This window comes from Salmo salar, chromosome ssa20 (genome assembly GCF_905237065.1).
Source record: "Salmo salar chromosome ssa20, Ssal_v3.1, whole genome shotgun sequence".
In the NCBI taxonomy this organism is placed as follows: Eukaryota; Metazoa; Chordata; class Actinopteri; order Salmoniformes; family Salmonidae; genus Salmo; species Salmo salar.
In genome coordinates this window covers 77,666,250-77,777,499 of record NC_059461.1, presented here as the reverse complement: position 1 = coordinate 77,777,499, position 111,250 = coordinate 77,666,250, and the positions used below count along the sequence as shown (strand labels likewise).

The window sequence follows — 111,250 nt, the reverse complement described above, 5'->3', positions numbered from 1 at the left end:
CGACCTGGCCAAGATAAAGCGAAGCAGTTTGACATACAACAACACAGAGTTACACATGGAGTAAAACAAATATACAGTCAATAATACAGTAGAAAAATAAGTATTTACAATGTGAGCAAATGAGGTGAGATAAGGGAGGTAAAGGCAAAAAAAGTCCATGGTGGCAAAGTAAATACAATATAGCAAGTAAAACACTGGAATGGTAGATTTGTAGTAGAAGAAAGTGCAAAGTAGAAATAGAGATAATTGGGTGCAAAGGAGCAAAATAAAATAAATAAATACAGTAGGGGAAGAGGTAGTTGTTTGGGCTAAATTATAGATGGGCTATGTACATGTGCAGTGATCTGTGAGCTGCTCTGACAGCTGGTGCTTAAAGCTAGTGAGGGAGATAAGTGTTTCCAGTTTCAGAGATTTTTGTAGTTCGTTCCAGTCATTGGCAGCAGAGAACTGGAAGGAGAGACGGCCAAAGGAGGAATTGGCTTTGGGGGTGACCAGAGAGATATACCTGCTGGAGCGCGTGCTACAGGTGGGTGCTGCTGTGGTGACCAGTGAGCGGAGATAAGGGGGGACTTTACCTAGCAGGGTCTTGTAGATGACCTGGAGCCAATGTGTTTGGCGACGATTATGAAGCGAAGGCCAGCCAACGAGAGCGTACAGGTCGCAGTGGTGGGTAGTATATGGGGCTTTGGTGACAAAACGGAGGGCACTGTGATAGACTGTATCCAGTTTGTTGAGTAGAGTGTTGGAGGCTATTTTGTAAATGACATCGTCGAAGTCGAGGATCGGTAGGATGGTCAGTTTTACGAGGGTATGTTTGGCAGCATGAGTGAAGGATGCTTTGTTGCGAAATAGGAAGCCAATTCTAGATTTAACTTTGGATTGAAGATGTTTGATGTGAGTCTGGAAGGAGAGTTTACAGTCTAACCAGTGGTATTTGTAGTTGTCCACATATTCTAAGTCAGAACCGTCCAGAGTAGTGATGCGGGCAGGTGCAGGCAGCGATCGGTTGAAGAGCATGCATTTAGTTTTACTTGTATTTAGGAGCAGTTGGAGGCCACGGAAGGAGAGTTGTATGGCATTGAAGCTCGTCTGGAGGGTTGTTAACACAGTGTCCAAAGAAGGGCCAGACGTATACAGAATGGTGTCGTCTGCATAGAGGTGGATCAGAGACTCACCAGCAGCGAGATCGACATCATTGATGTATACAGAGAAAAGAGTTGGCCGCAAGAATTGAACCCTGTGGCACCCCCATAGAGACTGCCAGAGGTCCGGACAACAGGCCCTCCGATTTGACACACTGAACTCTATCAGAGAAGTAGTTGGTAAACCAGGTGATGCAATCATTAGAGAAACCAAGGCTGTCGAGTCTGCCGATGAGGATGTGGTGATTGACAGAGTCGAAAGCTTTGGCCAGGTCAATGAAAACGGCAGCACAGTATTGTTTCTTATCGAAATATCGTTTAGGACCTTGAGGGTGGCTGAGGTGCAGCCATGACCAGCTCTGAAACCAGATTGCATAGCGGAGAAGGTGCGGTGGGATTCGAAATGGTCTGTAATCTGTTTGTTGACTTGGCTTTCGAAGACCTTAGAAAGGCACGAAATAAGTAAATAATTAGGCCTAAAAAATAAATCTAAAAAAGAAAATGACTAAACAATACTTGTCAAATGTGTATGTATGTGCTTCTTAGTACTGGATAAAAGGCCGGTTTAGCATGGTCAGCAGGTTTAAATCAAGTGAAAAAGTACACATAAAGCAACTATGGTCAGTGCACTTTTTATATTAAAATTGTTTTAAAAGTCTCAGTCTCAAATAATATATATATATATAAAAAATCACCAACAGCTTACCTCCAATAATAATTTTGACTCTCTGCCACTGGAGGTTCACTTCACTTGCATAGCGCTTCGTCTCTCCTTATTGTTGACTAGAGCACCTCATTTCTAGATCTATCTTTCAACGTTTTCTTTATGTCATCTCTAAACGTCTATCACTGCGTTTCTATTACACTTATCTCATTCAGTTTATGATCGAGCTACCGGGATGTGAAGACTGCCTGTAGCCTAACGGTTAGTTCATACGAGACGAGTCCCAGTCCCAAAATGGATAATCGGTACCCAACCTGAAAATACCCCCGCTTCCTAGACCTCCCCTCTGGTTTCCACTAGTTGCCACAGAAACAAAGTCACATTTTGTTATAGGCCTATTGTAAAAATTCATGAAAGCAAACAATTGCTTTTTTGTCGTAATTTAAGGTTAGGCATAAGGTTAGCACTATGGTTAAGTTTAAAATCACATTTTAAGACAATACATTGCAGACATAAGTGTTTATGACTTTGTGGCTGTGGTAACTAGAACGACAAACTGTTCCCGTCGATATGAAGGAATTGTTGGTGCGCTGCCCTCGAGCCCCAGTCTGGTAGAATGTAGCGTAATAAATACTCGTTAGTTTGCTGGGCACGTGTAGGGGTGGGACCGCATGAGTTTCGAGGTGAAGTGACTGGATGAGAACGTCAGGACTTGAATAATAGAGGTGTGACTACAGTTATGACATTTGGACAGAATATCATAGGGACAAACAGAGAACCCACATAATTCTATGGGGACAAAACTATTCTGTTATTTCTAAACCATGTTTCTTTAGGTTACTGGACTTGTTATGATATACACTAGGCCACACTAAATGAACAGCCTGTTGACTGGACTAATGAGAAGAGACCAACCGCAGCATGGTGTGATTTTAAAATACACTGCTCCAAAAAATAAAGGGAACACTTAAACAACACAATGTAACTCCAAGTCAATCACACTTCTGTGAAATCAAACTGTCCACTTAGGAAGCAACACTGATTGACAATACATTTCACATGCTGTTGTGCAAATGGAATAGACAACAGCTGGAAATTATAGGCAATTAGCAAGACACCCCCAATAAAGGAGTGGTTCTGCAGGTGGGGACAGACCACTTCTCAGTTCCTATGCTTCCTGGCTGATGTTTTGGTCACTTTTGAATGCTGGCGGTGCTTTCACTCTAGTGGTAGCATGAGACGGAGTCTACAACCTACACAAGTGGCTCAGGTAGTGAGCTCATCCAGGATGGCACATCAATGCGAGCTGTGGCAAGAAGGTTTGCTGTGTCTGTCAGCGTAGTGTCCAGAGCATGGAGGCGCTACCAGGAGACAGGCCAGTACATCAGGAGACGTGGAGGAGGCCGTAGGAGGGCAACAACCCAGCAGCAGGACCGCTACCTCCGCCTTTGTGCAAGGAGGAGCAGGAGAAGCACTGCCAGAGCCCTGCAAAATGACCTCCAGCAGGCCACAAATGTGCATGTGTCTGCTCAAACGGTCAGAAACAGACTCCATGAGGGTGGTATGAGGGCCCGACGTCCACAGGTGGGGGTTGTGCTTACAGCCCAACACCGTGCAGGACTTTTGGCATTTGCCAGAGAATACCAAGATTGGCAAATTCGCCACTGGCGCCCTGTGCTCTTCACAGATGAAAGCAGGTTCACACTGAGCACGTGACAGAGTCTGGAGACGCCGTGGAGAACGTTCTGCTGCCTGCAACATCCTCCAGCATGACCTGGTTTGGCGGTGGGTCAGTCATGGTGTGGGGTGGCATTTCTTTGGGGGGCCGCACAGCCATCCATGTGCTCGCCAGAGGTAGCCTGACTGCCATTAGGTACCGAGATGAGATCCTCAGACCCCTTGTGAGACCATATGCTGGTGCGGTTGGCCCTGGGTTCCTCCTAATGCAAGACAATGCTAGACCTCATGTGGCTGGAGTGTGTCAGCAGTTCCTGCAAGAGGAAGGCATTGATGCGATGGACTGGCCCGCCTGTTCCCCAGACCTGAATCCAATTGAGCACATCTGGGACATCATGTCTCGCTCCATCCACCAACGCCACGTTGCACCACAGACTGTCCAGGAGTTGGCGGATGCTTTAGTCCAGGTCTGGGAGGAGATCCCTCAGGAGACCATCCTCCACCTCATCAGGAGCATGCCCAGGCGTTGTAGGGAGGTCATACAGGCACGTGGAGGCCACACACACTACTGAGCCTCATTTTGACTTGTTTTAAGGACATTACATCAAAGTTGGATCAGCCTGTAGTGTGGTTTTCCACTTTCATTTTGAGTGTGACTCCAAATCCAGACCTCCATGGGTTGATAAATTGGATTTCCATTGATTATTTTTGTGTGATTTTGTTGTCAGCACATTCAACTATGTAAAGAAAAATGTATTTAATAAGATTATTTCTTTCATTCAGATCTAGGATGTGTTGTTTAAGTGTTCCCTTTATTTTTTTGAGCAGTATATATACATTTGTTGCCTTCCCTATGGGAGAACAGGGATTGCCACATTTCACATGTCTCTCAGTCGTGAAATGCGCCTTGGTTAATCAGTCAGCTGGTCCAGAACTCGTCCACATGGCTCTTGCAGCAAAATATGACGTACAGAACGCTTCTCAGCCAATGAGTGCCACGGATCTGTTCGAGCACGTGAGCAGAGCCAAAGAAGGCGGGATAGGCAAATGAGCACATACTGCCAGCAGAACTCAAGCAAAGCTGGTACAGACAGAGAGACTATAGAAATCCTAACGTCTCGATTACACGGATAGTGTTGTAGCATTTGGGTACACCAGGAGTACATTCATTTCCAATGGAACCCTACGTTTGCCTTACAGCATTGCGTTGCAGAGGCAGTGCGCTCTGTGTGGTGCATACTTTGGATTTATCGAACGTATGCGTCAAACTGTACTCGTAGACGGCTTGACAGAAATGGTAGCAGAAGGCGATGTTGAACTTTTGTTGCACACATATCCAGATGCTGCGTCCCATTTTGTGCAATATTACTATCGGTGTGATCGAGGCATTACCAGTGGCATAGCGCAGTTCTGCAAGCAGTAGCAGCAGTGCGTGGGTAAAGTCGCCATCACCTACAGAGAGATGAACTGGGGAGTCCCCTAACTAAGCAAGCTGGTCCTGGGGCTCTGTTCACAAACAGACACCACAAAGCCCCAGGACAGCAACATAATTAGACCCAACCAAATCACGAGAAAACAAACAGACAATTACTTGACACGTTGGAAAGAATTTACAAAAAAACAGAGCAAACTGTAATGCTATTTGGGCCTAAACAGAGAGTACACAGAGGCAGAATACCTGACCACTGTGACTGACCCAAATTTAAGGAAAGCTTTTACAATGTACAGACTCAGTGAGCATAGCCTTGCTATTGAGAAAGGCTGCCGTAGGCAGACCTGGCTCTCAAGAGAAGACAAGCTGTGTGCACACTGCCCACAAAATGAGGTGGAAACTGAGCTGCACTTCCTAACCTCCTGCCAAATGTATGACCATATTAGAGACACATACAGTGGGGCAAAAAAGTATTTAGTCAGCCACCAATTGTGCAAGTTCTCCCACTTAAAAAGATGAGAGAGTCCTGTAATTTTCATCATAGGTACACGTCAACTATGACAGACAAAATAGAGAGAAAAAATCCAGAAAATCACATTGTAGGATTTTTAATGAATTTATTTGCAAATTATGGTGGAAAATAAGTATTTGGTCACCTACAAGCAAGCAAGATTTCTGGCTCTCACAGACCTGTAACTTCTTCTTTAAGAGGCTCCTCTGTCCTCCACTCGATACCTGTATTAATGGCACCTGTTTGAACTTGTTATCAATATAAAAGACACCTGTCCACAACCTCAAACAGTCACACGCCAAACTCCACTATGGCCAAGACCAAAGAGCTGTCAAAGGACACCAGAAACAAAATTGTAGACCTGCACCAGGCTGGGAAGACTGAATCTGCAATAGGTAAGCAGCTTGGTTTGAAGAAATCAACTGTGGGAGCAATTATTAGGAAATGGAAGTCATACAAGACCACTGATAATCTCCCTCGATCTTGGGCTCCACGCAAGATCTCACCCCGTGGGGTCAAAATGATCACAAGAACGGTGAGCAAAAATCCCAGAACCACACGGGGGGACCTAGTGAATGACCTGCAGAGAGCTGGGACCAAAGTAACAAAGCCTACCATCAGTAACACACTACGCCGCCAGGGACTCAAATCCTGCAGTGCCAGACGTGTCCCCCTGCTTAAGCCAGTACATGTCCAGGCCCGTCTGAAGTTTGCTAGAGAGCATTTGGATGATCCAGAAGAGGATTGGGAGAATGTCATATGGTCAGATGAAACCAAAATATAACTTTTTGGTAAAAACTCAACTCGTCGTGTTTGGAGGACAAAGAATGCTGAGTTGCATCCAAAGAACACCATACCTACTGTGAAGCATGGGGGTGGAAACATCATGCTTTGGGGCTGTTTTTCTGCAAAGGGACCAGGACGACTGATCTGTGTAAAGGAAAGAATGAATGGGGCCATGTATCGTGAGATTTTGAGTGAAAACCTCCTTCCATCAGCAAGGGCATTGAAGATTTTGTGCGTTTTGTATGTGGGGTTTGTTAACGTGTAATAAAGCAATGGTTCCCGAACAGGGGTACTAGGACCCCAGGGGATACTTAGCCTATCCACAGGGGGTACTTAGCCTATCCACAGGGGGTACTTAGCCTATCCACAGGGGGTACTTGGCCTATCCACAGGGGGTACTTGGCCTATCCACAGGGGGTACTTGGCCTATCCACAGGGGGTACTTGGTCTATCCACAGGGGGTACTTGGCCTATCCACAGGGGGTACTTGGCCTATCCACAGGGGGTACTTGGCCTATCCACAGGGGGTACTTGGCCTATCCACAGGGGGTACTTGGCCTATCCACAGGGGGTACTTGGCCTATCCACAGGGGGTACTTGAAGACTCATGGGACCATAGGCATACTATTAAAATGTACTTCAGGGTACTCCAGACAGAGCAAAATTCAGTTTGTGGTACAGTAACCAAAAAACGGTTGCAAACCACAGTACAATAGTACAAGTGTGTCTGCTCTGCCGAAGTTGTGATGTTAGGTAAGGGGTAGGGGAGAAGCTGCAGGTTGTGACAGCGCACGTTTGATACACATCATGCACGTTTGTCCTAATGGCCCTTTGTTTACTAAAGAACACCATAGAAATGTACCTATAAACTAAAGCTTAGTTGGAACATCATGAAACCTGCCATTGGGTACCATCATGTATTAGAACGTGTCAGTTCTGCGTCTATATAGGCCCCTGAAAACACTACTTTGTGCCTGCTAAAAAGCTTAAAGCGCAAATAGATGTTCATTTTGTGTTAGGGCTTGGTAATTGTGGAGGAGGAATGAGGCGCAGGAACCAGCGAACACAGGGTAGTGGTGTTTTTAATATACACTCACCAAAAAAAACAAATGTTCCCACACACAGGGGAGAAAATACATGCGGCGTACAACAACGTCGACATGAACACAAGCCGTCACACAAGAAACAATCATTAATCCCGCACGAACAGGAGCGGGCCAGCTAAACTAAATAGCCCCTCTAATGGCTAATTGACCACAGGTGTCACAAAATAAAAAAAGGGAAAAGCAAAAGGGAATCGGTGGCAGCTAATAGGCCGGTGACGACGACCGCCGAGCGCCACCCGAGCAGGAGGGGGCGCCACCGTCGGTGGGAATCGTGACAGTACCCCCCTCCTGACGCGCGGGCTCCCGCAGCGCGCCGACACCGGCCTCGAGGTCGACCCGGAGGGCGAGGGGCAGGGCGATCCGGACGGAGGTGGTGGAACTCCCTCAACATAGATGGGTCCAGGACGTCCGCCGCCGGCACCCAGCACCTCTCCTCCGGGCCGTACCCCTCCCAGTCCACGAGGTACTGTAGGCCCCTCGCCCGGCGTCGCGAGTCCAGAATGGCCCTTACGCTGTACGCCGGGGACCCCCCGATGTCCAGAGGGGGGCGGAGGGACCTCCGGCACCTCATCTTCGTGAAGGGGACCAGCTACCACCGGCCTGAGGAGAGACACATGAAACGAGGGGTTAATACGGTAATAGGAAGGGAGTTGCAACCGATAACACACCTCGTTTATCCTCCTCAGGACTTTGAAGGGCCCCACACACTGCGGCCCCAGCTTCCGGCAGGGCACGCGGAGGGGCAGGTTCCGGGTCGAGAGCCAGACCCTGTCTCCCGGTGCGAACACGGGCGCCTCACTGCGGTGGCGGTCAGCACTCCTCTTCTGCCGCGCACTGGCCTCCTTTAGTGAGTCCTGGACGGCTCTCCAGGTCTCCTTGGAGTGCTGGACCCAGTCCTCCACCGCAGGAGCCTCGGTCTGACTCCGGTGCCATGGTGCCAGGACCGGCTGGTAACCTAACACACACTGAAAGGGTGATATGTTAGTAGAGGAGTGGCGAAGTGAGTTCTGGGCTAACTCAGCCCAGGGAATATACCTCGCCCACTCCCCTGGCCGGTCCTGGCAATACGACCTCAGGAACCTGCCCACCTCCTGGTTCACCCTCTCCGCCTGCCCATTGCTCTCGGGGTGATAACCGGAGGTCAAACTGACCGAGACCCCCAGCCGCTCCATAAACGCTCTCCAGACCCTGGATGTGAACTGGGAACCTCGATCAGAGACAATGTCCTCCGGCACCCCGTAGTGCCGGAAGACGTGGGTAAATAGGGCCTCCGCAGTCTGCAGGGCCGTAGGGAGACCGGGCAATGGGAGGAGACGGCAGGACTTAGAGAACCGATCCACAACCACCAGAATCACCGTGTTCCCCTGAGAGGGGGAAGATCTGTCAGGAAGTCAATGGACAGGTGCGACCATGGTCGTTGTGGAACGGGGAGGGGCTGTAACTTCCCTCTTGGTAGATGCCTAGGAGCCTTACTCTGGGCACACACCGAACAGGAAGAGACATAGGCCCTCACGTCCTTAGCTAAGGTGGGCCACCAGTACTTCCCCCTTAGACTCCCCACTGTCCTCGCCTCACCAGGATGACCCGCAGTAGGTAGCGTGTGCGCCCACCGAATCAAACGATCACGAACACCGAGCGGCACATACATGCGCCCCACGGGCACCTGCGCAGGTTCCAACACCAGTGCCCGCTCGATGTCCGCGTCCACCTCCCATACCACAGGTGCCACCAGCCTAGACGCTGGAATGATGGGAGTTGGATCGATGGGCCGGTCCTCCGTGTCATAGAGACGGGACAGCGCGTCGGCCTTAGTATTTAGGGAACCCGGTCTATAGGAGATGGTAAACCTAAACCGGGCGAAGAACATGGCCCACCTCGCCTGACGTGGATTCAGTCTCCTCGCTGCCCGGATGTACTCCAGGTTTCGGTGGTCGGTCCAGATGAGAAAGGGGTGTTTAGCCCCCTCAAGCCAGTGCCGCCACACCCTCAAAGCTTTAACCACTGCTAGCAACTCCCTGTCCCCCACATCGTAGTTACGCTCCGCCGAACTGAGCTTCTTCGAAAAGAAAGCGCAGGGGCGGAGTTTCAATGGCGCACCCGAGCGCTGTGATAGCACGGCACCCACCCCAGCCTCGGATGCGTCCACCTCCACTACGAACGCTAAAGACGGGTCCGGGTGCGCCAACACGGGTGCGTCGGTGAACAGCGTCTTCAATTTCTTGAAGGCTCCGTCCGCCTCCGTCGACCATCGCAAACGCACCGCCCCCCCTTCAGCAGTGAGGTAATGGGAGCCGCTACCTGGCCAAAACCCCGGATAAACCTCCGGTAGTAATTGGCAAAGCCTAAAAACCGCTGCACCTCCTTCACCGTGGTTGGAGTCGGCCAATTACGCACGGCCTTAACGCGGTCACACTCCATCACCACCCCCGTGGTGGAAATGCGATAACCCAGAAAGGAGACGGCTCGTTTGGAAAACTCACACTTCTCAGCCTTAACGTATAGGTCATGCTTCAGCAGTCTACCAAGCACCTTGCGCACCAGGGACACATGCGCGGAGCGGGTGGCGGAATATATCAGAATGTCATCGATATATACAATCACGCCCTGCCCGTGCAGGTCCCTGAGAATCTCGTCAACAAAGGATTGAAAGACGGCTGGAGCATTTTTCAACCCATACGGCATGACGAGGTACTCATAATGGCCCGATGTGGTACTAAAGGCGGTTTTCCACTCGTCTCCCTTCTTGATACGCACCAGGTTATACGCGCTCCTGAGATCCAGTTTTGTGAAGAACTGCGCTCCGTGAAATGATTCCACCGCCGTAGCGATGAGAGGTAGTGGGTAACTAAACCCCACCGTAATAGCGTTTAGACCTCGGTAATCAATGCACGGACGCAGACCTCCCTCCTTTTTCTTCACAAAAAGAAACTCGAGGAAGCGGGTGAGATGGAGGGCCGAATGTACCCCTGTCCCAGGGATTCCGTGACATATGTCTCCATAGCCGCCGTCTCCTCCTGTGACAAGGGGTACACGTGACTCCTGGGAAGCGCAGCGTTAACCTGGAGATCTATCGCACAATCCCCCTGTCGATGAGGTGGTAATTTAGTCGCCCTCTTTTTTACAAAAAGCGATCGCCAAATCGGCGTATTCGGGGGAATGCGCACGGTGGACACCTGGTCTGGACTCTCCACCGACGTGGCACCTATGGAAACTCCTAGGCACCTACCTGAACACTCCTCTGACCACCCCTGGAGAACCCCCTGTTTCCACGAAATACGGGGATTGTGACCAGCCAGCCAGGGGACCGCCAGCACCACCGGAAACGCAGGCGAGTCAATAAGGAAAAAACGAATGCGTTCCTTATGATTCCCCAGCGTTACCATGTCCAGTGGCACCGTAGACTCCCTGACTAGCCCTGACCCTAATGGTCGGCTATCTAGGGAGTGCACGGGGAAAGGAGAATCTATCGGCACCCGCGGAATGCCCAGCTTAATGGCAAGTCCACGGTCCATAAAATTCCCAGCTGCGCCTGAATCGACTAGCGCCCTATGCTGGGAAGAGGGAAAAATTTAGTAAACAAAACAGGTAAAAACACATGACCAACAGGGGGTTCTGGGTGAATCTGGTGCTGACTCACCTGAGGTAACCGAGAAGTGTTCTGCCTACCATCTCGACTCCCAGACTGGCTCCTCCGGCACCGGTCGGCCGTGTGTCCTCTCCGACCACAGCTGGTGCAGGAGGAGCCACCTCCTCCGGTGCCCCTTGGCACGGCCCCCCTACCTCCATAGGGGTAGGGGCGGGGGTGCACGGGGGTGGAAACGGGCAGGACCCTCTCCGAACGCCCGCGGGCAGCCAGCAAGTTGTCCAGTCGTATGGACATATCTATCAGTTCGTCCAGGGACAGAGCTGTGTCCCGATAGGCCAGCTCCCTGCGGACGTCCGCCCGGAGACTGCAGCGGTAGTGGTCTATGAGGGCCCTGTCGTTCCACCCCGCCCCAGCAGCCAAGGTCCTGAAGTCCAGCGCGAAGTCCTGGGCACTCCTCGTCTCCTGCCTGAGGTGGAACAGCCGTTCACCCGCCGCTCTTCCTTCCGGAGGGTGGTCGAACACGGCCCGAAAGCGGCGGGTGAACTCCGGGTAGTGGTCCCTCGCCGAGTCTGGACCGTTCCAGACCGCATTCGCCCACTCCAGAGCTCTGCCCGTCAGGCAGGAAACGAGGGCACTCACGCTCTCCTCCCCGTGGGAGCAGGTCTAACGGTGGCCAGGTACAGCTCAAGCTGGAGCAAAAACCCCTGGCACCCAGCCGCCGCCCCATCGTACTCCCTCGGGAGCGCCAGACGAAGCGCGCCAGAGCCAGACGTCATGGGAGGCGAAGATGGCTGTATCGGGGCAGGTGGAGGTGGAGAGAGGATACCACTTCTCTCCCATCTGTCCATCCTCTCCATCATCTGGTCCATTGCCGATCCGATGCAATGGAGGACTGTCGTGTGGTGGAGTACGCGTTCCTCCATCGAGGGCAGAGGAGTGGCCGCTGCTCCCGCTGATTCCATGCCTTCTATCGTGGTGCGGGATTCTGTTAGGGCTTGGTAATTGTGGAGGAGGAATGAGGCGCAGGAACCAGCGAACACAGGGTAGTGGTGTTTTTAATATACACTCACCAAAAAAAACAAATGTTCCCACACACAGGGGAGAAAATACATGCGGCGTACAACAACGTCGACATGAACACAAGCCGTCACACAAGAAACAATCATTAATCCCGCACGAACAGGAGCGGGCCAGCTAAACTAAATAGCCCCTCTAATGGCTAATTGACCACAGGTGTCACAAAATAAAAAAAGGGAAAAGCAAAAGGGAATCGGTGGCAGCTAATAGGCCGGTGACGACGACCGCCGAGCGCCACCCGAGCAGGAGGGGGCGCCACCGTCGGTGGGAATCGTGACATTTTGTCAGCTTTTGTTTATTACATACATTTTTAACCAATCATTCTGCTTTCAAGTCTGTCCCATGACTGACTTAAAGCTCTTAACCATGAGACGTGTGTGTGTGTGTGTGTGTGTGTGTGTGTGTGTGTGTGTGTGTGTGTGTGTGTGTGTGTGTGTGTGTGTGTGTGTGTGTGAGAGAGAGAACAGGAAGGATGGGGTCAATCGGGTCAGACTCAGGGTGGGGTTTGACGTGATATTAGATTTTTTCTTCTCTTGTCCTGGACATAAGATACTGTCACTCAAAGAGAGAACATTGAGAGATGGAGGGATGAGAGATGAAATGGAATAAACATTTCTGTCAGAATAGGGTTAACCTATAGGGTCACACAGTGTTACATAAAGAACCACATCGTCACTCTAAAGACTTCCCCACACACATGAATGTTGTAAGTCACTTCTGAAGCTCACATGATCATATGCATGTTAACCACCATGATTTAACATGACATGGTTAGTGTGCTGTCATGTCAACAGATGCAATTATTATCATTTTTTTCATGGTGATGTTTGATTAGTGGATGGATGTGATATTATCCCACACATAGCCCCCCCCCATCCTACCAACACGAACGTACAGCCCGCACACACGGGACCCTGATGTGTCTAGGAGTGAAGAGGAGGAGCAAGGCAAAGGGGCTGTGCAGGGAGAAGTGACTAAATCAGAGACCACATTATTTTACTAGGCAAGGCAGTTAAGAACAAATTCTTATTTTCAATGATAACCTAGGAACAGTGGGTTAACTGCCTTGTTCAGGGGCAGAAGAACAGATTTTTACCTTGTCAGCTCAGGGATATGATCTTGCAACCTTTCAGTTATTAGTCCATCACTCTAACCACTAGGCTACCTGCCACCCTAGATGTCAGAGAGGTGGAGCTCAGGCTGCTGATTATGTATCCAGCAGCATACATAATAATTTTATTTCAAACCACAAAAGAAAAACTCCTCACTAGATAATTTTTCCTTGTTCTTGGAGCCAAAGTGTCTCTATTTTTATGACAGGAGCTTTTTGAAGTACCATGGGCCTATGCATTTTAAAACATATTCCAGTGAAATGTTACTCAATGGTGTGTATTTGGTTGTCCATCAGTGCTCAGTATGCCTCTGGAACAGGCTTATCTAAGTGGGCGAGAGCCACATGCATCCAGCAAGACTACCAAGGACAGGAGCAACACTGCCACCCTGCTGGCCTCCAGGAGTACTGCAGTCACAGAGTCCATCGGAAGAGGCTCTCGCAGCGGCTCTGAAAAAGATTCTGGATATTCCGGTGAGGGAGAATGTTCCGGACACTCGCCCCAAAATGTGTCACCCACCCGCACCCCTGCTCTTACTCACTCCTTGTGTTTCCTGTAAACTCTCACACTGCCAGACTCCCTTATGAGTCATGACACACGTAGGCCAGGCAGTGCAAGTCACAGCTTCTAATAGAATGGGTTACTGACTACAGTATGACAAGTATGTGATGTGCAACCAATCAGTCAGAGGTGTTGTATTCTTAGATAGAGAAGGACACACGTGTAGTCTACAGGCACACTGGCCCTCTACTCAGTAGTATTGCCGATAGAATTTCATGAATTCCTTCATGAGGGCTACTAGATTACTGTCATTGATGATGTGTGAGTATGACTTCACAGGTACCAGTGTATAACAGGAATCATGTGTCACAGCTCCCATCCCCCCTGTATTCCCTTTCAATCTGTCTGTAATTCTTCAAGTCTTTACACTAAACTCTTTCCTTAACCTGCTTGTCTCTCTCTCCCCCTCTCTTCCCTTCTTCCTCTCCTCCAGACAACAACAGCTGTTCAGACTGGCTCCATGCGGATGGGGAGGACCGGGGCAGCAGCTTGAGTGAGCCCAGGGGAAGGGAGGGTCTTCAGGGCCAGGTCAAGCCCAAGCAGGTCCCTCTCCAGGGGAACGACTTCCTGGTCCGCAGCCCCGGAGGCCCCGACCTCACCCCCATCTTCATCATCAAGAACGTGGTGTTCAAACAGGTGAGAGAGGTGGGAGGCAGGCTTGGGATCAATTCCATTTCAGTTACAGTCAATTGGGAAATTAAACCAAATTCCAATTTCAAATGTTCCTAATTGAAAAACATGGAATTGACCCCAATCCCTGGTGTGAGGAGGGAAAAAGAGGAGGAGAGCATGAAACTGGAACAAAAGAGCGTAGGAGGTTGCCAATCATAGGACAGCAGAACTAAAAGGAGAGAGAAATAAATGTGGTGACAGGAAGAGGAGGAAGAGGAGGTGACGGATGGGTAGAGGAGGTGACAGGTGGAGGAGGTGACAGGTGGAGGAGGATGAGGAGGTGACAGGAGGAGGGGAGGTGACAGGTGGAGGAGGAAGAGGAGGTGATAGGGATGGGTGGAGGAGGAAGTGACAGGTGGAGGAGAAAGAGGTGACGGATGGGTGGAGGAGGAGGTTACAGGTGGTAAATGTCACAGTGAGCCAAGTCAAAACGACTGAAGGATTTTAGGGATGTATTTGATGGCACCATTAGACTCATCCTTTTTCACAATCCTCTTACAGCAAGTCCCCTTTAAATAAGTTGCCCTTTCTTTACAGGATGTGTTAGCATGAGGAGTTGCCTTTCTTTCTCTCATCTTCCCTTTATCTTTCCTTTCGGCTTCAATTACCCCGCCCCCCCCAGAACAAGAGGATCTGTACAGAGGACAAGAGGGATGAGGTGTCCACTATTACTCACTTACAGACGCCATCCAGGCAACACGTCCGCAAGCAGCCAGACCCCAAGAGAAGCTTGTCTCACTGGAGGAGCCCTGCCTCCTCCCACTCCCCCAGCCCCAGCTCTCGATCTCCCTCCAGCCTTTCCTGCCTTGTCTCCCCCTCTGTGTCCGCCTCCTCTTCCGGTGGCTCCTCTCCCCTCCCGGCCAGCAGGTGGCCTTGCAGGCACAGTCCAGGCCTGTCCTTGTTCAGTGTGGAGCGTGACAGGCGCTTCCTGAACACGGTGGGCATCCTAAGCCAGTCAGGCCTGCTTGACATCACGCTGCGCACCCAGGACCTCCTCCGCCAGAGCAATGCCACAGACCGAGACATCGCCCAGCTCCGCCAGCACACTCAGCTGCTGTACCAGGCCGCCAACCAAAACAACAACCCCAATAACGACAACCCCTATAACAACAACGACCCACACAACAACAACCCCAATGCCAACACAGGCTGGGAGAGGATACACCAGGCTATGGCTCAGTCAGGTTGCTACCCCAGCCTGAAGAACCTGGGGAGTGAAGAGGATACACCAGGCTATGGCTCAGTCAGGCTGCTACCCCAGCCTGAAGAACCTGGGGAGTGAAGAGGATACACCAGGCTATGGCTCAGTCAGGCTGCTACCCCAGCCTGAAGAACCTGGGGAGTGAAGAGGATACACCAGGCTATGGCTCAGTCAGGCTGCTACCCCAGCCTGAAGAACCTGGGGAGTGAAGAGGATACACCAGGCTATGGCTCAGTCAGGCTGCTACCCCAGCCTGAAGAACCTGGGGAGTGAAGAGGATACACCAGGCTATGGCTCAGTCAGGCTGCTACCCCAGCCTGAAGAACCTGGGGAGTGAAGAGGATACACCAGGCTATGGCTCAGTCAGGCTGCTACCCCAGCCTCAAGAACCTGGGGAGTGAAGAGGATACACCAGGCTATGGCTCAGTCAGGTTGCTACCCCAGCCTGAAGAACCTGGGGAGTGAAGAGGATACACCAGGCTATGGCTCAGTCAGGCTGCTACCCCAGCCTGAAGAACCTGGGGAGTGAAGAGGATACACCAGGCTATGGCTCAGTCAGGCTGCTACCCCAGCCTCAAGAACCTGGGGAGTGAAGAGGATACACCAGGCTATGGCTCAGTCAGGCTGCTACCCCAGCCTCAAGAACCTGGGGAGTGAAGAGGATACACCAGGCTATGGCTCAGTCAGGCTGCTACCCCAGCCTGAAGAACCTGGGGAGTGAAGAGGATACACCAGGCTATGGCTCAGTCAGGCTGCTACCCCAGCCTCAAGAACCTGGGGAGTGAAGAGGATACACCAGGCTATGGCTCAGTCAGGCTGCTACCCCAGCCTGAAGAACCTGGGGAGTGAAGAGGATACACCAGGCTATGGCTCAGTCAGGCTGCTACCCCAGCCTGAAGAACCTGGGGAGTGAAGAGGATACACCAGGCTATGGCTCAGTCAGGCTGCTACCCCAGCCTCAAGAACCTGGGGAGTGAAGAGGATCACAACAGTTATAGTCCAGAGCCAGGAGTGGGAGGGCACGCCAGTTTCAAGAGATTCGGTTGGCTCTAATATCAGCAGTCATACCCACAATGAGGTGGGAGGCATTGGAGTCAACATGGGCCAGCATCTCTGTGTAACGCTTTCGACAGTCCATGCCCTGACGAATTGAGGCTTTACTGAGGGCAAAAGGGGGTACAACTCAAAATTCCTAATGTTTTGTACACTCGGTTTATAACCGTATCCTATGGTTTAAAGATGTCATTGAAACATAAAAGGTAATCTCATTCAGGGTCTTATTCAGACCCTAACAGGGAATTATGTGTTAGCATTTGTCATTGATTGTTTGTTTTAGTATTGACAAAGTATTGTGATTTTAGACTAAATACTATATACTGTGTAGTAGAAAAATTGTGTGTGTGTGTGTGTTTGCTTCTTGAGTCTGATCTAAGGGAGTGCCAATACACACATTTCTATGTGACAAAGACAAAACAGGCTTAATTTTTGATCAACTTTAATGAGTGTTTTTAGAAAAACATCCTGTTTCTGATGTCTAATAAGGATTATAAAAATGGAAGTGAAGGCTAACGTCGAGGTAAAGCACTAATTTACAGAACAAAAATGCCATTAGTCAGAGTTGCTGTATATTAGCCAAAAGTAGTCTTTCATAATAAGAAACTGACAGAATCTAGATGACCTTTTATATGTGACTACAACTGCTACCATGGAAACTGGAGTGAGTGACTTCAGAAAGGTAAGTCATGAGCTGCCAGTAACCCATGTTAAGCCTTGAGTGGGGACAGTTGAAAGAACATTGTTTTGTACAATGACAATCTACAGTGTCTCTAGGTTTCTTGACGTTCTGTGCTTGAGCTATGTCCTTTCAAATGTAAGGTGGCAACACTTCAAATATGGAACGTGATGACACTCTATTGAAACGTGCACCATTGTTCATTATCAATGGTATTCTCTCAACATGTTGGTAAAGATACAAGAGTTCAGCTAGGTGTTGTGTTAAAATATATGTTCAGTATACGAAGAGCTTTGACACAGAAGCTTTTCTAGGCGTGTGTCACTTTATTTGTCTGTGCTTTCCCCTGCTGCAGTCATGAGTACCTCCATCTCTGCTCCAGAGGACAGCCTTTCTCTTCCGGGTCAACAGGAGGTCATGGTCTGGCCGACACAAGTGGAGGAAACGCTGGGGAGTTGAGGGGAAAGTCAGCACATCAACATGTCAACTTTAGTGGTTAATGATTTAAACTTAATTATTTCTTTGTTAGTTGGTTTCTTCAATAATTTATAGTGAATTAATAATACCTACCCACTCAGTTTACAATAATAATTTCTGATCTATATTTCCTCCAATTTGACCCTCTGAACATAATTATTCTACGACCAATCCAGGAAGGAAACCCGGGTTTAAATTCCAGTCACAGGTCAGTCACACTCTCACCTCTCTAAGGCTGCCTGTCCCGGTGCAGATCTGCAGCAGGGCCCACCCGGGGACCAGGACGATGGAGGAGAGGGCCAACAGCCAGCCCAGAACATACACCCATTCTGGGTACACATACCAGCGGTTGAAGGTCAGGGGCTGGTACTCCACCAGAGAGCAGATGAACGACACCTGGGAGAGACAAGAGGGAATGAGGATTTCTTCAACATTAATGCTTTTAACTTCTAGAATAACTACAGATCAGTCCTTGTTGATGTGAGCGTGTGAATAGTTGCTTGTATAAAGCAAGTGAACGTCCAAATGCAACATGTGCCATTTGGCAAAACATGAATTTGTAAACTATTGCATTGTGATAGTGCCATCTCCTGGTACCTTAGAGAATTGCACAGTGTGAGTCCTGCTTGCCATTACTGTCCATCAAAGCCTGGAACTCACCAGGGAAACTAAAGGGGTCATGTAGAGCCAGCAGAGCTTGAAGACGAGGTTAGGCCTCATCCCTGTCATATCCTCTATTACACCATACATACGCTCTGCACCTGGTGGGTAAGATTGGGTACACGTTAATGACATTATCTAAATGTTGACATGTTGTATTGATATCAGGTTTATCATCTCAATAAGATTGATAGTGGAATGATACTGGTTTGCCTTTCTATAGGATTCTATGGCACTACAGTGTTTATGTTTTATACACTGCTCAAAAAAATAAAGGGAACACTAAAATAACACATCCTAGATCTGAATGAATGAAATAATCTTATTAAATACTTTTTTCTTTACATAGTTGAATGTGCTGACAACAAAATCACACAAAAATAATCAATGGAAATCCAATTTATCAACCCATGGAGGTCTGGATTTGGAGTCACACTCAAAATTAAAGTGGAAAACCACACTACAGGCTGATCCAACTTTGATGTAATGTCCTTAAAACAAGTCAAAATAAGGCTCAGTAGTGTGTGTGGCCTCCACGTGCCTGTATGACCTCCCTACAACGCCTGGGCATGCTCCTGATGAGGTGGCGGATGGTCTCCTGAGGGATCTCCTCCCAGACCTGGACTAAAGCATCCGCCAACTCCTGGACAGTCTGTGGTGCAACGTGGCGTTGGTGGATGGAGCGAGACATGATGTCCCAGATGTGCTCAATTGGATTCAGGTCTGGGGAACGGGCAGGCCAGTCCATAGCATCAATGCCTTCCTCTTGCAGGAACTGCTGACACACTCCAGCCACATGAGGTCTAGCATTGTCTTGCATTAGGAGGAACCCAGGGCCAACCGCACCAGCATATGATCTCACAAGGGGTCTGAGGATCTCATCTCGGTACCTAATGGCAGTCAGGCTACCTCTGGCGAGCACATGGAGGGCTGTGCGGCCCCCCAAAGAAATGCCACCCCACACCATGACTGACCCACCGCCAAACCGGTCATTCTGGAGGATGTTGCAGGCAGCAGAACGTTCTCCACGGCGTCTCCAGACTCTGTCACGTCTGTCACGTGCTCAGTGTGAACCTGCTTTCATCATTAAGAGCACAGGGCGCCAGTGGCTAATTTGCCAACCTTGGTGTTCTCTGGCAAATGCCAAAAGTCCTGCACGGTGTTGGGCAGTAAGCACAACCCCCACCTGTGGACGTCGGGCCCTCATACCACCCTCATGGAGTCTGTTTCTGACCGTTTGAGCAGAAACATGCACATTTGTGGCCTGCTGGAGGTCATTTTGCAGGGCTCTGGCAGTGCTCCTCCTGCTCCTCCTTGCACAAAGGCGGAGGTAGCGGTCCTGCTGCTGGGTTGTTGCCCTCCTACGGCCTCCTCCACGTCTCCTGATGTACTGGCCTGTCTCCTGGTAGCGCCTCCATGCTCTGGACACTACGCTGACAGACACAGCAAACCTTCTTGCCACAGCTCGCATTGATGTGCCATCCTGGATGAGCTGCACTACCTGAGCCACTTGTGTGGGTTGTAGACTCCGTCTCATGCTACCACTAGAGTGAAAGCACCGCCAGCATTCAAAAGTGACCAAAACATCAGCCAGGAAGCATAGGAACTGAGAAGTGGTCTGTGGTCCCCACCTGCAGAACCACTCCTTTATTGGGGGTGTCTTGCTAATTGCCTATAATTTCCACCTGTTGTCTATTTCATTTGCACAACAGCATGTGAAATGTATTGTCAATCAGTGTTGCTTCCTAAGTGGACAGTTTGATTTCACAGTGGTGTGATTGACTTGGAGTTACATTGTGTTGTTTAAGTGTTCCCTTTATTTTTTTGAGCAGTGTATATATTTTATAAATTATATTTTTTATTCGACATAAATCATTGACAGAAATGTATTCCAGGTTAGTTCACGTCAGCCTCACCAAATATCCATCCCATGGCCAGGGACTCGAACACAGACAGGAAGAGCAAACAGGTTCCGTTACATGCGTAGTAGTCAAACAGCTGGAACACATACATCCCACCCTGGGGACAGAAGGAGAGGGGTGTGAGTAGAACAACCCCTCTCTTTAAGTAGATCACAGCTAGAGATCTGGAACACCATTCCTGTCATTTCTCTCTCTCTCTCTCTCTCTCTCTCTCTCTCTCTCTCTCTCTCTCTACCCTCTCTCTCTTTCTCTCTTTCTCTCTCTGACCTCTGTGACCATGATGAGTTGGAAGAAGAAGCAGGTGAGACAGAAGAAGAGGAGGAAGAGCTCCCTGCGCCCAGTCCTCCGCAGCACTGTGGGAAACAGGTCTGATACTGACGTCATCACCACCTCCATGGCAACAAACTGGATAGGGGAGGAATACAGAACGCCATAGTACAGGCCTTTAAACTTTAGAGATCAATGTGTGAACTGTTGTGTGTGGACTGTGTAGATAATAGCTAACCTGTGTATCCAGACCCAGTAGAATGATCATGATGAAGAAACAAGCAGCCCACATCTGAGGCAGGGGCATCATGGCTACTGCCTGAGGGTACGCTATGAACGCCAGCCCAGGACCTGAGAGAACCCAGTTTAAAATACGATGTATTTGTTTCACTTCATTTCATCCAAGTCCAAGTGTCCTGAAAATAACATAATAAAAAAACAAATTTGTGCAGTACCTGACTCAGCCACCTCCTCAATGGGGACTCCCTGTTCATGAGCCATGAACCCCAGGACTGAAAAGACTGCGAACCCAGCAACCACACTGGTGCCGCTGTTCAGCAAGCACAGCCACAGGCAGTCTCTGAAACATACACAGACACAACATTCAACACACACAGTGTCAGGACACACAGTGTCAACACACACAGTGTCAGGACACACAGTGTCAACACACACAGTGTCAGGACACACAGTGTCAGGACACGCAGTGTCAACACACACAGTGTCAGGACACACAGTGTCAACACACTGTGTCAGGACACACAGTGTCAACACACACAGTGTCAGGACACACAGTGTCAACACACACAGTGTCAGGACACACAGTGTCAACACACACAGTGTCAGGACACACAGTGTCAACACACACAGTGTCAGGACACACAGTGTCAACACACACAGTGTCAGGACACACAGTGTCAACACACACAGTGTCAACACACACAGTGTGCTGATGAGGATAAGGACTCACTTGTAGCAGTTGTTGTTGTAGGTATTGTAGGAGCCCAGCACGGTTAAGGAGCCCACTCCCACACTGTAGGAGAAGAAGATCTGGGAGCCGGCCTCCATCCACACCTGGGGGTCAGAGAGCCGGTCTGGTTCAGGGTAGAGGTAGAAGAGGACCCCCTGCAGGGCCCCTGGCAGAGTCAGGCCTCTGATCAGTAGTACCAGCAGCATCACGTAGGGGAAGGTAGCAGTGAAATATACAACCTGGAGAGAGAGTGTGTGTATGGATGGAGTCAGGGAGAGGGGTGTAAAATCACAAAGACAGAAAGCCATGACAGAAAAAGGATAAGAGATTGTACTCTTTCAATGCTAAACAGAACATATGCTGTGTGTGTGTGTGCATATGTGCTGTGCACAAACACACACACCTTGCCTGTTGACTTGACCCCTTTCCAGATGCAGAAGTAGCAGATGACCCACATAACGATGAGACAGAGCAGCACCTCCCACCTGACACTGCCCACCTCCTCTATACCCCCCGAGATGGCCAGCACACGACGCCTAGATGGAGTGAGGGGAGAGACAGAGAGGGGAGAGACAGAGAGAGGGGTGAGAGAGATAGGAGAGAGAGACAGAAAGGGGAGAGAGACAGAGAGGGGTGAAAGAGAGATTGGAGAGACAGAGAGGGGAGAGAGACAGAGAGGGGAGAGAGAGATAGGAGAGAGAGACAGAAAGGGGAGAGACACAGAGAGGGGAGAGAGAGAGGGGAGGAACAGAGAGGGGAGAAACAGAGAGAGGGGAGAGATAGAGAGAGGAGGGACAGAGAGAGGGGAGAGACAGAGAGAGGGTGAGAGAGATAGGAGAGACAGACAGAAAGGGGAGAGACACAGAGAGGGGAGGAACAGAGAGGGGAGAAACAGAGAGAGGGAGAGAAGAGGACAGAGAGAGGGGAGAGACAGAGAGAGGGTGAGAGAGACAGGAGAGAGAGACAGAAAGGGGAGAGACAGAGAGGGGAGAGAGACAGAGAGCAGAGAGACAAAGAGGGGTGAGAGAGAGGGGAGAGACAGAGAGGGGAGAAACAGAGAGGGGAGAGACAGAGAGGGGAGAAACAGAGAGGGGAGAGACAGAGAGGGGAGAAACAGAGAGAGGGGAGAGACACAGAGAGGGGTGAAAGAGAGAGGGGAGAGACCGAGAGGGGAGAGAGACAGAGAGCAGAGAGACAGAGAGGGGAGAGAGACAGAGAGCAGAGAGACAGAGAGGGGTGAGAGAGAGGGGAGAGACAGAGAGAGGAGAGACAGAGAGAGGGGAGAGACAGAGAGGGGAGAGAGACAGAGAGGGGAGAGACAGAGAGAGGGGTGAGAGAGATAGGAGAGAGAGACAGAAAGGGGAGAGACACAGAGAGGGGTGAAAGAGAGAGGGGAGAGACAGAGAGGGGAGAGAGACAGAGAGGGGTGAGAGAGAGAGGGGAGAGACAGAGAGGGGAGAAACAGAGAGAGGGGAGAGACAGAGAGAGGAGAGACAGAGAGAGGGGAGAGACAGAGAGGGGAGAGAGACAGAGAGGGGAGAGACAGAGAGAGGGGTGAGAGAGATAGGAGAGAGAGACAGAAAGGGGAGAGACACAGAGAGGGGTGAAAGAGAGATTGGAGAGACAGAGAGGGGAGAGACAGAGAGAGGGGTGAGAGAGATAGGAGAGAGAGACAGAAAGGGGAGAGACACAGAGAGGGGTGAAAGAGAGAGGGGAGAGACAGAGAGGGGTGAAAGAGAGACAGAGAGCAGAGAGACAGAGAGGGGTGAGAGAGAGGGGAGAAACAGAGAGGGGAGAAACAGAGAGAGGGGAGAGATAGAGAGAGGAGGGACAGAGAGGGGGTGAGACAGAGGGGAGAGACAGAGAGAGGAGAAACAGAGAGAGGGGAGAGACAGAGAGAGGAGGGACAGAGAGGGGGTGAGACAGAGAGAGGAGAGACAGAGAAAGGGGAGAGACAGAGAGAGGAGGGACAGAGAGGGGGTGAGAGAGAGGGGAGAGAGAGAGCAGAGAGACAGAGAGGGGTGAGAGAGAGGGGAGAGACAGAGAGGGGAGAAACAGAGAGAGGGGAGAGATAGAGAGAGGAGGGACAGAGAGGGGGTGAGACAGAGGGGAGAGACAGAGAGAGGAGAAACAGAGAGAGGGGAGAGACAGAGAGAGGAGGGACAGAGAGGGGGTGAGACAGAGGGGAGAGACAGAGAGGGGAGAAACAGAGAGAGGGGAGAGATAGAGAGAGGAGGGACAGAGAGGGGGTGAGACAGAGAGAGGGGTGAGAGAGAGGGGAGAGACAGAGAGGGGAGAAACAGAGAGAGGGGAGAAACAGAGAGAGGAGGGACAGAGAGGGAGTGAGACAGAGAGAGGAGGGACAGAGAGGGGAGAAACAGAGAGGGGAGAGACAGAGAGGGGAGAAACAGAGAGAGGAGGGACAGAGAGGGAGTGAGACAGAGAGAGGAGGGACAGAGAGGGGAGAAACAGAGAGGGGAGAAACAGAGAGGGGTGAGAGAGAGGGGAGAGACAGAGAGAGGAGAGACAGAGAGGGGGTGAGACAGAGAGAGGAGAGACAGAGAGGGGGTGAGACAGAAAGATGGGTGAGAAACAGCAGCAACTCCCACATGACACTGCCCACCTCCCCTATACTGCCCAGATGACCAGCACACGACACCTAGAGAAAGAGACTGCGGGAGAATGTAGACAAACTGACACATGACACTGCCCACCTCCCCTATACCGCCCACATGACACTGCCCACCTCCCCTATACCGCCCAGATGACACTGCCCACCTCTCCTATACCGCCCAGACGACCAGCACACGACACCTAGAGAAAGAGACTGCTGGAGAATGTAGACAAACTGACATTGTCTTTTATGTTGTGGACAACTGGAAGATCAAGGTATGTTGAATCCGTAAACTTACTCCCAGAATTCAGTGGCTGCAGAGGTTGAGTTCATCTGTCCGGTCCAATTGAAAGTACGGTTTTGAGAGAAGTCAACACAGTCATCTAATGAGGAAGAGAGAACATAATGTTAACAACTAAAACTTGCTCTAACAATTCTTATGGTAAAGAACACCCATTATATTATTATTTTTTCTGTCTTATTTTACCAGGTGAGTTGACTAAGAATACATTCTCATTTACAGCAACAACCTGGGGAAAGTTACAAAACATAGTAAAAATACATACTAAAAACGTGAGTGAAATTCACCTGGAGGTGAGTTGGAGTACTACGTTCCAGTGTTCTAGAGGTTGGTGCAGCTGGCCCAGGGTACCTATTAGTGTTCTAGGGGTTGGTGCAGCTGGCCCAGGGTACCTACTAGTGTTCTAGGGGTTGGTGCAGCTGGCCCAGGGTACCTACTAGTGTTCTAGGGGTTGGTGCAGCTGGCCCAGTGTACCTACTAGTGTTCTAGGGGTTGGTGCAGCTGGCCCAGTGTACCTATTAGTGTTCTAGGGGTTGGTTCAGCTGGCCCAGGGTAACTACTAGTGTTCTAGGGGTTGGTGCAGCCGGCCCAGTGTACCTACTAGTGTTCTAGGGGTTGGTGCAGCTGGCCCAGGGTACCTACTAGTGTTCTAGGGGTTGGTGCAGCTGGCCCAGTGTACCTACTAGTGTTCTAGGGGTTGGTGCAGCTGGCCCAGGGTACCTACTAGTGTTCTAGGGGTTGGTGCAGCTGGCCCAGGGTACCTACTAGTGTTCTAGGGGTTGGTGCAGCTGGCCCAGTGTACCTACTAGTGTTCTAGGGGTTGGTGCAGCTGGCCCAGGGTACCTACTAGTGTTCTAGGGGTTGGTGCAGCTGGCCCAGGGTACCTACTAGTGTTCTAGGGGTTGGTGCAGCTGGCCCAGGGTACCTACTAGTGTTCTAGGGGTTGGTGCAGCCGGCCCAGGGTACCTACTAGTGTTCTAGGGGTTGGTGCAGCTGGCCCAGGGTACCTATTAGTGTTCTAGGGGTTGGTTCAGCTGGCCCAGGGTACCTATTCGTGTTCTAGGGGTTGGTGCAGCTGGCCCAGGGTACCTACTAGTGTTCTAGGGGTTGGTTCAGCTGGCCCAGGGTACCTACTAGTGTTCTAGGGGTTGGTGCAGCTGGCCCAGGGTACCTACTAGTGTTCTAGGGGTTGGTGCAGCTGGCCCAGGGTACCTAGCAGTGTTCTAGGGGTTGGTGCAGCTGGCCCAGGGTACCTACTAGTGTTCTAGGGGTTGGTGCAGCTGGCCCAGGGTACCTACTAGTGTTCTAGGGGTTGGTGCAGCTGGCCCAGGGTACCTACTAGTGTTCTAGGGGTTGGTGCAGCTGGCCCAGGGTACCTACTAGTGTTCTAGGGGTTGGTGCGGCTGGCCCAGGGTACCTACTAGTGTTCTAGGGGTTGGTGCAGCTGGCCCAGGGTAACTACTAATGTGTGCTAGGGGTTGGTGCAGCCGGCCCAGGGTACCTACTAGTGTTCTAGGGGTTGGTGCAGCTGGCCCAGGGTACCTACTAGTGTTCTAGGGGTTGGTGCAGCCGGCCCAGGGTACCTATTAGTGTTCTAGGGGTTGGTGCAGCTGGCCCAGGGTACCTACTAGTGTTCTAGGGGTTGGTGCAGCTGGCCCAGGGTACCTATTAGTGTTCTAGGGGTTGGTGCAGCCGGCCCAAGGTACCTACTAGTGTTCTAAGGGTTGGTGCAGCTGGCCCAGGGTACCTACTAGTGTTCTAGGGGTTGGTGCAGCTGGCCCAGGGTACCTACTAGTGTTCTAGGGGTTGGTGCAGCTGGCCCAGTGTACCTACTAGTGTTCTAGGGGTTGGTGCAGCTGGCCCAGGGTACCTACTAGTGTTCTAGGGGTTGGTGCAGCTGGCCCAGGGTACCTACTAGTGTTCTAGGGGTTGGTGCAGCTGGCCCAGGGTACCTACCAGTGTTCTAGGGGTTGGTGCAGCTGGCCCAGGGTACCTAGCAGTGTTCTAGGGGTTGGTGCAGCTGGCCCAGGGTACCTACTAGTGTTCTAGGGGTTGGTGCAGCTGGCCCAGGGTACCTACTAGTTTTCTAGGGGTTGGTGCAGCTGGCCCAGGGTACCTACCAGTGTTCTAGGGGTTGGTGCAGCTGGCCCAGGGTACCTACTAGTGTTCTAGGGGTTGGTGCAGCTGGCCCAGGGTACCTACCAGTGTTCTAGGGGTTGGTGCAGCTGGCCCAGGGTACCTACTAGTGTTCAAGGGGTTGGTGCAGCTGGCCCAGGGTAACTACTAATGTGTGAGGGGTTGGTGCAGCCGGCCCAGGGTACCTACTAGTGTTCTAGGGGTTGGTGCAGCTGGCCCAGGGTAACTACTAATGTGTGAGGAGTTGGTGCAGCCGGCCCAGGGTACCTATTAGTGTTCTAGGGGTTGGTGCGGCTGGCCCAGGGTACCTACTAGTGTTCTAGGGGTTGGTGCAGCTGGCCCAGGGTACCTATTAGTGTTCTAGGGGTTGGTGCAGCCGGCCCAGGGTACCTACTAGTGTTCTAGGGGTTGGTGCAGCTGGCCCAGGGTACCTACTAGTGTTCTAGGGGTTGGTGCAGCTGGCCCAGGGTACCTACTAGTGTTCTAGGGGTTGGTGCAGCTGGCCCAGGGTACCTACTAGTGTTCTAGGGGTTGGTGCAGCTGGCCCAGGGTACCTACTAATGTGTGCTAGGGGTTGGTGCAGCCGGCCCAGGGTACCTACTAGTGTTCTAGGGGTTGGTGCAGCTGGCCCAGGGTAACTACTAATGTGTGCTAGGGGTTGGTGCAGCCGGCCCAGGGTACCTATTAGTGTTCTAGGGGTTGGTGCGGCTGGCCCAGGGTACCTACTAGTGTTCTAGGGGTTGGTGCAGCTGGCCCAGGGTACCTACTAGTGTTCTAGGGGTTGGTGCAGCCGGCCCAGGGTACCTACTAGTGTTCTAGGGGTTGGTCCAGCTGGCCCAGGGTACCTACTAGTGTTCTAGGGGTTGGTGCAGCTGGCCCAGTGTACCTACCAGTCTTCTAGGGGTTGGTGCAGCTGGCCCAGGGTACCTACTAGTGTTCTGGGGGTTGGTGCAGCTGGCCCAGGGTACCTACTAGTGTTCTAGGGGTTGGTGCAGCTGGCCCAGGGTACCTACCAGTGTTCTAGGGGTTGGTGCAGCTGGCCCAGGGTACCTACTAGTGTTCTAGGGGTTGGTGCAGCTGGCCCAGGGTACCTACTAGTGTTCTAGGGGTTGGTGCAGCTGGCCCAGGGTACCTACTAGTGTTCTAGGGGTTGGTGCAGCTGGCCCAGGGTACCTACTAGTGTTCTAGGGGTTGGTGCAGCTGGCCCAGGGTACCTACTAGTGTTCCTGGGGTTGGTCCAGCTGGCCCAGGGTACCTTCTAGTTTTCTAGGGGTTGGTGCAGCTGGCCCAGGGTACCTACTAGTGTTCTAGGGGTTGGTGCAGCTGGCCCAGGGTACCTACTAGTGTTCTAGGGGTTGGTGCAGCTGGCCCAGTGTACCTACTAGTGTTCTGGGGGTTGGTGCAGCTGGCCCAGGGTACCTACTAGTGTTCTAGGGGTTGGTGCAGCTGGCCCAGGGTACCTACCAGTGTTCTAGGGGTTGGTGCAGCTGGCCCAGTGTACCTACTAGTGTTCTAGGGGTTGGTGCAGCTGGCCCAGGGTACCTACTAGTGTTCTAGGGGTTGGTGCATCTGGCCCAGGGTAACTACTAGTGTTCTAGGGGTTGGTGCAGCTGGCCCAGGGTACCTACTAGTGTTCTAGGGGTTGGTGCAGCTGGCCCAGGGTACCTACTAGTGTTCTAGGGGTTGGTGCAGCTGGCCCAGGGTACCTACTAGTGTTCTAGGGGTTGGTGCAGCTGGCCCAGGGTACCTACTAGTGTTCTAGGGGTTGGTGCAGCTGGCCCAGGGTACCTACTAGTGTTCTAGGGGTTGGTGCAGCTGGCCCAGGGTAACTACTAATGTGTGAGGGGTTGGTGCAGCCGGCCCAGGGTACCTATTAGTGTTCTAGGGGTTGGTGCGGCTGGCCCAGGGTACCTACTAGTGTTCTAGGGGTTGGTGCAGCTGGCCCAGGGTACCTATTAGTGTTCTAGGGGTTGGTGCAGCCGGCCCAGGGTACCTACTAGTGTTCTAGGGGTTGGTCCAGCTGGCCCAGGGTACCTACTAGTTTTCTAGGGGTTGGTGCAGCTGGCCCAGGGTACCTACCAGTGTTCTAGGGGTTGGTGCAGCTGGCCCAGTGTACCTACTAGTGTTCTAGGGGTTGGTGCAGCTGGCCCAGGGTACCTACTAGTTTTCTAGGGGTTGGTGCAGCTGGCCCAGGGTACCTACCAGTGTTCTAGGGGTTGGTGCAGCTGGCCCAGTGTACCTACTAGTGTTCTAGGGGTTGGTGCAGCTGGCCCAGGGTACCTACCAGTGTTCTAGGGGTTGGTGCAGCTGGCCCAGTGTACCTACTAGTGTTCTAGGGGTTGGTTCAGCTGGCCCAGTGTACCTACTAGTGTTCTAGGGGTTGGTGCAGCTGGCCCAGGGTACCTACTAGTGTTCTAGGGGTTGGTGCAGCTGGCCCAGGGTACCTACTAGTGTTCTAGGGGTTGGTGCAGCTGGCCCAGGGTACCTATTAGTGTTCTAGGCGTTGGTGCAGCCGGCCCAGGGTACCTACTAGTGTTCTAGGGGTTGGTGCAGCTGGCCCAGGGTACCTACCAGTGTTCTAGGGGTTGGTGCAGCTGGCCCAGTGTACCTACTAGTGTTCTAGGGGTTGGTGCAGCTGGCCCAGGGTACCTACTAGTGTTCTAGGGGTTGGTGCAGCCGGCCCAGGGTACGTACCAGTGTTCCAGGGGATGGTGCAGCTGGCCCAGGGTACGTACCAGTGTTCCAGGGGTTGGTGCAGCCGGCCCAGGGTACCTACCAGTGTTCCAGAGGTTGGTCCAGCTGGCCCAGGGTACGTACTAGTGTTCTAGGGGTTGGTGCAGCCGGCCCAGGGTACCTACCAGTGTTCTAGGGGTTGGTGCAGCTGGCCCAGGGTACCTACTAGTGTTCTAGGGGTTGGTGCAGCCGGCCCAGGGTACGTACCAGTGTTCCAGGGGTTGGTGCAGCCGGCCCAGGGTACGTACCAGTGTTCCAGGGGTTGGTGCAGCCGGCCCAGGGTACGTACCAGTGTTCCAGGGGTGGTGCAGCCGGCCCAGGGTACGTACCAGTGTTCCAGGGGTTGGTGCAGCCAGCCCAGGGTACGTACCAGTGTTCCAGGGGTTGGTGCAGCTTGCCCAGGGGAGCTGAGCGCTGAAGGAGAAGACCAGGTAGAACAGAGCCCAGGCCAGAATGATGATGTAACACATACAGCTGTAGAGGAGGATCAACTGCCCTGCATAGCCGATACCTGAGAGGGAGACACATTGACAGACTATATAACCAGATGATTTTCACATGGTCCTGAATGGACAGGTGTTCCACTAACCCTAACTTTATCAAGAGTAAATTAGCACACTTTCTTTCTGCCAAAAGTTGGGGAACAAACAGTTCCTACTCATCTTCCATCTCTTTAAAAAATAACTTGATTACTCCTACTAATCCTATTAATCCCCTCTCCCTCTAAAAAAATGAATAAAAACTTTCCTGCTCCAACACTTGTGTTTTCCTTCTAGCACTGACTCTACTGAATGAAAACATGTACTAACTATTACTGTGATATGTGTTTGTCTCACCTAGCCACCTTAAGATGATTGAACTAACTGTACGTTGCTCTGGATAAGAGCATCTGACTCAAATGAAAAATGTATGTGTAAATGATAGAAGCATTTACAGTGAGGGAAAAAAGTATTTGATCCCCTACTGATTTTGTACGTTTGTTTGCCCACTGACAAAGAAATGATCAGTCTATAATTTTGATGGTAGGTTTATTTGAACAGTGAGAGACAGAATAACAACAACAACAACAAAAAACGCATGTCAAAGATTTTATAAATTGATTTGCATTTTAATTAGGGAAATAAGTATTTTACCCCCTCTCAATCAGAAATATTTCTGGCTCCCAGGTGTCTTTTATACAGGTAACGAGCTGAGATTAGGAGCACACTCTTAAAGGGAGTACTCCAAATCTCAGTTTGTTACCTGTATAAAAGACACCTGTCCACAGAAGCAATCAATCAATCAGATTCCAAACTCTCCACCATGGCCAAGACCAAAGAGCTCTCCAAGGATGTCAGGGACAAGATTGTAGACGTACACAAGGCTGGAATGGGCTACAAGACCATCGTCAAGCAGCTTGGTGAGAAGGTGACAACAGTTGGTGCGATTATTCGCAAATGGAAGAAACACAAAAGAACTGCCAATCACCCTCGGCCTGGGGCTCCATGCAAGATCTCAACTCGTGGAGTTGCAATGATCATGAGAACGGTGAGGAATCAGCCCAGAACTACACGGGAGGGTCTTGTCAATGATCTCAAGGCAGCTGGGACCATAGTCACCAAGAAAACAATTGGTAACACACTACGCCGTGAAGGACTGAAATCCTGCAGTGCCCGCAAGGTCCCCTTGCTCAAGAAAGCACATATACATGCCCGTCTGAAGTTTGCCAATGAACATCTGAATGATTCAGAGGACAACTGGTGAAAGTGTTGTGGTCAGATGAGACCAAATGGAGCTCTTTGGCATCAACTCAACTCGCCGTGTTTGGAGGAGGAGGAATGCTGCCTATGACCCCAAGAACACCATCCCCACCGTCAAACATGGAGGTGGAAACATTATGCTTTGGGGGTGTTTTTCTGCTAAGGGGACAGGACAACTTCACCGCATCAAAGGGACGATGGACGGGGCCATGTACCGTCAAATCTTGGGTGAGAACCTCCTTCCCTCAGCCAGGGCATTGAAAATGGGTCGTGGATGGGTATTCCAGCATGACAATGACCCAAAACACACGGCCAAGGAAACAAAGGAGTGGCTCAAGAAGAAGCACATTAAGGTCCTGGAGTGGCCTAGCCAGTCTCCAGACCTTAATCCCATAGAAAATCTGTGGAGGGAGCTGAAGGTTCGAGTTGCCAAACGTCAGCCTCAAAACCTTAATGACTTGGAGAAGATCTGCAAAGAGGAGTGGGACAAAATCCCTCCTGAGATGTGTGCAAACCTGGTGGCCAACTACAACAAACGTCTGACCTCTGTGATTGCCAACAAGGGTTTTGCCACCAAGTACTAAGTCATGTTTTGCAGAGGGGTCAAATACTTATTTCCCTCATTAAAATGCAAATCATTATATAACATTTTTGACATGGGTTTTTCTGGATTTTGTTTGTTGTTATTCTGTCTCTCACTGTTCAAATAAACCTACCATTAAAATTATAGACTGATCATTTCTTTGTCAGTGGGCAAACGTACAAAACCAGCAGGGGATCAAACACTTTTTTACCTCACTGTACCTTTGATCTGTGAGAAAGTGTCACCAGACTTGGCACATGTTGTGCCTTCAGCCTGCTTACATATTAACCCCTCTGTATTCACAAATAAACCTCTTCATTTCATTCTTATCCAGTGGCACAGAGGCCATAGGTGTCAGTGTTTTCGGCCTCCTAGAACGTCCATGGATTCCTTTCATTTGTCAACTTATTTAAGATTAATTGGAAATCCACCCTAATTACACTGTTCATCAGTCCAATTCAGATGAATTGAAATAGTTTGAGCATCATCTATTCCTGTGTTCTTCTGCCTGTCTTGTCTACAGCCCTGTTTCTGTGACTCCGCAGTGGGTGGGGGTGTCATCATGTTGCCATGGTGCTCACCCTCGGCCAGTGGGCACAGCCTCTTCCAGCAAGTGATGCCCCCCTCCTGAGTGTACTGTCCCATGGCCGTCTCCAGCAGGAACAAGGGCACACCCGCAGGTCACCACAAACACCAGGTACGGCACCAGGAACGCCCCTGACAAATACACACCACCAGATCACTACGAGAACAAAATGATAGCTACTATATAGCTACTATAAAGTACCTTATAGAAACAAGAGGAGAAATGCCATGCTTCCATACCTTGTCTTTGTCTTGTGACCTCTATACATGGTCTGTACAAACGGTACTGTATCAAACATACTGTATGATACAGGGGTTTAAATGATCTAAGTTGCCTAATTTGATCAGCCGATCATCATTTGAATAACCATGGCACCCTCTCCTTCATGGACTCACCTCCACCATTTTTGTAGCAGAGGTAGGGGAACCTCCACACGTTACCTAGGCCCACCACGTTCCCTGCTACGGCCAGGAGAAATTCTGTCTTGCTGCCCCAGTGACCTCTCTCCTCCATCTCCACCTTCGCTGATCCCTCCTTCGCTGCACATTCTTCCTTCACCATCACCAACATTTCCTTCTGACCCAGGTCGTCATCCTTTCTTTTTTCGCCCTCTATCCAGGCTTTTCCTTTTGTTCCATCTCTCCCATATGCCTGTCCGTCCATTGTGTTCTGAAGGCTGGTATCTATCCCAAGTTCAACCAGCGTGACTGAAGCAGCAGGAGTCTGAAATGTACTCATTGACTCAGACAGACACATTCCAACTGCTACCGTTGAGTTTGGACGACTACAATCCTTCAATAAGTTACTGAGGCCTAGAAAGGACCCTACTCAAAGACATAGGCTCTAGAGTGCATCAATAAGTTAGCATGATGAGTTATGATTAACCTACATAATCTACTTAGGGTTCAAAACAATAAAATGTTCAAAGAAAAGGGAGGAATGGCATTCCATCTCCTTGCATTCATAAAGTTTTTCATTTAATTGAAATCAAAATGGCTTTTGTCTCAACCGTTAACACTGTGCCATTTGTTATGTTTAACAGTGTGATCATGATTCCTGACAGAAATGAAGGGGAAACTTGTCAAACCTGTCTGCTGTACGTGTATGAGGAAAACTGGCGCGCTACTCAGAGTCGGTGATGCAGTCTTTGCAAGGGACCAATCAGTGTGTTGTACAACAAGGTAATCAGGCTTTGTCAACAAACCCACAGTAACAAAAGTGTGAATGGAAACTCGTCTCTTCACACCCAAGGTGTACACATCCATCTTTACATGAAGCGTATCTTGATGTGGGCTCTGCTTTGCAGCCATACCGTACTATATGCAGGGGGGTTTATTTAAGGACATTTACATGGCACATGTATTCTTTATATTAATCACATTAACCATATCTTTGCTTAACATATTTACAATGAAATATTCTCTCTGCATATTCTGCTGTTTTGCAGATGCTCAGGTCCTCCATCTACATCACATAGGGTCAGAGGGTGTGGCAGGTCTGCCAGAGTTCATGGGGTCGTGGAGTGTAGATGACAGAACCATCCTCCAGTATGACAGTAGCACCATGCATGCTGACGCCCCAATGCCTGATTGGCTCAGCAGCAATGAGGGTCTCTCTTGTTGGAGGGGAATGAACTTCATCTCCAGAATCCTTCGCAGGTTTTTGGGATTCCGCTTGACTACGATTGGGCAGCATGATAACCTTACAGGTGAGTGCTGTCGACTCAATGTCTTTGTATATCCATTATATTATAATCTCATAATCTTGACAATTTATTTACAAAATAACAAGTTAAACAATGGGATGTCGTTTTTTTGTATTTCAACTGAATTGAAAAATAATGAACTGTATGTATTTACACCTCTATATACACTCCTGAAGTCCACAAAGATGACAATAATTCTGGGCAGACCTGGGCGGCTGCAGTCCTTCAAGCTGTCCACTTCATGAAGTGCAGAGCCAACGTAACATTTGATCTGGAGAGCCTTTACTACTTTACTACGCACCTTGGATCCACGACAAAAAAAGGTAGACAAAGTTTAGTAGTCTTGAAAGCAAATTATGTCAGTGGTAGAGACAATGTTGACAACACTATGAACGTTGAGGTGGCTTGATTACACCTGGTGTTCTCACAGTCCCTCAAGTGCGTGTTATTGATAGAAGAGGCCTACGGATACCCTCCAAGATGGAGGTCACGTGACAGGGTTCTACCCGCAGGCGGTGCAGGTGGAGTGGCTGGGGGCACAGGGGCTCCCCTGGTGGACAGGGTGAGCAGGGAGAGGTGCTGCCCAACGGAGACGGTTCGTACCAGCTGGGATCCCAGGACACCCAGAGATACAGCTGCCAGGTGGTCCACAGCAGTGTAGCCAGGATCACAGTAACCTGGGATAAGGGAACATGCCTTTGTGTCATGTGTCCATTTGTTAAGGAATGGACTGTTACCTACAGTATGAAGAAGATGTTGGATAAACATGTAACCTATGCTCACCTCAGGGTAAAATGTTCATTTGGAACGTCATTTTTAAATGACTGACACTTTGAAATGTCTTCTCTTTATATGTCCACAGTTCCCAAGACCCTATCCAGCTTCTGGAGGGACAGTATCTTAACAGTGATTGGCTGTCTGTTTCGATCTGTGTTGGTCTGTTGTGGAAGAGAGGAGCAGTCAGAGAGACCTCCAATGTGACTCCCAAGTCTGACCACGGCATGACCCAGTCCAGGTACTGCAGGCCACACGTCACTGTTTTGCGCCAACTGAGAGGAAGGCGCTCATTTGCTATAACCAGTGGCTTGGTTGATGTGCATTTATCCTCAGCCTATGACAAGACAGAGACTTAAACCAGACTTGTAAAACCTGTCATACTGTAATGAACACGATAGGAGACAGAGCTGAAGGTGTTTAATGGAAGGGACCAGGAGGCAGGCAGCTGGGTCCAGGGGCAGGCAGGTCATACACGGTAGGTCCAAAGTGGCAACAGTACAGAGAGGGAATAGGCAGGAAGCGTTGTGAGTGAGGCAGGCAGAAACTATCATAGGACTGAAGGACGGGGAAAAGAGCTGTGAGAGAAGTGTCACAAAACAAACAAACCTCTGTTAGTTATCATTTTCAGAGTAAATAACTCACGGACACTACAGAAGCTTAACCAAGTTTCATTATTCCAAAAGGGTCGTTACAGCTGTAATTCAGACAAACATTCACACTGATTTTTAACCCTTTCTCCTAGGCTGAGTTTCCTCCACAACTGAACATCCAATGCATCTGCTGCTAGACAGAACCTTAGTGTTCTTCCTCACTTCATCTAACCTGACCTGTACCCCAAAGTGCTCACTCCTCCCCAACTCAAGGCTGTCATGGTTATTGATACAAGGCTGTGTCTACTCCCCTCCCAGAGTATTCCTGATGGCTAACAATAACATATCCTGACAATATAAACGTTATACATTACCCTCTCACCCTCAGTGACATATCCTGACATAATGTAAATGTTATACATCACCCTCAGTGACATATCCTGACATAATGTACAAGTTATACATCACCAACTCTCCCTCAGTGACATATCCTGACATAATGTAAACGTTATACATCACCCTCTCTCCCTCAGTGACATATCCTGACATAATGTAAACGTTATACATCACCCTCTCTCCCTCAGTGACATATCCTGACATAATGTAAACATACATTACCCTCTCTCCCTCAGTGACATTGTTAGTTTCCAAGATCTCCACCCAACACATTCCAAAGCCATCTGTCTTTCCACAGAAAACCATTAACTTCGGACCTAAACCCAGTCTCTTTCAGTCCTTATATTCTATGCTTCTGATCTATCATGTATTTAATATCTCAATGTTCAAAGTTTAGCCCAAATCCAACACTCACAGTGATGGGGTGCAAGGAACTGAACTAAATAGTGTGGGATAAAAAGTACAAAAATGTACTTTGTGGCCCATGATGAACACAGAGGTATTTTGGTAAGTTAATCCACAAAGTGAAATGTTTATGTTTGTGCACGAGATGTGTTTAACCTGCACTGGGCCCCAATCGTGTTTGTCTTGTAAAAGGGATTTCCAGTGCTAGGTTGAGTGGTTTCCAGTGGTTGCTTGAGTTTGATGTATTTTACTGGTACCACAGCAGGGCTTGAGTTGTGTCCATATGCCAGGCATGCTGACCTACAGTCTCCAAATTAAACTCAAAACCAAGTTTCTTATTTTCAATTACATTTTAGTCATTTAATGCCTTGCTCAATGGCTCATTGACAGATTTGTGTTGCCTAGTCGGCTCAGGGATTCAAACCAGCAACTTTTCAGTTACTGGCCTAATGTTCTTAACAGCTAGGCTACCTGCCACCCATCCCATAGAGTTAGCTAGAGGACGTATCATGGATATAACCTTCTTTTGCATGGACATTGCCATTAAGGGCTTCCACCAGTTTGATTTTGACTTCTGACATTTGGCAAGCGTGGTAAACAGCACAGTAAGTAGGCATTTCACTGTAAGTCTACACCTGTTGTTTACGAAGCATATAACAGATCAAATGTGATTCTTTTTTTTGAGTAGTATCTCATCCTAGGGTGATGTGTCCAATTTGTCCTGATAGTGGCATTATGCTTTTTTTCAAACACAAAAGAAGAAGAAAATTGACTACTTCAAAAAGGAGATGGTCTCAATGAGGCTGTCCGTGCTCTCACAGATGCCATAATGCAACAGATACGAAGATGAGTCCACTAACTAACTCTATGCTTCAGCCCTGTTTGACACTCTGCTCCCTTCCCACAGCCCCCTCTTCTGACACAAAATTGTCAAACACAATTTGTTTTTACTTAATTAGGCAAGTCACTTAAGAACAAACTCTTATTTACAATGACAGTCTAGACCAGCCTAACCCTGACAACACTGGGCCAACTTATGGGACTCCCAATCACGACCAGTTGTGATACAGCCTTGAATCAAACCAGGGTGTCTGTAGTGACACCTCAAGCCCTGAGATTTTGACTCAAGCCCTGAGTCATTTGACTCAAGCCAACTTCCTCTTACACTTCAGCTCATAATCTGTGTTCATGAATACACCAACAAGAACATATTATTGGCAATATGATAACCACAATTGTAAATTCATTAATGCAATTCTCCATCCTAGGTTCATTCATTATTTGAGTTATGCTTTTGGAATTCTTGTCTCACCAAGTTGTATCATAGTACAACAAACCAAATGCAGTTTTACTTTGTATACTTTTTTAAAAGACTAAACCCATCAAACACAACCACTACACAATGTTGTCTTAATGTTGTCTATCAAAACAGGCTACAGAGACGATAACTTCACGTGTTGTCTTCCAGCCCCTCCTCTTCATTGCATCGCAACCCAATGGATCTTGAATCCAAAACTCTTCCAGTTAGTAATGATAGATGATGTCATTGTCTATTAGCACAACAGCGGTGCTGAACAAAGGGCAATGATGCCAGAATGGTTGAACCGCCCTGAGGGAATTGAATTCTGGCGGAACGTTCATCGAAATCTGAATTGTAATCGATATGTAATGTATACGGCTGTGAGAGTAACAAGTGAACATTACAATCATTAACATGGTAAGACAAAATACGTGTGCCAAGACAGTGCAACAGAGAGCTACAGGCATGGCTATACATGCCGTCAGATGTAACACCTCTAGCACTGAGATGCAGTGCCTTAGACCGCTGCATCACTCAGGAGCCCAAGTGAGTAAGTTGCATTTGTTGAGTAAGGAATGGACGGTAAGGCACCGGTACATTTCCCAATATAATTTACAATTGAATTGGCTGGAGATATACTACAGCATGCAGTGAAAGCTGCTGAGGGGAGAACGGCTTATAACAATGGCTGGAATGGAGTATAATGGAGTGAATCGAGTGAATGGAGTATAATGGAGTATAATGGAGTTAATGGAGTATAATGGAGTTAATGGAGTATAATGGAGTATAATGGAGTGAATGGAGTGAATGGAGTATAATGGAGTTAATGGAGTATAATGGAGTATAATGGAGTTAATGGAGTATAATGGAGTATAATGGAGTGAATGGAGTGAATGGAGTATAATGGAGTTAATGGAGTATAATGGAGTTAATGGAGTGAATGGAGTATAATGGAGTATAATGGAGTTAATGGAGTGAATGGAGTATAATGGAGTATAATGGAGTGAATGGAGTATAATGGAGTTAATGGAGTTTAATGGAGTATAATGGAGTTAATGGAGTATAATGGAGTTAATGGAGTATAATGGAGTTATTGGAGTGAATGGAGTATAATGGAGTTAATGGAGTTAATGGAGTATAATGGAGTTAATGGAGTATAATGGAGTATAATGGAGTTAATGGAATGGTATCAAACACACATGAAAACCATTCTGACCATTATTATGAGCTGTCCTTCCCTCAGCAGCCTCCACTGACAGCATGTAGTATATTCACAAGTGGGATCTTTTTATCCAGTTCCAAAGAAGAACCTGGCCAACATGTACATAGTGAAAGGCATCATTTGGGCGGCAGGTAGCCTAGTGGTTAGAGCGTTGGACTAGTAACCAAAAAAAGGTAAAATAAAAAATTGTATCTGTTAAATTCATCTTCATACTCGCTGTCCTGTTCAAGAGGGGTGTGATTGGGCCTTTCATTGCCATTGTGGATCATTACAATTTAGTATGGAGGAGAGTAGTAGGTAAGAGTCAATCTTAAAACCTCTTGCTACACTAGGTGTTATGTTTGGTCAGAGTAAAGTAAACAAGGGCTTAATGCCCCCTCAGACACATGTTAATTCAGCTCAAAATCAAGAGGAAGAGGATGACCAACCATTAATTAAAAAGTAATTTTCAGAAGTGGAGAGAGATGAGGTGCATATCATTTATCGTTCTATACTGCACTTGCCAAGTATTATTTAATAGTGTTTATTTCTGGTCTTCCAAGTGCTAGCTCATATTCTGAGTGATAAGGGCTTTGTATTTCAGTTAACAAAGAAGTTGATCTGTATACATGTGTAACGGTCGTCGTAGTAATTGGACCAAGGCGCAACGAGTTGAGTGCTCATCTTAACTTTCATTGTGAACACGACTAATAAACAAAACAATAAACGAACAAACAGTCTTCTAGGCTCACACAGCAGTACAAAGAACAACCTCCAAGTTCTGGACGAGGCACTGTTGCCGGAAGTTCTGGACTGGGCTGACGCACTGGAAGCCTGATGCGTGGGGCTGGTAGTGGAGGTACCAGACTGGAGACACACACCTCAGGGCTAGTGTGAGGAGCGGGAACAGGATACACTGGGCCATGAAGGCGCACTGGCGGTCTCGAGTGCAGTACTGGCTCCACCCTTACTGGCTGGATGCCCGCTTTCCCCTGGCAAATGCGGGGCGCTGGCACTGCGCACACCGGCCTGTGAATACTTGGCCTTGACGCCGTGCGCCTCACTCCAAAGCACGGGACCTGACCAGTAATAGGCTGCCTCCAATAAGCACGGGGAGTTGGCTTGCAGCTTAATCCTGGCCCAGCCAAACTACCCGTGTGCCCCCCCAAAACATTTTCTTGGGGCTGCCTCTCAGGCTTAAATGCCAACCGTGTACCCCTGTAACAGTCTTCGTTCCACCTTCACCGTTCCTCTCTTGCTGTCTCCACCTGTCTCCACCTGTCTCCATGGCAGGGTCTTGTCCCCTGCAATTATCTCCTCCCATGTCCAAGATGTCCTCCACTCCCTTTTCTCCCTGGCCCAGGATCCTTCCTCCTCCTGGGCCCGCTGCTTGGTCCGTGGTTGGTAGGAGGTTCTGTAACGTTCGTCGTAGTAATTGGACCAAGGCGCAGCGAGTTGAGTGCTCATCTTAACTTTTATTGTGAACACAACTAATAAACAAAACAATAAACGAACAAACAGTCTTCTAGGCTCACACAGCAGTACAAAGAGCAACCTCCCACAATTCCCATGACAAACACATTCCTAATTATAGGACCTTCAACCAGAGGCAACGATAGACAGCTGCCTCCAATTGAAGGCCCCAACACCAATTACCTAAACACAGATCTAAACACCCTAGAACAAACATAGAAATATACAAACATAGAACAATGACCAAAACCCCAGAATACATCAATCAAACACCCCTCTACATACACACACACACCCCGAACCATATAAAACAAATACCCCCTGCCACGTCCTGACCAAACAATAATAACAAATAACCCCTTTACTGGTCAGGACGTGACAATATGTTGCAAACATTTCTGAACACCAAAGAAATATCTGCATGCATTTGTGCTCTATAAAAACCTAGTCATTTACAAATGGTAGACTTCCTGCTTTTGTTGTTGTGGTTGATGTTGTAAAAACAAATCCTGTTTATTGTTATTTTACTGTTACATTAGCTGCAAGATACACTTGAAACAACAAATCAACATTTGAGCATATCATTGAAAGAGTGGTTAACATCAGGAAATAGCTCCATGGAGGAGTATTTATCGATCTGTTCCAGGGCTGGAGAAGTGAATCGTTTTGTGTGACTGTTAAACAGTAGCTGTGAGTGGGTAAAATCGTCAGGGAAGCCAAGCCAGGAAAAAAAGACACAGGACAACCTATGTGTTGTGATAATTGATAACTGTTCACATGCCATGCCAATAAATTGAGCCACACATTTGTTTCATTACAAAACCGGAGAGCAACATCTGTCCGGTGAAGTCCACAAACCATATTGCATGTAACAAACAGTTACATGACCAACAGCATGGTCAAGCAAGTTAATGTTTCCGAAATGTTTGGACTACTAAACAACTATGACTTACAACCACGAGTTACAGCAAGTCGCAAAGAAAACAGCCGGTGCCTCCACTATTCCAGCACCATTTCAACACCATCTAATCACCTACAGTATGCTTAGTCAAATACAGTGACAACTAAAATATACCAAACACGATTTAATCTAATCAATGTAAGCTAAATATGACGTGACTGTCCATGGTGATTTATGTGTGTGGTGTGTGCCCATGCGTGTGTGGTGTGTGCCCATGCGTGTGTGCGTGTGTGCCCATGCGTGTGTGGTGTGTGCCCATGCGTGTGTGGTGTGTGCCCATGCGTGTGTGGTGTGTGCCCATGCGTGTGTGCGTGTGTGCCCATGCGTGTGTGGTGTGTGCCCATGCGTGTGTGCGTGTGTGCCCATGCGTGTGTGCGTGTGTGCCCATGCGTGTGTGGTGTGTGCCCATGCGTGTGTGCGTGTGTGCCCATGCGTGTGTGGTGTGTGCCCATGCGTGTGTGGTGTGTGCCCATGCGTGTGTGGTGTGTGCCCATGCGTGTGTGGGTGTGCCCATGCGTGTGTGCGTGTGTGCCCATGCGTGTGTGGTGTGTGCCCGTGCGTGTGTGGCGGTCGGTGCCGTTAAAGATGAGGGTGGACGTTTTTTTCATGAGCATTATTATTATTTCTATTATAGCATATTGGATGACTGTCATTCATATTCCATTCAACCAGTTCAATGTGACATCGATAGGTTTAAACTACTACATGATACTAAACGTTTCCCTAAACCCATCATGAGGTTGCTACAACCTAGCCTATGAATGAAAGTTTACAATGTAGGTGCACACAGGTGATTTGATTTGAACACCACTGTGAATGGTTCGGACTGGGTGAACTACATTCACGGGTAATTCAAGTCTGGTGCAGCGGTCTAAGGCACTGCATCTCAGTGTTAGATGCGTCACTACAGACCCTGGTTTGATTCCAGGCTGTATCACAACCGGCCGTGATTGGGAGTACCACAGGGCAGGGCACAATTGGCCCAGCGTCGTCCGGGTTAGGGTTTGACCAGGGTAGGCCGTCATTGTAAATAAGAATTTGTTCTTAACTGACTTGCCTAGTTAAATAAAGGTAAAAAGGACACAGATTTATTTGTCTCTAACACCTTGTAGTGGTGTAAACAGTCTGTTCGGGAGTCAGCGATGGGACAAGACTGTAACTACCAATTGGGGAGAAAAAGGTGTAATAAAAAAATATTAACAAAAACAAACGACAACAAGGATAAGGGTTTGTATGACACAATGTCAATAAAATACTATTTAAAAAACAACTAAATTCATCATTGTCGGCTTTCCAGTGAAGGAATCAAGTGAGGAACTGAAGTCTAAAGTGTGCTTCTATGGCCCATAAAAACAGGAGCCTTTTGGTTACAGAACATCTTTAAGGTTATTTGACATAGAGAAATGATCCCACATCAACCTACAGTGGAACAGTCCAAATCAAACTCAACAATGAAAACAACAGGAAGCAACTTTGCAGCGGCATCTCTCCAGCCTTGTTTGACACTCCACTCCTCTCCCGTATACCCCTCTGCTGGCTGGAGGTCAGGTGGCAGCGCCTCACATTGCCGGCCCCGTCCCACACCAGGAGCTCCGCCTGGGGGGAGCAGCAGGGGGAGGTGTACCTCACCCACAGAGGCTTGGGCAATCCACCTGTCCACTGGGCCACGTTCAGAGGAGGGTTACCTTGTACCAACCTGGGATCCAGTTCAGCATAGCCATTCTCCCCGTGTGCTGGGCTTGTCCTCTCCCTGTCTCTCTGGTTCTGGGGTTTGTGCTTGGGGGTGGGCTGGTTCTCCTCCAGGCTGTCCCCTGGGGGGTCTGTGGGGCTGTGGAGCAGGGTGAGAATGCCCTGACCCTTGGAGAGCTGGAGGGAAGCCAGGCCAGAGCGCCCCCTGTCTGTCACAGCCAGAGAGACAGTCCATCTGGCTCCTGTGCACTGACTCGGGCCTGGGCAGGTGTGTTCTACTCGCATGATGGAACATGATGGGGGAGACATGTCAGGATCCTGGGGGAGAAGGGGACAGGATGTGATATCAGGGATACTACACAGGAAATTATGACATAAAGAGGGATGGGCAAGGTGATTAGTATGTGTATATTAAATAGACATTTCCCTATGTATTTTGAATGCTGGATTCCAGTGAGCTTCGGATCTCCAAAGCTGAGATTCAAAGGCCTTGTTTCTACAGTATGTATGTATTGTACTCATAGTAGAAGCTGGGTTGTCTCAGTGTATGGGTCTCACCGGAGGAACCACAGTCAGGTGCAACACTGCGTAGTTGGAGTCCAGGGAGTCCAGCACTCGCACTGTCAGGGTCATAGTGACAGCTCCTCCTGCCTCAGCCCCCTTAGGAGTTTGGAGCTCCACCTCCCCCCTCACTGACCCTGTCTCCCCCACATAGAGGCTGAGAGAATCACATTTTAGAATGAGAAATAACATAGTAGGGAACAGTGATGACTATCTGCTATACTGTATATCTTTTTTAATTAATTGTTGTTTATTTTGCTTAACAAGAGCTTTGCGATTCTGTCTGTAATGCAAAGTGCTATAAAAGTGTAATTAATGATTCATTATTATTAATTAGCCATTTTGTGACAGTTTGACGTTGTTGGTCCGTTTTGCCCTGTCTACCTGTGTGGTCCTCTCTGAGAGAGATATCCCCGGTCGTCATCAGCGGTCAGGGTGAGGTTTCGGGCAGGGCCGTGGTTCTGAACATCAAAAAATACTGTCGTACTGTGGCCAGGAACCAGACATGGGACAGACAGGACCTGAGGGAGGGAGGGAGAATGTGCATAATGTCTTACTCTTTCTTCTATTGTGTTCATGGCTGTGTTGTGCTAGACTTTCTGGTTATTTGTAATGTTCTGCTTGCCAAACTGATTTTTGTGGTGTGTTCTGTTATACACAGTGCAGCATTGTGCTTGGCTGTATTGTTCATGCTGTACAGTATCAGTTGGCTGTTTGTTGCTGTTGTTGTTGTACCTGTATCTTAATGTGTGTGTGCTGGATCATCTCTGTGGAAACGCGTTCCAGGCGGTTCCCTCCCCCGTCTCTGCCGGATAGACGGACACAGAACGGCACCCTGGGAACAGAGGCCATCCAGCCAACCAGCTCCTCTCCAGAGGACGCAGATGAAGAGGATGAGTTTAGCCACACTTTCTGGAGGCTCTCCCCATTGGCTCCCAGCAGGGTCACGTGACTGAAAGAGGCCTCCTCATTGGGCGATAGACCTGTGACAGCCAGCACTAGAAAGGTTGGGACACCTGAACGGACATGAAACACCAAATGGATGAATAGATGTGATCATGATTATTTAGTCTTGAAGCGTATAGGCTAGACAAATGAAGGACAAATAAATAGATACTGTATTCTAGCCAAAAACCACACCCCCTCACCTGCGATTGGACTCCCCTCCACTCTAGCCAGGCCTGGATGTGTTCCATTGGCCTCCACAGCAAAGTAATACAGGAAGTCCACATTGCTGTCAGCTTGGGAGACAGGTATTGCTCTGTTATCAGTCGGCCTACTAGAGTTTTGCTCATGATTACCCTGTGGGAACAGGTACTGTGTGTTGTGTAGTGACAGACGGGGTACCTATGGCATTAAAGGTGACGTGACCATCAGCAATGGTGTTGAGGTGCCACTGGCCTGGTTCTATAGGGGACAGCAGGCTGATCCTGTACAGACCCTGAAACTGCTCACACTCTGCCAGGGGACCCTGCTGATTCAACAGAGACTGAGTACGATCTGGGAGGGGCGGAGGGTGACAATGAGAGAAGGAAGATGTAATACAGAAAAGGCTGTCGTCCATGTGTGTATCTACACGTCAGTGTGTGTAATGTATCGTCGTACCAGTTGGGCTGCTGAGGACACATTGTCTGAGGTCTCCAGTGAGGTGAAGGGTCACGCTCTTCACTGCATTGTCCACACTGAAGGAGTGGGATAAGTCGGAGTCACTATCACTCTCTGCATGTAGCAGAGTGACCTACAGAGGGAGACAGAAGGCTTTGGCGCGAGGGCAGTGTTTCCCAAATGACGTATTGTAGTCTACAAAATCCCAGACCTAGGGCAACATGTGGGAGGCAACTCATCTGCCTAGGGAGAATACCAATTACAGGTCTCCTACCTGAAAATAATAAGCAGAAATGTACCACTCTAAGAAACTATTTTATTTAGCATTGTATCATATAGTAACAAAACCTATTCATTTCAGACAAATAGTGGATCAGTATGGGCAGGTGCACCTCTGTAGATAATGATTGTACTCTACCACAGTGAGCATTTTGCCTTGTTGCAGTACCTTATCTGCAGCTGTATTGTCCTCCACTATGGCAGAGACACGGTGGATGTCTGAGTTGGTGGTGAAGACAGTCAGTCCCCCGGAAACAGAGGACAGGGAGGAGTAGAGAGCGAAACGGTCAGGGGACAGAGTCTCCCTCCTCCTCCTCCTCCTCTTCCTCCCGCTGCCCTTCATCTTGTGACTGGGGTCTTCAGTCAGGAGGAAGGTCACCTGGTGGAGCCAGAAGGGATTGGATTGTTTATCTGGGATCATTTGTTATAAGTTATCATTTTGATCACACAAACAAAAAGTGATACCTTGCATTGCTTCTCCAGTATAAGAGCCCTCACAGCATTGTACAGGTGAGCATCTTTAGGGGAGGCATCAGTGAATACAAATATCTCTGACAGGGGTGGGCTATGAGTGAGGGCCAGCTGTAACACACAGGTACATGAATGTACATAAGATTATCAACAAAGAGAGGGTAAAAAACTGCTAAAATATAAAAATGAAATCCTTTGAAAATGAGGATTTGGCTGTTGCTATGTACATTTTATGTTCTGTTTACTGTATGTTATCCTATGCTGTTATTAAAAGATAATCATTTGATGTCAAATCAGCTGTAGCTAATCTCTGTGTTACCTGTATGGCAGAAAGACACATCTCAGGTTCATCTCCTCCACCGAGAGCCATCAGGTTCTCCATATAGCTCATGAATTCCTCTGGTTTCTCTGTCTCATACACCGGCCCCACCCCTGGAGCACAGAGAACACAGGGAAACATACTCACTTCAGCACCGTACACACTGCGTCAGTTACACTGGTAGGACCGCAATATAATTATATATACAGTGCTATTCAACTCAAAATTCAGCTCAGGTGCATCCTGTTTACATTGATCATCCTTGAGATGTTTCTACAACTTCATTGGAGTCCACCTGCGGTAAATTCAATTGATTGGACATAATTTGGTAAGGCACACACCTGTCTATATAAGGTCCCACAGTTGACAGTGCATGTCAGAGCAAAAACCAAGCCATGAGGTTGAAAGAATTGTCCGTAGAGCTCAGAGACAGGATTGTGTTGAGGCACAGATCTGGGGAAGGGTACCAAAACATTTCTGCCACATTGAAGGTCCCCAAGAACTCACTGGCCTCCTTTCTTAAATGGATGAAGTTTGGAACCACCAAGACTCTTTCTAGAGCTTGCCGCCTGGCCAAACTGATCAATTGGGGGAGAAGGGCCTTGGTCAGGGAGGTGACCAAGAACCCGATGGTCATTCTGACAGAGCTCTAGAGTTTTTCTCTAGAGATGGGTGAACCTTCCAGAAGGACAACCATCTCTGCAGCACACCACCAATCAGGCCTTTATGGTAGTGGCCAGGCGGAAGCCTCTTCTCAGTAAAAGGCACATGACAGCCCACTTGGAAAGACTCTCAGACCATGAGAAACAAGATTCTCTGATCTGATGAAACCAAGATTGAACTCTTTCGCCTGAATGCCAAGTGTCACGTCTGGAGGAAACCTGGCACCATCCCTACGGTGAAGCATGGCGGTGGCAGCATCATGCTGTATTCAGCGACAGGGACTGGGAGACTAGTCAGGATCGAGGGAAAGATGAACAGAGCAAAGTACAGAGAGATCCTTGATGGTTCACCTTCTAACAAAAACAACGACCCTAAGCACACAGCCAAGACAACACAGTAGTGTCTTCAGGACAAGTCTCTGAATGTCCTTGAGTGGCCCAGCCAAAGTCCGGACTTAAACCGATCAAACATCTCTGGAGAGACCTGAAAATAGATGTGCAGCGACGCTCCCCATTTAACCTGACAGAGCTTGAGAGGATCTGCAGAGAAGAATGGGAGAAACTCCCCAAATACAGGTGTGCCAAGCTTGTAGTGTCATACCCAAGAAGACTTGAGGCTGTAATCGCTGCCAAAGGTGCTTCAACAAGGTACTGAGTAAAGGGTCCGAATACTTATGTACATTTTTAATACATTTGCAAAAATGCACTGTATATATATATATATATATATATATATATATATATATATATATATATATATAAAATGTAATATCGTTTTATGTGGACCCCAGGAAGAGGAGCTTCTGCACGTGCAATAGCTAATGAAGAACCTAATAAACTAAACTAATAACTTGTATAATGCAGTTATAACATTAACATAATGCCTGTCAAATAGGTTTGATATTCTTGTAGACAATTACATGTAAAATGGTACCCCAAAACTGAAGAAAGGAGTTCTGCCTGTAACACACTTTCGGCACAGGTAACATTTAGGGTTCCATGGTTTGGCCCTGACCCTAACCCTGTCCCCTAACACCCTGGTCATGCCCTCTCCCTCTCCCCTCACCTGGGTCGTGGAAGGGCACCAGCAGGAAGGTGCCTGGCTGCTCGGGAGTGCTGGCGCGGGCCTGGATGATAGCGTGGGCACGGAGGCGGGCTGCGGTGATCTCCTCAAACATGCTGCCTGTGGTGTCCATGACAAACACCAGCGCTGGAGGCTGCTTCACACTGAAGAGTCTGCCCTCAGGATAGAACAGCCAACAGAAGGAAACAGTCTGCCCTCAGAATAGAACAGCCAACAGAAGGAAACACTCTGCCCTCAGAATAGAACAGCCAACAGAAGGAAACAGTCTGCCCTCAGAATAGAACAGCCAACAGAAGGAAACAGTCTGCCCTCAGAATAGAACAGCCAACAGAAGGAAACAGTCTGCCCTCAGAATAGTACAGCCAACAGAAGGAAACAGTCTGCCCTCAGAATAGTACAGCCAACAGAAGGAAACAGTCTGCCCTCAGAATAGAACAGCCAACAGAAGGAAACAGTCTGCCCTCAGGATAGAACAGCCAACAGAAGGAAACAGTCTGCCCTCAGAATAGAACAGCCAACAGAAGGAAACAGTCTGCCCTCAGGAGAGTACAGCCAACAGAAGGAAACAGTCTGCCCTCAGAATAGTACAGCCAACAGAAGGAAACAGTCTGCCCTCAGAATAGAACAGCCAACAGAAGGAAACAGTCTGCCCTCAGAATAGAACAGCCAACAGAAGGAAACAGTCTGCCCTCAGAATAGAACAGCCAACAGAAGGAAACACTCTGCCCTCAGAATAGAACAGCCAACAGAAGGAAACAGTCTGCCCTCAGAATAGAACAGCCAACAGAAGGAAACAGTCTGCCCTCAGGAGAGTACAGCCAACAGAAGGAAACAGTCTGCCCTCAGGATAGAACAGCCAACAGAAGGAAACAGTCTGCCCTCAGAATAGAACAGCCAACAGAAGGAAACACTCTGCCCTCAGAATAGAACAGCCAACAGAAGGAAACAGTCTGCCCTCAGAATAGTACAGCCAACAGAAGGAAACAGTCTGCCCTCAGAATAGAACAGCCAACAGAAGGAAACACTCTGCCCTCAGAATAGAACAGCCAACAGAAGGAAACACTCTGCCCTCAGAATAGAACAGCCAACAGAAGGAAACAGTCTGCCCTCAGAATAGAACAGCCAACAGAAGGAAACAGTCTGCCCTCAGAATAGAACAGCCAACAGAAGGAAACACTCTGCCCTCAGAATAGAACAGCCAAGAACAGGAAACAGTCTGCCCTCAGAATAGAACAGCCAATAGAAGGAAACAGTCTGCCCTCAGGATAGAACAGCCAATAGAAGGAAACACTCTGCACTCAGAATAGAACAGCCAACAGAAGGAAACAGTCTGCCCTCAGGATAGAACAGCCAACAGAAGGAAACTGTCTGCCCTCAGGATAGAACAGCCAACAGAAGGAAACAGTCTGCCCTCAGGATAGAACAGCCAACAGAAGGAAACAGTCTGCCCTCAGAATAGTACAGCCAACAGAAGGAAACAGTCTGCCCTCAGAATAGAACAGCCAACAGAAGGAAACAGTCTGCCCTCAGAATAGAACAGCCAACAGAAGGAAACTGTCTGCCCTCAGGATAGAACAGCCAACAGAAGGAAACAGTCTGCCCTCAGAATAGAACAGCCAACAGAAGGAAACAGTCTGCCCTCAGAATAGAACAGCCAACAGAAGGAAACAGTCTGCCCTCAGAATAGTACAGCCAACAGAAGGAAACAGTCTGCCCTCAGAATAGTACAGCCAACAGAAGGAAACAGTCTGCCCTCAGAATAGAACAGCCAACAGAAGGAAACAGTCTGCCCTCAGAATAGTACAGCCAACAGAAGGAAACAGTCTGCCCTCAGAATAGTACAGCCAACAGAAGGAAACACTCTGCCCTCAGAATAGTACAGCCAACAGAAGGAAACAGTCTGCCCTCAGAATAGAACAGCCAACAGAAGGAAACAGTCTGCCCTCAGGATAGTACAGCCAACAGAAGGAAACAGTCTGCCCTCAGAATAGAACAGCCAACAGAAGGAAACAGTCTGCCCTCAGAATAGAACAGCCAACAGAAGGAAACAGTCTGCCCTCAGAATAGTACAGCCAACAGAAGGAAACAGTCTGCCCTCAGAATAGAACAGCCAACAGAAGGAAACAGTCTGCCCTCAGGATAGAACAGCCAACAGAAGGAAACACTCTGCCCTCAGAATAGAACAGCCAAGAACAGGAAACAGTCTGCCCTCAGAATAGAACAGCCAATAGAAGGAAACAGTCTGCCCTCAGGATAGAACAGCCAATAGAAGGAAACACTCTGCACTCAGAATAGAACAGCCAACAGAAGGAAACAGTCTGCCCTCAGGATAGAACAGCCAACAGAAGGAAACTGTCTGCCCTCAGGATAGAACAGCCAACAGAAGGAAACAGTCTGCCCTCAGGATAGAACAGCCAACAGAAGGAAACAGTCTGCCCTCAGAATAGTACAGCCAACAGAAGGAAACAGTCTGCCCTCAGAATAGAACAGCCAACAGAAGGAAACAGTCTGCCCTCAGAATAGAACAGCCAACAGAAGGAAACAGTCTGCCCTCAGGATAGAACAGCCAACAGAAGGAAACAGTCTGCCCTCAGGATAGAACAGCCAACAGAAGGAAACAGTCTGCCCTCAGGATAGAACAGCCAACAGAAGGAAACAGTCTGCCCTCAGAATAGAACAGCCAACAGAAGGAAACAGTCTGCCCTCAGAATAGAACAGCCAACAGAAGGAAACTGTCTGCCCTCAGGATAGAACAGCCAACAGAAGGAAACAGTCTGCCCTCAGAATAGAACAGCCAACAGAAGGAAACAGTCTGCACTCAGAATAGTACAGCCAACAGAAGGAAACAGTCTGCCCTCAGAATAGTACAGCCAACAGAAGGAAACAGTCTGCCCTCAGAATAGAACAGCCAACAGAAGGAAACAGTCTGCCCTCAGAATAGTACAGCCAACAGAAGGAAACAGTCTGCCCTCAGAATAGAACAGCCAACAGAAGGAAACAGTCTGCCCTCAGAATAGTACAGCCAACAGAAGGAAACAGTCTGCCCTCAGGAGAGTACAGCCAACAGAAGGAAACAGTCTGCCCTCAGAATAGAACAGCCAACAGAAGGAAACAGTCTGCCCTCAGAATAGAACAGCCAACAGAAGGAAACAGTCTGCCCTCAGGAGAGTACAGCCAACAGAAGGAAACAGTCTGCCCTCAGAATAGAACAGCCAACAGAAGGAAACAGTCTGCCCTCAGAATAGAACAGCCAACAGAAGGAAACAGTCTGCCCTCAGAATAGAACAGCCAACAGAAGGAAACAGTCTGCCCTCAGGAGAGTACAGCCAACAGAAGGAAACAGTCTGCCCTCAGAATAGAACAGCCAACAGAAGGAAACAGTCTGCCCTCAGAATAGAACAGCCAACAGAAGGAAACAGTCTGCCCTCAGAATAGAACAGCCAACAGAAGGAAACAGTCTGCCCTCAGAATAGTACAGCCAACAGAAGGAAACAGTCTGCCCTCAGGATAGAACAGCCAACAGAAGGAAACAGTCTGCCCTCAGAATAGAACAGCCAACAGAAGGAAACAGTCTGCCCTCAGAATAGAACAGCCAACAGAAGGAAACAGTCTGCCCTCAGAATAGAACAGCCAACAGAAGGAAACAGTCTGCCCTCAGGATAGAACAGCCAACAGAAGGAAACTGTCTGCCCTCAGGATAGAACAGCCAATAGAAGGAAACACTCTGCCCTCAGAATAGAACAGCCAATAGAAGGAAACACTCTGCCCTCAGAATAGAACAGCCAACAGAAGGAAACTGTCTGCCCTCAGAATAGTACAGCCAAGAACAGGAAACACAGTGGCACGAGTAGTTACAACACATTATATGATAATTTCTGTGATGCACTCTATACGGTCTCCCTCTTTGCACTGTATACGGTCTCCCTCTTTGCACTGTATACGGTCTCCCTCTTTGCACTGTATACGGTCTCTCTCTTTGCACTGTATACGGTCTCCCTCTTTGGCCCGTGTGTACCATGTTTAGAATATCAGCACAAATGGTTGGTCTATAGATCAAATTAAAATGTAATCATATCAAACTTTATTTAAAAAAGTATATTTAACATCATAATGAAGGCTACATAGACCCCACCTGAGGAAGCTGGTGTTGCCCACACTGTCTCTGAGGTCTCTGAGCACAGTAAGGGTTGCCATGGTAGCGAGGCGGGCAGCCTCCACATGGAGGTAGTGATGGGGGGAGAATAGGGGGGAGGTGCTGTCCTTATTGATGCCCCCCTTGGCCCCCTGGTGACGACTGCTGTCCAGTATGCCCCCGTGACTACACTTCCCTGAAAAACACAGTATTTATAATGATTATTCATCAAAGATAAAGTTATTAGAAAGTGTGACACAGATTTTCTCAAATGGAAACCACACTCATGTTGAAGCTTGCAGATGTTTGAATCAATATATCTGGCTCAGATGTTAGTTCTTCAATCTACACAAGAATGAAAATAGCTAGGCCTCCATACCGTGTGGTTTGGGTGGGTAGGTGCGGAAGTACCCGGTGGTAAGCAGTAGAGGGTCCTGCTGACTCTGGGTCAGTCTGGGCAGGAGGTTGTCTCTGCAGGTAACGCTGTGACACTCCATACAGGTAGGAGTGTCCTCTGGGGAGGACAGATAGACAAAGAGAACTATGAACACAGGTCTCGTTAATTTAACCCAAAATGTGTTTTAACTGTACCTGTGGCTACAGGGAAGGCTGGCTGCCCAGGCTGCAGCAGGTGGAGGTATATTGAGTGCTGACCCATCTCCACCCAGTTACTATGGCTGTAGAAATCCTGTTCACAGAGAGAGTCAGCATCCTGTAGGTCAGACACTGGGGACCTCTCCTGTCATTCTCATGTAAAAGGCTCATTGCACATTCAAATTGCCACAACGCCAAACATTATTGGATGAGTGATATTTACATTTGACATGATGTGCTATCTTACAGAATACTGTGTGTTTGGCCTATTGTACCTGCAATGAGTGTAGCAGCTGTCCCAGACTGTGTCTTGCCCCCTGGTACTCTTTGGCCCGTGCAGAGAGCAGGGTTTGGGCCCAGAACTGCCGTAGCATCGCAATAGATTCCTCCACGCGCTCCGAATCAAAGTGGTAGACTGGGTCGGACCGTGTGGAGCTCAGGAAGTCCATGGCCGCATTTGAACGCACCACCTCCCCCACTGCATGCCAGAACCCCCGACCCAGACCTGCCTGTGAGACCATCAACATCGTCATCCTCATCATAACCATCATCATCACCATCATCCAGCAACTGAGTTTATTCATCATCATCATTGTCATCGTCATTATGGATTCACAGCATCATTATGGATTCCACTAATTCCGCTCCAGCCATTACCACAAGGCCTTCCTCCCCAATTAAGGTGCCACCAACCTCCTGTGATATCTGACTAATGCAGCGTTCAAAACAACTATGAACTCAGAACTCGGAAATCTCCAACTTCTGACTTAAGTGTGTTCAAACTGGAAACTCAGAATAAAAACGAGCTCCGACTGGGAAAATTAGTTTTGAACTCGGAATTCAAAGTTGGAAAGTTGGGAACTCGGGCCTCTTTCTAGAGCTCCGACTTTCCGAACTTAAAATCGCAGACGTCATGATATGACCTCGTTTTTTTCTGAATTCCCAGTTGTCTGAACGTACCATAAGGCCATCATAACAGGTTGTCAGAAGTGCTTACACCTCGTCAAATATAAGATAGGAGTGATTATTTCAAAAACATTATTATGTACCTTGACGGAGTTTTGAGTGACCAAAAGTAGCTAACAGCTAACTGCTCTCTCATGTCTCTTCATTAGTTGAGCAGAGCCAGAGATAATTTAAAGGAGATTGGAAACTCCCTTGGAATTGTATTAACGGCCATTGTGTACGTTGCCCATGCTACATCAATGGGCCACGCGCTGCAATCTGGGCGATTCTGGGACAAAGAGCGTTCTCCTTCAAGGAGTGAATGGGAGTCAATTGGGTGCTAGCTCAAAAACCCAACATTAGCATGACTTTCATCAACAAGAAGCACAACATTACAAATCTTTTCCGAGATGTGAGATAATTAATTTGCTATCTGTAATATTGTATTGTTTTGGAATTGTGACATTAAGTACTTTCGAGGAAAATAGGCACGTTTATTTGTTACATTTGACTGTGTAAAACCGAGTAGTACTACTTGTTTCTCTGAGAGTGAGGTGGATATATAGCATTTTGCAAAAAAAAACATTGTTATTTGTCTCTCTGAAATGAAACCAGATGGCGTAAAGGAGCTTGCAAGGATTTGTAGTCTTGCATGATATCTACTTTGATGCTAATTAGCATTTTCTAATCTGAGTATTGATAAAAGCCACATTGTCTGAGAGAGATTTACATGGTTATCAAAACATCACGCCAGAGTAAGCCTACACGAAACACAGACCTTATTTTAAGTGTTTCTAAAATACGCTATGGGAAAAATTGTGGGGAAAAAACGATTGGAATAATTTTCCTGTTTGACCGCTAGGTTTTATGGGTATTATGACTCATAATGTGGTACTCTATTGAACAACCATGCCATGATTAGACAGTGAAAAACACACCAATCTCTTTCATCATTTCTTTAAGCAATAAAAGCTAATTTACCAACATTTCTGAAAATGGATATATAGGGTTTTGGAATTAAACTCTTCAACTCATTCTTTGCATATGTATCCCTAATGCTCCTAATGAACCATACGTCAGATTCTCTCCAGATGTTTTACATGAAGGAATATAGTTACTATATAATAGAGTGTTTGCTTTGTTATCCAACTGATGTTGTGTCCTTTCTGTCATCCTGTGAACCCTGTTCATTGCTGCTCACGGCTACTGTATATTTTTGATTCTGTATTTTTTTTAATTACCTTTATTTAAGTAGGCAAGTCAGTTAAGAACAAATTCTTATTTTCAATGATGGCCTAGGAACAGTGGGTTAACTGCCTTGTTCAGGAGCAGAACGGCAGATTTTTACCTTGTCAGCTCAGGGATTCGATCTTGCAACCTTCCAGTTACTAGTCCAACACTCTAACCACTAGGCAGCCAAAGCAACATTTCCCAAAAGCAGCAATAACACAATAATGCTGGTTGTGATACTGACAGCAGTCATCATCATCCTCATCATCATTAGTATTATCATCATCATCATCACCATCATCATGTTGTGTCTATAGACATGTTTGTGTCTATAGACAGCCTTCCATGCATCCTCAATTACCTGGAGCTGGGTTAAACGCTCTTAAGATGGAACACAGTGCTGCAATGTGATTATGTGTGTGTGTGTGTGTGTGTTTACACACACCACAGCCTCACCTGCTCCTGTGTGTGTCGGTGCTGGTGTGTGTTATCCATACTCAGTGTCTCCAGAGTGACGTTGAGGACACCCTGCTCAGTGATGAATTGGTGTGTGTAGGAGTCCAAGGACAGGGTTAACACACGGGACCAGAAGTTGGGGAGGAAGCCTCTGCAGCCTGGTAGAGTCAGTACCACACACAGCAGAACATACAGCTTCCTCATCCGAACCCCTGACCCACCATGACCCCTGCTCTGTGACATCATCACTTCCTGGGGAATAGGGTGGGGAGAAGAAGACATTACACCTGAAACATAACATTATTTCCATTAGACTTTGGTCTTAGGTATGTTTGTACCGGTAGACTTGCAACCTTTACACAAAATGCAAACCAGTGTGTTACGTGTGTTATGTGCCCGTGTGTGTTGTGTTAGTTGTGAGAACAGGAGTATGTGTGTCTTCAACCTTGTGGCCACATAAACAATTGTTTGTGGTGACAGAGATTTTCCAAATAGAGCAAAATAGGCCATGAACCCCTTTTGCATTGATCCACCATGTTTATGGGGCATTGATCAGTGAAGTCTCCTAAATACCCCACACCAAATGTCAAACCTCCAACTGAACAGTGTTCTGGAATCTCTGAAGCCTTCTAGCACATTCTCTGTTGTGCATACTCACCACAGTGACTATCAGTTTCATGTCTCTAACCTCAACCACTTTTGCTACTTGTCCTATCACGAGCCTTGTTTTCATCAATACCCGAAAACATATTTTATTCTATCTGTCTCTCTGCTGTAGGAAATTGTTAAAATGTTTAGCACAATGATGCCTAATTTAACTTTGAAGTACATGCTCACCAAAAATGACATGGTGAGAGTCACAATACACTGTACTGAAATAAGGATGCTTACCTGACATAATATGTCTTGATGACTAGATTAACTGGATTGTGAGTGGTACCCATCACTGGGATGTTTTCTTGACTAATCTGATGTAGGACCCTAATTAAAGGGTGCGTTTGTAAATTGCCTCCAGTGAGTCAACACTGGACACTGGCTGAGGAGTAAGGTTGATCAGAGTGTTCTGACCTCACAATGGCAGTCAAGCTCACAAGCTAACTGGCTAACGTTGGCTAGCTTGCTAGCTACTTCCAGACACAAATGAGAGAACAGCTCACTCTGATCATTTTACTCGCCCTAGCAGAGCTGGTTAGGCTGTTTTCATGCTATCTAGAGCATTAGTGACTGTAACTGTGCTGCTAGCAACAATTTAATTCAGTTTTTTGCCAACCTTCACTGACACCTGTCATCTTCAATGGGGGTTGCGCGTTTGTAAATTCATCCGTTATTCTGCGCTCTGGCACACTCAAAGGAGAGTGCTCTGAAACCGGAGTAGCCAAAATGAATTTACGAACTCACCCAAAGTTAACTAATAATATGTATGATCACGCCATAGTAATAAAGTGTTGTGTTAGTTGTGAGAACAGGAGGATGTGCATTTTTGATAGCATTTTTGAAATAGAGACAGTACAAAAAAAATGCATGAAATGTATGAAAATGTATGCATTCACTAATGTAAGTCGCTCTGGATAAGAACGTCTGCTAAATGACTAAAATGTAAAAAATGATATCATATCTACAGTATTTCACTTTTAATGTGTATAGTATTGCTTACTAGGTGTTGTCCAATGAATTCTGTAACCACTCCCTCTTCAAATCAGGGTTGATTGGAAAAAGCTGTTCAAAAGAGGACATTGTATTATCATATCTTTGTACTCCATGACGAAGGCCATGCAACCAAAACACATCTGAGTTTTGAAACTTTGTTTCCATTGAACATGTCATATAAATAAAGGCATTTTAATTAATTATATGAAGAGTACCTTGGTCCTCCTTTCTTTTTGAGGAGGATGTGTGTCTTGAACCTTGTGGCCACATAAACAATTTGTTTTTGGTGATAGAGATTTTCCAAGTAGAACAAAATAGGCCATGAACCCTTTTGCATTTATCCACCATGTTTATGGGGCATTGATCAGTGAAGTCTCCTAAATACCCCACACCAAATGTCAAACCTCCAACTGAACAGTGTTTTAGAATCTCTGAAGCCTTCTAGCACATTCTCTGTTGTGCATACTCACCACAGTGACTATCAGTTTCATGTCTCTAACCTCAACCACTTTTACCGCTTCTCCTATCACGAGCCTTGTTTTCATCAATCTAGAGCATTAGTGACTGTAACTGTGCTGCTAGCAACAACTTAATTCACTTTTTTACCAACCTTCACTGACACCTGTCATCTTCAATGGGGGTTGCGCGTTTGTAAATTAATCCGTTATTCTGCGCTCTGGCACACTCAAAGGAGAGTGCTCTGAAACTGGAGTAGCCATAATGAATTTACGAACACACCCAAAGTTAACTAATAATGTGTATGATCAAAGTTGTACATACATGTACTATATAATATTGTGTTAGATAAACTATTTCAGTCCCATGTGCTGACTTGTGACCATGGATTTCAGCCATAGAAATATGAACCTAAAATTATTTAAATGAATACCATTGAATTTCATAAGCAGTTGTTACTTATAATTACTATAGTTACTATAATTTCTTTGTGTATATCAGATGAGGAAAGCCCTCATCTTCAACTTGATAATCTAATGTATTGCTGTACATATGTACGTTGCATAGGAATTCTTTCACCTTAATTCATGACCTGTCTTGGTTCTTGATCCTGTTCCTTCTACTTCCTGCTTGATTAAGTGAGTTTGATATATCTCCAGAGTTCAGACACTATTGGCGTACGTGTCAGACATTCTGTGTCAACTGTCTGTAGAGGAAATCCACATGTGAGTTCTACTGAGCCTTCAACCACAGTCTGTAACCAGAGAAAAGTTATTTAGGATATCACACCATTATTGAGTCTTCCAGTCCGTTGTCCTTGGGCCTTGTCTCAAGATGTCCTCTCTGGTAAAGTAATAGATGGGATGGGCGCCGCTGTTGCAGCTTGCATGAGAGTCTGGTTGACACTGAGTCTTTCTGAGGGGGTAAACGGAAGGCTGAAGGTATCCCCCCCCCCCATTAATGCACGGTGCATTGACTCTCCACAATAAGGCTGCATATATTACCAGCCATAGTGTTCAACTGAAGGCCCCCCTCCCCCTTCTCTCAATCCCTAACTCCCTCTCTTTTCTCCCAGGAAGAAAAGCATTGGGGCGGCCTCTATGATGAACAACACCCTCTCCACACCCTCTCCTTCCTAGCAGATCCTTTCTTATGACTTTATAAAGAATGGGGGTCAGTTGCTAACCAACGAGAGACTCAGCATTGCACTTCAGCTCTAAGAGATGGGGCACAGAGAGGTTAGCTGTAACATATCCAGTACAGTGTTGGAAAAAAGTACACAATTGTCATACTTGTGTAAAAGTATAGATACCTTAATAGAAATGTTATTCTAATTTTATTATAAATACTACTTGAGTAAAAGTCTAAAGGTATTTGGTTCTAAATATACTTAAGTATCAAAAGTAAATGTAATTTATAAAATCTACTAGTATCAAAAGTAAATGTAATTTCTAAAATATACTAGTATCAAAAGTAATTGCTAAAATATACTTAAGTATCAAAATTAAAAGTAAAAGTATAAATAATTTAAAATTCCTTATATTAATCAAAACAGATGGCACCGTTTTTTTTATTTTTAATTTACGCATTGTCAGGGGTACACTCCTACACTCAGACATAATTTACAAACGATGCATTTATATTTAGTGAGTCTGCCAGATCAAAGGCAGTATGGATGACCACGTGTTCTCTTGATAAGTGCGTGAATTGGACCATGTTCCCGTCCTTGTCACGCATGTGTGTAGGAACGGACCAAAGCTCAGCGTGAGTTTTGTACCACATCTTTTATTTGAATGTGAAACTTTGCAAGACAAACAATAAACTATAAACAAAACACAAACCGCGACGACAGAGGTGCAACATGCACTAACTCAAAAATAATCTCCCACAAACACAAGTGGGAAAAACAACTACTTAAATATGATTCCCAATTAGAGACAACGATGACCAGCTGCCTCTAATTGGGAATCATACGAAAAATACGAAAAATTAAACTAGACAAAACACCCCAGTCACGCCCTGACCTACTCTACCATAGAAAATAAGAGCACTCTATGGTCAGGACGTGACAGTCCTGCTAAGCATTCATCATGTAACTAGTACTTTTGGGTGTCAGGGGAAAATGTATGGAATAAAAAGTACATTATTTTCTTTAGGAATGTAGTGAAGTAAAAGTAAAAGTTGTCAAAAATATAAATAGTAAAGTAAAGTACAGATACCACAAAAAGCTACTTAAGTAGTACTTTAAAGTATTTTTACTTAAGTACTTTACACCACTGATCCAGTAAAGATAGTGACTGGGGGCCTTCTGCTGCTTACCTGAATTGTATAGTTAGTATTCCATTCCAGCCATTCCATTGCTGTGTGTCTCTGTAGTAACTCAGCCCAGGCAGTTAATCATATTTATTTTATTTATTTATTTATTTCACCTTTATTTAACCAGGTAGGCAAGTTGAGAACAAGTTCTCATTTACAATTGCGACCTGGCCAAGATAAAGCAAAGCAGTTCGACAACATGCAAAAACACAGAGTTACACATGGAGTAAAACAACATACAATCAATGATACAGTAGACAAAAATAAGACTATATACAATGTGAGCAAATGATGTGAGATAAGGGAGGTAAAGGCAAAAAAAGGCCATGGTGGCAAAGTAAATAAAGTATAGCAAGTAAAACACTGGAATGGTAGAATTATAATTTGAAGAAAGTTCAAAGTTAAAATATAAATAATATGGTGCAAAGGAGCAAAATAATAAATAAAATAAATAAATACAGTAGGGGAAGAGGTAGTAGTTTGGGCTAAATTATAGATGGGCTATGTACAGGTGCAGTTATCTGGGAGCTGCTCTGATAGCTGGTGCTTAAAGCTAGTGAGGGAGATAAGTGTTTCCAGTTTCAGAGATTTTTGTAGTTCGTTCCAGTCATTGGCAGCAGAGAACTGGAAGGAGAGACGACCAAAGGAGGAGTTGGCTTTAGGGGTGACCAGAGAGATATACCTGCTGGAGCGCGTGCTACAGGTGGGTGCTGCTATGGTGACCAGTGAGCGGAGATAAGGGGGGACTTTACCTAGCAGGGTCTTGTAGATGACCTGGAGCCAATGTGTTTGGCGACGGTTATGAAGCGAAGGCCAGCCAACGAGAGCGTACAGGTCGCAGTGGTGGGTAGTATATGGGGCTTTGGTGACAAAACGGATGGCACTGTGATAGACTGCATCCAGCTTGTTGAGTAGGGTATTGGAGGCTATTTTGTAGATGACATCGCCGAAGTCGAGGATTGGTAGGATGGTCAGTTTTACGAGGGTATGTTTGGCAGCATGAGTGAAGGATGCTTTGTTGCGAAATAGGAAGCCAATTCTAGATTTAACTTTGGATTGGAGATGATTGATGTGAGTCTGGAAGGAGAGTTTACAGTCTAACCAGACACCTAGGTATTTGTAGTTATCCACAAATTCTAAGTCAGAACCGTCCAGAGAAGTGATGCTGGACAGGCGGGCAGGTGCAGGCAGCGATCGGTTGAAGAGCATGCATTTAGTTTTACTTGTGTTTAGGAGCAGTTGGAGACCACGGAAGGAGAGTTGAATGGCATTGAAGCTCGTCTGGAGGGTTGTTAACACAGTGTCCAAAGAAGGGCCAGAAGTATACAGAATGGTGTCGTCTGCGTAGAGGTGGATCAGAGATTCACCAGCAGCAAGAGCGACATCATTGATGTATACAGAGAAAAGAGTTGGCCCAAGAATTGAACCCTGTGGTACCCCCATAGAGACTGCCAGAGGTCCGGACAGCAGGCCCTCCGATTTGACACACTGAACTCTATCAGAGAAGTAGTTGGTGAACCAGGCGACGCAATCGTTTGAGAAACCAAGGCTACTGAGTCTGCCGATGAGGATGTGGTGATTAACAGAGTCAAAAGCTTTGGCCAGGTCAATGAATACGGCAGCACAGTATTGTTTCTTATCGATGGCGGTTACGATATCGTTTAGGACCTTGAGCGTGGCTGAGGTGCACCCATGACCAGCTCTGAAACCAGATTGCATAGCGGAGAGGGTGCGGTGGGATTCGAAATGGTCGGTAATCTGTTTGTTGACTTGGCTTTCGAAGACCTTAGAAAGGCAGGGTAGGATGGATATAGGTCTGTAGCAATTTGGGTCAAGAGTGTCCCCTCCTTTGAAGAGGGGGATGACAGCAGCTGCTTTCCAATCTATGGGAATCTCAGACGACACGAAAGAGAGGTTGAACAGGCTAGTAATAGGGGTTGCAATAATTTTGGCAGATAATTTTAGAAAGAAAGGGTCCAGATTGTCTAGCCCAGCTGATTTGTAGGGGTCCAGATTTTGCAGCTCTTTCAGGACATCAGCTGAATGGATTTGGGAGAAGGAGAAATGAGGGAGGCTTGGGCGAGTAGCTGTGGGGGGTGCAGTGCTGTTGAATGCAGTAGGGGTAGTTAGGTGGAAAGCATGGCCAGCCATAGAAAAATGCTTATTGAAATTCTCAATTATAGTGGGCTTATCGGTGGTGACAGAGTTTCCTATCCTCAGTGCAGTGGGCAGTTGGGAGGAGGTGTTCTTATTCTCCATGGACTTTACAGTGTCCCAGAACTTTTTAGATATGATCATGCTCAAGCAGCCAGGCGCCAGCTGACAGACTGGATATCCACAGACCAGTGGTGATTTTAGCATGTAAATCTTGGTGGTGCAAACATATTTTTTTGGGAGGGGATGCATGCCGGCAAAGCCACGACACAACACAACACAACACTAAACAATACATTAATTGCACTATAACGGTGAAAAACCCTGCCCACAAACTGTTAGGGCCTACATAAAGCTGTCCCAACAGCAGAGTCCCAACACCTTACCACTGCTAGACCTGTCTATCAGCGGAGCCTTTTCTGGCAGCGAAACAGTTCATTCAGGCTTATTTACTGCCTTTTAAAAAAACATACAGTGGGGGAAAAAAGTATTTGATCCCCTGCTGATTTTGTACGTTTGCACACTGATAAAGAAAGGATCAGTCTATAATTTTAATGGTAGGTTTATTTGCACAGTGAGAGACAGAATAACAACAAAAAAATCCAGAAAAACGCATGTCAAAAATGTTATAAATTGATTTGCATTTTAATGAGGGAAATAAGTATTTGACCCCCTCTCAATCAGAAAGATTTCTGGCTCCCAGGTGTCTTTTATACAGGTAACGAGCTGAGATTAGGAGCACACTCTTAAAGGGAGAGCTCCTAACCACAGCTTGTTACCTGTAAGAAAGACACCTGTCCACAGAAGCAATCAATCAATCAGATTCCAAACTCTCCACCATGGCCAAGACCAAAGAGCTCTCCAAGGATATCAGGGACTAGATTGTAGACCTACACAAGGCTGGAATGGGCTACAAGACCATTGCCAAGCAGCTTGGTGAGAAGGTGACAACATTTGGTGCGATTATTCGCAAATGGAAGAAACACAAAAGAACTGTCAATCTCCCTCGGCCTGGGGCTCCATGCAAGATCTCACCTCGTGGAGTTGCAATGATCATGAGAACGGTGAGGAATCAGCCCAGAACTACACGGGAGGATCTTGTCAATGATCTCAAGGCAGCTGGGACCATAGTCACCAAGAAAACAATTGGTAACACACTACGCCGTGAAGGACTAAAATCCTGCAGTGCCCGCAAGGTCCCCCTGCTCAAGAATGCATATACATGCCTGTCTGAAGTTTGCCAATGAACATCTGAATGATTCAGAGGACAACTGGTGAAAGTGTTGTGGTCAGATGAGACCAAAATGGAGCTCTTTGGCATCAACTCAACTCGCCGTGTTTGGAGGAGGAGGAATGCTGCCTATGACCCCAACAACACCATCTCCACCGTCAAACATGGAGGTGGAAACATTATGCTTTTGGGGTGTTTTTCTGCTAAGGGGACAGGACAACTTCACCGCATCATTTTACGGGGCCATGTACCGTCAAATCTTGGGTGAGAACCTCCTTCCCTCAGCCAGGGCTTTGAAAATGGGTCATGGATGGGTATTCCAGCATGACAATGACCCAAAACACACGGCCAAGGAAACAAAGGAGTGGCTCAAGAAGAAGCACATTAAGGTCCTGGAGTGGCCTAGCCAGTCTCCAGACCTTAATCCCATAGAAAATCTGTGGAGGGAGCTGAAAGTTCGAGTTGCCAAACATCAGCCTCAAAACCTTAATGACTTGGAGAAGATCTGCAAAGAGGAGTGGGACAAAATCCCTCCTGAGATGTGTGCAAACCTGGTGGCCAACTACAAGAAACGTCTGACCTCTGTGATTGCCAACAAGGGTTTTGCCACCAAGTACTAAGTCATGTTTTGCAGAGGGGTCAAATACTTATTTCCCTCATTAAAATGCAAATCCTTCTATAACATTTTTGACATGTGTTTTTCTGGATTTTTTTTGTTGTTATTCTGTCTCTCACTGTTCAAATAAACCTACCTTTAAAATTATAGACTGATCATTTCTTTGTAAGTGGGCAAACGTACAAAGTCAGCAGGGGATCAAATACTTTTTTCCCCCACTGTAGCTGATATGGCTGACTTGCTTAAACAAATTTGGTTTCTACTGACAATTGAGATGTACAAACTATGGCATAAGGGGACAATCCGTAATTTCGAATAAGACATTAATGAGCGAGCTAGGACAGACGTAGTCAATATAAATAACTGTTCAGCACTTTTGAATGGTACAGCTACAGAATTCAGAACATGGGCCGTTCATACAGTGTTTTCCCTGTACACCAAGTCAGAACCGTAGGATAAATAAAGGGGACATATAAGCAGACAATGAAAGCTCTTACAATATTCAATGATTACATTTCTCTAAAATGGGTTATAGGCTACATGTGCACCACCAAGTCAGAACAGTAGGCAAAATTATTAGGGTCAGGCACATGGGCTACTAACAGCTTACTACACAACATGCACTTAGTATTACTTTCTTAGCTACAGTATACATCGTCTCCCTGGCAGATTACATAATTTATGCAGCAACATACAAGACATTTTGGCTGCCGTTTTATGATCCCGTAACCAATTGTTCTATTGTGTATGTTTTTTCGCGTTATTTGTAACTTATTTAGTACATAATGTTTCTGCACCGTGTCTTATGACCAAAAAGAGATTCTAGATATCAGGACAGCGATTACTCACCCCGTACTGGAGGAATACTTTTTTTTCAACGAGTCGGACGGGAAGGATTTACTTCAGACGCCCAACAAGGCTCTCATCAGCGTCATTCGCAGGAGAAAGAGACGGAGGTATCGAAGACGAAGGTCCGGGTGCCTTCCAAGGATCCAACGCTGAGAGGGTAATCTACCTTTACCATCGGTCCTATTAGCCAACTTACAATCAATCGATAATAAAATAGACAAACTACAATCACGTATATCCTCCCAACGGGACATTAAAAACTATAATACCTTATGTTTCACCAAGTCGTGGCTTGAACGACGACATGAATAACATACAGCTGGCAGGTTTTAAGCTTTTTCGGCAGGATAGAACAGCGGCCTCTGGTAAGAAAAGGGGTGGCGGTCTATGTATATTTGTAAACAGCAGCTGGTGCACAAAATCTAAGGAAGTCTTTAGGTTTTGCACGCCTGAGATAGAGTATCTCATGATAAGCTGTATACCACACTATTTACCAATAGAGTTTTCATTTGTATTTTTTGTAGCTGTCTATATACCACCACAAACCGATGCTGGCACTAAGACCTCACTCAATAAGCTGTATACGGCCATAAGCAAACAGGGAAACACTCATCCAGAGGAAGCGCTCCTAGTGGCCGGGGACTTTAATGCAGGGAAACTCAAATACGTTTTACTTCATTTCTACCAGCATGTTAAATGTGCAACCAGAGGGAAAAAACTAGACCACCTTTACTCCACACACAGAGACGCATACATAGCTCTCCCTCGCCCTCCATTTGGCAAATCTGACCATAATTCTATCCTCCAGATTCCTGCCTACAAGCAAAAACTAAAGTAGGAAGCACCAGTGACTCGGTCAATAAGAAAGTGGTCAGATGAAGCAGATGCTAAGCTACAGGACAGTTTTGCTAACACAGACTGGAATATGTTCCGGGATTCTCTCAATGGCATTGAGTAGTACACCACATCAGTCACTGGCTTCATCAATAAGTACGTCGATGACGTCGTCCCCACAGTGACCGTACGTACATACCCCAACCAGAAGCCATGGATTACAGGCAACATCCACACTGAGTTAAAGGGTAGAGGTGCTGCTTTCAAGGAGTGGGACTCAAACCCGGAATATTATAAGAAATCCCGCTATTCCCTCCGACGAACCATCAAACAGGCAAAGCGTCAACACAGGACTAAGACTAAATTGTACTACACCATATCCAACGCTCGTCGGATGTGGCAGGGCTTGCAAACTATTACATAGTACAAAGGGAAGCACAGCCACGAGCTGCCCAGTGACACGAGCCTACCAGACGAGCTAAATTACTTCTATGCTCGCTTCGAGGCTAGTAACACTGAAGCATGCATGAGAGCTTGAGCTGTTCCGGACGACTGTGTGATCACGCTCTCCTTAGCCGATGTGAGTAAGACCTTTAAGCAGGTCAACATTCACAAGGCCGCTGGGCCAGACGGATTACCAGGACATGTACTCGGTTTGCCTGAGGCTGATGCCGTGCAGGTGTTGGTACACATGCATATACACACACTCTCATTCAAATAAAAGCATATAAGAACACACACATACATGTAATAGTGCCAGACATGCACACAAACATATACAGTTGGCATTGCTGTTATAATTTTAGTTATCCTTGATGTCCTTTGTTTTTTTTGTTTTTTTTTTACATTGTTGTTTGCTGTTTTCCTCTGTCTTTTTCTTATTTCTCTTTAGCTCATTTTCTTGGTTGTTGGTGCATTGGGGGGGTTCTTGGGGGTGGAGAACGGAATTAATTGTATTTTTATTTATTTTTAATTCTTGGGGGGGATTGTGGGAGGGGTCTCGAATGGTTGAGGGACAGCTATTGGGGAACTGTGGGGGGATCTTGGAGGGTTCGTGTTCACGTTTCTTTGGCCTGGTGGGAGATCTGTCAATGTGCCCTTGAGCAGGGCATTGACCCTGGATGCTTCTGTGTGTCGCTATGAATGGTAGTCTGTTGGATGACTGGTGTGGTGTAGTTGTTGAGCGGCTTCACTGCAAGTATATTGTATGTTCCGGATATTCAATAAAAGCATATTTTTTTTTTATGAACAATAAATACCGATATGCCCTCCGACGAACCATAAAACAGGCGAAGCGTCAACACAGGACTAAGATTGAATCGTACTACTCCGGCTCCGACGCTCGTCGGATGTGGCAGGGCTTGCAAACTATTACAAACTGACTACAAAGGGAAGCACAGGCGCGAGCTGCCCAGTGACACGAGCCTACCAGACGAGCTAAAGTACTTCTATGCTCGCTTCGAAGCTAGTAACACTGAAGCATGCGTGAGAGCATGAGCTGTTCCGGACGACTGTGTGATCACGCTCTCCGTAGCCGATGTGAGTAAGACCTTTAAACAGGTCAACATTTACAAGGCCGCTGGGCCAGACGGATTACCAGGACATGTACTCTGAGCATGCGCTAACCAACTGGCAAGTGTCTTCACTGACATTTTCAACTTGTCCCTGACAGGTTGAAAAGTCTGTAATACCAACATGTTTCAAGCAGACCGCTATAGTCCCTGTGCCTAAGGACACTAAGGTAACCTGCCTAAATGACATTCCGACCCGTAGCACTCACGTCTGTAGCCATGAAGTGCTTTGAAAGGCTGGTCATGGCTTACATCAACACCATTATCCCAGAAACCCTAGATCCACAGATGATGCAATCTCTATTGCACTCAACACTGCCCTTTCCCACCTGGACAAAAGGAACACCTATGTGAGAATGCTATTCATTGACTACAGCTCAGCGTTCAACACCATAGTGCCCTCAAAGCTCATCACTAAGCTAAGGACCCTGGGACTAAACACCTCCCTCTGCAACTGGATCCTGGACTTCCTGACTGGCCACCCCCAGGTGGTAAGGGAAGGTAACAACACATCCGCCATACTGATCCTCAACCCGGGGGCCCCTCAGGGGTGCGTGCTTAGTCCCCTCCTGTACTCCCTGTTCACGCACCAAGTCTAGGTCCAAAAGGCTTCTTAACAGCTTCTACCCCCAAGCCATAAGACTCCTGAACAGCTAATCAAAGGGCCACCCAGACCCCTCTTTTACGCTGCTGCTACTTTCTGTTTATAATCTATACATAGTCACTTTAACACTACCTAGATGTACATATTACCTCAATTACCTCAACTAACCAGTGGCCCGCACATTGACTCTGTACCGGTACCCCCTGTATTTAGTCTCACTTGTTATTTTACTGCTGCTGTTTGATTACTTGCTACTTTTATTTTCAATTTTTTACTTATCTATTTTTTACTTAACACTTTTTTTCTTAAAACGGATCAAAGCATTGTTTGTTCAGGGCTTGTAAGTAAGCATTTCACTGTAAGGTCTACACCTGTTGTATTTGGCACATGTTAAATAAAGGTTAAATAAAATACAAATGTGACAAATTAAATTTGATTTGATTTGAGTATGGCGTTCTCTGGATTTATGGTGCTTTCCAGACAACTGGGGAAAAACAAGGTTGAGTCATGACGACGTCAGTGGTCTTCAGGTTGTAGCTCTAGAAAGAGGCCCGAGGTCCCGACTTACAATTCCAAGTTGGATGACCTTTCAAAATGTATTTTGCCAGTCGGAGCTCGTTTTTTCCCGAGTTCCCAGTTGTCTTGAACTCACTGAAGTCAGATTTCCCAGTTCTGAGTTAACAGTTGATTTGAGCGCGGCAGAAATCATGCTGGATTGACACCATTAGAAAATGAAGGAAAGCCGCACACTCTAAGAGCTCAGATGCAAAAATGTAATCACCAACGTTTCGACAGCGAAGCTGTCTTCATCAGGGTATCATCAAACACTGCGAGATGAGTCATTTATAAAGTGTCAAGAGACACACAGGTGTTTGTAATCATGGCCAAGTATGGCCTAATATCATTGGTTAACTCAAATATTTAAAAAAATGGCATACAAAGAACATACAAAAAGACAAACAAATGGATAACATACGATCATAGCATTTGTAGTCTAAAATGTATCTAACAAACAATTACAATGGCAAAATCACAATTATCACAAGAATGGCTTCAGATCAAAGTCTATGTTGAGACCGAAGGGAGCAAGGGTCTTTAAATTAAAGATCCAGGCAGCCTCTCGTTTCAACAATAAATTATCAAGGTCACCCCCTCTCCTCGGGAGGGATTTACCACCTCAAGATATTCCTGAACAACGTCTATTTGCGCCCATACTGGATGGAAATTACAAGTGTAATGGCTGTGCTCAATGCAATGGCACTCATAAATGTAGATCCTTCAAACACCCCCAAACAGGGAAATCTATCCCAATTAAAGGTGTTATTACGTGTTCCACTAAGGCAGTTATTTATCTTATAACTTGTCCTTGTGGTAAAAATTATGTGGGTAAAACAAAGCGTGAATTAAAAGTACGTATCTCAGAGCATCGTAGCACCATTAGGTGCAAAAACTTAACTTACCCAGTTGCGGCCCACTTTTTGGAAGCAAACCATCCGATTTCGTCTCTGCGTTATATTGGTATCGAACATGTCACCCTCCCGAGGAGAGGGGGTGACCTTGATAATTTATTGTTGAAACGAGAGGCTGCCTGGATCTTTAATTTAAAGACCCTTGCTCCCTTCGGTCTCAACATAGACTTTGATCTGAAGCCATTCTTGTGATAATTGTGATTTTGCCATTGTAATTGTTTGTTAGATACATTTTAGACTACAAATGCTATGATCGTATGTTATCCATTTGTTTGTCTTTTTGTATGTTCTTTGTATGCCATTTTTTTTAATATTTGAGTTAACCAATGATATTAGGCCATACTTGGCCATGATTACAAACACCTGTGTGTCTCTTGACACTTTATAAATGACTCATCTCGCAGTGTTTGATGATACCCTGATGAAGACAGCTTCGCTGTCGAAACGTTGGTGATTAAATTTTTGCATCTGAGCTCTTAGAGTGTGCGGCTTTCCTTCATTTTCTAGTGTTCTTCTCCGCTAGCCAGCACCTCGCCTTTAAAGGTGTGCGTTTCTTTTTTCTGGATTGACACCATTGCCAATGTTGAATGTTTATCATTTTAAGCTTGGAATAGAGACCATTCAACCCAGAATTAAAACCACAGACCCACTCCACTGAATAGCAGGCTAGATATTGCTTTGCAATGCTTGCAGTTAGCCACTGATCAAATTCCCTCTCTGACTTCTCTGCCTTCATGTGAATGTTGTTCCAACTGCAGGTCAGTCTGGCTGCAGGTCATCAGTTTGACCGGGACGTTGAGCTGTTGTTGTATTACCAAGACACCCATCAGCCTACTGCTATAGTAGAGGCAGCACAGGCTTCTTCCAAGCCAGGTGAGGGGGGGTGGGTGTACTCTGTTGTAGATTGGTGGATATGAGATCAATGAGTAGTCTAGTCTACTACCTTCATCCATGTTTACAGAGAGGGACATGGTGAGACTGAAGGAGAGAAGGAGAAAGACTGTTGGACACTTCTGTTCTCTCTCTCTGTCTCTGTCGCTCGCTCTCTCTTCTCCCAGGCTCTCTGATGGGTGACCCAGTGGTTATGTTGAGCCTGTACCCAGAGTTCCCCAAGGATGTGATGTCATCTATGACCTCACACGGGGAGTTCCTGTTCGTAGTGGATCGCTCTGGCAGCATGGAATGCCCCATGCACCTTGGGTCTGGGTCACAGGACCGTATTGGCAGTGCCAGGGTACACACACACACACAACCCTATTCTAGTGAATGAACAGCTCAATCTGCACAGGATTCACCACGAGGTAGTTTGGAGTTAAATCCAGTACACTGTGGTTACTCTGTACTAGTTCTTTAAGACTGTCCTATAAGGTTTATTGAAGAGTAAAGACACTTGTTGGACTTCTCTCTTGCAGGATACCCTGCTGCTCTTGCTGAAAAGCCTGCCCATGGGCTGCTACTTCAACATCATTGGCTTTGGGTCCAGTTATGAGTCCTTCTTTTCGTGAGTGTTTTCTCCTTCCAACCCCTGTTTAAATCATGTTTACATCGAATAATTTGCAGCAGGTAGGGGAAGGATTCAAATGTCCATGGCTTGGGTCTGTAATATGTTGTGGTGATGACCCTTTGACCTTGTGTGTGTATATCTATCTGGATGTCAGAAAGAGTGTGGAGTACAGCCAGAAGACTTTGGATGAGGCTCTGCAGAAGGTGAAAGAAATGAGGGCTGACATGGGAGGTACAGAGATCCTCCAGCCTTTAAAACACATCTACAGCCAGCCCTGCCTCCCCAACAGGTAGCTAACACAGTTTACTAATACACCTTATACATACCTCATACACAAACACACACAGACACACACACACACTGTAATTCACATAGGCTCCTCCTGTAACACCATAAACTCCTCCCACCTTTCCATGACTACAATCACATGCACCTTATGTTCACTACAACGGCATGTTTAGTTGCACAGTTACACCCAACCAATGGCATGTTTAGTTGCACAGTTACACCCAACCAATGGCATGTTTAGTTGCACAGTTACACCCAACCAATGGCATGTTTAGTTGCACAGTTACACCCAACCAATGGCATGTTTTGTTGCACAGTTACACCCAACCAACGGCATGTTTAGTTGCACAGTTACACCCAACCAATGGCATGTTTAGTTGCACAGTTACACCCAACCAATGGCATGTTTAGTTGCACAGTTACACCCAACCAATGGCATGTTTAGTTGCACAGTTACACCCAACCAACGGCATGTTTAGTTGCACAGTTACACCCAACCAATGGTATGTTTAGTTGCACAGTTACACCCAACCAATGGCATGTTTAGTTGCACAGTTACACCCAACCAACGGCATGTTTAGTTGCAGTTACACCCAACCAACGGCATGTTTAGTTGCACAGTAACACCCAACCAATGGTATGTTTAGTTACACAGAGTTACACCCAACCAAGAGCATGATTAGTGACAGTGATACACCCAACCAATGGCATGATTAGTGACAGTGTTACACCCAACCAATGGCATGGTTAGTGACAGTGTTACACCCAACCAATGGCATGCTTAGTGACAGTGTTACACCCAACCAATGGCATGCTTAGTTACAGAGTTACACCCAACCAAACTGTGTATTTTGAGTGTGTGGTGTTTAGAGTAACACGCTTGGCTTACTGTGACCGGAAACCTGTTTTTGGTTACTAAGGAAACATACTCAGTATACTTCAGTGCTGCACGTACATTTATTTAACGTTGACACATGATCAACATACCCGCTCTGTCCTCCACAGCTCTTCCTGTTCACTGACGGTGAGGTGGGGAACACCAAGGAAGTCCTGGATCTGGTGAAGACGAACGCTGGTTCTCACAGGTGGGCCCACAAGCACTGTTTCCCCTATCATTACCTAGTTGGGGCAGAGATCCCACAGCTAGCTCTGTCACCTCCCACCTGAAAGAATTCGACTAACTGGTTTTAATAGAGAGTTTGTTACAGAACCCATTGCACCTGTCTGGAAAGTAAAGCTCTAACCACTGGTCTTTTTGACTCAAAAGATGAATTGTAAAACCCAATCTAAAGTAAACCTACCCAACCTGTCTGTGAGCAGCAGTGTGGGAGAGTTCTGTAGGTTAGGGGTTTTTCACCCCTATGAGAACAAAAGCCTTCGTATTGATGATTCTTCCTGTAGGGGAGAGTGGGGTAAGTTGAGACATTTTTTACATGCAGCATCACTCTGTCAAGAGAAATACAGTATTCTTTCTAACAAAGACATCTACATATACTGTATTTCAGGATGTTCTGTATCCCTGGAAACAATCACAATTATAAACATTAGCGTAGCATGTTTGACATTTCTGTGGAAATACTACTATCAGCTTTTTGATAAGCGGCTTAACAAAATAAATACGTTCCGTATTAATCGGCATACAGTCCCCAGTTATTGGCCACCTTACTATTTTGTTCAATTACAAGATATATCCGTTTAATTTTGTTTTAAAATGAGACCTTGCCTGTCAACTTTTCATTGCGTAGCCCGGTGCGCCCTCCTGTGGACTCTTAAAAAATGGTTCTTCACCAACATATTCAGTGTTGTAAACAAATGTCTGATCATTTGTTTTACAGATTAATCTTATGTTTTGAGAAAGTAGTTTAATACTAAAATATAAATAAGTATGAATCATTTACATCAAATAAAACTTTAATTTCAGTCATGTGCATTGACATAAACAATTAAAACAGTGTTGGAGTTTGTGTTGCAGAGATGCACTTGGAAAGTAAAGGAAGAAATACACAAGGTGGGTTGAATAAATATATGTATATTATACATTAGACATGTATTTTCTTTTTTACCAATAAATAATTTCATATGAAAACAAACAAAACAAACAATTAAATCTCGACCTCCATCCCTATATTGTCACAGAAATCACAATAAAAATCCAGCTCCTCCGCCACCTCTAGATCCCACAGCACACACTTGCAGTGGAACCAGTGCTGGCAGAAGTTACAGCACACACCTGCAGTGGAACCAGTGCTGGCAGAAGTTACAGCACACACCTGCAGTAGAACCAGTGCTGGCAGAAGTCACAGCACACACCTGTAGTGGAACCAGTGCTGGCAGAAGTCACAGCACACACCTGCAGTAGAACCAGTGCTGGCAGAAGTTACAGCACACACCTGCAGTGGAACCAGTGCTGGCAGAAGTTACAGCACACACCTGCAGTGGAACCAGTGCTGGCAGAAGTCACAGCACACACCTGCAGTGGAACCAGTGCTGGCAGAAGTTACAGCACACACCTGCAGTAGAACCAGTGCTGGCAGAAGTCACAGCACACACCTGCAGTGGAACCAGTGCTGGCAGAAGTTACAGCACACACCTGCAGTGGAACCAGTGCTGGCAGAAGTTACAGCACACACCTGCAGTAGAACCAGTGCTGGCAGAAGTTACAGCACACACCTGCAGTAGAACCAGTGCTGGCAGAAGTCACAGCACACACCTGTAGTGGAACCAGTGCTGGCAGAAGTCACAGCACACACCTGCAGTGGAACCAGTGCTGGCAGAAGTTACAGCACACACCTGCAGTAGAACCAGTGCTGGCAGAAGTCACAGCACACACCTGCAGTAGAACCAGTGCTGGCAGAAGTCACAGCACACACCTGCAGTAGAACGAGTGCTGGCAGAAGTTACAGCACACACCTGCAGTAGAACCAGTGCTGGCAGAAGTCACAGCACACACCTGCAGTAGAACCAGTGCTGGCAGAAGTTACAGCACACACCTGCAGTGGAACCAGTGCTGGCAGAAGTCACAGCACACACCTGCAGTAGAACCAGTGCTGGCAGAAGTCACAGCACACACCTGCAGTAGAACCAGTGCTGGCAGAAGTCACAGCACACACCTGCAGTAGAACCAGTGCTGGCAGAAGTTACAGCACACACCTGCAGTGGAACCAGTGCTGGCAGAAGTCACAGCGCACACCTGCAGTAGAACCAGTGCTGGCAGAAGTTACAGCACACACCTGCAGTAGAACCAGTGCTGGCAGAAGTCACAGCACACACTTACAGTCAAACCAGTGCTGGCAGAAGTCACAGCACACCCATGTCACCTCAGATCTACACTCCTGCGGGGAGCTTGCAGGCCGATCACGCTCCCTGCGAGCACAGCAGGTGGTGTCTTCTTTTATTTGAAAAAGATATATAAACATATGAAATTGATTAACATGGTTTTGCTACATGTAGAAGTGCCACAGCAACAACAGTAATTGATACAACTGAGAGAGAGAGAAAAACTAACAGATTATGAAGTACCTGAGAATGATGCCATGGGTGGTGTGACAAAGGTGGCCAGTGAAGCTTTTCTCTTCCTTTTCTGTGCTGCAGTTGAGACAAAAAGTAGTGTTAGACAGAGCATGTTTCATGAAAACCCTTTTCAACTTTTTTACATCAATACCTCTGGAGGAAGCTGCAGAAGTTTTGGAGGAGGTGGACATGCTGGGCTGGTGCTATGGACTGTAGATATGTAAAGAGAGAAAAAAAAGTTTAAACATTGCAGTTTTATAAAACACATAACAAACAGTCCTTTTTTGGTAATTTAACATGTCTTTACCTGGGGAGGTGGCTGTATTCAAATTGCAGGGGGCAGGGACACCAGACGAGGCTGCTATGGTGGTGTGACTAAGCGAAGGACCTTGGGACTAAACACCTCCCTCTGCAACTGGATCCTGGATCCAGGTGGTAAGGGTAAGGAACAACACATCCACCACGCTGATCCTCAACACGGGGGCCCCTCAGGGGTGCGTGCTCACTCCCCTCCTGTACTCCCTGTTCACTCATGACTGCATGGCCAAGCACAACTCCAACACCATCATCAAGTGACACAACAGTGGTAGGCCTGATCACCGACAACGATGAGACAGTCTATAGGGAAGAGGTCAGAGACCTGGTCGTGTGGTGCCAGGACAACAATCTCTCCCTCAACGTGATCAAGACAAAGGAGATGATTGTGGACTACAGGAAAAGGAGGACTGAGCACGCCCCCGTTCTCATCGACAGGGCTGTAGTGGAGCAGGTTGAGAGCTTCAAGTTCCCTGGCGTCCACATCACCAACAAACGAACATGGTCCAAGCACACCAAGACAGTTGTGAAGAGGGCATGACAAAACCTATTACCCCTCAGGAGCCTGAAAAGATTTGGCATGGGTCCTCAGATCCTCAAAAGGTTCTACAGCTGCACCATCGAGAGCATCCTGACTGGTTGCATCACTGCCTGGTTTGGCAACTGCTCGGCCTCCGACCGCAAGGCACTACAGAGGGTAGTGCGAACGGCCCAGTACATCACTGGGGCCAAGCTTCCTGCCATCCAGGACCTCTACACCAGGCGGTGTCAGAGGAAGGCCTCTGGTCAAATACTGTTCTCTCTGCTACCGCACGGCAAGCGGTACCGGAGCGCCAAGTCTCAGTCCAAAAGGCTTCTAAACAGCTTCTACCCCCAAGCCATAAGACTCCCGAACATCTAATCAAAATGGCTACACAGACTATTTGCATTCCCCCCCCCCCCCCCCTTTTACACCGCTGCTACTCTGTTGTTATCATCTATGCATAGTCACTTTAATAACTCTACCTACATGTACATATTACCTCAACTAACCGGTGCCCCTGCACATTGACTTTTTACCAGTACCCCACATTGACTTTGTACCGAGACCCTGTATATAGTCTCGCTATTGTTATTTTACTGCTGCTCTTTAATTACTGGTTACTTTATTTCTTATTCTTATTAAAAAAAATATAAGCATTTCACTGTAAGGTCTACACCTGTTGTATTCGGCGCATGTGACTAATACAATTTGATTTGATTTGATTTGAAACCACTTCCTGAACTGGTCCCTGTCAATGTAGCCACTGTTTGACTGTTCACACAAGGCTTGGGGAGGGCCTCCAAGTGTGTAGTGGCTACCGGGGAAACACTTGGGGTAGATGATAAATGGGGGGACGTCCTCCCCAGCTGCGTTGAAGCAGGCCAGCACTGTGATGTGCTCCTTGGTCCCCGCAGCCTGCTGGTACATTTTGTGCCTGCTCTAGTCGCTACAAAACCCAGACTCATCGCAGTTATAGATTTATCTGGGTTTCTCCCTCAACCCACTCTCCTCCAAGTGCCAAACATAAGAAGTGAAGAAGGTGTCCATCATCGGACGTGTGGCACACTCAGCTCTCCCCCTGTCCAGCGTGTCCGGCCTCCTCAAGCTTAGGTTCTTGTGCCTCCTCCAAAACATTTCCCACCACCTCTTCCCCAGTGGTGAGATTGTTTCTTCTTGGTGCCGAAACCTACAATAGAATAGGATATAAAATTGTCCATCCAGGATGAAAATGTTTGTTTTGGCATCACCATCCACATTTACATCACACACATTGAGAACAGTCAGTCCAGCATTCTACATACATAAACACATAGAACACCAAATACCTGCGTATTTTGTCAGTGTATTTCATCAGCCTCTGTCTGGTGAAGGGGAACCCATGGCTGGCGCAGTAGATACAAAACTGCAAGCAACATGGGTGGTCCACTGCAACCACCATGGGTCACCCGGCCACTTAGCCTGTCCGCCAGGGTCTGCCGAGGCACCTTGGTAGATAAGAAAATAAAACTGTAACTAGGGGATAAAATTCACATACATGTGGTAATCTCCTAAAAACAAAAGATGCCTAACCTTGGCAGCCTGGAGGATAGCCATCCCTGCCCCACAGTCCTCCATGGCATGGATATTAAATGATGTGTGGTCTGTCGCGCAGGTGAATTTTACGATATACAGCGTGTCCCACAAAATGTGTATACATATACATTTTTTGAAAACTCTCAAAACCGAACTTAACTCAAATAAACTGCAATAAAAATTGGTGGTCAGCTAACTAGAAGGGTGTATTTAGTCGCAAAACGTACCGTTATTTTCCAGTCCATTTAAATGTTGAGATGGAGGTGATTTAGTCCTCCAACCGCTAGAGAGTGTCCGAAGTTAGCTACAGTTTTGAAAGCATAGCTTGTCCAAAAATTGCCACGGAAGAATGTAAGCTAAGTCGCCTACAAATGTCTGTAATAAATGAAATATTACCAGTACCTTTTTAAAACCATGTCTATCTTTTTTCCCCCAAACTCAATTCAACACAATTTTAAGCATATTTTAACACAGGCTTAACACCTAAACAAACACTTTGTAATTTGTTTGGGCACTTTTAACATTGCCAAGGCCCTGTTATCTCATCCCAGCGATAATGCATTACGCCTGGGAAGAACAAAAATTGGCTCAGTTTACCCCATGGCTATTGGCTTACTTTACCCCAAGGCAAACATTTTTACTATATTAGCCCACACAGCTACAAGGGTGCACTTTCAACCTAGGTTTAGGACCTCATATTGAAGTTTATAGAGACCTCAAATTATAGAACAATCTTAAAATGATCTACTTTGGTTTAGATACAAGCATCAATAAACCTCTATAACAGTGTTCACCAACCTTTTCTGAGTTAAGATCACTTTCGCAGTCAAAAAGCAAGCTGAGATCTACCGCTCAGATTTAAAAAAAAAAATCATGACTTCAATTTTACATTAACCTAATAAAAACAGTTCCGTAGGAATGAGGTTTGTGCCGTACGCCTAATACATTATCACAGCATATTGGCTATATGCCTGGCCTGCAAGTATTGTTCTTCTCAGACCATATTATATTTCAAAACTTTTGATAACAAAATAGATCAGTTGGTGAAGCACTTGCAAGGTATAGCTGAGCACAAAATATAAATAATTGTATTTTTATTTTATGGTCATGGTGATTTCAAGACAAATGGGAACTAAGGAAAAAAACGAGGTCAAAACAAGATGTCAGTGATCTTCAGGTCTGAAAGTCGGAGCTCTAGAAAGATGCTCAAGTTTCCGACTTTGAACTCCAAGTTGGATGACCGTTGAACGCACTGAAGTCGGAAGCTGGAGATTTCCGAATTCCCAGTTGTTTTGAACATGGCGTTAGTCTCAGCGGAGGGAGGGAGAGAACAGCAGAGGGTCCGCCTCTCATTGTCCCTGCTCCCTTCTTCTTTTCCTCCGGTGAGACTGAGTCGCACCACATCGTGCACAAATTCATGTTGTTCCTATGACCAGGGAAAGTGAAATATTCCTCAATATTAAAACAGACACGACACGCTGCTAATAATAATAGAAATGCAGGGTTATCGATACACTTGGCCACTCATTTATTGCAGCTGCAGCGCGAGTGGAAGTAGGGAGAAGTGCGTTTGATGTTTTGTAATAGTGTTGGATTGAAACAGTGTTGACAGTGCAGAATAAAAACTAGAATGAATTTACTCATGGGCTCCTGAGTGGCGCAGCAGTCTGAGGCACTGCATCTCAGTGCTAGAGGTGTCACCACAGACACGCTGGTTCAAATCCAGGCTGTATCACAACTGGACATGATTGGGAGTCCCATTAGGTGGCACACAATTGGCCCAACGTTGTCCGGGTTTGGCCGGTGTAGGCTGTCATTGTAAATAAGAATTTGTTCATTACTGACTTGCCTAGTTAAATCATAAAAACAGCAGCTCTTTGACAGTCTCTCTCTGGTCATAGTTTGAAAATCTCATGTAGGCTAGTATCAAACTTTGCTGTGGCCGGGGTCCTGATTTGAGCTATCAAATTGGTCAGCGCAGTAGGCGCACTGTTTTCGCCACAGATCTCCCGGTCCACTTGTTTGTCTTTTCAGACAAATATTAAATAGTAAAAATAAAAAAAAAGGAACAAGCTTTTATCAAAGATAACTTTGTGCTTTTATCAAAGATAACTCTGTGCTTTTATCAAAGATGTGCTTTTATCAAAGATAACTGTGCTTTAATCAAAGAGAACTCTGTGCTTTTATCAATGGATTTTCAACAGACATTTTTGGTGATCGACTAGGGATGCCTTGAAGATCGAACAGTTGATCGTGATGATCGGTTGGTGACCATTACTCTAACACAATACTCTATCACAGAAAATCCGTTTTTTAGACCTAACTTACCACTTTTTCCTTGTGGTTTCTTCCTTCACAGACACCATGAAATGATGGCCTCTTCCTAAATCTTTGGTCAAATTAATAATGTTGTGTATGGTTTCTGAGAAATAAATGTGGCTCAACTTACCCCTTCTTCCATCACAACGTCCCTCTAAGGCCCTTCTGCTAGCTTGCTAGCCCCGGCCCGCTAGCTGTCTGAATCGCCGTGTCTCCAGCCCGCCGAGCTACTCACTGGGCCCCTATGATCACTCGGCTACGCATGCCTCTCCCTAATGTCAATATGCGTTGTCCATTGCTGTTTTGGTTAGTGATTATTGCCTTATTTCACTGTAGAGCCTCTAGCCCTGCTCAATACACCTTATCTAACCCTTTAGTTCCACCTCCCACACATGTTGTGACCTCACCTGGTTTAAATGATGTTTCTAGAGACAATATCTCTCTCATCGTCACTCAATACATAGGTTTACCTCCACTGTATTCACATCCTACCATACCTTTGTCTGTACATTATGCCTTGAATCTATTCTACCGTACCCAGAAACCTGCTCCTTTTACTCTCTGTTCCGAACGTATTAGACGACCAGTTCTTATAGCCTTTAGCCGTACCCTCATCCTACTCCTCCTCTGTTCCTCTGGTGATGTAGAGGTTAATCCAGGCCCTGCAGTGCCTAGCTCCACTCCCATTCCCCAGGCTCTCTCATTTGTTGACTTCTGTAACTGTAAAAGCCTTGGTTTCATGCATGTTAACATTACAAGCCTCCTCCCTAAGTTTGTTTTATTCACTGCTTTAGCACACTCTGCCAACCCGGATGTCCTAGCCGTGTCTGAATCCTAGCTTAGGAAGACCACCAAAAAGCCTGAAATTTCCATCCCTAACTATAACATTTTCCGACAACATAGAACTGCCAAAGGGGGCGGAGTTGCAATCTTCTGCAGAGATAGCTTGCAGAGTTCTGTCTTACTATCCAGGTCTGTGCCCAAACAATTTGAGCTTCTACTTTTAAAAATCCACCTTTCCAGAAACAAGTCTCTCACCGTTGCCGCTTGCTATAGACCACCTTCTGCCCCCAGCTGTGCCCTGGACACCATATGTGAATTGATTGAGCTCGTGCTGTTAGGTGACCTAAACTGGGACATGCTTAAAACCCCGGCCATCCTACAATCTAAGCTTGATGCCCGCAATCTCACACAAATGATCAATGAACCTACCAGGTACCACCCCAAATCCGTAAACACGGGCACCCTCATAGATATCATCCTAACCAACCTGCTGTCTTCAACCAGGATCTCAGTGATCACTGCCTCATTGCCTGCGTCTGTAATGGGTCTGCGGTCAAACGACCACCCCTCATCACAGTCAAACGCTCCCTAAAACACTTCAGCCAGCAGGCCTTTCTAATCAACCTGGTATTCTGGAAGGATATTGACCTAATTCCGTCAGTAGAGGATGCCTGGTTATTCTTTAAAAGTGCTTTCCTCACCATCTTAAATAAGCATGCCCCATTCAAAAAATGTAGAACCAGGAAAAGATATAGCCCTTGGTTCACTCCAGACCTGACTGCCCTTGACCAGCACAAAAACATCCTGTGGCGTATTGCATTAGCATCAAATACCCCCCGCGATATGCAGGGGCTAGGGAAGTTAGGAACCAATATACACAGGTAGTTAGGAAAGCAAAGGCTAGCTTTTTCAAACAGAAATTTGCATCCTGTAGCACAATCTCCAAAAAGTTCTGGGACACTGTAACGTCCATGGAGAATAAGAGCACCTCCTCCCAGCTGCCCACTGCACTGAGGCTAGGAAACACTGTCACCACAGATAAATCCATGATAATTGAGAATTTCAATAAGCATTTTTATGCAGCTGGCCATGCTTTCCACCTGACTACCCCTACCCCGGTCAACAGCCCTGCACTCCCCACCACAACTTGCCCAAGCCTCCCCCATTTCTCCTTCGCCCAAATCCAGATAGCTGATGTTCTGAAAGAGCTGCAAAATCTGGACCCCTACAAATCAGACGGGCTAGATAATCTGGACCCTCTCTTTCTAAAATGATCCGCTGAAATTGTTGCATCCCCTATTACTAGCCTGTTCAACCACTCTTTTGTATAGTCTGAGATCCCCAAAGATTGGAAAGCTGCCGCGGTCATCCCCCTCTTCAAAGGGGGAGACACTCTTGACCCAAACTGCTACAGACCTATATCTATTCTACCCTGCCTTTCTAAGGTCTTCGAAAGCCAAGTTAACAAACAGATCACCGACCATTTCGAATCCCACCGTACCTTCTCCGCTATGCAATCTGGTTTCTGAGCTGGTCATGGGTGCACCTCAGCCACGCTCAAGGTCCTAAACGATATCATAACCGTCATCGATAAGAGACAATACTGTGCAGCTCTATTCATCGCCCTGGCCAAGGCTTTCGACTCTGTCAATCACCACATTCTTATCAGCAGACTCAACAGCCTTGGTTTGTCAAATGACTGCTTCGCCTGGTTCACCAACTACTTCTCAGACAGAGTTCAGTGTGTCAAATCGGAGGGCCTGTTGTCCGGACCACTAGCAGTCTCTATGGGGGTGCCACATGGTTCAATCCTCGGGCCGTCTCTTTTCTCTGCATACATCAATGATGTCGCTCTTGCTGCTGGTGATTCTCTGATCCACCTCTACGCAGACGACACCATTCTGTATACTTCTGGCCCTTCTTTGGACACTGTGTTAACTAACCTCCAGAAGAGCTTCAATGCCATACAACTCTCCTTCCGTGGCCTCTACTGCTCTTAAATGCAAGTAAAACTAAATGCATGCTCTTCAACCGATCGCTGCCCACACCTGCCCGCCCGTCCAGTATCATTACTCTGGACGGTTCTGACTTAGAATATGTGGACAACTACAAATACCTAGGTGTCTGGCTAGACAGTAAACTCTCCTTCCAGACTCACATTAAGCATCTCCAATCCAAAATTAAATCTAGAATCGGCTTCCTATTTCGCAACAAAGCATCCTTCACTCATGCTGCCAAACATACCCTCGTAAAACTGACTATCCTACCGATCCTTGACTTCGGCGATGTCATGTAAAAAATAGCCTCCAACACTCTACTCAGCAAATTGGATGCAGTCTATTACAGTGCTATCCGTTTTGTCACCAAAGCCCCATATACTACCCACCACTGTGACCTGTATGCTCTCGTCGGCTGGCCCTCGCTTCATATTCGTCGCCAAACCCACTGGCTCCAGGTCATCTATAAGTCTTTGCTAGGCAAAGCCCCGCCGTATCTCAGCTCACTGGTCACCATAGCAGCACCCACCCGTAGCATGCGCTCCAGCAGGTATATTTCACTGGTCACCCCCAAAGCCAATTCCTCCTTTGGCCGCCATTCATTCCTGTTCTCTGCTGCCAATGACTTGAACGAATTGCAAAAATCACTGAAGCTGGAGACTCATATCTTTAAGCACCAGCTGTCAGAGCAGCTCACAGATCACTGCACCTGTACATTACCCATCTGTAAATAGCCCATCCAACTACCTCATCCCCATATTGTTATTTATTTTATTTATTTTGCTCCTTTGCACCCCAGTATCTCTACTTGCACACTCATCTTCTGCACATCTATCACTCCAGTGTTTAATTCCTATATTGTAATTATTTCGCCACTATGGCCTATTTCTTGCCTTACCTCCCTTATCCTACCTCATTTGCACACACTGTATATACACTTTTTTCTATTTTATTATTGACTGTCTGTTTGTTTATTCCATGTATAACTCTGTGTTGTTTGTGTCGCACTGCTTTGCTTTATCTTGGCCAGGTCGCAGTTGTAAATGAGAACTTGTTCTCAACTAGCCTACCTGGTTAAATAAAGGTGAAATAAAATAAATACAAATGTAGCTCAGTTTACCCAACACTCCCCGACAGTTATGTGTTTTAATTCAGTCAGCCCACAAGCACAGGAAAATGGTAGAAGTGATCGGGATTTGGTTGATAACCTAATTTTGGTGTTTGATAACAACAATAACAACAATAATAGTGTTTCCTGGGTGTGTCCCTGTCAGGTGTTTCTCCTTTGGGATCGGGGAGGGGGCCAGCACTGCTCTCATTTCTGGGGTGGCCCAGCAGGCCACAGGGCACGCGCAGTTTATCACAGGACAGGACAGGATGCAGCCCAAAGTAAGAGCTTATCAATGTGTGTGCATGTGTAAAGTGACGGCTGTATTGGTTACAAACATTTTCATCACCTCCCTTACTCTCTTGCTTTTTCTCGTTCCTTTTTTAATGACATTTTTTACCACTCTCCTTCCTCCTTCACACTCCTCCCTCAGGCGATGCAGTCTCTCCGGTTTGCCCTGCAGCCAGCTGTGGTGGACATCTCAGTCAAGTGGAATGTCCCAAAGGGGGTGTCTGTCACGCCTCTGTCTCCACCAATCAGAGTGGTCTTCCAGGGTCAAAGGGCAATTCTGTATGCCCAGCTCACTGGGGAGGTGAGGGCTCTGCCTTCTACTGTTATGAATGTTAATACTGTTTAACATACAGTATGTCAATGTTGAAATGACACTGGTAAGGTCATAACTTATTTGCAAGACAACATTTTTTGGGGTCACGGTCCACGTGTTTCACTCAACCCTGTATTTCCTTTTTTTCTTTCTCTCGTTCTGTCTGTCTCTTTCTCGCTCTCTCTCATTCTCTCCCCCGCTCAGAGCTCAGGGGACACAGAGGGCTCGGTGACAGTGAAGTACAGCCTGGCCAAGCAGCCTGTTGAGAACCAGCTGAGCTTCATTCTTAAGCCTGCAGAGGACACTGGGTAAAAACAACACTGCAGGCCTTGGTCAGATGCATTAAGGGAATGTGCCACTATTTACAGGCAAGACTGCCATGATGCTCCATTAACAGAAACTGTGCCAGCACTCCTAATGCATTTCAGCTATGTAGTATGATTTGATATAAATAGTACTGTGGGTACCCCCATCTTATCATCGACCCTCATTTCCCCCACTGCACCGTCTTAATCTCTCGATCCCTCCTCTCCCCCACTCCACCGTCTTAATCTCTCGATCCCTCCTCTCCCCCACTCCACCGTCTTAATCTCTCGATCCCTCCTCTCCCCCACTCCACTGTCTTAATCTCTCTATCCCTCCTCTCCCCCACTCCACCGTCTCAATCTCCCTATCCCTCCTCTCCCCCACTCCACTGTCTTAATCTCGCTATCCCTCCTCTCCCCCACTCCACCCTCTTAATCTCTCTATCCGTCCTCTTAATCTCTCTATCCGTCCTCTCTCCCACTCCACCGTCTTAATCTCTCTATCCCTCCTCTCCCCCACTCCGTCTTAATCTCTCTATCCCTCCACTCCCCCACTCCACCATCTTAATCTCTCTCTCTCCTCTTCCCACACCCTACCCTACACTCTACCTCTCCCTTACTCAACGTTCATCTTCTCTCTCTCTCCTCTCCCTCACCATACCTCTCTATCCCTCCTTTCCAGAATGGCCATCCACAAGCTGGGCGCTCAAACCCTGATCTGCTCCATGGAGATGGAAGAGAGAGAGGGGGATAGGGGGAAAGAGGGGGGAGTGAAAGAGAAGGTGGTAGAGCTCAGTGTCCAATCAGGAGTGAGCAGTGCCTTTACTGCCTTCATCGCTGTCCACAAAGGAGATGGAGAGGCCCTGCAAGGACAGCTGCTACGCAGACAAGTCCCCACACCGAGTGAGTGAGTTTTTGTTTGTGTCCCTCTGTCTCTGTGTATGTGTGTGAGATGGAGAGGTTGTGCAAAGAAATTATTTTATGCATATATTATATTAACAGCGCAAAATAAGCGGTAACTGCGAGCTGCAGTTTTCTAGCTGTGCTGTGTGTGTATAATGTAGTCCAGTGCTTATCCATAAATGTGTTCTGTGCATGTACCTTTATGTTTGTACCCCAGCAGTGACCAATCATTTTTTTCCTTCTTTCTCACAATGTTGTATGGCAGCTCCATGCCCAGGATGATGTATGTGTATGGGTGCCCCATCATGGGCAACTATGAGAGTCATGAGTGCTGCTCTGAACAGGAAGGGGAGGACCATCATCCTCAGTGAATTTCATAAAAATTGTAAAACATTTAAAGTTATCCTCTATTGATAAAACTAAACTATACTAAATATATTCACATGTCACCAAATAATAATTTATTAAAACACTATTTTGCAAAGAAGGTCTACATAAATGATTGACAAAAGACGAATTAGAATTTTCATGTCTTAGATGCACCTCCACCTGCAGTCAGGATGGCAGAAGGTTCGTGCTCCTTTGCCACTGTTGCTGTTGCTGATTCATTTTATTTGAACAAACAATACAAGGTGAATTGTAGGACTATTCTTTAAAGTTATACCATTGGTGGTGTGGGTGGAAATCTAACCACTTTATAATTTTGGTTGTGAATTATGTTGATATTGTGTTCATGTTTTGTGCAGTATATGGTGCTTTGCACAAGGCTGACAACTCCAACTGTATGTACTCAAGTTGTAAGTCTGAATGTTTTGATGAAACTACATGTTTTATTAATTTCAGGGTCAAATCGAATAATTTAATTTGACAAAATGCGGAATTAATATTACACGTTTCATAGCTTTATAGCTTCATATCGATTTATTGATAGACTTGTGTTAGTGGGAATATATGACAAACATTACCAATTGACAGTTTTTCAGTTGCTTGTGAAGTAAGATAATTTGGGACAACCGTTAATGTCTGTTTTAACCTGATTCCAAATACCTGCAAATTGTTACTGTGTTTGATGCTCCCTACATTGTTATTTTTATTGTGACTATTACTCAAGCACAGCACAAGGATTTAACTGCAACGGTTAGGATTATAGTTCGGGTTGAGGTATTAATGTACATTATGGAAGCATTTCGATTTCAATTATGTTGTCCAATCCCAATAGACTTTGACTCTCCAGCCCCAACCTCTAAGCCTGTGAGGGACCTTCTCCTCCAGCTGATCTCCCTTCAGAAGGCCTCTGGTTCCTGGGTCCTGGAGGCAGCGTTGTCTGAGGTGCTGGCGAAGACTGAGGAGGAGGTGTCCAAGCCAAAGCCTGCACAGGTGGGTCCACAGAAATAAACTCATATGGCGTTTCCACAGGCAGCATGATGAACCGAAAATAGATGAGCATTCTGCAAGATGATGCACTCTCACAGAGTGTCTGCACGTGTGTCCTATAGAAAGACCATCAGATCTGGACAAAGGCATGATGACCATTGAACTGAATCTCATGTCTCAGCGTCCTTATCTTCTGCCTCTTTCCTCTCTCTTTCTCATCATCTTTCTCTTTCTCTATCCCTTACTTTCTCTGTCTCTCATCTGTCTGTCTGTCTCTCCCTATCTAAGGTGGACCAGGAGGTGTGGGCCACGGTCCTAGCCCTGGTATGGCTCTATGGTTTCAAGATGGAGGCTCAGGAGGATTGGCAGTTTGTGGCCATGAAGGCTGTTTCATGGATCCAGGCTCAGAAAGGTAGCTATAGCTTCCACTCATAGTCCTGGCAACTCTTGTCCTTCATCTGCCCTGATTGGAAAGAAATTGTTTAGGTGAAAGCAATTTCCTAGTAGGGATCCACCAGATTACTTAAATGACAAATATATTTACATTTTGAGTATAATCATTCACAATACAATGTTGGTGGTATTTTGTCTTCAAACAAGTGTTGAAGATACATTTTGCCCATTCTTGCCACCATGATGCCACAGTATAATAATGCCTGTCCTGGTGATGTTGTGTGTTTCAGTGGCCAGTGTGTCCGAGTGTGTCCAGGCTGGAAAAACCCTTCTGGGTTGCCAGGTGCAGAAGACACCCTGGGACTCTGAGAGGTTTACCCTGCCAGTCCTTTCTCTGTCCCCCACACGCCTGCTACTCTACCTGGGGTCAAAAACATGCGTAACCCTGCCTGCTCCTAGTCCCCTCCTCCAAGCAAACTGGTGGAGCTAGCAACTGTACTGGCCTGAGCAAGCCTAATTATCAACCTCTTACCTATATTAGCCCATTGGCATTTACTGTTGGGACACTTATGTATCTCAATGTATTGGTTGTTATTAACATATCAACATTAATCTACGTGTTACGTATACAGCTAAACTTGTTTAGACTTTGCTTTGGTTATCAATTCCATATAGACTACTGGATACAATGTGTATGCAGTACTTGTCATCACTAACCAAAATGATAGCCTTAATTTCTCCAAATGCTTGGTAAAAGGCCTTATTATTGTATGTATGCATTATCCACGTATATGGGGCCAAATGCATGCAGGAAGGAGTTGTGGACAATACGGAAAGCCAGATGAGTGCCTATCATAGTACCTTTACTGTTTGATCACGTAACACTGTCTCTCTGTATTCATGTAATTCCTCATATATGACTGTACTTGATTAAAATATATCTTAATCTACATCTTTATTGGTCATTGTATCTATTTTCTTAATGAGTCCACTCTGTTCCTCTGCATGGAACCTAGAATAGGAGTAGCCGAACCCTCCTGGAGAGTCACTGGGAGTGCAGGCATTTGTTCCAGCCCTGCTTGAACACACCTGATTAATAGGGTCCATGAGGAGTGTTAGGTATGATGAGTAGGCTAGAAGACCCCATTAACTTATTTTTAAGCCTAATATGGGTTGCGGAATGTGGTAACACCATACTTCACTCTGACAGTAGATAACCAATGAATTGACTAGCCATAAACACAATAACCATACAGATATGTTTTGTACTCAGTCCATTGACGAATTGCTATAGCCAATAGAAATAAATGTCTAATAATACGTTTAAAGCATTATAAGGTATTAAAAACCCGCGCAACAGACGCAAGAACAACGATTGTTTGAATAGGCCCAATGTGTCTTTTCACCAATGGTAAGGAAGATAGCAGGCGTGACTATGAACACTGGCCAATGAGTTGATTGCGCAATGTTTTCTATTGACGTTTATCTTTATAAACCAGGAAGAAGTAGCCTACTCGGATATTGACGCTACACGGAAGTAGAAATTGTGGGATTCTATCTCCAGGACCAGTAAAAGGAAATCATTGAAAACTAGCATATCACATATGTAAAGGTAATATGTTACATAACTGCGTCGTTTATAGGATGATTCGCCTATTTATGTGAAAGCATTCAGGTTCTCAAAATACTGTACATTTTATCAGACATATTTCGAAATTACGTATAACCTACTTTGCTTACGATTGTCGGTGGCAAGAAATAGCCATTCAATTCGATATCATCCACATATCACACTGTCCTTATTTTTGGGATGTTTGTTTTAGGTTTTTAGAATGGACGCAATGACTGTGCAGAACAACAAGCAAAGAGACCACGCCTCAGGGTGTGTTCAGGAGTGCGAAACGTTAGAAATGAGTCATGTTGAGGAGACCGGGGGCAATTGTGATTTTGTGTGTGTTTTTTATTTATTTATTCTAATCCGCAGAGACCACTTGAACTAGTCCTGTCATTTTTTTTGATATAAGACACTGGGGGTACTTGGCTTATCCGCAGAGGGTACTTGAGAAGACTCATGAGACCATATGCTAACTGGTAAAATGCACTTCTGGGGGTGCTTCAGTGGTACTCTGGACAGAACAAAATGTTCTTGTTGGTACATTAACCGAAAAAGGTTGGGAAACAACTGCTCTACAGGACAGCAAGGCTATTTACATGTATTATTTGTATAATTCATACCATCTTAAAGTTAAAATCACTTGTACTCATAATTTGGCTGCTTGGCTCAGGATCATTGTATTACTGTGCTACAATTGCCCCTAACCCTAACAGTCATGATGGAACCTGATGTGCCTAGCAAGAGACAGCAATAGTCACGTGTCATTCATGTCAATGATTATCCAACATATAGTTTGAATTGTTGGACGTTAATGCTCAGGGCCGTACAATAACAATACAAATGAAATACCTGACCTCCAAGTGGCAGGTAGGCCTACCTCCTGACAATATTGACTATTGCATTCCATCCTATTTCACCAGTTCAACCAGAGATTACACTGGATGGACAGATATTGACGTTATTGCATCAGGCTGCTGTGATTTAATTATTTGTTGTTCACAATAACTTCAGGCTTGGAAATGTCCATTTTTACACAAAGCATCTGTTGTATGAGGAATTAGTCTGTTCTGGAAAGACCAGTATTGTATTACTGTACAAAGCAATGTTCTTTGTCAGCAAGCAGCAGTTATGGCGCATGATCAACCAGGGCTCGATACTGCGACCAGAACAGTTGTATTTGTGACCATTTGACTTGGCAGTGCGACACACATTTTTAATTGGTCACAATGGTGCTACTGAGAAATGTACCTGTTCACGGTAGTTTTTAGTTCACAATTAGCTTTTGAAATTTTTATTAAAATGAAATGATTTATTCAAACAGCAATGTGCAATTGACCAAAATGAAACCAACTTTCTGAAGAAGCAAAAACAGCACGGGAATACCCCTGTCCGTGTGCATCAGGGCTCCACATAGAGGGCTGCACAGTTAGGCTAAACACTCCAGTGCAACATTGACTGTCAGTGCCAGTAAAGAAAAAATGTTCTTGTGATAATGCTATTTTTAATCTAGGCTATATAATTGATTAAAATACATGGATTCCCGATTATTAATCACAAGTGCGCTGCACACATATAAATCAGAGATCATCAACTACATTCAGCCACGGCTGATATTTTTCTTGAGCAGATGGTCGTGGACCGTAACATAATTACAAATCATTTGAAGATTGCATATTGACTGCACCAATCCCAAACAGATATATTTCACTAAAACAATCATTTGAAACCTTGCATACATTTGAGTACAATCACTTGGGTTTCTCTATTATGCGTGAGAATACTTGGGATGTCCAAAATTAAAATCACTTGGAGCTCATTTCCTGCTGTTTTCACAGTTTTATTTCCAACAATTAAAAATATATAAAAAAATGAAAATTGAAGTTAGGGAACCCTGCAATAGTCTCTCTTGAATAGAGAATGCACAGCTTTCAAACGTTTGGTTGTTGAGTGGCGTTGAAAGTGTTATAAAGTGTTGGTTGAATATTTGCAATGCCAAATTCAGTCAACGGAATAAGCCTACCTTAAATGATATTTTGGCCTTGAAAAGTAATTGAAGTTATGGTAGCAGATTTAGAAGTTCTACTGCTCCAATATAATTATTCTGTGATTTCATTTCAGATCAGTTTATATGATAGATGTTGCCGCTTTCATTTTGTTTCCCACTGTTTCAATTGAAGGGTGTTGCGCTAGTCTGTTGTACTTGTTGAGGTAAAACCGTGTGCGGTTATTATGAGTAAGACATCAAATGTTTGGTTCAACTTGGTTTTCCATACAAGCGCCTCGCGGTCAACTTGGTTTTCCATACAAGCGCCTCGCCGGTCTCCATGTCACCCCTGTTGATGAGGATGAAGTCTTGTCCAGTCTGGTTCCTCCTGAAGTCCACAATCAACTGCTTTATTTTGCTAATGTTGAAGGAGAGGTTGTTTACATGGCGCCACGCCATCAGAGTGCCTACCTCCTCCCTGTAGTCTGTCATGTAGTTGATTAGTAATCAGGCCTACTACTGTCGTGTTGACAATGGAATTGGAACTATTTTAGGCACGCAGTCGTGGGTACACAGGGAATATTGGAGGGGACTGAGGACGCACCCTTGTGTCCCCCGTGTTGAGAATCAATGTCAAGGAGGTAATGTTGCCTATATTCACCGCCTGGGGGGGGCGACGACCTGTCAGGAAGTCCAGGACCCAGTTCAGACCCAGGGCTGTCAGCTTTGTAATGAGCTTATAGGGCACTCTGGTATTGAAGGCCGAGCTGTAGTCGATGAACAGCATCCTCACATATGTATTCCTTTTGTCCAGGTGGGTAAGGGCAGTGTGCATTGCAATGGTGATTGTGTCAATTTTGGAGATCATGTGTCTGGTTTCTCCGTCATGTTTAATCTGTGAACGTGCGTGCTTGAGCATGTATAGATACACCTGGCCTGCGCGCCAAGATCTGGCCACACCTATTCTTTAGAAGTGCCTGTTTTGGGATGTTCACGTTCCGGGCAGCCGAGCGGAAATGGAGAAACTCGCCTCCCTGCGGACCTGGCATCCTTTCACTCCCTCCTCTCTACATTTTCCTCTTCTGTTTCTGCTGCTAAAGCCACTTTCTAAAGCCAGCATCTGCCTCTAACCCTAGGAAGCTCTTTGCCACCTTCTCCTCCCTCCTCCCTCTCTGCGGATGACTTCGTCAACCATTTTGAAAAGAAGGTCGACGACATCCGATCCTCGTTTGTTAAGTCAAACGACACCGCTGGTCCTGCTCACACTGCCCTACCCTGTGCTTTGACCTCTTTCTCCCCTCTCTCTCCAGATGAAATCTCGCGTCTTGTGACGGCCGGCCGCCCAACAACCTGCCCGCTTGACCCTATCCCCTCCTCTCTTCTCCAGACCATTTCTGGAGACCTTCTCCTTTACCTCACCTCGCTCATCAACTCATCCTTGACCGCTGGCTACGTCCCTTCCGTCTTCAAGAGAGCGAGAGTTGCACCCCTTCTGAAAAAACCTACACTTGATCCCTCCGATGTCAACGACTACAGACCAGTATACCTTCTTTCTTTTCTCTCCAACTCTTGAACGTGCCGTCCTTGGCCAGCTTTCTTGCTATCTCTCTCAGAATTACCTTCTTGATCCAAATCAGTCAGGTTTCAAGACTGGTCATTCAACTGAGACTGCTCTTCTCTGTGTCACGGAGGCTCTCCGCACTGCTAAAGCTAACTCTCTCTCCTCTGCTCTCATCCTTCTAGACCTATCTGCTGCCTTTGATACTGTGAACCACCAGATCCTCCTCTCCACCCTCTCCGAGTTGGGCATCTCCAGCGCAGCCCACGCTTAGATTGCGTCCCACCTGACAGGTCGCTCCTACCAGGTGGCGTGGCGAGAATCTGTCTCCGCACCACGTGCTCTCACCACTGGTGTCCCCCAGGGCTCTGTTCTAGGCCCTCTCCTATTCTCGCTATACACCAAGTCACTTGGCTCTGTCATATCCTCACATTGTCTCTCCTATCATTGCTATGCAGACGACACACAATTAATCTTCTCCTTTCCCCCTTCTGATAACCAGGTGGCGAATCGCATCTCTGCATGTCTGGCAGACATATCAGTGTGGATGACGGATCACCACCTCAAGCTGAACCTCGGCAAGACGGAGCTGCTTTTCCTCCCGGGGAAGGACTGCCCGTTCCATGATCTCGCCATCACGGTTGACAACTCCATTGTGTCCTCCTCCCAGAGTGCTAAGAACCTTGGCGTGACCTTGGACAACACCCTGTCGTTCTCCACCAACATCAAGGCGGTGACCCGATCCTGTAGGTTCATGCTCTACAACATTCGCAGAGTACGACCCTGCCTCACACAGGAAGCGGCGCAGGTCCTAATCCAGGCACTTGTCATCTCCCGTCTGGATTACTGCAACTCGCTGTTGGCTGGGCTCCCTGCCTGTGCCATTAAACCCCTACAACTCATCCAGAACGCCGCAGCCCGTCTGGTGTTCAACCTTCCCAAGTTCTCTCACGTCACCCCGCTCCTCCGCTCTTTCCACTGGCTTCCAGTTGAAGCTCGCATCCGCTACAAGACCATGGTGATTGCCTACGGAGCTGTGAAGGGAACGGCACCTCCATACCTTCAGGCTCTGATCAGGCCCTACACCCAAACAAGGGCACTGCGTTCATCCACCTCTGGCCTGCTGGCCCCCCTACCTCTGAGGAAGCACAGTTCCCGCTCAGCCCAGTCAAAACTGTTCGCTGTCCTGGCACCCCTATGGTGGAACAAGCTCCCTCACGACGCCAGGACAGCGGAGTCAATCACCACCTTCCGGAGACACCTGAAACCTCACCTCTTTAAGGAATACCTAGGATAGTATAAAGTAATCCTTCTAACCCCCCCCCCCTCCCCTTTAAAGATTTAGATGCACTATTGTAAAGTGGTTGTTCCACTGGATATCATAAGGTGAATGCACCAATTTGTAAGTCGCTCTGGATAAGAGCGTCTGCTAAATGACTTCAATGTAAATGTTGATAACTCCATGGGGAGGCTGCATTTGAGCCTAGGAGAACCCACATGTGCCTTGTATGGTTAGAACAGTTTTTTATTTATTTTTTTCCTTTTGAGGCCATTTTCTTTTTGAATGCTCACATTTTAAAGTCAGTAGTTTGTAAATATAATTGAATTGTACATGTTTCACGTCATCATCAGCGCTGTGTAAATAAATCCAATATTCATTTGCACCTCTATCTGCCTGACTACTGCATAATATTTGTCCTTATGACTGCTACAAGGTCCCTATTTTACAGCCGCATGCTCTCTATTTAGTCAGTCAATGCCCACATTATTCTGACATATTTAGAATGTAAAAAGTAATCATCTGAATGTCAATTCATAATGCCATTGGGTAGGCCTGTTAAAACATGTTATCCTGTCTGTGTGTATATATATATTACTTAAAAAATATTTAGAATTCTATTGGCTATTAAAATAGTTACATTTTTAAATGTAGGTCCTTGAAAATTACAATTAAGTATTTGAAAAAGTCCTTTAAAATTGTCTTGGGAATGTCTGTGTAAACCCTTCATTGTGGCTACTTGCTCAGCCCACACATGAAAGATCAAATCACCTGCTATTGAAATGATCCACCCGTCATTCGCGTTCCTGTCACATCTTTACTCGGGCACAAGGGCATGCTAATTTAAAAGATGGCTTGTCATTATTAGTCAGGTTCTATATGGAATTCAGGCTCATTATGGGACACAGGCCAGGTCATTATCAATTTAAAAAAGTGAGACCAAATCATGTGCTTTGTGCAACAACTGAAAAAGTTGGTGTAGAGAAATGTTCCCTCTAAAGTGCGTAGTAGTGCGCAGAAGATATAAAGTACCTGTCAAAAGTTTGGACACCTGCTCATTCAAGGGTTTGTCTTTTATTTTTACTATTTTCTACATTGTAGAATAAAAGTGAAGACCATCAAAACTATGAAATAATCGTGTAGTAACCAAAAGTGTTAAACAAATCAAACTATATTTTATATTTGAGACTCTTCAAAGTAGCCACCCTTTTCCTTGATGACAGCTTTGCACAAGCTTGGCATTCTCTCAACCAGCACCTGGAAATCAAATAAATGCTTCACAGAGTACAAGTAACAGATGCATCTCAACATCAACTGTTCAGAGGAGACTGCACGAATCAGGCCTTCATGGTCAAATTACTGCAAAGAAACCACTACTTGAGGACACCAATAAGAAGAAGAGACTTGCTTGGGCCAAGAAACACGATCAATGGACATTCGACCGGTGGGAATCTGTCTTATGGTCTGACGAATCCAAATTGGATATTTTTGGTTCCAACCGCCATGTCTTTGTGAGACGAGTAGGTGAACAGATTATCTCCGCATGTGTGGTTCCCACCGTGAATCATGGAGGAGGAGGTGTGATGGTGTGGGGGTGCTTTGCTGGTGACACTGTCTGTGATTCATTTAGAGTTGAAGGCGCACTTAACCAGCATGGCTGCCACAGCATTCTGCAGTGATATGCCATCCCATCTCGTTTGCGCTTAGTGGGAGTATAATTTGTTTTTCAACAGGACATTGACCCAACACAACTCCAGGCTGTGTAAGGGCTATTTGACCAAGAAGGAGAGCGATGAAGTGCTTCATCAGATGACCTGGCCTCCTCAATCACCTAACCTCAACCCAATTTGAGATGGTTTCGCATGAGTTGGACTGCAGAGTGAAGGAAAAGCAACCAACAAGTGCTAAGCATATGTGGGAAATCCTTTAAGACTGTTGAAAAAGCATTCCAGGTGAAGCTGGTTGAGAGAATGCCAAGAGTGTGGAAAGCTGTCAAGGCAAAGGGTGGCTACTTTAACCATCTAAAATATAAAATGTATTTTTATTTGTTGAACACTTTTTTGTTACTACATGATTTCATGTGTGCTATATCATCGTTTTTGATGTCTTCACTATTATTCTACAATGTAGAAAATAGTAAAAATAAAGGAAAACCCTTGAATGAGTAGGTGTGTCCAAACTTTTGACTGGTACTGTACATCATCCCATGTATAGAACCACAAGACTGAACTTCACTCAACTTTCTAGAGTTTTCCCTGTTCGTTAACACTATCAACGTTTCCCTTTACTGTGTCAATTGTGATTGAATCAACACAATATTACCACTATCATTTCAACATAACAAAACGAACTACGCAAGAGATTGTCATATGAAGAATTCATTAGAGTAGGATTTTATTGCGCACGACTGAGCCCATACTTTACACCGAACGGTGCGGCATAACTAATCAGAGCTGCAGTAGGCCTATATGCAAATAGACCATTGCCATATTTGGATCTGTGCCATTTACTTTGAACTGGACTGTGTTTACAGCTGTGGTCTTGAGTAGATGCGCTTGATTGGAGATCAAAGCGAGAGCTGCATGTAGCCACGTGTGCACATTTTGTTCATATTCTTTTCTAGTTAGTGAGTTATTAGCCCAGTTATAGATAATTTGTAGTCAGCAATAGGGAGTGATTGCTTCCTGCAAAAGCACAAACCATGTACATTGTTTGTGTTGTACTTTGAGACAGGCTTGAATACGCTAAGTAGCCAATAGGCAGCGGTTAGCATAATTTGTCTGATTCTCTGTAATAATGGTTTGTGAATAATAATGCATTTTATTTTGAAAAGTGGCTTCTTGCATCGAAACAACACAACATTTTTTTGTCACCTCCTTGTCTGAAGGACAACTGGATAAACCGGTTAATGTCAAGCTCTGCATGTTTTTTTAAAAAAGTCTCATGGAATGAAGCCTACATTGAACACCACTCATTGGCTGCTACTGTAGACCGAATGATAAAACAGCTATGTCCATGTTAAAATGTTATGGGATACATTTTCTCCATTGTTTTTGATGGTAGCCCACTCTGGTAGACCTACATAATGATCAAATAGCCACAGTAGCCTACTTGGCCACTGTTGAAACTGTATCTTAAAGCGGGTACAGCCTCAGTGTTCACAATTAAACGCCAGCTGGAAGTTACACAGAATTTTCACAATGTTCAAGTTTGCATTCAGCGGACTTGAAATTTGCTCAGTGCCCCAAAAAATTAGAGGGAACATTTGTTGTAGAGCCCTGCCAACATGGTTAGATGAACCTGCCAATTACTCTCATTCTACTGTCAGTAGTTGCATTCTGTGGCTGCCTTTATAAAACAATTTATCATAGACACTTGGCATATTACGATTAACTGTTCACTGTTGCATGGCAATTAACTTCATTAAAGTAACAGGCCGGTACCAGGACAATGATATGACACCTGACTTCTCCATGCAGGAGCCAAAATGGTGAACTGCTGTGGATTGGTAACTGTCAAGAATGAACAAGGTACGGTTTGGAAGTAGACATGATAGTTTACTTCCGTTGTCTATTTCTTTTCCTTTTTTATGAAATAAATACTTCAGAACATTTCACCACATTTACAGTTGATGTCGGAAGTTTACATACACTTAGGTTGGAGTTATTAAAACTCGTTTATCAAACAGGCCACAAATTTCTTGTTACCAAAACTATAGTTTTGGAAAGTCAGTTAGGACATCTACTTTGTGCATGACACAAGTCATTTTTCCAACAATTGTTCACAGACAGATTATTTCACTTATAATTCACTGTATCACAATTCCAGTGGGCCAGAAGTTTACATACACTAAGTTGACTGTGCCTTTAAACAGCTTGGAAAATTCCAGCAAATGATGTCATGGCTTTAGAAGCTTCTGATAGGCTAATTGACATCATTTGAGTCAATTGGAGGTGTACCTGTGGATGGATTTCAAGGCCTACCTTCAAACTCAGTGCCTCTTTGCTTGACATCATGGGAAAATCTAAAAGAAATCAGCCAAGACCTCAGAAAATAAACTGTAGACCTCCACAAGTCTGGTTCATCCTTGGGAGAAATGTCCAAATGCCTGAGGGTACCACGTTCATCCGTACAAGCAATAGTACGCAAGTATGAATACCATGGGACCACGCAGCCGTCACACCACTCAGGAAGGAGACACGTTCTGTCTCCTAGAGATGAAACGTACTTTGGTGTCAAAGCGCAAATCAATCCCAGAACAACAGCAAAGGACCTTGTGAAGATGCTGGAGGAAACAGGTACAAAAGTATCTATATCCACAGTAAAATGAGTCCTATATCGACATAACCTGAAAGGCAGCTCAGCAAGGAAGAAGCCACTGCTCCAAAACCGCCATTTAAAAAAAGCCAGAATACGTTTTGCAACTGCACATGGGGACAAATATCGTACTTTGTGGAGAGATGTCCTCTGGTCTGATGAAACAAAAATAGAACTGTTTGGCCATAATGACCATCGTTATGTTTGGAGGAAAAAGGGGGATGCTTGCAAGCTGGAGAACACTATCCTAACCGTGAAGCACAGCGGTGACAGCATCATGTTGTGGGGGTGCTTTGCTGCAGGAGGGTCTGGTGCACTTCACAAAATAGATGGCATCATGAGGCAGGAAAATTATGTGGTTATATTGAAGCAACATCTCAAGACATCAGTCAGGAAGTTAAAGCTTGGTCGCAAATGGGTCTTCCAAATGGACAATGACCCCAAGCATACTTCCAAAGTTGTGGCAAGATGGCTTAAGGACAACAAAGTCAAGGTATTGGCCATCACAAAGCCCTGACCTCAATCCTATAGAAAAATTGTGGGGAGAACTGAAAAAGCATGTGCGAGCAAGGAGGCCTACAAACCTGACTCAGTTACACCAGCTCTGTCAGGAGGAATGAGCCAAAATTCACCCAACTTATTGTGGGAGCTTGTGGAAGGCTACCCGAAAAGATTGACCCAAGTTAAACAATTTAAAGGCAATGCTACCAAATACTAATTGAGTGTATGTAAACTTCTGACCCACTGGGAATGTGATGAAGGAAATAAAAGCTGAAATAAATCATTCTCTCTACTATTATTCGGACATTTCATATTCTTAAAATGAAGTGGTGATCCTAACTGACCTAAGACAGGGAATTTTTACTAGGATTAAATGTCAGGAATTGTGAAAAACTGAGTTTAAATGTATTTGGCTAAGGTGTATGTAAACTTCTGACTTCAACTGTATATTGCTTTTCACTAAATAAAATCTGTTGCTCCATCCATCCCTACCTCTCTCAGTGCCTCTGAAGAGTATTGCTGTGGAAGTGAGTGTGCAGGGGCATGTGGCCACCGTGAGCTCCACTCTGCAGTATGAGAACCAGGAGCAGAGCCCTCTGGAGGCCATCTTTGTTTTCCCTCTGCCGGGAGAGGCTGCTGTCTGCAGGTTCAGCGCAAAGATAGGACAGACTGAGGTGGTGGCTGAGGTTCAGGAGAAACAGAAGGTGAGGAGAGATGACAAGTCAATAATGAGACAAATGCAACTATAGACATTTGTTATGACATTTTCTGAGATCTACAAAAGTATAATTTATTGCAGGATTTGGGTTAATTTCACATTAATATCAATCAATAACATGTTAGTACAAGTGTTGTTACTAGTGTAGAGCGTTACTACACAGTTTTAAGAGAAACTTGGTGTAAAATGTTACCGGCCAGCTAACCTGGCCCCATTTCCATCATGGCAACCTAATAATCCCTTCATTTCTAATTGGCAAATATCACTCCTCGCCTCTCCACCATGGGATCTTGTGTGTGGTGAGCGTTCTGGTACAAAATGGTTGCTGTGCATCACCCAGGTGGGTACCACACATTGATGGTGGATGAGATGAGTTTCCCCCTTACTCTGTAAAGTGCTTTTGGTACCTCAGTTGGTAGAAAGGCTCGATATACATCCAATCCATTGCTTATAATTATCACTTTATGTTTAACCAGCAGTCTATGACCTACAGGGCTTCAAAAGTTATTCAGATGTTTGTTGACAGCTCTCTGCTCTCAGTATTCGACTTTGACCCTGTAAAACTGGTTCCCAACCTACTGCTTTGTCAAAGCGACTCTGTCAAACCCCATTGACCTGACTAGTGTCAGTCAGACACAACCTTCCCCTGGATGTATGCTACTGTACTATACTGTGTGTTCCTCTGTCCCTCCTCAGGCACAGGAGCAGTATGATGACGCATTGAGCTCTGGACAGCAGGCCTTCCTATTGGAGGAGAGTGATGAGAGCCCGGACGTGTTCAAGCTGAGTGTGGGTAGTCTGCCTCCAGGGGAGAAGGCCTCTGTCAGCCTGGACTATGTGACAGAGCTGGCTGTACAGGCTGACGACGGCCTGAGGCTCTGCCTGCCCGCCGTGCTCAACCCCCGCTACCAACCCCAGGGTAAGAACATGGGCCCCTGTATAGAGACACAAACCACTAAAACATCATAGGGCAGTGCAAAACAAAGTAAAAACGTTGTGGGCAGCAGTGTGACTAGGAACCAGTACCTGGTCCCATAGGGCAGTGGTCTTCAGTCCTGCTATTGAAGACCCACAGGGGAGGGTGCAGGCTTTATTTACAGTCCCGTTTTAATGAATTAATCATTATTGAATTTATCAAGGTCTTGGTGAGTTGTTGATGAGATGAAAGGAGTGTTAGTGCTGGGCTGGAACAAAAACATTCTAATCTGTGCGTCTCTCTCTCCCCTCTCTCTTCCTCTCTCTCTCCCTCACCCATCTCTCTCTAAGGGTCAGACAGTGGTAGTGGTGGCAGTGCCCAGGTGTCCTCGGTGCCCGCTGGTTCTGTGCCCTACAGTCTGTCCCTCAGTGCCCATGTGTCGTCCCCTCATCCCATCTCTAGAGTAGAGTCCAACTGTCCCCTGGACCCACTCAACTACCTCAACACAGAGAAAACCCAAGCCACGGTACTGTGTGTCTGTGTGTTCATATGTATGTGTAAGTGTGTTGCTTTACGTACGTATGAATGTGTACGCTGTGTGCGTGTGTATGTCTGTGTGCTTGCACTCCCACTAGCACCAATAACCATCAGAATCCTTCATAGTTGTTCAATTCCCTCTCTGACTGCTCTGCCTTCATTTGAATGTTGTTCTAACTGCAGGTCAGTCTGGCTGCAGGTCATCAGTTTGACCGGGACGTTGAGCTGTTGTTGTATTACCAAGACACCCATCAGCCTACTGCTATAGTAGAGGCAGCACAGGCTTCTGCCAAGCCAGGTGAGGGGGGGTGGGTGTACTCTGTTGTAGATTGGTGGATATGAGATCAATGAGTAGTCTAGTCTGCTACCTTCATCCATGTTTACAGAGAGGGACATGGTGAGACTGAAGGAGAGAAGGAGAAAGACTGTTGGAGACTTATTTATTTCTCTCGTTCTTTCTCTCGTTCTCTTTCTCTTGCCCTCACGCTTTCTCTCTCTCTCTCTCTCCCCCAGGCTCTCTGATGGGTGACCCAGTGGTCATGCTGAGCTTGTACCCAGAGTTCCCCAAGGATGTGATGTCATCTATGACCTCACACGGGGAGTTCCTGTTCGTAGTGGATCGCTCTGGCAGCATGGAATGCCCCATGCACCTTGGGTCTGGGTCACAGGACCGTATTGGCAGTGCCAGGGTACACACACACACACAACCCTATTCTAGTGAATGAACAGCTCAATCTGCACAGGATTCACCACGAGGTAGTTTGGAGTTAAATCCAGTACACTGTGGTTACTCTGTACTAGTTCTTTAAGACTGTCCTATAAGGTTTATTGAAGAGTAAAGACACTTGTTGGACTTCTCTCTTGCAGGATACTCTGCTGCTCTTGCTGAAAAGCCTGCCCATGGGCTGCTACTTCAACATCATTGGCTTTGGGTCCAGTTATGAGTCCTTCTTTTCGTGAGTGTTTTCTCCTTCCAACCCCTGTTTAAATCATGTTTACATCGAATAATTTGCAGCAGGTAGGGAAAGGATTCAAATGTCCATGGCTTGGGTCTGTAATATGTTGTGGTGATGACCCTTTGACCTTGTGTGTGTATATCTATCTGGATGTCAGAAAGAGTGTGGAGTACAGCCAGAAGACTTTGGATGAGGCTCTGCAGAAGGTGAAAGAAATGAGGGCTGACATGGGAGGTACAGAGATCCTCCAGCCTTTAAAACACATCTACAGCCAGCCCTGCCTTCCCGACCAGCCCAGACAGGTAGCTAATACACCTTACATACCTTACAGTGCCTTAGACCGAGTGGCGCAGCGGTCTAAGGTACTGCATCTCAGTGCTAGAGGCGTCACTACAGACCCTGGTTCAATTTGCCCAGCTTTCTCCGGATTAGTGTTTGGCCGGGGTAGGCCATCATTGTACATAAGAATTTGTTCTTATCTGACTTGCCTAGTTAAATAATAATAAAAATAATAACAATATACACACAAACACTCCCATAGAGAAATGTCTGTACTTTCTGTAACGATGCTTCCATTGAAACAGAACCTCATGCGTTGCTTTACTGTGGGTGTCACAATGACATTAGGGATGATGTTTTTCGTCAGCTGTCCAGCCAAAATGATAGTTAAAATGATCTAGATGAAAATAATAAATTGTGTGCAATGTTATCAGGTAACAATAATGTAAATGCCTCTGCTAAAGCCTGCCACCGTATCCTCCAACAGACATTTCTTTACAAGTTCCTGCATGTCCTTTTATCTACTTTACTTAGCTTTGTTTATGCATACGTGTATAGATGACGCAATGTATAACGACTGTTTCCCAAAATATAGATGATGTCATGTATGTTTGATGACGCCAAAGGAACCACTGGACCATGTTTGACTAGGTTTGTTTTTTTAGTGTCTCAACTATCTGAGTGGTCAACAAAAATCTGTCCGTTATTGAATCATCATTTTAATATTTTTTTCTAATCATCTCACTCATTGGCCTTCTATATACCTTACACACTGTGATTCATACAGGTTCCTCCTGAAACACCTGAAACTCCTCCCACCTTTCCATGTGTAACACGCAGGATATGAATCCTGGTCTCCCATGGGAGCAACCAATGTCTTAGACCATGAGGAAATTCCCTCTTGGGCTTTGGGCATGTTTAGTTACACTGTTTGCTAGGGTTTTACTCTGTATTTTGAGTGTGGTATTTACAGTAATACGCCTGGCTTACTGGGACAGCAAATAGACTTGTGTTTTTGGTTACTAAGGAAACATACTCAGTATACTTCAGTGCTGCACGTACATTATTTAACGTTGACACATGATCAACATACCCGCTCTGTCCTCCACAGCTCTTCCTGTTCACTGACGGTGAGGTGGGGAACACCAAGGAAGTCCTGGATCTGGTGAAGACGAACGCTGGTTCTCACAGGTGGGCCCACAAGCACTGTTTCCCCTATCATTACCTAGTTGGGGCAGAGATCCCACAGCTAGCTCTGTCACCTCCCACCTGAAAGAATTCGACTAACTGGTTTTAATAGAGAGTTTGTTACAGAACCCATTGCACCTGTCTGGAAAGTAAAGCTCTAACCACTGGTCTTTTTGACTCAAAAGATGAATTGTAAAACCCAATCTAAAGTAAACCTACCCAACCTGTCTGTGAGCAGCAGTGTGGGAGAGTTCTGTAGGTTAGGGGTTTTTCACCCCTGTGAGAACAAAAGCCTTCATATTGATGATTCTTCCTGTACAGTTATGTGTTTTCAGTCACCCCACGAGGACAAGAAAATTACACAAGTGATATGGATTTGGTTGATAGACTTATTTTGGTATTTGATAACAAAAATAATAGTGTTTCCTGGGTGTGTCCCTGTCAGGTGTTTCTCCTTTGGGATCGGGGAGGGGGCCAGCACTGCTCTCATTTCTGGGGTGGCCCAGCAGGCCACAGGGCACGCACAGTTTATCACAGGACAGGACAGGATGCAGCCCAAAGTAAGAGCTTATCAATGTGTGTGCATGTGTAAAGTGACGGCTGTATTGGTTACAAACATTTTCATCACCTCCCTTACTCTCTTGCTTTTTCTCGTTCCTTTTTTAATGACATTTTTTACCACTCTCCTTCCTCCTTCACACTCCTCCCTCAGGCGATGCAGTCTCTCCGGTTTGCCCTGCAGCCAGCTGTGGTGGACATCTCAGTCAAATGGAATGTCCCAAAGGAGGTGTCTGTCACCCCTCTGTCTCCACCAATCAGAGTGCTCTTCCAGGGTCAAAGGGCACTTCTGTATGCCCAGCTCACTGGGGAGGTGAGGGCTCTGCCTTCTACTGTTATGAATGTTAATACTGTTTAACATACAGTATGTCAATGTTGAAATGACACTGGTAAGGTCATAACTTATTTGCAAGACAACATTTTTTGGGTCACGGTCCACGTGTTTCACTCAACCCTGTATTTCCTTTTTTTCTTTCTCTCGTTCTGTCTGTCTCTTTCTCGCTCTCTCTCATTCTCTCCCCCGCTCAGAGCTCAGGGGACACAGAGGGCTCGGTGACAGTGAAGTACAGCCTGGCCAAGCAGCCTGTTGAGAACCAGCTGAGCTTCATTCTTAAGCCTGCAGAGGACACTGGGTAAAAACAACACTGCAGGCCTTGGTCAGATGCATTAAGGGAATGTGCCACTATTTACAGGCAAGACTGCCATGATGCTCCATTAACAGAAACTGTGCCAGCACTCCTAATGCATTTCAGCTATGTAGTATGATTTGATATAAATAGTACTGTGGGTACCCCCATCTTATCATCGACCCTCATTTCCCCCACTGCACCGTCTTAATCTCTCGATCCCTCCTCTCCCCCACTCCACCGTCTTAATCTCTCGATCCCTCCTCTCCCCCACTCCACTGTCTTAATCTCTCTATCCCTCCTCTCCCCCACTCCACCGTCTTAATCTCTCTATCCCTCCTCTCCCCCACTCCACTGTCTTAATCTCTCTATCCCTCCACTCCAACATCTATCGCTTATCTCTCTCTCTCTTTCCTCTACTTCTTCTCTCTATCCCTCCTCTCTAGAATGACCGTCCACAGGCTGGGGGCTCGAACCCTGATCCAATCCCTGGAGGTGGAAGAGAGAGAGCAGGATGGGGAGAAGGAGGGAGTGAAAGAGAAGGTGATAGAGCTCAGCATCCAATCAGGAGTGAGCAGTGCCTTTACTGCCTTCATCGCTGTCCACAAAGGAGATGGAGAGGCCCTGCAAGGACAGCTGCTACGCAGACAAGTCGCCCACACCGAGTGAGTGAGTGTTTGTGTGACGGGGAGAGGCTGTGCAAGGAAGTTATTTTATGCAGATATGTAAACAGCGCTAAATAAATGGTAACCGCGAGCTGAAGTGTCTCAAACTGTGCCCTCTGCACGTGTAAGACGGAATCCTCATTGTTTAGTCATTGTGTTCTGTGCTTGTACCTTCATGTTTGTAACCAAGTGACCTGTGTTTTTCCCTTCTTTCTCAGTGTTGAATCTAAGGGGATGTTCACTGACAGGTTTGTGCTACTTTGCCACTGTTACATTGTTACTGTTGCGGATTCATTTCATTTGAACAAACAATACAAGGTACTTATGCAAATTGAATTGACTGATTTATTCTTTAAAGTAATACCATTGTTTTTGTGGGTGGAAATCTAACCACTGGATCTTGTGTTCATGTTTTGTGCAGATTGGGATTTTAGCAGTAGTGTGGGTAAGGTACTTGAGCGCGATATGAAACTATCTGAACTCGATGACCAAGCTGATCAGCTTATGTGCTCTACGTCAGAGTTTGAGGTCGGCACAAAGAATAAGCGTAAGATGCGAAAAAGAAACAGTAAGCACCAAGTCTATTTAGTTTAGAAACAAATTTGCATGATTCGAGGACATTACCATATTTCAATTATGCATAAGTATCACTTATGAGTTTATAATAAACATACTAATTCTAAACCCTGTTAATACAATCACTGTTCATTTGTATTAAGGTATGTCTGCTAAGAAGAAGGCCAAAGGTTCGCTCGCCTCTAGGGTGAAGGGTACGTTTAAACTACCCTTGTTAAGTTTAAAAAAAGAAATACATTTTAATTTGTGTGATTCGTGTTGAATGATTGAGGAAGTTACTAATACTGCTCTTTGTCCTTTACCTCCTGGTTTCTTGTGTCCTGGTGCAAGTAGGATTCTTCTCTAAACAACGTATGTAATTTGCAAACTTTTTTATATTTTATTTTGACTGTATTATTCACAGCACAAATATTTTACCACGATAATTAGGGTCAGGGTGACCCAGTTAGCCACTGGCGATTATAATGGTGCGGTTGAGGTATTAGGTTCCAGTAAATCAAATCAAATTTTATTTGTCACATACACATGGTTAGCAGATGTTAATGCGAGTGTAGCGAAATGCTTGTGCTTCTAGTTCCGACCATGCAGTAATATCTAACAAGTAATCTAACAATTTCACAACTACCTTATACACACAAGTGTAAAGGAATGAATCAGAATATGTACATACAAATAAATGAATGAGTGATGGCCGAACGGCATAGGCAAGATGCAGTAGATGGTATAGAGTACAGTATATACATATGAGATGAGTAATGTAGGGTATGAAAACATTATATAAAGTGGCATTGTTTAAAGTGGCTAGTGATACATTTAATTACATCAAGATGGCAAGATGCAGTAGATGGTGTAGCATACAGTATATACATATGAGATGAGTAATGTAGGGTATGTAAACATTATATAAAGTGGCATTGTTTAAAGTGGCTAGTGATACATTTAATTACATCAAGATGGCAAGATGCAGTAGATGGTGTAGCATACAGTATATACATATGAGATGAGTAATGTAGGGTATGTAAACATTATATAAAGTGGCATTGTTTAAAGTGGCTAGTGATAAATGTATTACCTCAATTTTTCCATTATTAAAGTGGCTAGATTTGAGTCAGTATGTTGGCAGCAGCCACTCAATGTTAGTGATGGCTGTTTAACTGTCTGATGGCCTTGAGATAGAAGCTGTTTTTCAGTCTCTCGGTCCCAGCTTTGGTGCACCTGTACTGACCTCACCTTCTGGATGATAGCGGGGTGAACAGGCAGTGGCTCGGGTGGTTGTTGTCCTTGATGATCTTTTTGGCCTTCCTGTGACATCGGGTGGTGTAGGTGTCCTGGAGGGCAGGTAGTTTGCCCCCGGTAATGCATTGTGCAGACCTCACTACCCTCTGGAGAGCCTTACGGTTATGGGCGGAGCAGCTGCTGTACCAGGCGGTGATACAGCCCGACAGGATGCTCTCGATTGTGCATCTGTAAAAGGTTTGTGAGTGTTTTTGGTGACAAGCCGAATTTCTTCATCCTCCTGAGGTTGAAGAGGAACTGCTGCGCCTTCTTCACCATGCTGTCTGTGTGGGTGGACCATTTCAGTTTGTCCGTGATGTGTACACCGAAGAACTTAAAACTTTCCACCCTCTCCACTACTGTTCCGTCGATGTGGATAGGGGGCTGCTCCCTCTGCTGTTTCCTGAAGTCCACGATCATCTCCTTTGTTTTGTTGACGTTGAGTGTGAGGTTATTTTCCTGACACCACACTCCGAGGGCCCTCACCTCCTCCCTGTAGGCTGTCTCGTCATTGTTGGTAATCAAGCCTACCACTGTAGTGTCGTCTGCAAACTTGATGATTGAGTTGGAGGCGTGCATGGCCACGCAGTCGTGGGTGAACAGGGAGTACAGGAGAGGGCTGTGAACGCACCCTTGCGGGGACCCAGTGTTGAGGATCAGCGGGGTGGAGATGTTGTTACCTACCCTCACCACCTGGGGGCGGCCCGTCAGGAAATCCAGGAACCAGTTGCACAGGGCGGGGTCAAGACCCAGGGTCTCGAGCTTAATGACGAGTTTGGAGGGTACTATGGTGTTAATTGCTGAGCTGTAATCGATGAACAGCATTCTTACATAGGTATTCCTCTTGTCCAGATGGGTTAGGGCAGTGTGATTGCGGTTGCGTCGTCTGTGGACCTATTGGGGCGGTAAGCAAATTGGAGTGGGTCTAGGGTGTCAGGTAGGGTGGAAGTGATATGGTCCTTGACTAGTCTCTCAAAGCACTTCATGATGACGGAAGTGAGTGCTACAGGGCGGTAGTCATTTAGCTCAGTTACCTTAGCTTTCTTGGGAACAGGAACAATGGTGGCCCTCTTGAAGCATGTGGGAACAGCAGACTGGGATAAGGATTGATTGAATATGTCCGTAAACACACCAGCCAGCTGGTCTGCGCATGCTCTGAGGACGCGGCCGGGGATGCCGTCTGAGCCTTCAGCCTTTCGAGGGTTAACGCGTTTAAATGTTTTACTCACGTTGGCTGCAGTGAAGGAGAGCCCACATGTTTTGGTAGCGGGCCGTGTCAGTGGTACTGTATTGTCCTCTAAGCGAGCAAAGAAGTTGTTTAGTCTGTCTGGGCACAAGACATCGTGATCCGCGACGGGGCTGGTTTGTATTTTGTAGTCCGTGATTGGCTGTAGACCCTGCCACATACCTCTCGTGTTTGAGCCGTTGAATTGCGACCCCATTTTGTCTCTATACTGACGCTTAGCTTGTTTGATTGCCTTGCGGAGGGAATAGCTACAATGTTTGTATTCAGTCATGTTTCCGGTCACCTTGCCCTGATTCAAAGCAGTGGTTCGGCATTCAGTTTTGCGCGAATGCTGCCATCAATCCACGGTTTCTGGTTGGGGAATGTTTTAATAATATGTAACCGTTTCGATCATTTGTTGTCCCATCAAACGTTGCCCATTCTGAAGGGAAGCCATTAGTGCCTGGAGATTTGTTTGCTTTCAGATGAGATATTGCATTATTCATTTCTGAAGTGGTTATTTCTGAAGTAAGTCTATCATGTTGCTCTGTCCCAATTGAGTGGAGATGAAGTAAGTAAAAAAAAAAAGCTCTTTCTCTGGTTGCTTGTACAGATTTTTATAGTATGATTCAAATGCATTCTATATTTCATCCAATTTGCATGTAATCTTCTTTGTTTTAGGGTCTTTTATTTTGAAAATGTTATTTTGTGCTCGTTGTTTTCTGAGTCTCCATCATTCAGCATGCTTGTTTTAAGCCTCTATACAGTATTTATTGGTTTGCTATCAAGGTGTAGAGTTGGGTAAACTCCATTATGATCTGATAAGTCGCTCTGACCGATCCTACAATCCTTAAGCTTGTGCCTTTCTGTACTGTACATAAAAATTTTGTCTAAACTGGAGTATTCAGTGTGGCGGGCTGAGTAAAAAGCATATTCCCTATCTGAGACATGTGGATGTCACGCCATACATGAAGGAGACCTAAATCCTGTAATATCCTATTGATCTTTTTAGCAACCAGGCTCATTTTCCTATTTTGATTTGTGCTGTCCTAATTTGAGTTTAAAATCCATGGTAAAATTCCCTCCACAGATAAGAGTGCCAGAGGTTTCTGTGGCAATTAAATCAAACACCTTCCTGTACAAGACCATGTCACTCCCCAGAGGCACGTATACATTAAATCATGTACATTCCTTGTTATCCAGTTTACATTTAACAAATATAAATCTACCCTTTTATGTCTGATATAAACTCAAAGTTAACTGAATTTGGGATCAAGATTCCAATGCCCCTTCTACCCATTTTATAAGAAGAAAAAAAGGTATTCCTATATCCCATTTTCTTGAGTTCTCGTGTTGAGGAGGGGATAAGGAAGTTTCCCACCAGAATAGTATTTCAACTCTCTCCCGTTTTCTTCTTTGCTATTACCTTACTTCTCTTGATGGCACTCCCAATCCGTTTACATTGAGACTGATGACCTTAAATTCTCGATGACGCATCGATATATACCAAAAAACCTGTGCACCATAACAGCCTGATTAATATGAACCTAAAAATGAACTAAAAAAGTAAACCAGAGTGGGAAAATACTTTGTTATTTGGACTCCCGTGTCAGTGGACTGTCTCTTGCCTCTGGAGTTTGAAAGGCCCCTCACTCAAATATCAAAATCCGTGACGCACCTGTTGGAACCGAAAATAAAAAGGGCACCCTTTTCGTCACTTAAACACATCGGTTAATTACAAGAGAAAAATATATAGGTCATACGTGCATATCATGAATCCTCCCCATGATATGCCTTTCTGTCACCCTGTTGTCACTGTGCTATTCATTGTTAGCTAATAGATATGTTATTAACTTGACCATACATAATGTGTCCATAAAGGCACGTACTTTTGGCTACTCGCCCTTGCTCAGTAGTGGGGAAAAATAGGGGAGACATTTACCTATTGCAATGTCAACCGTAACAACCCAATATGTCTAACAGCTAGCGGTAACTATTAAGTCCGTTAAATCTAATTCAGTGTCTTACATCTTCTCACTGGAAATGCCTGAGTCTCTCTCGAATGTGAGCGTCCTCTTGCCGAGGTGACTTGCTTGAGTCTTTCCGCCGGTGAAGACTACTTTCTCCAGGCGGTATACTTCACTGAGATGGCCCTCGACTTCAGGTCCTCCGCCGCCTCGTCTGCATGCTCGTATGTAATCGGGCCATTACATTTTTTTTGCCGGGAATGGTGTTTAAAAGTGAATCCCTTTCTCTTTTAGTGCCTTCTTGATAGGGGTGTATTCCTTACTTCCTTTTCAGTATCTCTCCCATGTAGTCATGATCAAAGAATACTCGTTGGCCTTGGAAGTTAACTGGTTTTTTCCAGGCTGCGCGGGAAAAAACGATGGATTTTGGTGGGACACAGCTGGGGGGTTTTAAGGCCAGAACTCGGTGTGCTCTCTCGAGTCCCAGGTCCGTGTCATCTTCAAGTATTTATTTGAATAGACCCTCCACGAATGTGGGCATCGAGTCTTTTTCTGTGCCCTCTGCCACGGAATAAAGTCTAATGTTACTACTATGTGGAAAATTGTTGTTCTGTCACGTTTGCTTGTAGTGCATGATGGCTTTTCAAAGACTGTACAAGTGCACCCTTGACTGCAGTGTTCTATGTGTCTGTTTCCCAAATACACTGATCTACATCCCACAATTGGGATACTTTTGCTGCTGCTAGCTTATTTGCGCTAGCATGCGCCATCTCTGTTTAGTCTACGATTTTAGCTTCTCCTGTCTTGTTACAAACTATTGTTGAAGCTCCACAACATTTTCCTACTTTCTCCTTTTCCATTTTAAAGTAAGTTACTATAATGCTCAGAGTAAATACTTGAATTTAGGGGGAAAATACCCAACTGATGTGCAGGACAAAAAATCAGGCAGCCATTTCCTAAGTTGTGTCACCGGAAGCCCTCGACAATACACATTTTATAGCTTTTACAGAAGTGTTGGAATCACATAATGAATATTGATTTATTTTTGATAGAAGTAAACTGTAATTAGATTATTTAATTAATCAATTATTGATAGACTTGTGTTAATGGGAATATACTTTTTTCAGGTGCTTGTGAAGTATTGGAATGTGACGAAGACAGTGATGAAGAAGGTAATTTGGGACAGGCGTTAATGTCTGTGTTAACCTAATTCCAAATACCTGCAAATTGTTACTGTGTTTGATGCTCCCTACATTGTTATTTTTATTGTGACTATTACTCAAGCACAGCACAATGATTTAACGGCAAAGGTTAGGATTAGAGTTCGGGTTGAGGTATTAATGTACATTATGGAAGCATTTCGATTTCAATTATGTTGTCCAATCCCAATAGACTTTGACTCTCCAGCCCCAACCTCTAAGCCTGTGAGGGACCCTCTCCTCCAGCTGATCTCCCTTCAGAAGGCCTCTGGTTCCTGGGTCCTGGAGGCAGCGTTGGCTGAGGTGCTGGCGAAGACTGAGGAGGAGGTGTCCAAGCCAAAGCCTGCACAGGTGGGTCCACAGAAATAAACTGATATGGCGTTTCCACAGGCAGCATGATGAACCGAAAATAGATGAGCATTCTGCAAGATGATGCACTCTCACAGAGTGTCTGCACGTGTGTCCTATAGAAAGACCATCAGATCTGGACAAAGGCATGATGACCATTGAACTGAATCTCATGTCTCAGCATCCTTATCTTCTGCCTCTTTCCTCTCTCTTTCTCATCATCTTTCTCTATCCCTTACTTTCTCTGTCTCTCATCTGTCTGTCTGTCTCTCCCTATCTAAGGTGGACCAGGAGGTGTGGGCCACGGTCCTAGCCCTGGTATGGCTCTATGGTTTCAAGATGGAGGCTCAGGAGGATTGGCAGTTTGTGGCCATGAAGGCTGTTTCATGGATCCAGGCTCAGAAAGGTAGCTATAGCTTCCACCTTCCACTCATAGTCCTGGCAACTCTTGTCCTTCATCTGCCCTGATTGGAAAGAAATTGTTTAGGTGAAAGCAATTTCCTAGTAGGGATCCACCAGATTACTTAAATGACAAATATATTTACATTTTGAGTATAATCATTCACAATACAATGTTGGTGGTATTTTGTCTTCAAACAAGTGTTGAAGATACATTTTGCCCATTCTTGCCACCAT

The 111,250-nt window shown here is 46.1% G+C and overlaps 4 protein-coding genes, 1 long non-coding RNA gene and 1 pseudogene across 18 annotated transcripts; 3 read left to right on the top strand and 3 right to left on the bottom strand.

Annotated features, from left to right (window-relative positions):
* Positions 1-13,397: 13,397 nt before the first annotated feature.
* LOC106581318 (uncharacterized) lies at positions 13,398-15,975 on the top strand. The gene is made up of 3 exons (XM_045703403.1): positions 13,398-13,566; positions 14,088-14,290; positions 14,874-15,975. The coding sequence occupies exons 1-3, from the start codon at positions 13,398-13,400 to the stop codon at positions 15,606-15,608; spliced, it is 1,107 nt and encodes a 368-aa protein (XP_045559359.1). The 3' UTR covers positions 15,609-15,975.
* A 1,030-nt stretch (positions 15,976-17,005) lies between these two features.
* On the bottom strand, positions 17,006-33,018 carry LOC106581333 (sodium- and chloride-dependent GABA transporter 2-like; annotated as a pseudogene). Its single transcript, XR_006761029.1, has 13 exons — positions 32,643-33,018; positions 32,243-32,378; positions 29,710-29,850; positions 24,468-24,552; positions 21,959-22,091; positions 21,556-21,794; positions 21,041-21,165; positions 20,824-20,936; positions 20,586-20,723; positions 20,313-20,415; positions 18,397-18,497; positions 17,962-18,132; positions 17,006-17,706 (listed from the first exon to the last, which is right to left on the bottom strand). The product of XR_006761029.1 is annotated as a sodium- and chloride-dependent GABA transporter 2-like (transcript).
* An 8,525-nt stretch (positions 33,019-41,543) lies between these two features.
* vwa7 (von Willebrand factor A domain containing 7) lies at positions 41,544-71,933 on the bottom strand. Of its 4 annotated transcripts, XM_045703970.1 has the most exons (19): positions 57,975-58,089; positions 57,765-57,891; positions 56,737-56,798; positions 55,083-55,334; positions 52,727-52,960; positions 52,449-52,545; positions 52,237-52,371; positions 51,858-52,053; positions 47,708-47,877; positions 45,980-46,092; positions 45,655-45,771; positions 45,359-45,568; positions 44,911-45,043; positions 44,653-44,805; positions 44,454-44,546; positions 44,041-44,321; positions 43,690-43,826; positions 43,303-43,462; positions 41,544-43,062 (listed from the first exon to the last, which is right to left on the bottom strand). In XM_045703970.1, the coding sequence occupies exons 4-19, from the start codon at positions 55,326-55,328 to the stop codon at positions 42,475-42,477; spliced, it is 3,063 nt and encodes a 1,020-aa protein (XP_045559926.1). In that variant the 5' UTR covers positions 55,329-55,334; positions 56,737-56,798; positions 57,765-57,891; positions 57,975-58,089; the 3' UTR covers positions 41,544-42,474. The 4 variants fall into 4 exon arrangements, with proteins under 4 accessions (XP_045559926.1, XP_045559927.1, XP_045559925.1 ...); XM_045703971.1 differs by lacking the exon at positions 57,765-57,891 and having other exon boundaries at positions 57,975-58,095; XM_045703969.1 differs by lacking the exons at positions 56,737-56,798; positions 57,765-57,891; positions 57,975-58,089 and adding an exon at positions 71,609-71,933.
* LOC106581362 (von Willebrand factor A domain-containing protein 5A) lies at positions 71,579-87,279 on the top strand. The gene is made up of 8 exons (XM_045703984.1): positions 71,579-71,706; positions 82,915-83,029; positions 83,182-83,340; positions 83,557-83,660; positions 84,340-84,560; positions 85,780-85,937; positions 86,223-86,346; positions 86,618-87,279. Exons 2-8 carry the CDS (start codon positions 83,018-83,020, stop codon positions 86,815-86,817), a joined length of 978 nt encoding a protein of 325 aa, XP_045559940.1. The 5' UTR covers positions 71,579-71,706; positions 82,915-83,017; the 3' UTR covers positions 86,818-87,279.
* On the bottom strand, positions 86,150-88,165 carry LOC123729291 (uncharacterized). The gene is made up of 2 exons (XR_006761028.1): positions 88,059-88,165; positions 86,150-86,397 (listed from the first exon to the last, which is right to left on the bottom strand). It is a non-coding gene; the product is annotated as an uncharacterized lncRNA (long non-coding RNA).
* On the top strand, positions 87,806-110,617 carry LOC106581329 (von Willebrand factor A domain-containing protein 5A). Of its 10 annotated transcripts, XM_045703973.1 has the most exons (20): positions 87,806-87,939; positions 96,243-96,293; positions 98,083-98,285; positions 98,996-99,218; positions 99,566-99,741; positions 99,936-100,050; positions 100,266-100,441; positions 100,620-100,708; positions 100,866-101,010; positions 102,099-102,178; positions 102,621-102,735; positions 102,888-103,046; positions 103,262-103,365; positions 103,806-104,024; positions 104,243-104,342; positions 104,446-104,592; positions 104,744-104,794; positions 104,934-104,951; positions 110,195-110,239; positions 110,460-110,617. In XM_045703973.1, exons 2-16 carry the CDS (start codon positions 96,251-96,253, stop codon positions 104,491-104,493), a joined length of 1,995 nt encoding a protein of 664 aa, XP_045559929.1. In that variant the 5' UTR covers positions 87,806-87,939; positions 96,243-96,250; the 3' UTR covers positions 104,494-104,592; positions 104,744-104,794; positions 104,934-104,951; positions 110,195-110,239; positions 110,460-110,617. The 10 variants fall into 10 exon arrangements, with proteins under 10 accessions (XP_045559929.1, XP_045559931.1, XP_045559930.1 ...); XM_045703975.1 differs by lacking the exon at positions 104,934-104,951 and having other exon boundaries at positions 110,460-110,595; XM_045703974.1 differs by lacking the exons at positions 110,195-110,239; positions 110,460-110,617 and adding an exon at positions 108,191-108,263.
* Positions 110,618-111,250: the final 633 nt, after the last annotated feature.

Bases quoted from the DNA above. Each gene is read 5' to 3' on its own strand.
- LOC106581318 (XM_045703403.1), top strand. From the start codon at position 13,398: ATGCCTCTGGAACAGGCTTATCTAAGTGGGCGAGAGCCACATGCATCC. The intron at 13,567-14,087 runs GTGAGGGAGAAT...CCTCTCCTCCAG, and splicing joins AAAAGATTCTGGATATTCCG to ACAACAACAGCTGTTCAGAC. The intron at 14,291-14,873 runs GTGAGAGAGGTG...AGGATGTGTTAG, and splicing joins AGAACGTGGTGTTCAAACAG to CATGAGGAGTTGCCTTTCTT.
- LOC106581362 (XM_045703984.1), top strand. The intron at 83,661-84,339 runs GTAAAAACAACA...CCTCCTTTCCAG, and splicing joins AAGCCTGCAGAGGACACTGG to AATGGCCATCCACAAGCTGG. The intron at 86,347-86,617 runs GTAGCTATAGCT...TGTGTGTTTCAG, and splicing joins ATGGATCCAGGCTCAGAAAG to TGGCCAGTGTGTCCGAGTGT.
- vwa7 (XM_045703969.1), bottom strand. From the start codon at position 71,737: ATGATAGGGGAAACAGTGCTTGTGGGCCCACCTGTGAGAACCAGCGTT. The intron at 47,878-51,857 runs GTGGGGTCTATG...TCCTGAGGGCAG, and splicing joins GGCAACACCAGCTTCCTCAG to ACTCTTCAGTGTGAAGCAGC. The intron at 44,322-44,453 runs GTGAGGGGGTGT...ATGTCCGTTCAG, and splicing joins GGAGGGGAGTCCAATCGCAG to GTGTCCCAACCTTTCTAGTG.
- LOC106581329 (XM_045703973.1), top strand. From the start codon at position 96,251: ATGGTGAACTGCTGTGGATTGGTAACTGTCAAGAATGAACAAG. The intron at 102,179-102,620 runs GTGGGCCCACAA...TGTCCCTGTCAG, and splicing joins ACGAACGCTGGTTCTCACAG to GTGTTTCTCCTTTGGGATCG. The intron at 102,736-102,887 runs GTAAGAGCTTAT...CTCCTCCCTCAG, and splicing joins AGGACAGGATGCAGCCCAAA to GCGATGCAGTCTCTCCGGTT.